Consider the following 141,686-nt stretch of genomic DNA (forward strand, 5'->3'; position numbering starts at 1 on the left):
GGGTCCACCGCCCTTCCCCCAGCCACTGGAGGGGGTGGCTGCCCCCCACTGAGGCCTTATCTCCCTTCTCTTCCCTTGATCCCGGAGCCTCTGGCCCCATCACTCAAGACTGTGAAAAGGGGTGTGGCGTGGCAGGGGTTAACTCATGAAGGCAGCCCCCACTCCCACCCTGTGCCTCCCTTGGGGACAGAGAGAAGGGGGTTCTCCAGATGTGTCCCCCTCCCCTTCATCTCCCCTGAAGTGTTCTCTTTCAAGCAAACAAAATGTGATGGCCCGTGATTCTGTTGAACTCTTTGAAGGTTTAGACCCTAAAAGGTGTCTGTGCCTGTTCCACCGACCTCCCCCCTGGCCCCCCCCCACACACACACGCACCCCCACTCCCCCATCTGGAAGGAGCTGGCCCCTCTGCACCATCAAATGCCCAACGAGGAGGGGACCACGTCCCAGCGAGGGGGCCGTCGGGGACCATTGCCATAGCCCCTCCGCCAGATCACAGTGCATTCTGCTCATTGCTGTCCTCCCAACACTGGGGCAGGTGAGGGCCTCCCAGCCCGGACACAAACCACATGTGCCTTTCCCCAGACCCAGACTCTGTTGGGAGAGCAGGCCCCAGCTTCCCTCCTCGAGACAGAAATATTTTTTGTAAAGTTCTGGGGCGGGGGGGAGCACGAAGTATGAGGAAAACTTGAATTCCAGATTTTTAATGCAAAGTATTTATCATTTGTACCAGAAATAAAAGTTTAAATTTTTATTTGACAGCTCGTCTCAGAGTTCTGAAAGAACTCTTGGCCAATGCTGCCACCTGGTGGCAGGAGGGGCGTTCGCTCTGCCGGGGACCAGTCTCGACACACCGCTAAGGCACCTGCTGTGTGCTCATTCGCTGTGCAGCAGGGAGTGGATGGACCCGGGACGTATTAGGGAAGGATAAGACAAAACTTCTGAACTTAAGAAGAAGAGACATAGATGAGCAAGTCAGACGGTAATAGTATAAATAGATTAAGGCAAGCAATAAGGCAAAAACCCCGGAACCAAACTGCCAGGGTCCAAATCCTGGCATGGCTTATTTCCTGTGCAATCTTGGGTCAAGTCACTTTACCTTCCTGTGCCTCAGCGCTCTCTGCTATAAAATGGGCTTAATTGTGAGACTTACATGGGTGTTCGTACATCTGAAGTGCCCGGCACGATAGTGTTCATTGTATTCGCTATTATTAATATCGTTACTGTTAGTGAGAAGAGCAGGCATTTCCTCACCTATACACCTGAGACGGCTAAGCCAGACATCCTGAAGGTCTCTGTGCTTCCAAAGTACCTTCCAGTTTGAAGAGACTGTAATAGGAAGTGCCGAGCCGGGTGTTGGAGAACTTTCAGGAAGGAGGGATGGCGCAGGTTGAATTTATCGAGGGAGGTCTCCTCGACCAGATGGGATACGGCTTGAAGCTGGAGGGTGGTAGGCATTTGGCAAGGTGGAGGAGACTGAGCACAGGGCAGAGACAGGAGTGCTCCAGGGGTCCCCCAGGGGACCCGAATCCTTAGGAAGGAGGAGACGGGAGAGTCAAGTCCTTCCTTGTCCACCTTGGAAAGGGAAACAGGCTTTCAGGATGTCCCCCTCCCCTTGAAGCCTCCCCAGAACAGGCTGCTGCCGCCCCTTGAAGCTGTATAGACCAGAGGGTTGTGGTGGGAGCCAGGCTTGCTCGGCCAGGGTCAAGTCAGATAGGTGGTGAGACCTCCTTCTCAGGTAGGCATGCCTCTTTCTGAACCTGTTTTCGAGGACCAGCTTTAGCTGTCCTTGGTGGGGGGGGTGGTGGTTAGGAAGGGAGGTGTTCCTCCCCAGGCCCTTTCCTCCTTCCCCTGCTGCCCAATCCCAGCCCTCAGTCCTGAGCCCCAATCCTAGCTCTGGGTAGGGGAGGGGATTACTTGGAGAAGGCACCTCCCACTTCCCCACCCTGTCTGTGTGCCTTTTTTTACTGGAGGTGGAGTCCCAGGTCATATATGCCTTTTCACTCGCAAGTGGCCAAAATAATGCTGTTTTTTCCAAGAGTGCTTTTTTTAAAATGTAAGTTTGTTTTTAATGTTTATTTTTTCTGAGAGACAGAGCGCGAGCGAGCAGGGGAGGGGCAGAGGGAGGGAGACACAGAATCCGAAGCGGGCTCCAGGCTCCGAACTGTCAGCACAGAGCCCGACGCGGGGCTCGAACTCACGAACCGCGAGATCATGACCTGAGCCGAAGTCGGGCGCTCAACCGACTGAGCCACCCAGGCGCCCCTAAAGAGTGCTTTTCTGATCTTCCTTGGGAGTGACTCACACCTCCAAGCCTGTCTGTCCCAAGCAATGAGGGGGCGTCTGCACACTCATTACACTCCATCCTGCCTGGGGCCCCTTCTTTGGTCTTAGGGCATGGGGATGAAAATTAAGATTCCCTGAGACTTTGGGCTGACCCCATACTCAGGCCAAGTCCGTGCTACCCCTCATTCCAAACGATCCTCCCAGCCTCCCGGCCCAGCTCTGTCAGGTGCCTCCACTGCCTGCCACCTGTGTGGCATCAGAATCCCTTGGGAGCTCAGCCCATTACCAGGGTCAGCTATTTGAGAAACACGCAGATCAGGCCTTATTTTCCTCAGGAGGCCTCTGTGCACGTGTAAAAACGTAACACACCTACAACGAGCGCTCCTTTCTCTGGCCCGTTAGAGTTTACAAAGTGACTTCACATAAATGAGCTCACTGGCTCCTTGTAGCAATTCTGTGACACTTCGTGGACGTGGCTCACCAATACGATTATGTGGCTTGACCAGGTCAGACAGCCAGTTGGGCCTCCTTGCCCCTCAGCCTCCTTGCCCCAGGCATACCTACTAACCTAAATGGGTTATCAGATTGGCCAGCTGGAACCTCGGGGCAGCGGGGAGGGGAGAGGCACGAGGTACTCAGCACCCACTGGGGCCAGTCCTGCAACAGCAATCACCGAATACATGGGGGGGGAGGGGGCGGTGCCCACAGGTCCTCTTCAACTAGAGCTGGCGGGAACAGGCCTCCTGATGGGCCCCTTTTGTCAAGGTAAGCAAGGCCCTGGGTGGGAGGCCAGGAGCCTGGGCCTTGGTGGAGCCTCTTCAAGCCAGAGAAGATAAACACTGTGTCAAGTTCCCCCGGGCAGGGTGACCCCAGCCTGGACTGGGTCTTGCTGGGTTTTCTGTGGGTTTACTTCGGGTTCCTCTCCCTGCAATCTTAGTCAAGGGAAGGCTTGTCTTCGCCGAACCTCAGATGTGGTGGGTGGAGCCACGGAGAAGTCTGGCAAAAAGCGGGGGCCAGGACCGCTCCCAAGAAGCAAAGGTCGAGGGTGACCACGCCTACCTGGGAGTACCGGCCTAGTCCCAGCTCTGTGCATTCTGGGGTGGGTCACCCCCATTGCAAGCCCCCAGCTCCTCATCTGCTAGGAGGTGGCCCTCTCTAAGGGCTTCCTGACCCGGCAATCAGTGGGTAAATGCTGGCTGGCGTTCTACCTGGGATCGTTAGGTGTTGGGCGACTGGTGGACAATTGAATTGTCCACGACTTTTCTTAACAAGCCATGCTGTAGAGAAATGGTAAAAATGGAGCACCACAAAGCCCAGTGTTTGGTAGAGGCTGCCAGATGGCCCTCCAGATGCAGTTGTCCAAATTTGCACCCTCACCAGCAGGTGTATGAGAGGCCCTTTTCCCCACATTCCTGCTGCATCAGGCGGGGTTCTTCAGAGAAAGAGAGCCAATAGGATACAGAGAGAGAGAGAGCGATTTCTAGTAAGGAATGAGCTCATGTGATTGTGGGGTCTGGCAAAATCCAAAATGCTGGCAGCAGGCAGCTTAGGCAAAAGATGACGTTGCAGTCTCGAGTCTGAAATCTGTACGGCAAGTCACCTGTCCAGAAATTCAGACGGGATTTCTGTTATGGTCTTGAAGCAGAGTTGCGTCTTCTGGAAACCTCACTGTTTGCTCTTAAGACCTTCACCTGATTGGATGAGGCCCGCCCACATTATCAAGGGTAATCTCTAAAGCCAGTAGATTGTAGAGGTTAATCACATCTACAATAATACCATCACAGCAGCATCTGGCCTAGTGTTAGACCAGGCACCGTAATACCTAGCCGACCTGACACATAAAATTAACCATCGCACCTGCTGTCACTGGATATCATGATATGGTGTTTGCCATTTTGACCTTGAGAAACAGTAAAGCATTCTAGGGATTACTCTCAGACATCAACTGTTGACTGTAGCCAGGTAACGGCTGGTTGTTCCTGTTTCCCTCCCCTGCCCCCACCCCATTTCCTCTCTACCCTCCTCTGCCCTGCTCTGTGCCCCAGGATACCAACCTGGGGATCTGCCTCCCCTGGGTTCCTTCACCTCTGGCTCGGCCAGTGAGGAGCATCAGAGATCAGAGGGCAGGATAAGAGAGAATTCCAGGCATCTATCCCCACCCCTTGCTGCTCCCGGACCACACCTCTGCATTGGCTTCCTTTCTCCAAGCACCAGACCTCCTCGGGCCCCTAGACCACTATTTCCTCTTCCTGCCACTTCCTCCCTAGACTCTCCGTGTCACTGGCCCTCTGGTTCCCTTAATCCCGCTCCCACCTCTGTAAATAAGCCATACTTTCATTAAAGGCACTCCGTGTTGAGTCAATTCTGTTTTCCTGCCCCTGCTGGGGCCCCAGAGGAATGGAGAGTGGGAAGGAAGAAGGCAAAAGTGAGCTGGAAAACACAGGCTCGCACGACAGGGACTCCGTGCGCACCTTCTCCTTGGAGAAGATCCCGACCTCACAAGGGGGCTTTCAAGTCCAGCGAAGGAAAGAAGGCGGGTCACAAGCTACCTCGGTGTCGTATCCACATCCCCTGTGGTGGCCATCTCACCGCCTGGGCCCGGGTTCCAGCTGTGTGTCCTGCTGAGGCAGCGTCCTGACTCTTCAGCAGTGACAGGCAGGATGAAGTGACACTACACTCATGGCACCCCCCTCCCCTACACCAGGGGAAGCAGAAACAGATGCCACGTGTCTACCCGGCCCACACGCCCACATGCCTCTCCGGACCCCCTCCTGCCTTGATGGTGGGGGAGGTACCCCCTCCCAACCAACCCCAGGGCTCTGAATCCCAGCCCTTCCCCCTTCTCTTAGGAGACACTATCCCCTCGCTCTCTTCAGCTTCTCTCTCCTGCCTTCTTCCCATCAGCCCTGAGAGTATTTTTTTTTAATTTTTTTAATGTTTATTTTTGAGAGTGAGCAAGCACGAGCAGGAGAGGGACGGGGGTCGGGGTGGGGGGAGGTTGGGGACAGAGGATCCGAAGCGGGCTCTGTGCTGACAGCAGTGAGCCTGATGTGGGACTCAAACCCATGACCTGCAAGATCATGACCGGAGCAGATGTCCAACGGTCAACCAACTGAGCCACCCAGGTGCCCTGCTTGAGGGACTCCAATGTCCCATGCACCCTCCTGGGGACTCCAACGCCCCATGCACCCTCCTGGGGACTGCAATATCCCATGCACCCTCCTGGGGAACGCTACTGTTTCCTCTCCGTGTACTGCTTCCCCCTGTTCCCACTTCCTTCCTCTTTGCTGGAGGTCCCAGCTCTGATCTCTGTTCCTCCAAGAAGCTTTTCCTGGTGCCCGGCCCCCAGAGTCCGGTAGGTCATGCCCCGCAGCAGACCCCCGTCGCACCCTCCATTTTTCTGTGAGAGCATGTGCCCCGGTAGGAGGGACTTGCCTGTTCCCTGCTCCACACGCATCACCAGGCTGAGCTTCCTGAGGACGGGGACAGTGTCTGGTCTCCATTACATTTCCAGCTCCTAGCTTAACCCACAGCTCCAGTGTGTACTCAATACGCACTCCGAACGGATGAACGGGCGAATGGCCACTGACCTATGCGTCGGCGCGTAGGATTACACATAGCTCAGCAGCTCCAGAGGGCAGTATGGGAGGTAGGACATTTTAGCCAGCAGAGCTGCCCTGAAACAGGACGGCCACCCGACAAGACCAGGGACTCCCGTCACTACAACTGATTGGGCTAAGGCCGGCTGACTCCAACTGGGGTTGCACGGGAAAGTCCGGCCTTTGGTGGGGAGCAGGGACCAAAGCCCCAACATCACGCTGAAACCAAATTCAGTATCTCCACCTTGTCTGGAATGGGGGCAATTCACCTGAAATTGCCCCAGCCACGGATGGGCACTCTCCTCGGGACCGCGGGGAGATCTCTCCAGTCTTGCTGGTAGCGGGGCTCAGGTTAAAGTCACACGCACCCCCCCCCATCACCACAAGAGGGCGCGCTGGCCTTAGACTTGCCCTGAGCGCGCAGGTGGACCCGGAGGCTTACCTGTTCTGAGTCAGGAAAGGACTGAGGCAGGAAAGGACTGAGGCAGGGTTCTTTTGAAGGTGAGATCAGAGTGGCCAGACCCAGGCCCAGTGTGGTCCCCGAGATCGAAAAGAAGGCAGAGTTTTGTTTTCAAATCAAATCCATATTATAATTGTCTGTTTTTTGGAAGCTTCAAGTGCAACGTGGGCCCTGGGCTTGTGTGTGCTCCCTCTAGAGGTGAGCCAAGGCTGGGTACAGGGTGAAGCGGGTGTCCAGGGCTGGCAAATCTGCATTAGGAATATCAGAGGCAGGGAACAGCTCGGTGTCCTGACTGCCGTGTCCTCTCTGGCCCACTCTGCTTTATCCCGGTTCCCAGAGCACCTCTCTCACTCTGTCACCTTACCCCCTCCACCCCCATTCTTGGCAACGGTGCCATCAGGTTGCCTCGGAGGTGTGAGTTTAAAAGAGGCCTGCAAGTTCCTTCCATCTGCTCTTTGGGGAAGCCTGAACTTGGATCCATTCCCTGTGGTTGCCCCAAGGCAGGGAGCTGACCCCCACCCTGCACCCCCACGCTCTGGGCCCTACAGCCCATCTGGCAGACAGAAGGAGCTAGAAGGGACTTGTTGTTTGGTGGCCTTCCAGGACGCCTCGCTCTCCACCCTTCTCCCAGCCCTGACAACTCAATCCAGCTGACATGACAGGAAATGAGAGGGAGCAACAGGGCCCACAGCCAAAAAAGGCCACTTCTCTTGGCTGAGGTGGAGAACAGGGGCCGGGGGCCCACCTCCCTCCCCCAGGCACCTTCTCTACGCGGGTGACGGGTGACGGCACCTCCAGCAATGTGTCTGAAAGGGGAGGCTGGACTCCCCTTTCTGTCCTTGAAGCACAAGAAGCTGAGGGCATGCTCCAGTAGAAATGGGGCCTAGGGAGCTGGTGTGACTTCCCAGAGGTGCAGCCGAGGGGATCGGATGTCACCTCAGGAAGACCAGGAGGACCTGGGGTGGGGTCAGAGTTGATCAGAGTTTGGGGACTACAGTATGCTAGACTCAGGTTTTGGCCTGTCGCTGAAAAAGCCCTCTAGCTATTGAGAAAGAGGGGGGGAGGTAAGGGAAGCCGGGAGTGCTCATTTGTATTTAATTTGCATCTAATTTGCATACGACTCTTTTGATGTCCAAAGGCAATGAAATTTCCTGCCCTTGCTTCTTTTTCCCTTTCTTTCCTCTGTTCCTTTCTAACCTCCAGGCAACTTCCAATCCCTCTTCCCTTCCCCACAGCTTTTCCTCTCCCAGGCCGAACAGAGCCGTGGAGTATTAGGCCCAGGCGGTTGGCACCTTCCCCATCATCTCCCATCTGCCCAGAACCCAAAAAGTGGGTTTCGTGGAGACTCTGAGTTCTGGGAAAAGAGGGAGGGACACGGTTTTTTGTTTGTTTGTTTGTTTGTTTCGTTTTGTTTTCTTTCTGCATTCCCATTCAGCTCATCTAATTGAAACGATCATCAAGCAAGTCAGAGAGGGAAGGAATAGAGATTGTCCACTTCTGGCCTTTGCCCCCTACTCTCATGCCCCAAACCCACCCAACCTTCTAAGACCCAGGAAGACCACATGAAGGAGGAACAGGGAGAATGGAAGGGTCTCTGCTGTGCTGACTTGCCCACTTGCTGTGTGACCTTGAGCAAGTCCTTCCCCCGGTGGACCTGGCTTCCTCGTATGCATGAGAATCCAGACTCCTTCCACCTCAAGTGACAGGATCTAAGAGGAGGGGAGACTTGCGCAGACACTGGAGGGTAGGACTAAAAGCGCCAGCACTGCAGTCAGGCAGATCCGTTCTAAATCCTAACCTTGCCATCTACTAGCTGCATTAGCCTCCCTGAACCTCATCTATAAAAGGAGCCTAAAAATCGTATCTTCCGAAGTTGTACTCGGTAAATAAGAAAGGACATGCCTAGCCTGTCACACCTTTCCTGGCAGATAGGAAGCACTCAGTCAATATTTATTGAATGAATGAAGGTGAGGTAATGTCTGTCACCCTCTCCCCAGGTCTCCTCCTCCCTTCCTCCCACCCCAGGTCGGCAATCCCAAGCTGTGCTTCCAACTGTGAACCTCCAAGGTCCCACCTCTGCCCCAATGGGCCCCGTCCCCAAGAGCTCCACCCCCATCTCAACCCCAGGGCCCCAGAATCCTGGCCTGCTGGAGCTAGAAGGCCCTCAGAAATCATTAGACACATGCCCCTCTGGCTTCTGGAACACCAAAGCCCAGAAAAGAAAGGTAACTGCACAGGAAAAGAGAAACAGGTCCCAGACGCGGTGGTCAGAGAATCAGACCCGCCGTGCGCCCAGCCACACAAATGCTATGCAAACTGACAAATGGAAATCTCAGGCACACGGGTGGGGGGGGGGATATAAACCATGTGCAGGCATTTTTCTAGCATGACGGCAGGTGAAAAACTGTTGTAGATAAGAAGTGGCCATCAGGTGAAGGAGCCACACCTGAGGTGGAGGGGGGACGGGAAAGGAGGGAGAAGGGAAGGAAGGGACAGGTTAGAGGTGTCCTAAGGGGGTGGTCCCTGGGCTCAGGAGGCCTCCAAGAAGCCTGTACCGATCTCTTACCCCAGCCAGAGAAAACAGGAAGACGGTCCTCTTCCCTCTTACCAAGGGTGGGAAGAAGAGAAGACGATGTAACTGGGGGAGGGTGGTTTGTGTGAACCTCAACAGGTACTAATTGGGACTTCCTGTCTCTCCGGGGCCACTGTGGCAGCCACTGGGCTCTCCCCAAAGCCTGTGTGTAACGGGCACTGTGCTCAGTGCTGTGGGGCAGCCGGTCAGTTAACAACCGGGAGGTAGGATAGGAAAAGCCCCCCAGAACCCGCCGCAAGGGCTATGAAGAACATTGAAGCGTTATGCTAATTTAGTAAAAGATCAGATCACTTCCACCATCAGAAAAAGGAGGCGGCATTTGAACTGTGCAGAGGGAGTAGCATACAGTGCTCAGAACAGGAGCCCTGATACTTACTGGCTGTGCAACACTGGGCAGGTTCTACCCTCTCAGCCTCACTTTACCCACCTGCTAAATGGAAATAATAACAGCCCCATTTATGAGCTGTTATGAGGACTAGACAAGATTGGAGGCCTTTAAAGTGTTGGTTAGCTCAGGGCCTGGCACCTAGTCAAAGCTCAATAAATGCTGGATATTGCAATAGGGATCATTGGGGTTGGTGGTGGGTAACATACCATCTGGAAAGAACACCTTAAACAAGGCAGAGAGGCAGAAAAGCTCTGGACGTGTTCTGCGAGCAGGAAATAGTCCTTGAGACTAGGGTCAAGGTAGGTTGGTAGGGACACCAGTCTGGAAAGGAAGGCAAGGTCCTGTGCTCGTGGCTTTCTAGGTTTATAGGCACATGGTTCCTTGGCCTTGGTGCCACCTCCTGGGACCTAAAGAACAGAGGATAAATATGGGGGGACCTCAGATGGTAAGTCCATGATGGGCGCTTACAAAGAGCATTGGAATGGGAGTCCAGAGACCTGACTGAGCCAGGCTCCATCACTAGGGACGTGTATGCCTTTGACAAGTCACCTCCCAGCTCTGTAGATGAGGCAGGTGGCTGGCCCCATACCCCTGACGCTGGTAAATAATTTTCTCATCATCTTCTTCGAGAACCTCACGACCACCGCGGACCTGGAGGGCAGGCAAGGGGCGGTGTCTGCGCCGGAAAAGGGACTAAGAAGCTGGGCCCCATCTAGCTCCCAGGATGTTGTGAGGATGTACTGGGGGGGGGGGGGGGGGGAGGCTAGGTGCGCTCGGCCACCTGTGAAACTCCAACCAGATAGCTGCGAGCTCTGATAGGCACCCGCCGGGGGTTTACAGATGAGTGAAAAGAGTGCAGGAAGGGGAAGAGCCCGGTCTCTTGTCACACAGCTGGTGAGCGCTTGAGAGGAGTCCAAAGCCAGATTGTTTCCAGAACGTCCCCCACGGCTTCTCTAAAGGCTCTCGACTCCTTGCAGCGCTTACCCTTGGGGAGTGCGTCCAGACGGAAGCTCCAGCTCCGGCCCCGGCCGGATAATCCCTCAGGGGTTCCTAAAAAGGGGGACCAGGAGTCTGGGTCTCTGCGGGCGCGGTAGGGAGAGGCTGCCAGGCCGGGTTAGGGCAGACAGGTGTTCCGCAGGGTCGGGACCCGCCCCGCCAGCAGCCCCCGGCCGCCTCCCCCGGGCCCCCCGGCTCCTCGGATGCAAATCACCGGTTTGCATGGGCCCGGGGCCAGGCGCGGGGGCCCTGCCAGGGGGGGCGTGGCCGGCGGCCCCCGCCCCGCGCCGCGCCGCGTGCTCACCTGGGGCGTGTGGCGATCCCGGCCGTGTCGAGCGCTGCCCGGGCGGGAGCAGCGGAGCGCGCGACAGCGGCGGCGACGGCCCCGGCAGCGGCTTCCACCGCGGCGGCGGCCGGGGGCGGGAGGAAGGAGACCCTGGCTTCCCAGTGGGCCCGGCCGGGGCAGACGCGAGGGGCCTGGGGGGGCGCTGGCTTTGGCCCCGCCTGGGGCAGGATGGTGAATCTGGAACCCATGCACCCAGGTGAGGGGCGGAGGGAGTGAGCGCCGACAGGTGTCCGCGAAGGGCAGCGGGGGCGAAGGAGAGGGGCACCGGTCTCGGGGGTCTTACTCCCCAGCGGCCAGGAGAGGGCAGTGTGGATAGCGGGTCAGCCAGGGGCCGGTGCGGGTATTTGGATGGGGTGGGGTGGGGGGAGCCCCTGGAAAAGAAGAGAGGTGGGGAATGGGCGGGGGGGGGGGGGGGAAGTAAGGGCCGGGAGGGCTTCTGAGGCCTCCAGTCTGGAGACTGGCAGATGTGTGGGACTTGTGTGTGCTGAGCTGTTATAGTCTGGCTGAAGTTGCCCTGCTCACTGATTGCAGAAGGATGGCTCACTCAGTCAGCCAGGGGTGTGGGCCTGGGAGTGCGTAAGGGAGGAGAGTACTTGTATCCACACGTTACGTGTTTTGTGTCTCAGGCGTTTATGGGAAGTGGAGGCAAAGTGGGCATTTGGAAGGTCTGGCGGGGGGGTCGCTAGGAGAGGTGAGGGGGGCCTGGCACTTACAGGGGCACACGCGGGGCGGGTGCCATGCCACACACGTATCGATTAGGGCTTGTGGAAGCCTGTGTCCCTGTGCATCAGAGGTGAGTCTGCTGTCCTCAGGGGTGTGGGGGCAGGAGGTGGAGCAGACCCCATGTGTGAAGGCGTGCCCACCCACTCGCTCTGTGGCTCTTGGCAGTACTATAGGCCCAGTGCATGGTGGTGCTGGGGAATCTGGGTGCAGGGGCTGGTTAGGAGCTCTGCGGCACCCCGGAGGAAGAGCAGCCAGCCACACGGACCTGTTGGATGGGTGCTTCCAAGCCCCGCTTTGCTCCGGGCAGGGAACCCAGGAGGTGCAGATGCTTCTCCGGGAGTCAGTTTCCCCTACGTGTATGGCATGGGGGCATGGCGTGAGGCAGGGCCCCTCCGTTCACCCTGCTGGTCCGTCCTTCCACAGACAGGCTAGGGCAGGAGCTGCTTCATCCTGAGCCGCTGGGCTTGGCGTTGGGGTGGGCTCTCTGGAGGTTGGAAGGTTTGAGTGGAAGACCAGACTCAAGGTGAAGAAGGCCAAACCTGATTTGGTCATTTCAAGTCGCCGATTTGCCTCTCAGAGAGGGCAGCACCACGTGACCTTGACTTAGGCTTTCCGGCCTGCTGATGGGAATTTTGTACCGCTCCTCCTTTCTGGAGGAGTAGAGAGGAAGAGTGAGGACAGGTACATTTCCTGACCTACCCCAAGGAGCAGAGCAGTCTGGAGGCTTTGGCCCTTCCTGGGGCCTACCAGTCCTAAAAACAGGCAGCAGCAGGTATGTGAGGAGACCCAGGGTCCGCAGTTCCCCAGACTTGGTCTTGGCGGGGCTGAATGAAAAAGGCAGCCTGGGGGCGCCTGGGTGGCGCAGTCGGTTAAGCGTCCGACTTCAGCCAGGTCACGATCTCGCGGTCCGGTCCGTGAGTTCGAGCCCCGCGTCAGGCTCTGGGCTGATGGCTCGGAGCCTGGAGCCTGTTTCCGATTCTGTGTCTCCCTCTCTCTCTGCCCCTCCCCCGTTCATGCTCTGTCTCTCTCTGTCCCAAAAATAAATAAAAAATGTTGAAAAAAAAAAAAATTTAAAAAAAAAAAAAAAAAAAAAAGAAAAAGGCAGCCTGCCGGGGAGGTGTGGACTCCGAGTGGATCCCCAGGTGCTAGGACATGTCAGGAAGGGCCAGGTGAGGCCAAAGGAAGCACCCAACTGGGTGTCATCCAATATCTGGAGGAAGTCAGTTTCCAGACCCCGTGGCACGGAACATGGAGCTGGGACCCCTGGGGGGCAGATCCTCTGTCCTCCCCGCTTTACTTCCTACCAAGAAGCCTCAGGCTGGAATGGGAGCAAGACCTCAGAAAGGTGGGCCCTCAGCCGGAAGTTCTGTAGGGCCAAGATCAGAGACTTCCTAGGGGTTTTCCACCTCATTGTCTCCCGGAGGTTCCTGCTCTGGGGGAAGGGCGAGGAAGTGGGACAGCTAGGACCCAGCAGGGATCTGGCGGAGAGAGGAGAGCTGTGTGGCCAACCGGGAGAGGGCCAAGCCCCCCCCAACACCTTGGCCTTGGAGGAAGCTCCAGGCTGACCCTTCCCTCACTGCCCTCCTGGAGGCAGGGGTTCCAAACACAAAAGGGGAGATTGAGCTAAACCCAAGGTGGGGTCCCCATCTACCATGGGTGGGTTACCTGATTCACCTGTCCACACTTACCCCTCCCCAGCCCACTTCTTTAGTCTGTCTGCACTGCCCTATGAGTTTTCTCAGTCTTGGCCACTCAGCGGCATCTGGTCCCCCTTTAGTGGCACCCCAAAGAGATCTCTCAGTTGGGACTTTCTGTGGATCTCTCCGACTGGGTCTCCATTCGAGGGCTCTCCTTGCTGGGTCTTCTTGGGCTTTTCAGTCTGAGGTCATCCTTGTGGGGTCTTTCAGTGTGGGCTCTGCCACAGGGTCTGTGAGGGAGGGTCCCTCTCTAGGGTCTCTCGGTTCAGGATCCTCTGGGTGGAAATTTGGTCTCTCCTGAGTTTTATTTTATTCCCTCCCAGTAATTCTTCACATACAGCGCTTCCCCTGAGAATTTCCAGTCCTGGGCCCTCAGAGACTCCTCCTCAATTGATTTACTGGAGCAATTTGGGTGGGGAAAGGAGGGAGAACAAGAGCATAAAAAGTAGGGTCCCGCATTCAGGTCCACAGACAATGTGGCCCCTGACCCGGCCCAGCTTGCCACTCCGGTGACCCAGGTGTAAGCCATGATTCGGGTCGGCCTGGGTCTCAGCTCTTTGTACTTTCTAGAGCCATCTCTCTCCAGGAACATGAACGCTTGAGCAGGGATGAGGTCACCAGAGCTGGGGACACCCCAGCCAAGGGGGGTCCTCCCACTCCTGGGTCAAAAACAGGCGGGGGGGGGGGGGGCGGGGCGCCTGGGTGGCTCAGTCGGTTAAGCGGCCGACTTCGGCTCAGGTCACGATCTCACGGTCCGTGAGTTCAAGCCCCGCGTCGGGCTCTGAGCTGACAGCTCGGAGCCTGGAGCCTGTTTCAGATTCTGTGTCTCCCTCTCTCTGACCCTCCCCCATTCGTGCTCTGTCTCTCTCTGTCTCAAAAATAAATAAACGTTAAAAAAAAAAAAAAAAACAGGCAGAGGGGTAGATAAGAGTCAGGCAGACAGCTGGGGAGGGACAGAAGAAACAGAGGAAAACAGTGGGAATGGAGGGGGGACACTGGGTTGGCCCCGGGGCGTCTCTTTTTCTGTCTCCTCACTGTGAGCTGTTTCCTGTCAGGTTTGGGGTAAGTCTCACAGGCTGATACCAGTTACAGCTCGGGAATACCGTTTGGATTTGGAAGATCTCACTGTGAGGGGAAGTGGCTTTATCTTGAAGAGGAAGTGAGAGAAGTCTACTCCAGGAAAAGAGTTCGAGCCATGAGTAGTTCAGAAGTAGGACGGGTGGGCCCCCTGCTTTCCCTCTGGTAGATGTGCCCCCGTCAGCGAGTGTGTGAGGAAGAAGTCAGGAGGGACCTCCTTCACAGAGATGGATATGGACAGTAGAAGACAGAAGGGTGGGCTCTCTGCTTTCCTGGCATAGCCTGGAACTGGGCGTTCAGGACACTATGGACACTCGGCCTGTAGCCTGGGAGAAATACTGTCCCTTGGACTTGGCTCCTTCAGGCTCACGTGCACACCCCGATTCACAGATGTGTGAAGAGGGGCCGCTCATAGGTCATGCCAAGGCACAGGGAGGGCAAGGCCGACATCTTGCCCCAGCTTCAGGGTGTGGTGGTGCCGGTGAGGCAGATGAGGGTCTTGTGTCTGGTAACTGGGATCCACACGGATCCATGTACAGAGCAGCTGAGCCTCCCCAGGGAAGGGAGTGATGGCCAGGAGCCTACTCAGTCGCCTGCCTGCAGAGATAAGAACAGCCGGGAAGGCTAGCCCCACCCCACACCTCTCTCACTCAACCCCCGGCTAGTGCTGTCAGACAGGCATTCGGCTATGGTGGCTTGGGGAGTTTCGGTGTTGGCCCATTTTTAGGCTGAGACCCAAGAGCTCGTCCCACCCATCAGCCTCCTACCCACAAGAACTGGTTCTCAGTATCTTAGCATCCTGTGGGACTTCTGAAGGGCTTCTGTAGATCATCTCAGTCTGCCCCTCCATTCAGGCTCCAATCCCTGTCCAATCCCCAAGCGTCACCATGTCGCTCCCGTGTGGGTACATCAAACGAGATGTCCCGGCAGAGTACGGCCCTTTGCCTCCTTCAAAAGTCATTTTTAGACATGATTAGGACTACCTTTTAAGCTAATTTAAAGGATATGTGAGATGACTCTTGGCTATATTTAAAGGCGATGCAGGGAAAGGGTGTCAGAAGGGAGTCTGGGTTACGGGCATGAAATTATGGTTTAGCTCAACCGTTACCCTGCTTAAATGTCAGGAATTGGAAACAGGTTGATTTGAGAATCTGGTCATCAATCCCAGCCTTACTGCTTCTTAAATTCTTACTGTCCCCATGAGCTCCTTCCCTGTGAAGTCAGCATTTGGAGGACGCCTAAGGCTTTCCAGGTAAAGGACAAATTACAATAGCACCGAGACAGAAAACCAAAAGCTATTTCTTTTTATGGGAGAAGGGGGCTAACATAAAGCTGAGGTATCTGTTTAGTTCATTCATTTATCCCGTGCTTACTTTGCACCAGGAACTGAGCCAGGCCGTTTTCAGTCAGCATTTGGTTTGCTCCTTGAAAGAACTCTAGGAAGGAGCATTATTCCCCCCCCCTTTTTTTTTACTTGAGAAAACTGAGGTTCAAATAGGGAGCCGGGGTCCCCCAGCTAGTTAACTATAGCACTGGGATTTTAATCCAGGTCTGTCTGCCACCAAAACCAGTGCTCTGAATTCCGTCTGCTATGGAAGCAGGTTAAAAAAAAACTCCTGAAGGGGAGGACTTGCCCCCTCCCCTACCTTCCGGGCAGTCTCAGACCTCTTCCTCAGCACCCCTGTAGAATCCCTATGGGGGAGTGTGAGCTGAGCAGATCTGTGTTTAGTAATGCCCAGCTCCAGGGGTGGAACGAAGCAAAGCCCACTTCTTTATTGGAGCAGAAGGTGAGCCGCAGCTGAAGCCCTTTGCAGATGCATCCAGGTGACCCACGCTAGTTATTCTGCATATTGACGCACGACAGACTGTACAGAAAGTTTCAAACTGCAGCCGGAAGGACTTACGTTAGGCTCAAGAAATGCCTTCTTAAACGTAGTGCAGTGGGTAGGGGTGCAGGATCTCCCCTCAGGCTCTGTGACTGTGCAGGCCAGCGTGGCTGTCGAGACAGGGCCGCGTGGGGCTCCGAGCATTTACCTGGGAGTCATCGCTTTGGCGGGTCTCAAAATATTCCTCAAGTCACGGTGGCTCCTAAAGTTGCTTATTCCAGCCTCTGCTTCTGGGTTGTTCTAAGGGTTGGAGAGCCTCTGTCTGAATCTGCCCCCCACCACATGCCCCCCCCACCCCCACCCCACTCCGTCTCTGTCTGGCTTGGCATGGTAGTCACCCCTCCTGCACTATAGTCACTACACCCCCAGGGGCCACAATGGAAATCTCTGCCAGAGCCACACACATCATTGCCCTAAAAAAAAAAAAAAAAAAGTAGTTTTTTCACACCCCCCCCCCCCCCCCCGTTTTTCCTGGGGCAGAGGTCCGCCCTTTTTCCTCATCCTGATCATCTCCAGACCTCCGGGGTCCACACTGCCAACTGCCTGATTACCTGATGCAAATTAAGACTGCCTGCTTCACTGGGATTGGCTGGGGAGCCGGCTATGCAAATTGCCTCACCAAGACTTTATCTGGTTTGAAAGAGTTAAAGTGCTGCCCCAGAGAAGAGGGTGGGGGTGGTGTGTGGGGGGGGGGGGGGTCAACACGATTTGAATAAATATTCTTCTGTCTTTAACGGCTTCAGTATTTGGGTGGTTTAATAAGGAGAGGAGCTGAGAAGAGTGAGTTAGTTCAAAGTTGCCTCTTTGCTTCTCTCTGCTGATCCTGGAGGAGACTTAGGGGCCTCTTAGGTGGTGGCAGCTGTCTGTTAAGGGTAAATGTTTAATTTATTGAAATGAAGCAGGGCAGAGAGGCCGGACCAGCAGCACCAGGGGGCTGAGATCAGGCCTGGTGTAGGTATTCTCTCTCTGCGGGGCACTGACCCACCCACCATCCCTTTCTCACAGAGCACGTTGAAGGAGTAGGAAAGAAGGTAAGGATCCCCAGAGGAGAGGATCTCCGGAGGGGCCACACAGGGGCTAGGATTTCATCCCCAGACGGTGGGCAGACCTCCGAGAGCCAGATAGAGAACAGGGGCAGGAGTTGGGCAAGGAAGGTGAGAAAGGCAAGCCTTGGCTCAAGGGTACTCTTAACCCCCAGGGTAGGGTTATGACAGGGCAGGGGTGAGGGAGAGACAGATATTTCTTACGCTACTTACAAAAATAAAATAAAATAAATCCCCCCAATCCCAAAGGAAACGAGGATTGAAAATGGGAAGCCTTCTCCCCCACCCCCCACCTCGCTGTACCCCTCCTCTTGTTAAATTTTTACCAACTGAGACTGGTGATTGAAGGAAGTGGCTATGAAGGATGCAAAAGGTGAGAGATCCCACGGTAGCTGTGGGGAGGGGGAAGAAAGGCCAGGGAAAGGAGGCAAGCCTGGGAGGAGGGGATTTGTGCCCTGAGCTCATGAATATTCTAATGGTTGTATGTTCGGGGAATCAGGAATTTGAAAGTCTGATGGTTGTTGTAATTACACATTTATCTTTGCTGTTTAGCTAAAGCCACATATGTCACAGCGAGAAAAATTGTGACCTGTTATTAAAATCAGTTGTGTTTTCCCTGCAGATATCAAGATGAGTGGGGATGTAGCGGATTCCACGGATGCTCGAAGTGCCCTCGGCCAGGTGGAGACAGGTAAGGGTCTTCTCTTCTGGGGACTGCAACAAGAAAGCCCGGGCAGGAGAGAGTTGTTGAAAATCATCGAACAATGCGGTGTTTTTTCTCACTCAGTCTTTCGGCCAATCAGACCCCAAAGCTGAGAGTCTTAGGAAATGACGGAATTCCTTAGAGACATGGGATATGCCCCTGGAGTCTTTCAACACTAGATGTTGGTCTAGGGTGGAACACAATCTCTGGGACTAGTCTAGGAAAGGGCCAGATCCTCAAAAACAAAATGGAAACAGAAAAGTTAGGGAAGACACTGACTTATTTTATTTTATTTTATTATTGTTATTTTTTAAACATTTATTCACTTTTTGAGAGACAGAGACAGACGTGAGGAGGGCAGGGGGCAGAGAGAGAGAGAGGGAGACACCGAATCGGAAGCAGGCTCCAGGCTCTGTGCTGACAGCTCAGAGCCCGACGCGGGGCTCAAACTCACAAACTGCGAGATCATGACCTGAGCCAAAGTCGGGCGCTTAACCGACTGAGCCACCCGGGCGCCCCGAGACTGACTTTCTGATATGCCATTCCAACACCCTTCAGTAGAGGGGGATTAAGGCCTTTTAACCCCAGATTTCTCAATAGGCCTAGGCAAGGAACAAGCCAAGAGGCCAAATTATGTGCATGTGGGTGGTAAATAGACCCAGAAAGAAAGGCTTGGTGCCTGGAGATGACTTTGCTTTGTGAAGAAGAGAAAGAGGACAGGAAAGAATTGAGAAGAAAGTTTCGTAGCACTCTGCTTTTAACTCCACCGTCCAAGCTTTGCTTTGAAAGCTCCATATAATTAAAAAGAACTTAGAGAAACATGAGTATAAATTGTAACACCACCAAATAACTTTAATAGCCTTCCAACAAGACCTCAATTAGTCTTTCATCTGGATCATTAGAGACATAGAAATTAGAAGTGGAAGAGAATCAATGTCCCCCAGAGCTAAACTCTTTTCCCAAGTCTTCAGGTGCAGTCTAGTTCCATTCTAGAAGCTTGGGTCGAGGGCAAGATAATTGGGGGTCTTGTCGGGGGCATCTGGAGGATACGTTTACCCTAAGCTTTTCTGCCGCCCTATTTAATATTGAAACAGTGCCTATCGCACGGGTCGCAATACTCATTGGAGCTGTAGGTTTTATATTTTGCTTTGTGAGCACGGACAGCTGGGCTAGGAGAATACGGGCCAGTTCCACTCAATTTTCAATGGATTTAACCGCTGAGTATGTTTTACTGAGGGTCTGTGGAAGGGGGCACATTTTCTCCCCGGTTGAGAAGAAAATTCCCTCCAACCTGAAGAACTTGAGCAAGGCTTTAAAATCAGTTCAGCTGGAGAGTGGTAGGCACAGCCTTTTCCCTGGACAAGAATCAGACTCCAGAAGCCACTATTCAGGAGAAGTTGGGTGGCCCTTTCCTGGTAGCAGGCTGGCGGGAGCCACTTCTCACCTGGGCCAGCTGTACTGCCCCCCCCCCCCCCCCCGTGTGTGGGGCCACAACTAAGAGAGTGCCAGTGCGGGAAGACCACACTTCGCAGGCTGGCACGGGTGTTCTGTTACCAGTGATGCAACCAAGTTCAGGGTAACAGTGTTGGGAGTGGGAAGGAGCTACGTGGAACCCTAGGAGGTGAGCCAGGGGAGAAATGGAGTTCAGATCCCTGGTGGGGGTTAGGAAGGTTAAGGCGTTAGAGATAAACCGAGCGCTTTCTAGCCTCCTCTCTGGGACCGTGGGAGCTAGGTGCAGACTAAGTTGAAGGAGAAAGAATCCGAACATTAGCTGGGACTTTGGGAATCTGATTGTCCTCCGGTTTCATACGTGACCTTCTACCAGCCACTTTGCCTCCTTAGGAGGCAGGAATAGAAGACCTTTGAAGGGTATGGATTTAGAATCACACAGACCTAGGGTAAAAATCACAGCTTAGCTGCTCACCACTTGTATGATCTGATAAGTTAATTTAGCCTCGTCATTTCTGTACGGGGGGGGGCAATTAATGCCCATCTTAGAGCGTGGGTTGAGAGCTCACTGCAGTGATGTTTAGCACGGTGCTTGACACATGGCCACTGTGATCATTACCTCTGATGGCATCATCAAGATTCTGTGATTCTGTAGTTTACAGAATGCACATCAGGGCTAAGCACTTTGGGGCTCCCGGTAGCTGGGGTGCCCCTCTCGTCAGGCCAAGTGGGTCAGCCCTGGAGGCTGGTTTTTCTCATTTCACATTCAGCAAAGGATTCTGTGTGGGTCTTCTTCTACTCCATGGAGACCAAGAAGTTTGTGCTGTCTGGAACTTCACCCCCTAGATTCTTTACTTCTAGGGACTCAGCGCCGTGGCTGGTAGCACCCATACTTAGGTGATCATCAAATTACTGTAGGTTTTTAAGGGCAAGAAAAAAGAGCTAGCTAATTAAAGTAACCAAACTTCCTGGAAAGTCATTCTGACTCATTTTTTACAGAGAAAAGCTTATTATGAGTCACAATGGTTACCAACTTGGTTAAATGGCTTCCTTTGGATTTTTAAAAGGCAGATTCCCCTTCCCAGCAGTGCATGAATTAGGGGGTGGTTTGTCTCCGAGTTTTAAAGGAACTACAAACAAAGGTGACCTAGAAACCCCCAGCTCCCTGAGAGCACCTTCTGTGTTGTGTGAAATCCCCAAGGGGCACGAGGGTTGGGAACTGGGAAAGGGAAGGCATTTCCCCATCCACACAGGCTAGGACTGCAAAGGAGAGCATTCTCAGGTCCAGACACAGACCTCCTGGCTGGCAGAGACCTGGCAGGCAGCTCATTCTTCCCTTTCCTCCTGCTTACGAGGAGCCGAAGCGCGGACAGAGGATCAACTAACTGCCGAAGACCTCAGAGTATCTCTATGGCAGCACTAGGGACCAGAGAAGCTTCCTATCCCGTTCGGTCCTCTTCCTACACCACCTCCCCCCGCCACCAAGAGAGGACTGAAGCCACGTTTCCAGATTTCTGAATCATTAGCTTTTCTATCCTTTCTTTTATTTCCCTGACTGTTGTTTTCCCTTCGTTCCTGAGACTGACAACACTTTTTTTTTCTGTTCTCAATTGGGTATTGAGTGGTCAATAAAAATACACAGGCTTACCCACATTTCACAAGCCCCCAGGTCTGTAACTGACAACGCCTAAGCACCCAAACGGCTAACCTTAGGACTTTAGACCACACTGGTCACCATGTAGCCTCAAACACAGGCAAGGACAAATACGGGGGGCACGGAAAAAAGGAGAGAAAGTCCGGCCACATTCACAGAGCCTCTTCCTCACACCTGGGCACCTGTATGGGTATTCACACTCACCATCTCATTTCACTCTTACCGTCCCTGTTTTTATCAATGAGGGGGCTGTGGCTGAAGAATGAGAAACTAGGAGCACCCGGGTGGTCCAGTCAGTTAAGCATCTGATTCTTGACTTTGGCTCAGGTCATGATCTCAGGGTTCACGAGTTTGAGGCCCATGCCAGGCTCCGAACTGCTCGGGATTCTCTTTCTCCCTCTCTCGCTGCCCCTCCCCTGCTTGAGCATGCGTGCGTGCTCTGTCTCTTTCAAAATAAAGAGATTAATTTAACAAGAAAAAAAATAAAAAAGGAATGGAAAACTAATTTGCCCAGGATCATACAGCTTCTAACCAGGAATCAAACTCAGGCCTGTCTGACTCCATTAGATTCTTATCTTGGCTCTGCCATTAACTCCCTGCAGATTATTGGGCAAACATTTCCCCACCGGGACCTTTATCTTCCTCCCATAAAAGAGGGATTTGGGCTGGATGATGTCTAAGAGCTGAACCTTGAAAACAGTGTACACGTTCTGCTTTTCCAAATTCTCTGCCATCACTTTCCACGTCCTGTATTCATGGGAAGGCTTCCTTTGTGTGGAGCCCTCCCTCTCTACCCATGGCCCTCTGCCCTTCCCCCACTCATGCTCTCTCTCTCTCTCTCTCAAAAATAAATAAACATTAAAAAAAATTTTAAATAAAAGAGCTCACTCGAGCACCTAATGTATTTGGCCTTTACAACAATTTGGTGCAGGTAGATATCATCATCCCACTTTGAAGAGGAAACTGAGGCTGGTGATGGGAAAGAATGTTCACTGCTTTTCCCAAGATCCCACACCTAGCAAATGACAGAATCAAACCTGGGTCTTCCTGGTGACTTTCTACCCCAAGATGGTGGTGGGAAGACTGGGGACCAACACAGGAACCAGGGATAGAGGACACAAGAAAGTGGTAACATCAGGAGAGATGCCAAGATTGTGGAGGGTGGCACTGGTCGGAGGGGCTGGAGGGAAGCCAAGCCTCTGGAAGGTGGGTTGGTCTAGTCCAAGAGGCAGAAGCCCTGTGTGGGGCCAAAACACGCTTGCCAGGAAAGAGCAGGAACTCTGGTGAACTGGAGGCAGGGGTGAGAATCTGGCCACAGAGAGAATTTCTCCTTCCCTTCTCTCCTCCCGAGCCGGCCTCACCAATGCACCAGTCTCCCCCGACCCAACCCTTTGAGGGGGCAGTGAGGCGGGCTCGCAAACCCAAACAAGAGGGGAGCAAATTCCTTGGCCCCCTTGTCCTGCTCGGAGATATGGGAAGGAAGAATCCTGTGAGGGGGGCCAGGGGAAGCCAGGGAGCTAGAGACGAGGGAGGGGCTGAGCTGAGTCACTTGTCCATTCCTGCTGCCCTTCTCCACCCTCAGTTGTCCTGTCTGTGAGGTGGCAGGACTAATCCCTGCCCCACCTTCCAGAAGGACCCCCAAGGCATCTTAGTTGTTTGGGGACCCTTTGCGCGTCACCCTGAGAACCTCCAACATGGTTTTAGGAAGGAATGGGCATGATCATGGGGGTGGGGGGGGTGCATACAGGCTAGTGACTCTCGTGAGACCCCACAGGAAGAATAAGTAACTGACCCAAGACTACAAAGTCCCTCTGAACCAATTCATTCCTCGCCACCTCCAGCCTACTGAGTCCCCAAGAAAAGAAGCCGAGGGTACAGAAACTGTCTCAAGACAACCAAGAAACGAGGTTCCAGGCAGAAACAGGCAGAAGCCTTTTAGGGATGTCTGTGGCTTTCGATCCAAATATTTACGGAACACAAATATCCTTTCAATGACCGAGAGGACAGCACGCATCTACGAAGTACTTGAGGGGAAGGTGAAGAATCGTCTCCTATTGACAGCCCGTTCTAAACGAGGTACACGTGCACACACACACACCCGTCCTTTTCGTGATTAAATGGGAGTGGGTATGAGCGTGCTTCGCAAAGTGTGTGCCAGTGCACCAATACAATCCATCGTTTCGGTTGATAATTATCAGAAACGTTCAGGAGACAAGACAAAGCTCTGTCACTGAGGAATGTGGGACAAGTCAACTTGTGCCCTAGACTTGAGTTTCCTCGCTGTAATGGGAGGGGGGAGCTGGAAGAGGAAGAGGAAGAGAATGGATTCGTGGGCTCTAGGATTTGCCCCGGGTGGCACTGGTCCTATGGCCCAGTCTGCACCTGTTCTGTCCTCACCTCTCTCGAAGAGAAAATTGAAACCCCACAGTCCTTCCAAGTGTCCAGGGGGGACTGATACGAATTCTTGAGGATGTAAGGATTCTGGGGATGTAGGGATTCTTGTCCATGCCTCTCTGTTCCCTTGGGGACATTTCAAAACCATCCTTGGAGAATGAAGGGATCTACTGTTAGGTTTTCTTTCCTCATCTGCCCTCCGTCCTTAAGGGTGGCTCAGTCAGGCAAGCGTCTGACTTCGGCTCAGCTCATGATCTCGTGGTTTGTGAGTTCAAGCCCCACATCAGGCTCTGTGCTGACAGCTCACAGCCTTGGGCCTGTTTGGGGTTCTGGGTCTCCCTTTGCCCCTGCCCTGCTCACACTCTGTCTCTCTCTCTCTCTCTCTCTCTCTCTCTCAAAACTAAACAAACTTGGGGCGCCTGGGTGGCGCAGTCGGTTAAGCGTCCGGCTTCAGCCAGGTCACGATCTCGCGGTCTGTGAGTTCGAGCCCCGCGTCAGGCTCTGGGCCGATGGCTCGGAGCCTGGAGCCTGTTTCCGATTCTGTGTCTCCCTCTCTCTCTGCCCCTCCCCCGTTCATGCTCTGTCTCTCTCTGTCCCAAAAATAAATAAAAAATGTTGAAAAAAAAAAAAATTAAAAAAAAAAAAAAAACTAAACAAACTTTAAAAAAATCTTAAAAAAAAAAAAAGGGGGACACCTGGGTGGCTCAGTCGGTTGAGCGTTCGACTTCGGCTCAGGTCATGATCTCACGGCTCGTGAGTTCGAGCCCCGCGTCGGGCTCTGTGTGGACAGCTCAGAGCCTGGAGCCTGCTTCGGATTCTGTGTCTCCCTCTCTCTCTCTGCCCCTCCCCCGCTCATGTTCTCTCTCTCTCTCTCTCTCTCTCTCTCAAAAATAAATAAACATTCAAAAAAATTAAAAACAAAAAAAAAGAAACTTAAAAAAAATCTTAAAAAAAAAAAGGAAGCAAAGAAAAGCTAACCCCATAATTTCTCTCGGCCACTTGTTCTTGTGGGATACAATCCTCAGCGCCTAGAAGTCCTTCCTCCCTTCTTGCGTGAGCCCTTCTACACTGCAGCGTAAGCCTGTTGCCTCTTGTTACAGCCTTCTAAACCAGAGTGTTTCTAGTTTCTGGGACAGGGAGTAAGTACTAACTTACCACCCACACTTCATACTGTGGCTCCGACTGCCAGAAATCTCAGGAGAGCAGTCTGTACCCGGAGTCTGCCTGTAGCTGTCAGAGAACCTTAGCGAACAAAACAACTACAGCAGCTATCCTTTCCACTCACTGTTGTCCATCCTCGATTCCCAAACCCAAGTCCCCAGGGCAAACAAGGCAGGATCGTGCTGCCCAGATGAGCCACAGGTGACCGGGCCAGCCCTACCTGGCACCAGCCCTTGTCATTCTGGGGGGGTCTCTTGAAGGAAGTGGCTCCCCACCACACTTGCCTCCATCTTTGCCCCCCCCCCCCGGAAGCTCGTGGACTTCCTTTCTCTTCAGCCTTAGAGGGGACAAAGAAAGAGAGCCCAGAGCGGAGCCCCCACGTGACATCTCTTACCACCCCCGTGGTTTTATTAGTGGCCATTCCTTACAGCGTGGCCTCTCAAAGGATCTGGGGGTACAGGGCCAGGTGTTTTTGCTTCTAGTCTGTCACCGACCGGCACACGGTCCTACCGTGGGGGACCACAGATCACACCCACCACACACGTCCAACAGGGCCCCAACTAGTCTATACCTGCCATCAACAGCAAGAACCCACTCATCCCAAGCTTGGGTTGCTGTGAACATTTCTAAACTCACTCCCTATGTCTGTATGTACCTGGTCTCGGACGTTCGCAAACAGTTCACGGAGCGGCCCGGGCTGTTGGAGCACATTTTGGGGTGCTCTGACTTAGAGGAGTTTGCACTGTGTCTCAGAACGTCCCTGCCCCTTGACATGCCATGAGCGGTGGGTACATCCGACCTTGGGTATATCTTATGATCTTCTCCACACTCCTCCCCTCCCGCTGTGGGTGTCCTGGGTGCGATGATGAGGAGATCTAGCAGGAGAGGCTGGTCCCCGGCTGTCCTTTGCTGGCAGGGGTGGATGACACCCCACCCTCCGCGTGCACAGTGGGAGACTCAGGCCACCTCGACTTGCTGCGCCTCAGCCCTTCATTAAAGTGCCCAAAACTTACAGCCCACCCTCACCCTCCCAAGTGTGAGTAAATGCTTTTGGTCCCTCGGGTCCACCCTCTTCCTCAAGAAACAATTAGGGCAAAGAACACCTGGTGTGGAGAAGTGCTGACGGAATGGGGAAAAAAGAATTTAAGGAGAAACGAGCTCCCCACTTGGGATGGGTTTTAGGGGCTTGAAGAGCAGCCCAGGTCCAGGCAACTGAAACGCCCCTCCATCCCGCTGGCTCACAGACAGACCCGCTTACACATCCGCGCTCACAAAATCTCCACCTCGAAGCCCTGTGGCCCACGGGGGTGCACCCACTGGCAATCTTCCCTGCTGGCAGAGGCTGCGCTTTCAAAGGCAGGCTGGGGTTCGTGGTTGGGGGGGCGGGGTGTGAACCTGCCGGAGGTACCGGGGAGACAGGATGGCAGGGTCTCAGGCCAGCACTTGCTAGTGGGTGCCCCCCACCACCCCGTGTTGGAACCACCTCCCCTGTGAAGGGCGTTGCCTGCGATCACCCATCCTTAGGAAGAGTCGCTGAGAGGGAGAAGCAGCTTTGGGAGGAGAGGGAGGGGATCGGAGCTGAGCATCCTTAAAAAGGAAGCTGTATGGGGCGCCTGGGTGGCTCAGTCGGTTAAGTATCCGACTTCAGCTCAGGTCATGATCTCGCGGTCCGTGAGTTCGAGCCCCGCGTCGGGCTCTGGGCTGATGGCTCGGAGCCTGGAGCCTGTTTCCGATTCTGTGTCTCCCTCTGTCTCTGCCCCTCCCCCGTTCATGCTCTGTCTCTCTCTGTCCCAAAAATAAATAAAAAACGTTGAAAAAAAAATTAAAAAAAAAAAAAAAAAGGAAGCTGTATGAGGTCACCCCAGGTAGGGCTAGGTCCCCCTCACTGGAGCCTGAGGGTCTGGCTGGGCAGGGCAGGCTCGGAGAATGAGCTGAGCCCTCGGGCTGCGGCATTTCATTTCTAGAGACTTCAGCCACTGACTTCTCAGTCCCCTCCTGCCTCTTCCGTGGGCTGGTGCTCACTGGGGAGCTCTTCTGGGGTAACAGTAGGGCACTGGGCAGGCCTTTGTGCTACGCCAGGAGCATGGGAAACTGAGCTGCTGGCATCTCCCAAAAAGCACCAATGCTGTTGACTCAAAAAATAATAGGTGTTCATTTGCATGACATTTTACATATAGGTTCCACGCTGGGCTTTTCATCTCCTACCACTGGTACCTTGGCTAGGTCTCCCCTCTCCCGCCGCCCCCTTTGGGGGCCCTTCTCTGTCCTCCAGACTCCAGAACTTCCCCACCAACACCTAGCCCATCCTTGGATTAGCCCAGCCCAGGAAAAAACATAGCGGTTGACCCTCGCTTGGGTAAGCTGGGTCCAGATTTGAGAGAAACGCAGGCAGGCTGGCAGGTCTGGGCCCCGCCGGGCACCTTAGTTAGGGGTGCCCCACCTGCCTGCCCTGAGCCCCAGCAAGGACCCTAGCAGGGGGCTTGTTCCCTCCCCCGCCCCCTAACCTGGTCGGGCTGGGAAGAGGAACAAAAAATCTAAACCTGAGAGCCCAGAGAGGTGCCGAAAGGAGAGGAAACCCAGTGGTTGCTATGACGATGGGGTCTTGGCGCCCGATTTGCATAGGGCGATGATTTCCATACTGCAGGGTTAATTTCCATATCCCTGCCTCAAAGCCTGTTGGGGCGGGGAGGGGGAGAGGGGAGAGGTCATTTGAAATTCAAATGAGGATGATTAAGGTTTTCTTGAGGAGGGAAGCTCGGACAAAGGGGGTGAAGCTGGCTGGCAAATGTCTGCCCCAGGCTCAAAGTTATCAAAGGGAGGCGGCAGTCGGCTGACTCCCTCCCGCCCCGCCTCCGCAGGCCTCTGGAGAGCTGGCGGTGGTCAGGCTGGGCTGGGTGCTACTGGCCTCTGCCTCCTGGAAGAACCAGCGAGGTCCCCCTCCTGCCCTTGGACTCTGCTTACCCCTCCATGTGCTGAGGATGCCTGAGCTCGGAGCGCCCCTGGCGTGTGTTCTAGTTCTGGGCTCAGGCCCACCTCCCTCTGGCGACCACAGACTGGCCACCTCAGTTTTTCCAGCTGTGAAATTGGAAAAAAACAATTTGCCCTCTCTTGTTTGGCCGAGGAGATGTGAGGACAGATGGATTCTGGCCTCTGTCACCGACCTGCTCTCTTAGACAAGCACTTCCCATGTTTGGGCCTGGAGGTCGTGCGTTGGATGACAGGTGTGAACTTGAGGGTCTCGAAAAATCACCTCTGGCTCTAAGATGCTGTGATCTGAGAGCACTCTGATCCTTTGCACACACCAGTTATTATTTGTAAGATGCTTTGAATGAGGTGAATTGCACCAAGGTACAGTCATTAAGAGTGTAGACTTTGGAGCCAGAGTCTATATGTGAATCCTAGCTTCTCTGCTTACTAGTTTTATGACCTTGGGCCAGCTCCTTGATGGCTCTCTGCTCAGTTGCCTAGTCTGTAAAATGGGGGTAGTAATTGTACCTACCTTATGAGGGTGCTGTGAGGATTAAATGGGTCAGCATTAAACTGAAACACGTACATCACTGCCTGCCGTAGAGTAATGCTGTTCGCTAGGATCAGTGTCAGAAGCATGAAGTGTCCACGGAGTGGAGCGGGGACTCGACAGCCAGTCCAGGGAACCTCCATGAGGACTATGAGTAGACCTGCCCATGAATCCATCCGCTTTGGCCAACACACTGTTGTGGCCGTTTGCATTTGGGAGCGGGGAGCACACTTCAGGGAAGGGCCCCAGGAGCAGCTCTCAAAGCTAGGTTGGCCTCCCCACTGAGCACCTGCCCAGCTCAACCCATGTGGGCTCCTCGTACTGATCCTGGCTCTCAAGTCTGTCTTTATTTCTCAGGAGATACACAAATGACAGAAGGGAAGGGAGCTGGTAGAGAGACGCGCCCTCCCCCCCCCCCCCCCCACCCCAGGATCCAGTGCCAAGAGACAGGCCAGATTCAATGCGATTAGGTGACGCTGATAGTTCTGGAAAATCCAAAAGTCTTTTATTTCTTGCCAGCTTCTGCGGCAACTGCGTATGAGGCTTCGTTTGCGAATGGCGTGAGGCAGCACGGACAGCCTTTGCCTGGTAGATGGACTTGGGTTTGAGTTTCTGCTCGGTGATTTACTAATCAGTAACCTTGGGCAAGTTGATTAACCTCTCTGAGCCCCCAGTTCCCCCATCTGTACAATGGGGTAATAAAAGCTCCTACTCACTGGGCGGTTTTGAGGGTTGAATGGTGCATGTGTGTAAAACGTTTATTACCGAGCTTGGTGCGTAGTAAATGCTCAATAAATGTCAGCTAGTAATTATTCCTTATTATTTGAAAACAGTGTGTTGATGCCAAATTGTTTGAAAATTCTCTGATCCAGTCCTATTCTCCTGTTTTATGGGGAAGGAGACTGGGGTCAGAAAAGGGGAATGACTTTCCCAAGGTCACAGTGGGGGTTTGAGACCAGACATTTCTTTTGGACCGCTTTCCCCGCCCCGGGGGGGGGCTATATCCTCTGTCCTTTTTTGTTTTTGTTTTGTCGTTTCACTGGACTAAGCCTCCTCCCTCTCCCCAGCGCCCTTCCCTCAGAGGCGGCTTCCTCCAACCCCAGAGAAGAGAGGAAGACCTTACCCTACCAGAAGGAAAGGAGAGGGAAAGGTCATGGGGTCTGGGCTCAGCAGCCAGCTGTGTGACCTATAACAAGCCCCACCCTGTCCGAGCCTCTGCTCACTGATAAAACAGGAGCCCTGTAGCTCTGGCCGGCCCGATAGACCCCACAGGCAGGTGAAGGTCAAACGCAAACTGGATATAGAAGGTGCACAGCACAGCCAAGGCACAAACCCAATGCCTCTCACCGTAGCCTCTGCGTGTCGGCAAGGGCACTGGCCCTGGAGCCAGCTTTGAGGTCCAAGTTGCTTCCCCCTCCCACCTTCCGTGACCCCCAGGGCTGGCAGTGGGGCCCAGCCTCGGTTTCCTTGTCTGTAGAACAACTCGTGAGGAAGGAATGAAACCAGAGTGTGTCCTTGGCAGCTTTCGGAAGTGTGAGTTGTTCTACAAGTGTGAGATAGCATCTCCCGCCTCAGCTTTCTTCCTGCACACGTGCCCCTCGGAGCTGTACAAGGACATCTGTGCCCATGGGAGAGCCGGAGCCCCACCGAGTGGCCCGCTTGGGCAGCTCCTTCTATCCTTATCCCCCACCGCTTTTCACCCGCCTTCACTCTGGCCCCGGGGAAGAGGGCTAGGATAGAGCCGCTCAGTCTCTGGCTGACCTTAAACCTCTTTCAACCTCTTCCCTGCTAAGGCTGGGCCAGGGGCACAGTGGTGCCCTTCTGGACTTGACCTTTAAAGAACCCTCCGGCTGTGGTGCAGACTGGAGTCTGGGCCCTGGAACTCTGGCGATTTGTTCCTGCTGTGTCGTTCGTGGCCTGTGTGACCTTTAGCTCATCACTTGTCCTGTCTGGGACTCAGTTTCCTTACCTGTCAATGGCGGGCATAGCACTAGGAGTCCGTAGTCCCCCAGAGGCGGAGAAATTTCTGGTAGCAAAATAGCAGCTGAAGTGCTTCTCTGAGATGCCCTTAGTGCAGCCAGAACTAGGCTTATTTAACAGAGCTCTTCCCTTGGAGTTGGATTTTTGTATTGTTTTCCAGGCTCAGGGGACTAGGAGTGGAGACTTTGGTGGGGACCTGGCTCTTCTGGCCGCATTCCTTGCCGCAGGGACCTGAGTCCCTGGCCTGTCTTTCTGGAATTTGGCGCATCCGCCCAGATGCTCCTTCAGCGTCGCCTCTGATGGTGCTGCCCACTTGGGGCCTCCTTGGAGATGTGTGTGGCATCCCGTGTCCTGCCAGCAGGAGACGAGGGGGCAAAGTAGGGAAGCCCCAGGGAGTCCCATCTATGGCTCAGGCTGAGAAGTAATGCGATTGCATTTCCTAACAAAAAAGAGAGAGAGAGAGAGAGAGAGAGAGCAGACCGTGCACATGAGGAGCCTTTCATTTGTACAGAATGACCTGGACCTGACCGATCGCAGAGGGAGCTGGGAGGATGCTGGACTTCTCCCCCAGCAAAGGGGTGCAGTGGGGCCCCTGTTCCCACTGTGGCTCGGCCCCAGGCTGATCTGAGCGAAGGGGCGAGAGAGCTAGGCTTCGGGGTTCCTTCTCCCAGCCGTGCATGTGGCGAAAAGGCATCAGGTGGCTCACTCACATAGGCCACGTCCTGAGGAATCCCTGAGGGTACCTGCTCTGCTATTCTACCTCGGGGCAGGAAGGAAGAAGCTTTAAGTCTTGACAATTCCCAACGGCACAGATGGCCAGAGGTCAAGGGAAGCTGAGAGGTCACCCTGTCCTGGGGTTAGCAGATGGGCTTCTTCAGGACAGCTGATCCTGACCATCAGTGGTGGTCGCTGAGCAGGGACTTTAGGAAAAAGAAGAGGGTGTAATGATCCACCAGTGGTACGGCCCTGGGCATGGCTTGCACCCACACGGCTTGCCTGCGCTTGCTGTCCACACCCTTAGAGGCAAGGTGACTGAGGACACTCAGCTAATGGGCAGCTGGGAGCCAGATCTCCCTGACCCCTAAGCTAGAGCCCTTTCTAGGTCCTGTATCCCATTCCTCAGGGGTCTTCTGGGGTCCTCCTCAGGCTCCTCCTGGGCATTTCTTTGCCCCTACGAAGGAGGTGGCAGGAATGCAGACAGAAACTTTTTTGTTTTAATATTTAAGGGAAATTGAAGGCTACGGAGATTAAGCCACTTGCCCAAAGTCCGGCGTAAAACAGCCTTTGAAGTAACCCTCGAGCTCAGGTTCCCGAGTGTTCTCTGTACAGAACGCTGACCATTAGGCAACACCTTCCAGTGCCTTGGAGGAATCTCAAGTAACAAAAAAGGTAGGCATGGTGTCTGTGGGGTCCTGGAAAAAAAAAAAAAAACTGCTTTGACTGGTTTCAATGGGAAGTCTCCTGGCTGGCTCCGGTGGCTGGCTGCCCAGGAGCGTCTCCAAGGTCCTGGTGGCTTTAATAATTGCTCTCCCAGGAAGTGCCAGCCAGCTGCCAAGTGGTTCTAAAGTGGCACTGGGAGTCTTACTGGGTTATACTGGGTGCGGAGCTGGAGAGCGGAGGAGCCGTCCAGAACTGGGAGAGGTTCAGCCTCGTTGCCGAGCACTCTGCCTTGTTTGCCGGGCAGAAGTGAAAAATCCTGCTGGTACAGTTCTCCATTCCTGTGCTTCTCCCTCCCTCCCCCAGAGAATTGCTCCCCAGGCAAACTCACATCCCAGGGCTTGCCAAAGCTATGCAAATCAGCAGGCTCTGCGGGCTCAGAGGTGGGAAAGCAGGGGGGCTGGGGCGGGCTCCTCCTGTCCACTGTGGGCTGGGGTCCCCACAGGTGGTACGCATCCCTTAACCTGGCGAGACTCAGTTTCCTCCTCTGTAAAACGGGGTGTGTAGTAATGTTTCATCTTCCCAAAGGCAGGGAACTTGCCCTGATGATCTCCTGAGGTCTCTTCCCAGGCCCCTGAGCCAGGGTTTCAGGGTGTTTGCCCTCTTCCTGCTTTCCTGCTGGAAGCCTCATGGCCCAAAGGTTGCCAGGGGACAACGAGAACCCAAAGAAGCCTGGAGAGACTCCAGGTGGTGGCTCTTCCAGCTTGGCACAGATCTGACCCATTTCCCCCCCAACGCCTCCAAATGGGGGATTCTGAAGCTTCCTTCTTGAGCCCCTTCTGCCTTTCCTCTCCGTTCTGTGTCCTTATCTTTTATGTGTATGCAGAACAAACAGGATAGAGGGAAATGGTGAGTAGAGCTCTCTGGGCCTCTGCACGGGCTGCAGACAGGGACCCGCTTCTGGGAGGGGAGGAAAGGTCGGGGTACATTTCAATCAGCTGCATTGAAGGGAAAGACTTCCGAGGTGGAAGGAATTTTAGAGGTTCCCTGACATCCTCCTGCCATCAAATTGTCCCTCAATTCAAAAGCCACTTCGGTCCCATCCCTGAAACGAGCAGGCTCTGCTTGAATATTCCCAGCAATGGGGAGCTCTGTTGACGTGAAACTGTGGTTTGCACGGCTGAGCAAATTCACTTTTTACAAAATCCTTTCTCATACTGAGATGAAACCTGCTTCCTAGCAGCTTCGCCACTGACCCTGTTCTGTTCTTTGCTGCTGTAGGCTAAGCCTGGTTCACTTCCATGCCAATATTTGGAGAGGAAGGAAAAGTCCGCTGATATTTATTTAAGCACTTACTATGCACGAGGCCCTGTGCCAAGTGCTTTCCAATGTTCCCTCATTGGATTGTCTTACAAAATTTTTATTTTGAAAAACTTCAGACATAGAGAAAAGAGAGAAAACAGCTAATGAACAGCCATACACCCATCACATGGATGTAATCGTTGTTAACTTCTTGCTATATTTTTTCATCTGCTTGTTTCTGAAGCATTGTTTTTTTCTTTTTCCATTTTCGAACAATTTTTATTGTGGACGTTTTCCCCGTCTACTCATTGCCTACTCTCAACAACCATCACATTTCTGCCTTTTAAAAATTGTTTTCTTAATGTTTATTTTTTGAGACAGAGAGACGGAGTGTGAGCAGGGGAGGGGGAGAGAGAGAGGGAGACACAGAATCCAAAGCAGGCTCCAGGCTCTGAGCTGTCAGCACAGAGCCTGACGTGGGGCTTGAACTTACAAACCATGAGATCGTGACCTGAGCCCAAGTCAGATCCTTAAATGACTGCTGAGCCACCCAGGTGCCCCAAATTTCTGCCTTTCTTGCTGCTGGAATATTTTCTTGTAAATTATAGACATTATAGCAGTTCCACCCTAGATGTGTCAAGGATGCATCTGTAAAACAGGACATTTTCCTTCTTCATTATAATACCATTATTACACTCAAAATGAATCTCATAGCTAATTCTCATGGCAATGCTGCAAAGAAGGCTTCACCTAAAGGCAAGTGTTCCCGGCACCCCTGGACTTCATCCTCTTATAGCTGAAAGTTTGTACCCTTTTACCAACCTCTCCCGATCCTCCCCACCCCCCTACTTTTCTACTCTCTCACACTCTGTTTCTGTAGGTTTGACTCTTTAAAAACATTGTTTTGAGGTTCCACATATAAGTGATACCATGCGGTACTTTTATTTCTCTTTTTTCACTTAGCATAATGTCTACAAGTTCCATCCATGTTTTTACAAATGGCAGGATTTCCTCTTTTCTCATGGCTGAATAATATTTCTCTCTGTGTGTGTGCATGTGTGTGTGTGTGTGTGTGTGTAAATAATATCTTTATCTATTCATCCATTGATGGACTCTTAGGTTGTGTCCATACCGTAGCTATTGTGAATAACGTTGCAGTAAACATGGGAGTGCAGATATCTCCTTAAGAGCATGTTTTCATTTTCTTTGGATAAATACCCAGAAGTGGGATTGCTAGATCATATGAGGCAAATAGTCTCATAGTTGGGTATAACTTTGTGCAATTTGACGACTTTAGTGGACTGCCCATATGAAGTAGAAAAGTAGATTTCTGGGCTAAAGTATTTTATTTTTTTTATTTATTTAAAAAAAATTTTTTTTAACCTTTATTTATTTTTGAGACAGAGAGAGACAGAGCATGAACGGGGGAGGGTCAGAGAGAGGGAGACACAGAATCTGAAACAGGCTCCAGGCTCCGAGCTGTCAGCCCAGAGCCCGACGCGGGGCTCGAACTCATGGACTGCGAGATCATGACCTGAGCCGAAGTCGGCCGCTCAACCGACTGAGCCACCCAGGCACCCCTGGGCTAAAGTATTTTAAACAGAATTCCTGATTTAAAAAAATCTTTAGTTTTTTCTTTTTCATTTTTATTGAGGTAATAAAACATATAAAACTTAAAACTAAAATTTAAAGATAAAATGTACCATCTTAAGCATTTCTAAGAGTACAATTCAATCTCCCCTGTCTTTTATATGTACAGTTGATTTTCTTTAATCATTTTTTAAGTTTATTTATTTTGAGAGAGAGAGTACAAGCGGGGTAGGGGTGGAGGGAGAGGGAGAGAGAATCCCAGGCAGGCTCTGCACTGTCAGAACAGAGCCCGATGCAGGGCTCGAATTCACGAACCGTGAGCTGACGTCAAGAGTTGGACGCTTAGGGGTGCCTGGGTGGCTCAGTCGGTTAAGCGGCCGACTTCGGCTCAGGTCATGATCTCGCGGTTTGTGAGTTCAGGCCCCGCGTGGGGCTCTGTGCTGACAGCTCAGAGCCTGGAGCCTGCTTCAGATTCTGTGTCTCCCTCTCTCTCTGACCCTCCCCCGTTCATGCTCTGTCTCTCCCTGTCTCAAAAATAAATAAAACGTTAAAAAAAAATTAAAAAAAAAAAAGAGTTGGACGCTTAACCTACTGAGCCATGCAGGCCTCCCTACACTTGATATTTTCAAAACCTAAGTGCAGGGCTTTGCATTTATTCCTGTTACATTTTACCTTTTTGGTTTCGGCTTCTTCTTAGAAGGTGCCAAAATATTTTCCAATCCTGATTCTATCATCCAGTTTTCTGTATTTAGTCTCCCACTCTGCCTTGAATCACTTCCAAACTCAATCAGCATCCAACCTATTTATTTGCCTAAGCCGTTGATCAAAGGCGAATGCTTGGTTTGTCTGTGTCGGACACTGGGTGCAATGTATTTTTTTGAGGTAAGCTCTACACCTAACGTGGGGCTGAACTCATGACCCCAAGATCAAGAGTCCTATGCTGTACCAACTGAGCCAGCCAGGCATCCCATACAGTGACTTTCCCGGGAACACTGTATGAGTATAGGAGTTGAGAAATCAAGCTTTGGTCTTGATTCAAGTTCTCTGGGGCTGTGTGTCCTCTGCAAGGTGCTTCCCCTCTGAGTTTGGACGTCAGTGTCCTTCCTTCCAACTCTTCCTTCTGTGTGTCTGTCCCTCTTTGGTTCTTTTGGGTTTGGTTTTTGGTTTTTTGTTTTTGTTTGTTTGTTTGTTTGTTTGTTTGTTTGTTTGTTTTGCAAGTGGCTGCCACCTTCCAAAGAGGGAGCCAGGGCTTGGAAATAAGATGCATTGAGGTTTCAGCAGGTGGTGGCCCCTATGATTTTCTCAGGTCAGAATCAAAGATTTCTTTTGGGAGCAGTTTCTTAGTAATCTGGATCAAACACGTGGTCGCTTGGCACCTACCGTGTGTTGGGCACTTTTAGGCACTTGAGGTACAAAGATGCTATAGTAATGCTGGCCTCTAGGAGCTCATGATCTCATGAGGGAAACAGACACAGGACCCACTGGGTCTAAAAATGTGATATGTGCGATAAGAGTTATGAATAAGCGGTGCAGAAATACAGACAAGATCCCTTATTTTGCTTCGGGCAAGTTTCACGGAGGATGTGACATTGGAGTGTGGTCTCGGAGGACAAGAGTATATTTTCTAGGGAGAGCAGGGCACGGCATGTGCAAAGTCCCTAACATAGGACCAGGCTCAGCCTGATCGAGGAATGGCCCAGGATGTCTGGAGCCCAGGTCTACACCTGGGTAGCGCCTCCCAGGTCACCAGGCACGGTCGCCAGCTTTATCTCACTTGAGTTTCACTATATTCCTAGAAAACGGGTGGAGAGGGAATTATGACCTTATTTTGCCATCGAGAAGGCGGAGGCTGTGGGGCTGGCTGCCTCCACCAAACTCACACAGCTCAGGAGTGATGTAGCCAAGGCTTGAACCTTAGTTCTTTGACTTCAAGTACGTGACTGTTTTCCAAGTACACCCTCCTGCTCCTCCACAGGGCATCACAAAGGGGTATCAGATAAGTTCCTGGTCACTGTGGACCACTCTTTCACATAATATGGTAATTATATCCCCTCCTTTCTCTGTGAAAGAGCAGCAGCTTCCTCACTGTGTCAAAAATGAACAAACTGGGGCACCTGGGCGGCTCAGTAGGTTGACCGTCCGACTTTGGCTCAGGTCATGATCTCGCGGTCCGTGAGTTCGAGCCCCGCGTCCGGCTCTGTGCTGACAGCTCAGAGCCTGGAGCCTGCTTCAGATTCTGTGTCTCCCTCTCTCTGACCCTCCCCCGTTCATGCTCTGTCTCTCTCTGTCTCAAAAATAAATAAACATTAAAAAAAAAAAAGAATAAACTGAGTCCTGGGAATGGCTCACCGTCATCTCTCAATCTAGAACATTAGCAATGGGATCAGAATCAGAACAGGAATCACTTTGGGGAGCTGAGCCCTTACTACGTATGGCTCAGCTCAGACACTCTGCTCTGCTGGAGTGTCATGGGGCCCGTCTCCTGGGAGGGCCTGGCCAGCCCAGGGACCTCACTCAGTTGGCCTGGGATTCAAAGAAGATGAGGCAGAGATACTGTTGCAGGTAAGAGTGAATTTGATGAGAAGGAGAAATGTTCTCGCCAGGCTCCGAGGGCAGCAGAGGCATCCTCATGAGAAGAGGCCTCTTGAGAAGGCCATGGCAAACCTTCCAGGCAAAAGCAGTTGTTAATTTTGTTGGCTGGTGGGTTTTAAAATTAATCTCTGAATTCTGCTTGCTCATCTTTTGCATTTTGTGGATCTCATAAACAACACGATAATTGCATTCGCGGAAATCGGAAGCAAAGACCTTTTTTTTAATTTTTTTTTTTTTTTTACTATTTATTTTTTATTTTTGAGACAGAGAGAGACAGAGCATGAGCAGGGGAGGGGCAGAGAGAGGGAGACACAGAATCCAAAGACAGGCTCCAGGCTCTGAGCTGTCAGCACAGAGCCCGACGCGGGGCTCGAACCCATGAACTGTGAGATCGTGACCTGAGCCGAAGTCGGACGCTCAACCGACTGAGCCACCTAGGCTCCCCAAAGGCCTTTTTCAGTTGTCCCCAAAACTGATGACCTCCTCCAAGTCAACTGTCTTGGCCCTCCACCGTTTCTCTCATTTTGATATTACCTCCTTCTGGAAACATCTTCCCCTCTTGTCTTCCAGACACCATACTTGCCTGGGGTTCCTCCTACTCGAGTGCTCACTTTTTCTCAGTCTCCTTTGCTGGCTCCCCGTCTTCATGCCAACCTTGACCACTTTATTCTTCTTCATCTGGACTCAGTTCCTTTGTAACCTCACTGAGTCCTATGGCTTTAAGTACCACCTTTATGCTGATAACTACCCAATTTATACTTCTGACCCCACACCTCTCCTGAGTCCAAACTCACTTCCCCGCCTCTCCTGGGATACCTAGTTGGCATCTCAAACTTAACACATTCAAAAATGTAGCTTTTGATTCCCTACCACTGACCTCCCCTTCCCTGATTACCCCCATCTCAGGTAATGGCACCACCACTGATCCCGTCAAGAAAGCCCAAACCCTAGGAATCATCCTTGATTCTTCTCCGTTCCTTGCACCACACCGCCCGTCCACCTGCCGGTCCTGTCAGCCATCAGTTCAAAATGCTTTCTAAATCCAGGCCTTTCTCACCACCTCCACTGCTACTGTCCCACACACCCTGCCGCCCTCTCTCCCCTGGGCCACTGCAGTCCCACTCAATTGGTCTTCCTCCCTGCTCTCCAACCCCCTACCAGCCCATCGCCATGGGTTCAAACACCTGCAGTGTTACTCCTCTGCTCAAACCCTGCATCACTTCCCATTGTCCTTGGGTGAGAGCTGAAGCTTTCACCGTGACCTGTCTGCCAGAGCCACGTCATCTTGCCCCTGGTTACCCCATTCTTCACCCATGCCAGCTTCATTACTATTCCTCAGCCCATGCAAGCCTGCTCTTGCCTTAGGCCCTGATACTCGTGTCTGGAATGATCGTCCTGAGACCTTTGAAAGGTTGGGTCTTTGCCCCATTCAATGAAAGCATGAGGTCCCCTGAGTGGCCTTCCCAGACCACCTGCCTAGGAACAGCCTCTGACAGACTCTTCCCCTGACCGTGTATTATTGTTCTCCACTGTCACTATCTCCGAAGGAAGTTATGTATTTGTTTTCCCATTCCTTTTATGTCTCCTCAACTAGAAAAGAAATCAGGGACTCCCGTCTGTCTTCTCCAGTGCTGTAGTTCGAGTGCCTAGAACAGTGCCTGGTGCCTCGAGGGTACTGAGTAAATGCTTGTTCAATGAATGAAGTTGTTCTTTTGTCAGATTTTAAAATTAGTCCTCATTAGGCCTATTTTACAATGTCATGAAAGGATTTTTTTTTTTTTTAGATAAAAGCTCCTCAAAAAATAAAATACAGGGGCACCTGGGTGGCTCAGTTGGTTGAGCATCCGACTTCGGCTCAGGTCACGATCTCGCAGTTTGTGAGTTCGAGCCCTGAGTCGGGCTCTGTGCTGACAGCTCAGAGCCTGGAGCCTGCTTCAGATTCTGTGTCTCCCTCTCTCTCTGCCCCTCCCCTGGTCATGCTCTGTCTCTCTCTCTCTCAAAAATAATAAACATCAAAAAATATGTGTATATATATATATATATATATATATATATATATATAAAAAAATAAATAAAATACATAACTACCTGATTACCTAGCATTTCCACCTTGGGGTATTTATCCAAAGAAAATGAAGACACTAATTCGAAACGATATCTGCATCCCCATGTTCAATGCAGTATTATTTACAATAGCCAAGATAGAAACAACCTAAGTGCCCAGTGGCAGATGAATAAGTAAAGAAAATATTATATATACACACATATATACATATATATGTACATATGTATATGTGTACATATGTGTATGTATATGTGTACATATGTGTACATGTGTGTATATATGTACATATATATGTATATATAATATTACTGTATAATATATAATATACTATTAATATATGTGTGTATATATACATATAATATTTTATATTGTATTTAATTAATTTTTGTTTTTTGAGAGAGACAGAGACAGAGAATGAGCAGGGGAGGGACAAAGAGAGAGGGAGACACAGAATCTGAAGCAGGCTCCAGGCTCTGAGCTGTCAGCACAGAGCCCGACGTGGGGCTCAAACCCACAAGCTGTGAGATCATGACCTGAGCTGAAGTCAACAGACTGAGCCATCTAGGGGCCTCTAAGTTTTATATAATAATAAATATAAAAATAAAATATATGAGCAACAATAAAATATATAATAAATATATAATATATATACTAAACATATATTGTAATATATATATAATGGAATATTATCTGGCCATAAAAAAGAATGAAATCTTGCCATTTGTGACAACATGGATGGACCTTGAGGGCACTATGCTAAGTGAAATAAATCAGACAGCGAAAGACAAATACCGTATGATCTCATTTATATGTGAAATCTAAAATGCGGGGCGCCTGGGTGGCTCAGTTGGTTGAGCGGCCAACTTCAGCTCAGGTCATGATCTCATGGTCCGTGAGTTTGAGCCCCGCGTCGGGCTCTGTGCTGACCACTCAGAGCCTGGAGCCTGTTTCAGATTCTGTGTCTCCCTCTCTCTCTGACCCTCCCCCGTTCATGCTCTGTCTCTGTCTGAAAAATAAATAAACGTTAAAAAAAAAAATTAAAAAAAAAAATAAAATGCAGGCAAACGAAAAAACCAAAAGACAAGCTCATAGATCCAGAGAACAGATTCGTGGTTGCCAGAGGTGAAGGGTGGGATAGGTGAAATGGCTAAAAGGGGTTCAAAACAAAACTTCCCGTTATAAAACAAATAAGTCCTGGGGATGTGATGGACAGCATGGTGACTATAGTTAATAATCCGGCATTGCATGTTTGAAAGCTGCTAAGAGAGTAGACCTTAAAAATTCTCATCACGAGAAAAAAATGTGTCACTATATATGGTGATGAATATCACTCGGTCTTGTTGTGGTGCTCGGTTCACCGTATATACAGGTAGCGAATCACGTGGTACACCCGAAACTAACATAATGTTATACGTCAGTTATACCTCAATCAAAAAAAAAAAGGATAAAAGCAACTTTGCCTTCAAGTCCGCCTCTCTATGCACAACCACTTTCAGTCTGTGGGCCCTTCCTACCTTTAGCACCCCTTTGCAGATTTTATATATCCTCTTAATTGATCTCAAGGTCAGGCTGCTATCCAGAGGTCACTCCACGTCTCACAGTGTGCCTTTCTTGTCATGTCTCCATTTTCAAGGAACTCATGGGCTAGTGGGAGAGAGAAGCACACAGACAAAGAAGGAGTGGTCTGATGGGCCATGTGGTGGTAGCTAGGGCTCCTGGAATCCAGAGCGGAGGGGGACTGATTCTGCAAAAGGGCGCAGTGCACAGAGGCGTGGAAACAAGATAGGCTTGGTGTATTTGCACCTGAGCTCAGGATACCTGGTGGGGACAGGGGGGAGTGAGGTGGGATTATGAGGGAAAGTCACATGGGGAATTATACGTTGTGCTAAGAAACTGGGACTCCATTCCTAAGCTAATGAAAAGCAGAATTTTCTGATGGGAAGTTCTGAATTCATTCACTTGCGCATTTATTCTTTGATCCAACCAGTATATGTTGAACTCCTGTTATGTACTAGGCTCAGTGCTAGGCTCTGAGTGTATGTATTTAGTAAATAGTCATTTTTCTTGCTATTACAGAGCCGTGGGGCACAAAGGAAGCTTGTTTGGCAGTTCATACCTTAGAGTTATAGGAGAGGGAAACTGTTATTGTAGCTAACGGTGGAAGCAAGCCCCCTAACAATAGGTGTATGTTTAAGCAAATTATGGTCCACAGAAAGGAATATTAGGGAACCATTAAAAATGATGTTTGCAAGCACAGGAGAAGAAGAGATTTGTGATGCTGCTTAATCGTATAGGGGAAATATTAATGATGTTCACTGGAAAAAGCAGAGTAAAATTTATACAGAGTGGTGAATATGAATGAGGAAAAACAAGTATAAAAACAGACCATCATGTATACCCAAATATTAATTACAGCTGCCTCTCAGGAGAGTGATTTTTTTTTCTGCTACTTTATACTTTCTCTGTCCCACATATTTTTCTCTACTAAGCACACATTTTTACTTGTTCAACCCAACAGTTATTATAAAAGAGAAGAGACAAGCCAACAGGAAATGAAAGCTGGAGGGGAGAAAACCAGAACAGACACCTGTCTACCTGGCATGACTTAGATGCCATCACCCCAGGAGGGCTGGGATAGTGGAGGAACCTCTTAGGGCAGCTCCATTCGGACCCGTGGCTGGTCACTCCTGGCTTAGCCACAAAAGCGTAGGCCATATCTCTGTGTGAGGGAGTGGATGTCTCCGGGATGGCAATTTCAATCCCAGTTGACTCTCTGTGACCTCTGACAAGTCAGTCTTCCTGGTTGTTCACCTCCCTGGAGGAGATTTTCCAAAGACGTCTCCAGGAAACAGGATAAGTGGAGGATCCTGGCCACGGGGGAAACGGGGGTTCTTTTTCAAAATATAGACAAGCCCTTCCCAACATCCCCATTCCTTCCTGACCTTCTATCTGTTCCAGTCCTGCTAGCAATTCATGTTTTCGTTTTTATCTCTTTCAGGAAATGATCGAAATGGCCTAGATTTCAACAGGCAGGTAAGGATTTTCAGAAGAAAACCTTTATAAATGTTTGGGAGCTGGGGGTACTTATACTTCATCAGGTGCAGGAGATATAAAGATTATATCAAGTTTGAGGGTGTTTATTTATGGACTCACCTTTCAGGCTTAGACGGGTCCTATAAAGAGCCTTTGTGTCCACCCCCTCCCCCAATTCATAATCCAATGTTGGGGTCTCCTCTTCACCATCCCCCTCAAAAGAGTGCTGACAAGTGGAGACAATTATTGAGGAATAAGCATATGCCTGATGTGGTGCAGAAGCAAAATGGCAGCTCTCTTCCTGTCACAGCTTAGCCTCAGTTGACTCTCTGTGGGTCTGTGGGTGTGGACCGACTGTGCGGAGAAGAATTCATGGAGGCGCAAAAGATGGGGTGCCTGGGTTCCTCGGGGATTGAAAGGAGAAGAGAAGGAACAGGACAGGGGGGAACAGAACAAAAGAGCCCAGGACAGAGTATCGAGCCTGGCTCAGTGGGACGATGTAGACAAGCTTGGCGCCTTTAAAGAAAACCAAGTCGGGTGGGATTCGAGTTAGTCATGGCGGGGGAGGAGCTTCAGGGGTGGGAAGGTGGTGTTGGACAGACTGCAGGATGGATGGCTGCGGTGTGTAAATGGAAGGATGGAGCTGGGCGGGGGGGGGGGGGGACGATTTTCCCCTTGAGATCAGGGGCTGGTGGCGAGACTAGGGGAGAGGACCAGGACAGGGCGTGATGTCAGAGCAGATGTGGGAGGATATGTTGGGGGGAGGAGAGCTAAGGTGGGGTCAGCTGAAAAATTAATTTATTCTGGGGCACCTGGGTGGCTCAGTTGGTTAAGTGTCCAACTTTGGCTCAGGTCATGATCTCATGGTTCATGGGTTCAAGCCCCGAGTCGAGTTGGGCGCCTTGCTGACAGTGCAGAGCCTGCTTGGGATTCTCGCTCTCTCCTCGCTCTCTGCCCCACCCCCATTCATGCATTTTCTCTCTCTCTCCCTCAAAATAAATAAATAAACAAAACAATTAATTTATTCCATTTGCCGGGGGCGGGGGGCGGCGGGGGGCGCCTGTGTACTATGCCAGGTGTCGGAACACAAAAAAAATTAAGACGTGGTCTCTGCCCTGAAGGAGCTTATTTATAGTCTAGTATGGGGAGTGGAAGAGAGAGAGAGAAGGAGAGGCGGAGGGAGGAGCAGAGAGAGACTCCTAAGGGAATAATTAATTATACGCTCGCATCCCTGCTTCACTGCAAGTAGGTAGAAGGTGTGTCAACCAGAAATGCAAAGAGTTCATTCTTCCTGGGAGCTCAGGGCAGGCTTCACAGAGGAGGTGATACTTGAATCTGGCTCTAAAGGGTGAGTAGGAGTTTGTCAGGCAGAGAAGAGTGGGTTGGAAGGGAAGACAATCCCAACGTGGGGGTGCATCGGACAATCACGGGCTCCCTCCTGCTCTGATATACTCCGTCCAAGTTTAGGTGGCAGCCTGGGGTGGGACTGGAGAGCAGACTCAGGGATATGTTCTCCTTTATCTAGAGCGTGATTTGAAGCCACTACTAACGTTTTCTAAAGGGCTGGGTACTTTCTGGGTGCATCCCTCGTGGTCAGAGAGAGGAATACTCTGGAGTCGTCAGCCAAAACCTGGTAGGCAGTCACTTTTGTGCATTTTGTCCGCTGGGGAAGTTTGCTAATGACTCTCTGAACTTGAGGCCTGACACAGAAAGAGCCTTCAGTTAGAGAGACAGCCTCAAGGAAGAAATTGCCGCCAACCTGGTTGATTAAACACCGGAATGGCCAAGGGAAAGATAGCAGAATCAACTTCTCACCCCTGGTCTTTAAATGGGAGACAGATTCTTCTCTGGGGGATGGTTTTGCCAGGTTTGCTTTAAGGGCAGGAGGACGGAGGAGATTCCCAAGGATTCTGTGATCCCGAAGGAGAGTCCTAAGCAGGTTGGGATGTGGCGTGTGCCCTGTGTTTTCCACCCTGAGGACTCAGGATGGCGGCCTGGGGCCCACGTCTCACTGTCCAAGGCCCTTGGAGAAGATGCATGGGAGGGGCCCATTCCACACCGAGATATGACCACACCAGCCCAGTTTGGAGGTGGCCTGCTCCACAGGCCTGGTGGGTTTGGCTGCCTGTGTGATCTTTTGGAAGCTTGAGAAACCCTCATGCTTGGGACAAGGCTGGGGGACAGCCCCTCTGGCCCTAGGCAGCCTGCAGAGAGGCCCCTGACCCTTTGAACATCTTCTGGGGTGTGGCTTCTCCACCAGTCGGGAGACAGTTGCTGGCTTCTTGCAGGAGTGGGCCTTGAGTCTCCTCTGCTTAGATGAGCCCCACGGGGTGGGTTGTTCTCTCCCTCCCTCCCCTGGAAAGGGTTTTTGGATTTCTCATTACTGATACGAACGGACATGACATATCTTTCCTTTCAAGAAGGGGGGAGTTTTGGAGAAAGAGGCTCAGCCTGGTCACACTCCTTTACACGCTCGTGCCGGAGCCCTCTGCTCACGAGCATACACATCCGTGGGCCCCACAAGGCCCCTCCTTGCTACGTGTCACTCTGTCCCTTGAAGCCATCAGATACCTAGCCCCACCGCCTCACGTTCACACGAGCTCGCCTGCAGGCCTCCAGGTGGGCACCCGGGGTCTCCAGGCCACCTGCACACTTCACCGTGAGGGGGAAGTAAACCAACATCCAAGTTTGACACAAGGCACTTTGGGCTCCTTACAAGTGTCACCATCCCCGCCAGACAGGAGAGGACGGTGCCTCCTCGGCAGCCAACCCCCCCACCCCCTTTTTTTGCAAAGGATTTGGGAGAGTAGATAATTTGCCAAAGGTCACATGACTGGCAGAGCCAGGATTTGAACTCCCATCCCTTTGACTCCAGAGCCCATTTTTCCCCTGATGCCTTGCTACATCCTCCCCTACGGTCTCTCTCCTCTCCCGGCACACGCACCGTCCTCAGGGAGAGGCCTGGGAGCCAGAGGCTGAGCATGACCTCACGGTGACTAACTGGGAGGAAATGGCTGGCGGAGGGTGTGGGGAAGGGAAGAAAGAGCGGTTGCGTAGGAGCGGCCGGTATGGGACAGAGAAGGGGTTGGCAGACACTGGAGAGCAAAGAATGAACCACTGTCCTCTCTGAAGCCCGGGTTGGAAAGCCTCAGGCCCGCTGTTGCAACTGGGAGTTGCAGTCAGGACTGGCCAGAGGGCAGTCCTGTAGCTGCAGAAGCAAGGGACATTGGCTCATCAGAAAGTTTTGCACTGAATCTGTTAACTTCCTGGTCCCAGGAAAGCCGCCTGAGCGGGGTTGGGGGAGAGTTGTGGGAAGATCCAGGGACCCAGAAGCAGTGCCACTCTGAGCTCCCTCTGCGCTCCCTAGGGAAGACAAGCGAGTGGAAAGGCAAGAGGTTAAGGCCAGATCCCCAGACAGGGAGCCGGACATCCGGGTGTCCGTGCCACTTGCTGTCCTTCATACAAACCTCTCCATCTTTCTGGGCCACGGTTTCCTCTCGGATAAGATAAATCTGCGCGAGGTGATCTCTCAGGCTCCCGCAGTCAGTCTGTTCCGTTCCCTCATTTTTCTCATGCCCTGTTCTGACTGGTTGGTTTGACTCCCACCCTCCTTTTGCTTTTTTCTTTGAAAAGAAATAGGGAGGAGGGTGTCCAGCTCTTCACCCTGAGCTGTAGAGAGGGGTGGGGGAGAACTGAGTCCCATGAAATCTTTCCAGTCGTTACGATTTTGTGTGATCCAGTGAAAAGAATCATTGGAAATTTAGGGGCAGAGGCAGAAGGACCCAGCAGCCTGGATCGGCGGCCGATCGTTCATTCTTTGAAGAACTGGTCGTTCCTAAGCGTGAGCGAGAGGGTGTCGTGAGTAAGGAAGGCAAACTGCAGAATTATGCCGTGGCTCCATGAGCTCCTGGATACCGCCTGAGCACAGCACCAAGGGGATGAGGTCTGAAGCGGGTGACCAAGGGAAGAGCAGGGGGTTTGACTGGCAGAGTAGGGAGGCAAGAATATTCTAGGCCTAGGAGACGGTGAGTGTGAGGGCTCACTTGCAAAAAGGCCTGGCTTCAGGGCAAGTGTGAGAAGATCAGCATGGACCCAGATGGTGGGTGGTGAAGGCAGGACTGTGGGTCAGGCCGGGCTGTGAAGAACTCTGAACGCCCAGCAAGGCATTTTCTCCTGTGGGCAATAGGGAGCCACTAGACATTTTCCAGGGTGACTAGTCTCATTTAATGGAAGGGCATTAGAGGCGGGGTGGGTGAGGAGGGAAGGAGGGACGAAGGAGAGGCCTGATGGAATGTTGCTGTTGTAGGAAGAAGCAAGCAAAACTAAGGAGAGGGATTATGGCGAAGAGATCAGGCACACGAACACAGAATCAGACTGCCTGGGTTAGAATCCTGGCTGTGTGGCCTGGGGCAAATGCTTCACCTTTGGGATACCTAGGTGGCTCAGTCAGTTAAGCATCAGACTTTGGCTCAGGTCATGAGCTCAGGGTTCGTGAGTTTGAGCCCTATATAGGGCTCTGTGCTGACAATGCAGAGCCTGCTTTGGGATTCTCTCTCTCCCTCTCTCTCTGACCCTTCTGTGCACGCGCTCTCTCTCTCTCTCTCTCTCAATAAATAAATAAACTTAAACAAATTCTTCACTTTCTATGTGAATCTCAATCTCCTCTTCCGGAGGGGCACCTGGGTGGCTCAGTTGGTTAAGTGTCTGACTTCGGCTCAGGTCATGATCTCATGGTTTGTGAACTTGAGCCCCACGTTGGGCTCTCTGCTGTCACCACAGAGCCTGCTTCGGATCCCCTGCCCCCCTCCCCCCACCGCCCCTCTCCCATGTGTGTTCTCTCTCTCTCTCTTTCCCAAAAATAAATAAAAACATTAAGAAAAATCAACCTTCTCTTCTGGAAAAAGGGGAGAATAACAGTACCTATCTCACAAGGTTGTTGTGAGGGTTAAATGAGAGGGTGTGCACCTTTTTGACAAGGGTCTAGAACGTATGTGCTGTGTAAGTATTTGCTGTTCTTATGATTATGTCAGCATGCGTGGAGAGAACCAAGTTCAAGAGGGAGATCTGATAGAAGATCAAGAGGATTGGGGCAACAGGTTGGACGCGGACAGCAAAAACATAGGAAGAGTCCAGCACGATTCTTAGGTTTCTAGCTCGGGATGCTAAGCATTAGAGAGACTGCAAGAAGAGATCAAGAAGCCAGGAGCTGGAACAAGTATGTCCAGATGGTAGAAGGAGGAGGAAGGGGCAGATGATGGGCTACAGGTACCGATACACGGTGAGAAGTTGGGACCCGGAGCCTGGGGCACAGGTCAGGATGCATATCAGGGAGTCACCGTGGAATCATGTTAACTGAAATGGTGGGAGGCAGTGAGGTCCCCTGACATGGTATGCAGAATGGGATGGGGACCCTGGGGAGACCCACAGAAGAAACACGTAAAGGGACAGAAGAGTGGGTGCCTGTGGACAAGAAGAAGAAGGAATGGTCAGAGGGACAGGAGGAGAACCACACCTACAAAGGAGAGATTTTCATGACAGTGGGGACAGGCCCCAGTGTCTGTAGAGCCCAAAGCCTGAAAACAGGTTCTGGTTTGTCAGTGACAAGAGCAGCAATGGCCTTATTGTGGTGGCCGTGGTTAGAGCAGATGCCAGATTGCTGTAGCCGGGGGACAAGTTGGAATTAAGGAGATGAAGGAAATATGGACATGAGGCGACAAAGGGGTGGGGTGCTGGCTTAAAATGGAGACGGTGTGAAAGGAAGGCTTTGGGGGATGATGGAGACCTTGGGTGTGGGCCTGGGGAGGGATAGGAGATGCCATCAGCATAGGTGACAGAAAAGAGAGAACACGGACAGAGGGCAGACCCAACTAGAAGGTGTGGCCAGAAGAGGAGAAGGACTTGTCCGAGAGAGTAGAGGGGCTGGGTGCCCTGTCACTGAGTTCAGGAGCCCAGAGGACCCCGTTTCCATTCCCTGCTCTTTGGACCAACAGCTAGCTTCAGAAGGACGTCGGGAATTAGAACTAGCTTCCGGGGGTTGGAGAGCCCACAGTGGCAGGTGCGCACCTAGGAGGCCTCAAGCTGTTCTGTCCTGGTGACTTCTGAAGCCCTCATGCCCTGGGCCATGAGTTTCCACCAGGTGGATCAGAGCGATGTTTCCATGTATGTTGTTGAATGCCATCTTGCTGGAAGACTCCAAAAGTTCTCTGAGGCCAGAAGGATATCAGAAGCAAGTTGGCAGGTATCCTTGTCCCTAAGCTTCCTGCCACCAAAGTGGAGAATCCGTGACCTGGGGTTTTCTCTCAGCCCTAGGCTTGATGGCTTTCTCAGCCCACCTGCACCAATATATGACTTTCCCACGCCAGCCAGCCCAGAGCAGTGACCCCAGCGTGCCCCCGTATAGCAGTTAGCTTTAAATGGGGTGGGATTTTTCTTCGTTGTTTTCTTGAACGTGAACTACCATGGCTCTCTGGCAGTTCCTGGTATGTGTTGATTTGTAGTATTCAGTTGGCTCGATGGGGCATCTTCTCTAAAATCAGCAAAATTCAGGGGCGCCTGGGTGGCTCAGTCGGTCAAGCGTCCGACTTCGGCTCAGGTCATGATCTCACGATTCATTAGTTCGAGCCCCGCGTCAGGCTCTGTGTGGACAGCTCGGAGCCTGGAGCCTGCTTCCGATTCTGTGTCTGCCCCCGCTCTCTCTGCCTCTCCCCTACTCATGCTGTATCTCAATAAACATTTTTAAAAAATTATAAAATCAACAAAATTCAGCCTAAGGGAAGGTCTGCAAGGGTCCAGAATGATAGGCTTCTCCAGAGGGGTCCATGAGGGGAACACAGGGAAGGCCAGACCAGGCTCTCAGGCTGGCAAGTGAGGGTCTGCAGTGATCGCATGTGAGCCCTCTCCCCTGGACACTCAGGCAGCAGTCTCAGGAGAACAGGCATCATAGGAGCCGAGCACCAGAGGGCAAGGGAAGGAGCTAATTGACCAAGTTCAACCATCTCATACCACAGACCTGTACTTAGCTGGGTAGTAAGGAGTCAGAGGGGACTAGAACATGGGCCCTGCCCATAGGAGCTCTTAGCCAGTGGGACAGAAAGCGCAGCGGAGGAGGCTGTGGAGGAGAGGGAGATCCCCTGTACCGTGATAATAATGCCAATGGGGCTGGTTCTGCGAGTCTCAAAAAGCTGGGCAGGCACGTAGAGCCAGGCAGGGGTAAGGGACCCAGGGAGCCGGAGGGAGGCTCTGAGATCTCCCTGCGAGACCTTGGGGAATGGACGTTAAGGATGGGAAGACTGTCGGTCCTCTGACACTTGTTTCCATCTGCGGCAGCACTCAGCTCTGGTTCCGTGCTTCCAAGTGGAGACAGGATTTGGGGGAGGGGACGGGGGGACGGTCAGGCTAAGAGAGAAAAGAGCCCGAGGAGCCGGCAAACCTCATTTTGCTCAACCCCAGGCAGTAAGGGTGGGTTGAAAGTCTTGATACGTAATATCCCTCCTTTTTTTTCCCTCTGAGGTACCAAAGCAATTGAAAAATAGACCCTGGAGCCTGACAGAACTGTGGTTGGGGACATGGTTTTGCTGCACGGCCACAGTGGGCTTTCAAAGAATTAAATACAACCCCCCGGCATAGGTAGAGGTGATAGAGAACAGACCTTACGGTACCCTTCTAGCCAACAGGCAGGTCTGAAAAGAGGGACCAGAAGGGACTAACCCCCACACATCCACTTTCTTTCTTTCTTTTTTTTTTTTTTTTTTTTAACGTTTATTTATTTTTGAGACAGAGAGAGACACAGACCATGAACGGGGGAGGAGCAGAGAGAGAGGGAGGCACAGAATCAGAAGCAGGCTCCAGGCTCTGAGCCATCAGCCCAGAGCCCGACGCGGGGCTCGAACTCATGGACCGTGAGATCGCGAGATCGTGACCTGAGCTGAAGTCGAACGCTCAACCGACTGAGCCACCCAGGCGCCCCAACATCCACTTCTTTCTAAAACTTGTTCCGGGGGTGCTTGGGTGGCTCAGTCAGTGACACGTCCGGCTTTGGCTCAGGTCACGGTCTCACGGTTCGTGGGGTCAAGCCCCGTGTGTCGGGCTCTGTGCCGACAGCTCGGAGCCTGGAGCCTGCTTCCGATTCTGTGTCTCCCTCTCTCCCTGCCCCTCCCCAGCTTGCTCTCTGTCTCTCTCTCTCTTTCTCTTGAAAATAGATGAACATTAAAAAAAAATTAAAACGTAGGGGCGCCTGGGTGGCTCAGTCGGTTGAGCGTCCGACTTCAGCTCAGGTCATGATCTCGCGGTCCGCGAGTTCGAGCCCCGCGTCGGGCTCTGGGCTGATGGCTCAGAGCCTGGAGCTTGCTTCCGATTCTGTGTCTCCCTCTCTCTCTGCCCCTCCCCCGTTCATGCTCTGTCTCTCTCTGTCTCAAAAATAAATAAACGTTAAAAAAAAAAAAAAATTAAAAAAAAAAAATTAAAACGCAACTTGTCCTCAGCTTTACCAGACCCAATGTCCCTTGTAATACGGATTCTGTAAAGCTCCTTTAATATCCTAGAATGAAATTTCTAGAAGACATAAATAAGCATCAACAAGATGCTCTGATTTTAAAAGAATGAGAAGTAATTTAAAATAAAATAATATGTATTTCAGCAAGGAAGTCTTTGTGCATACTCCCCTGGCATGTTTAGCGAGATAGTAGGATGCTTGTGCCCCGTGACAGACACAAATACAGACTGATATCAGTATGTTCTACCGGCAGCTCAAAAGCCAAGATTTTCCAAAACGTTGTCAAACAACTCTCAATACAGGTCCAAGCAAAATAAGATAAAAATCTTTCCTTAATTTATACAGAAAATGGCATCCGTGGAAAAAGCCAGCGTGTATTAAAAGTGTGCCAAAGTAGGGCGCCTGGGTGGCTCAGTCGGTTAAGCGTCTGACTCTTGATTTTCGCTCGGGTCATGGTCTCGCGGTTCGTGGGCTCGAGTCCCGCATGGGGGTCTGCCCCGGCGGTGTAGAGCCTGCTTGGGATTCTCTCTCTCCCTCTCTCTCTGCCCCTTCTCTGCTCACTCTTGCTCGCTCTCTCTCTCTCTGTCTCCCCCTCTCTCAAAATCAATAAGTTAACTTTAAAAAGAAAGGAAAAAAATAAAAGTGTGCGAAAGATACTCTGTGCTCATATGAATAATGAAATTGGGTTCTAGGCTCACGTGGCTCTAGGCCGGCTACTGGCTGACACACAAATGTCCCATGGGGCATTTGAAAGTTGTATGAAAGTAGCATGGCCCTTGTTTGGTATAGTCTTCTGCATTGCAGGAGGTCTGGAGTGCCTGCCTTCTGCCCAGTCCATGCAAATCGAGCCTCCTCATTAGCCAGAAAAACCGCCCCATTGATTTCAGGAAAACAGTTTCCAGGTTGCCCGTCATCCCCAGTGAGGACAGCTGACCTAGACCCAGCAGGAAAACAGGTCACTTCCACCAGGAGGCAGAGCGCAAGATTTACCCATGGCTGTAGTCCTTGCACGTAGAAATATAAGGGAGTGGGAAACAGAGTCTCCCCAGCACTAGAAAGAGGCACCCCAGAAATAACACGCGCAGCCTGTGCCCTCAGAGAATGTACTTGCTATGCAATGGGGCAGACAGGTCCGAAACGTCCCTAAAAATATCAGAACAGGGGCTCCGTAAGCCATTGCTGCCTGAAGAGGAGATAAAACTGGGTTCGTGGAATCACCAGGTAGACGTGCAACAGAATTAATTTTCAGGCAGGAGATAACTGGTGAGATTGTACGAGTGCTTTCTCCAGAGTGATTTCCCCACCATAGCCAACATACTACGATAATGGTATTTATTGGATCCTGCCTGTGTGCGGGCACGGAGTGCGAAATGCATCATCGCCTGTTATTATAATGCAAATGTCTGTTGTTCCATTGAATACTTCTGTCAATCCTGTGAGGTATCGGGCTCATTCCAGTTCTGTAGATGAGGAAACTGAGGCACCGAGAGGCTAAGGAATTTTCCCACAATCACGCCATCCAGAAGCAAGTTGAAAGCCAAGCCCGCCGGACTCCAGACTGCATGGCTGTGCGCCCTCCACGGCCCTGCTTCTTTGGAGGAGGCATCAGTCACCATGGTCGAGCCGATCGGCTGCCCTGGACCTCACATTCCTCATCCAAAGATGAGAGACCACTAATAGGGCCTATTTGCTAGGCATGTTGCAAGGATTAATTATAGCCACGATATAGGACCTAGAATAGTCTCTGACCTACGGTGAGCAACCAATAAACATCAGCTCTTATTATTTTCTGGTGAATGAGAACCCATCATTTTCTCTTCCTCTCTTCTCTCTGTGTGGCTGCTAAGCTGGGCTTGCACCCGTTTAGAGGGACTACGGATGCTCCTAGAAGAGTACTTTTTTTTCTGAGATCCCTGAGCACTCAGTCTAAGCCCCGCCCCCCTCCACACTTGGGTGGGAAGCAGGTGATAAAGAGTCTTTGCTTTTGGAGAGGTGCGAATTCGTCTTCCTTTGCCAGCCAAGCTTGGCTCTTTGGCCGGAGGCTCAGATGGTCAGCTGTTTTGCGTCTGCGGCCCCAGCATTAGATGGACTGAGCCTTGCTGAGAGCAGGGCAGTGAGACAGATAAGGAGCGGAAGCGGCTGGAGCTTCTCAGGAGGCCTGTGCCCAGCACACTCCGGTCACCAGACCGCGCAAACACCACCACAGAGCCCCTCTGGGGCACCGGCTCCGGCACTGGCAACGAGTCCCTGGATGCCTCTAGACGGGGCATGCGGACTGTTCCTCTCTGCTCAGGTGTGGGTTGGAGAGCGGCAAGGATGCGAGGCAGAGGCACGCATCCAGTCTCCCTGATTCTGCGGGGATACAGACGTGGACTTTCCTTGCAGATCTCGGTGAGTTGCCTTTGGTGGATACCGGTGAGACCCTGGTGGGACTAAAAGCAAGGCCAGGTCTCCCCCATGTGGGAATCGTTTTGGAGCAGCGGTGTTGACAGGGAAGCTGGATCTGGCCCCAGTCACGGAAGCAGCTGACACCATGTGCTCAGCCCTCGGCTTAATAAGCACCCTGGGTTGAGTTCTTCAACAAGTAGCGTCTCGTTTAAAATCCGAAAGCAACCCAGGGCAGTAGCTCTTGGGATCCCCATTTTCCAGAAGAGGGAACTGAGTCTGGGAGAGCCCAAGGGACTTGCTTAGAGCCAGGATTCAAACCGAGGATGGTGGAAGGTGCCAGGCGCTTTACATAGAGTTATATCTTATTTGCTATTACTTAATTCTTACGCCATCCTGGTGAGGTAAGCATTATTATTCCCATTTTGTAGCTGGGGAAACTATAGCTCAGAGAGGTTAAGTAACTTACCCAAGGTGGAGCTCAGATATACAACAGGCCTGTGTGATTCTATACTGTATTAGGCTGAGAGAGACAGAGAGAGAGCGCACAAGCACTCTCCTGCAGGTGAGACACGACCTAACGTTACCCAGAGCCCCTCATTCGACATCTCTACAGTACTTTTCCACGTCTCTAGAGTCCTCTCACTCCTATCGGCTCCCGCAGACCTCTGACAGCCACGGCTTGCCAGCTGGGGTGACAGAGATAGTATCTGCAGGCCCAGGGAAGGTTGCCAGGTAAAGGGTGGGGTGGAGAAGGGTTCCCCTGGCCCCACGAGAAGCACCTCCCTGGGCCTGTGCGTGAGAAGGGTGCAGGGAGAGGACTGTTTGCCTGTGTATGTGCCTGCAGGGCAGGGGGTGGGACCCGGATTTCTCTCTGCCCCCTACCAGGAGATTACTTCTCCCAGACTCCCAGCTGCAGCTGAAAACACACTTTTTCCATCTCAAACTTCCTTGTCTTGGTCCAGCCCAAGAATGGCTTTGAAGGCCACCCTCAGGGCTCAGGAGCTACACCAATGTACCTGGTCAGTCGCCTCAAATGGTAAAGTGACTTGCGGCTAAGTGGGGGAGCCGAGGCCTGTTCAGTTTCCCTCTATTCTGAGTCTCCTCGCTCATCGGCACCGTGTTCAGTACGGGTCTGTTGTCTCCAAATTCAGCTTCTTCTGCGAATCGCAGCTGCCCCCGCTGCTCTCCAGTGTCAAGACTCCCCTCCCTCTGCCCTGCGTGGCCACGAAAAACCCCCTTGGCTCACAACCCCCAAGGATCCTTGGTTCACATCCTGTTTTGCTTTTGTTTCTTAGCAGCCCCTCTCCTGCACCGGCATCTTCTGCGAAAGTAGCACAGGCTTTGTTGGCACAGACTACTGCAGGCTGTCCCTGCTTCGAGGCTTACAGACGACCGTGTCGTGGTCAGAGGTCCAGCTGTGGCATCACACAGACCTGGATTCAAATCCTGGCTCTACCAATAGGCTCTGTGTCATCTGGTCACTCCACCTTCTCTCAGCCTCAGTTTCTGCCTCTGTAATATGGGGGGAAATAATAGCACGAACCTTACAGCATTGTCAGGAGGAGGATGAAATGAGATGTTGAATGGAAAGTGTCTGGGACACAGTAGATGCTCAATAAACATGAGTTATTGGTGCTGTCACAATAACATTGGTCCCAGCTGTCCCATCTCGCGTCAGCCTGGCTCCTGTGTGCCTCTTCTTCTTAGCTCTGCCCTCAGAAGGCTCTGGAGGCCTGGGGTTCACCTTTTTCCAGGTGGCAGTTCTGCTCAGATTCAGATTCTTCTGAGTGTTCTTAGCCGTGTCCTTGTACCTGACTCATGCCGTTGCTACCTCAGTAATAAGAGAAATATGCCAGGCTTGGTCTGTGCCAGGTAAACACAGGCATGTCTCACTGTACCTAAGAGGGTGGCTCCTGAAATGCACATTAAGTCAAAGTTTGTGAACTAAATCTGATTTTTCTCCCAAAAGAGAGCCTGCTATTAAGGGAATGTTAGACCACATCTTTTCAGGCAAACGAAGAATGCCCTTTTACAGTCAGTTAGAACCAAACATCATCTATAGTATTTGCTTAAGGTAAATTACAGATTAATCTTGCCTTTTCTTCTGATGACATCTTTCAAAGAAAAGTGTGCGATCCTGGGCACCTGGGTGGCTCAGTTGGTCGAGTGTCCTGACTCCTGGTTTTGGCTCAGTTCGTGATCCCAGGGTCGCAGCATTGAGCCCTGCTTCGGGCTCCATGCTGAGCATGGAACCTGCTTAAGATTCTTTCTCTGTCTCCCTCTTCCCCTCTCCCCCTGCTCATACTCTCTCTCTTTCTCTCTCTCTCTCAAAAAAAAAAGCAAGTGTGTGATCATAGCAAGAAAGTTGTTTAAACTTTACCCCATCACTATGAAGGGGTGCATCTGAAGGATCGGAAGCAGGCTTTGTAGACCCCTTGTGTAGCTGGTAAACTGAGGCCTGCAAAGATTTGGACACCCAGTCGCTGGGGGTACACGCTGATTCCTGCAGGGGGCAGTGGTGGAGTACTTCAGTCCCCCTCGCTCTGGCCCGGGACCCTCACGAAGAGGAGGGATCAAGTTGCTAGAGCACAAACCACTGAACCACCGGGCCAGAACAGGTTAACACGGCTCTGTCTGGAAGGGGGAGCAGTGCAGCCGCCCAGAGGCAAGGAGTCTCTTCCTCTCTGACATGAACCAGAACCAACTTCCTTTCTCAGGACTTGGTACTTCCCCTTATACTTAGCCTGGCAACACGGAGGGCAGCTTCCTGGCTCGCAGAGTACTTCCCAGAGCTTGGCCTTGCCCAGGGGCCTGGGAGAGACAGACACTTTCCTGGCATAAAGCAGAGCAGGGAACAGCAGCACCTGGGGTTCGGACTTTGCCCAGGACCTGGCAGCTCAGCGAGGACCCAGGATTCTTCGGGAATGCTCAGGCAGGGAACAGGATGCTCTGCGGGAAGAGGATCTGGGGAGTCAAGCTTCACAAGAGGGCTTCAGCTCCCCTCTTTCCCAGATCCTAAGGACTTCTAAGTACTGCCTGGGTGCTTATTAGAATCCATGAGAATCCAGGGCTCCTGGGTGGCTCAGTCAGTTAAGCATCTGACTCTCGATTTTGATTCAGGTCATGATCTCATGGTTTGTGAGTTCAAGCCCTGAATCGGGCTTTGTGCTGACAGTGCGGAGCTTGCTTGGGATTCTCTCTCTCTCCCTCTCTCTCTCTCTCTCTCTCTGCCCCTCCCTTACTCTCTCTCTCAAAATAAATAAGTGAACTTAAAAAAAAAAAAAGAATCAATGAGAATCCTCCTTGGGATGATGGAAGTGTCCTGAAGGTAGAGAGGAACAGGTATACACAAGCATCTTGAGTCTGTTTTGAGTGAGCCCTGGCATCAGCTTTCATGCCTCCTTCTCCAGGCAGCCCTCTGGGACCACCCCCTCCACCTTCTGTATCTCAACAGGCTTCTACTGGGAGTGGGTCTGCCTCCCCGACCAGACTGTGAAGTAATTGAGGAGAGGGTCTGTGGTTTATTTATTACAGTAGAGGAGTGTAATAGAGTAGACACTCAGTACATGTTTCCTAAATAAATGGATTGAGAGATAGTTGGCATGAACCCATCCGCCCACCCACCCGTCCCTCTGTCCTGGGTGTCATGAACTCCCATCTCTCTGCTTTCGGGGGCCTACTTCCCTTCGTGCTGCTCTGCTCCTGGCGTCTTTTTCTCAGGAAGCGATCCACAAAATCTCACCCCTTACCCCAGGAAGGTGAGCTTGTTGGGTTTATGCAAATAGAGTATGTCATGGGCTCCATCCAGTCTGCGCTGGTAAATATTTCCCAACTCCGCAGTTTGCTGGCCAGCGCTGGGAGCTGTTGGCTGAGGCTCAGTGGTTGCTGGGGTGCTAGGGGCCACCCTCCGGGGACCCAGGGTCTGCAGAGAGGACTCTGACCAACCCAGTGTTTTAAACTCTTTGAGCTAAGCTAGTAACCCAAGCCAGAACGGGCCCCTTAACAAATGCCCCTTGGTGGGTTATGTGGCTCTCCTGGGACTGCCCTCTCCTGGCCGTTTAACGGAAACAGTGGGAGCTGGGAATATCCAATGACACCTGATGTCACTGTGACTATTTTTCATCAACCGTGGAGACAAGTTTGGGTTGAATCTCTCTATCTGGAGTGAGTCAGAGACATACAGACTCTCAGGGCTAAAAGATCCCTCAGGTCAAAGGTCCCCTGTTCCCAGAAGGGCGCCACAGACCTCTGCTATCTGGCACAAAGGCTTTTTCTTCCTCTCTTCCATCTTGCGTGTCAATACTCTTACTTATTCATAATATAACATCTTAGGACTAAGCTTTCACTGTCTGCAGTGACGTTTTAAATGAAAAAACAGAGCACATTTTTATAAAGCTAAATATATTCAGTTTTTACCATCTGAGATTTTGCACACGCGTGCGTGCGTGTGTTAAAATATTAATTGTATGTGATGAAATGGTCTCACACCCCTGTCAGATGGCCCTTGCCCCCACGTCTCTGCCAAAGCTCGCTCAGGGGTTTTGGCCGCGCTACCCAAAATACAGCCTACTCCAGGGTCAGCGGTTGTACTGTTAGGCCACTTTTTCTCCTGTTAGACCCCGATCAATGTCCCCATGGTCACCATCTCTAGGAGTTGTCACTCTGCCTGCCTTAGCTCCAGGGCCTGAGTCCTTCTCCTCCACCTGACAGCCCTTCAATATTTGAGAAGAGCTATCACCCCAAAACCTTCCCCTTTACATGTAGATATTTGGAATTCCCCGGATGATTCCACACATCAGGTTCTCGACTGCTTTACTTAAAGCAATGACACGCGTAATACATGAATACCTTCTGGTAGCAAAAAAAATTTAATAATAGAGATAAAAAGGAAGACTTTGGATCCCTGTCCCTCTCAGCCCTCCTCCTAGAGGAGGGCTGTTTTCACTGTGGTGTGTAAATGTCTAGAAGACTTTTCTTTCTGCACATGTGCAGACATGGGTACAAATGCAAATGTCCAAATGTTTGTGGGTTTTGAAAATTCACACGTATGTACATCTATGTGTATAAATTATGCTGTGTGAATTCTTCTGCAACTTTCTCTTTAAATGAAAAAATAGGATTTACAGGGGCATCTAGGTGGCTCAGTCGGTTGGGCATCTGACTTTGGCTCAGGTCATGATCTCCTGGTTCACAGGTTCAAGCCCCGTGTCCGGCTCTGTGCTGACCGCTTGGAGCCCGGAGCCTGCTCCGGATTCTGTGTCTGCCTCTCTCTCTGCCCCTCCCCTGCTCATGCTCTGTCTCTCTCTCTCTCTTGAAAATAAATAAGCATTAAAACTTTTTTTAAAAAAAAATAGGATATATGGGTTGTTTCATGGCAGATAGTTGTATGACTTTTGTTGACGACCATGTAACATTCTATGGTTTCAGTGTCATTTTACTTTCTTACCACCCTGTCGATGGACATTAGGTTGTTTCAAGTACTTCTTTTTACGGTATTCTGATGACCTCTTTGAATTCATTTGTGCCTCAATACTTTGATACACATATATTTCAGTCTACCGAGCACCCTCTTTAAGTATAATATCCACAGGTGGACGACGTTCAATTATCAGATGACATCCGGTTAGGCCAGAGCACAGTGGGATCATTTGTGCGTTCACTGATCCATTTACTTATTCAACAGATGTGTATCGAGGAGGTACTGTGTCTGTGTTGTGCCCTGATTGCAGCCATTCCAAGCCCAGATGAAACAGTAGTAGGCCTGTCTTCATGGAACTTATATGGTCAAAGAGGGGAAGCGTCCTTGATGCTCTACTTCCATTCGTGCCGCCGAGCCTCCAGATTTTTTTAAGAAGATAATTCTATCACACTGTCAACTTGCATGCTCTTAGAATTCATTAATGTCTCTCGAGTATTTTTAAATGTTAAATGTTGCCTCAACTTGTACATTTAAGTTTCATATTCTAAGTAAACGATTGTGACATTTGCTCCCTATGTTTTATCTTATTCCTTTCTTCCCTTCCTTCCATATTTTCAAGCTTTCAAAAAAAAATTGACATCTTTGGGCAAAGTACTAGGTAGTCCTGTTCCTCACACGGAGATTTATGAGGTACGTGTGCTGTATCTTCATCCAATTTACTGATAACATTCTTAGACTGGCCACGCGCAGAGTCCTACAACATGTCACCGGAGACCTCCCGCCTGGATGACGGTGACATGTTAATTAATCCTATCTCAACCCATATGACCCCATCTTGACCTCCAGAGACAATACATACATACATACATGCATACACGTATACGAGCACACATACGTGTATGCTCAGGCCTACTATGTCTCATCTGTGCTGGGAATGGCTGCAATCAGAGCACAACATAGCCATAGTACCTGCTCGATACACATCTGTTGACAGAGTAAATGGATCAGTGAACGCACAAATGATCCCACTGTGCTCTGGCCTAACCGGATGTCATCTGATAATTGAACGTCGTCCACCTGCGGATATTATACTTAAAGAGGGTGATGGGTAGACTGAAATATATGTGTTATCAAAGTGCGTGCATACATGTACTGTACGCACGCATACAATAATTATAGCATTTGCCAGATCCTTATTTCTAGAAACCCTGTATGAAAGGAAATCAGCCTAGTGTGGCGTGACTTTTCAAGTCCGTGTGATACAGTGGAGAGAGAGTTGATTCTGGATCCACTCAGAACCAGGTGGTATTCTGCCACTTCCTAGGTGTACGATCTTCGGGAAATCATTTGCTTTTCTGAGACCCAGTGTCCTGTGTTCTAGGATTGTTGAAAGCGTTCACGCATTCATTCCCCGTAGATCTAATAAGCATCTACGAAATGACAGGCATCGTGCTCTGGCAGCAAGCAAGTAGGTCTCCCAGGTAATAAATGCACAACAGTCATTACCTTCATATTGTTTTGGTGACCAAAAGCGAGGAGAGCCTTCCTTGGAATGTTTCATAGACATTTTAGCCCTAGCCCTTGAGATCTGGGTAAGAATCAGAGATTATTTCCCTTTTATAGGTAGGGAAACAGATACATGATTAGAGAATCCTCTGACTCAGGTTCACACAGCCTTTTCATAACCAATTTGGTAACTGCTCCCGACCCTAGACAATTGAGTTTACACTGTCAATTACAGTGGTTTGAACAACCATCATGCCGAGAGCCCTATCCCAGGCTAAGAAGGGTAATAGGAGAGCTATGTACTCAATAGAAATTGAACCAAAGGGCGAGCCCAATGTAAAAGGGAGCTACCCAGACCTAATGTAGTGCCTCACTTATCCAGGGAGCCCAAAGCCTCACCCATTTAGAACCCAACTAAAAATAAGGAAGCAAAATGAGACCTCGTACCAAGCCCTTTCTCAGGGCCTTAAAGTTTTATTTTAGAAACAGTTGTAATGGGTTTAATGATCTGGTGTTTCCAGCCCTTCACAAATAAGAACTGCAAATTTGAGCTGGTAGAGGGGTATGCTAAAAGCAAGCATACCAATAGTAGCGGATAAAAACCTGGTGTGAGAAAGGAGTTTAAAAACCTGGAAAAAAATAGACCTGCAAAGGAAGAAAGACAAGACAAGACAAGACAAGACAAGAAAAGAAAAGAAAAAGAGAGAAAAAGAAAAAAGCAACTAGGGACTATTTAGTGCTGCAGCCGAAAGAAAGAAAGAAAGGGAAAGAAAGAAAGAAAAAGAAAAGAAAAGAAAAAGAAAAAGAAAAGAAAAGAAAAAGAAAAAGAAAAAAGCAACTAGGGACTATTTAGTGCTGCAGCCAACAGAGGCCAAACACTTGCTACCCCCAAGGGCATGATTGCTTTTAAGAGGAGTTCACAGTTACGACTTGAGTCATTGACTAAATTATCTTTCAAGTACTCTTTAAGGGAAAGTAGAGATATATACATTACCTTTTAGTAAGATCTCTAGTCAAAATGAAACCAATACATCTCTATCCTAAGCTGCAATAAAAGTCTTTGGAGCTGCAAGGGATAGGTTTTGGGACTGAAAATCTGCTTATCTGGAGGGAGGATATCCTAGGGATTTTAAAGATGTGTTGAATTTTTGTTTTTAAGTTTAGTTACTTAATTTGAGAGAGAGTGCAAGCAGGGGAAGGGCAGACAGAGAGGAAGAGAGAGGTGAGTCACCAGCAGACTCTACGCTATCAGCACAGAGCCCGAAGCAGGGCTCGAACCCACAAACTGTGAGATCATGGCCTGAGCCAAGATCAAGAGTCGGAAGCTTAACCGACTGAGCCACCCAGGCGCCCCAAGATGTGTTGAATTTTAAAGCAGAGGACTTGGGTTCAGACCCTGGGCCTCCTGCTAGCCAGCTATGTACTTGGGGAAAATCTACCTCTCATGAACTTTGTTGTCTTCAACTGTAGAATGGAAAGACCATCACCTGCCTCTTCATCTTATGGGGATATTCTGAAACTCAACCAAAATTGTATGCTTGAAAGTGCTTTGTAAACTGTAGAACATCACAGAAAGTTCTAAGGTCTATAGGCCACATCCCAGGTGTTGCCTGCTGGTATAGACAGTGACTCAAGAAGTGGGGAGAGAAGGAGATTGGGTTATTTTTGCTATTATTATTTTTAGCTATTGTTATTGCTAAACATGGACGTGTGCACACACACGCACACACAGCAATATCTGTATGTATGTTTATTTATATCATGTGCCCCTTAACTTCTCAGGAGTCCCTCTGCCCGGGAAAAAGAAGGAACCCTACAACTAACTTTAACACCTCGTAAGCTAAAAAGTTCTATACGGATATGACATTTTGAGTGCTTACTGTTTTTAACCTTTCTTTTTTTTTTCTAAGTTTATTTTTGAGAGAGAGAAAGAGACCGACAGAGTGCGAGTGGGGGAGAGGGAGAGAGAGGGAGACACAGAATCCGAAGCAGGCTCCAGGCTCAGGGCTGTCATCACAGGGCCCAACGTGGGGCTCAAACTCACGAACCAGGAGATCGTGACCTGAGACGAAGTCAGACGCATAACCGATTGAGCTACCCGGGCACTCCTTAATCTGTTTTTTGTTGTGTTTTTTTTTTTTTTTTCATTTAAAATTCATAATTAGCTTTTAAAAAATTAAACATTGCCGAACTGTGCACGCCTTCTGGAAACCCAAACCCTCTCCGCTCCAGCTATTGTGAGCAGTTGGGTTGACCGTGGCCTTTCAGATACCAGTCTGGGTTCGCTCTTTCAGGCCCGCAGGCATTCACCAGGGGATTCCTGAAATAAACAGGCCTTTGTTACAAAGGATAAAGCTTCAAGGGTGGAAATATATGTTCTGTCCTAAAATCTCTCCGTTTTTGTCTCCTCTGCCTGGTCCTTGCTGTTTTGGCCTTGGGCGCATATGTCCCTATCAGCTCTTACCTGGACTGTTGCCATCAACAGCTTCTTAATCAGTGGCCCTGCTTGCGGTTTACCCACTTCAGACCCGTATTCCACACCGCCGTCGGCGTAACTGAGCTGAACAAAAATCTCTCCGTGCTATTCCCCTCTCCTCTGGTGACACTTTGCGCCCAGAGTCCGTCAAAACTCCTCTGCACGGTGTGCGGGGGCCCTGGCTGCTCGTCCAGGCCTTCCTCTCCTCACCCCCATGCAGCAGCAACATCGCTGGACTGCTAGTTGATCTCGTCCTCTGCAACTTTGGACGAGCTGTTCCCACTTCCTGACATGCCCTTCCGTGCCTTCCCTTGGGGAGCCCCCTTCACCGTTCAGGGCTGCTCAGAAGGACTTTTCTTCTGTGGGGCTCTCCTTACCTCGCTCCCCTTCCTCTGGCCGTGCTGTGCCCTGCCACGGTGAGTCACAATCTTTCCGTGCCACCACGATGCGTGCTTGTGATTGCTGTAAGCATTGCGTGGTTGCTGTTTGCTTTTCGTGTCCTGTCTCTTGATTAACCTGGCAGGTCCCCGTTCATGTTCGTGCCTCTAGTTCCCCCTTGGTATACAGTAGGTGCATACTAAATTCTCGTTGAACTAAACTGACCTGGGAAGGGGACCTTTATGGGACAGGAAACCTCTGTGTTTCAAGCATGCCATGTGGAAAACCAGCTACTCCATGCTGTCAGAGCAGACTCAGTGTTGGAAGGCCACGAGGGGTGCCTCAGTTTATCTGGAGTTCCACAGCAGTTCAAGACACAAGGCCCTCGGTCTTGCTAGAACACTGTTCTCAAAGGTAAAAATCACCGGGGCGACTGGGTGTCTCAGTCAGTTGAGCGTCTGACTCTTGGTTTTGGCTCAGGTCATGATCTCACCTTTCATGAGTTCTAGCCCCGCGTGGGACCCTGGGCACTGACCTCGAAGCCTGCTTGGGATTCTCTCTCTCCCCCACTCCCTCTCTGCCCCTCCCCTGCTCATGCTCTCTCTGTCTCACTCAAGATAAATAAACAAACTTAAAAAAAAAAAAGGTAAAAATTACCAGGGAAACCCATTTACTTACACTGGTAACCCATGCTCCAACTCTCAGGGGCAGGCTTCCAGGTCACAGGCAGTCACCCAGGAAATGCCAAGGAGAATCCCTTTCAGACTTGTTGCAAACTTTACGTTCAATAACTATGTAAGCCCCACATGCACATAAAAGTCCCAGGCCACCCTTGTGAAAATGTTTACACCAACCACGTACCAATGTGAAAACAACATGGAACTTAGAGGAGGTAGGGGTCCACAGGGACATTTTCGGATGGGAAATTCTGGGGGGAGGCCAATGGGGTTGCCTCACTTGGACCAAATGGTACAGAAGAAGAGGGGGAGGGTCTGGAGGTGAATGACCCAAGTAGAAAGTCACGCTGCGCTCTTCCTGGCTGCATGATGGTGGGCGCGTTCGGTCAGCTCTCCTGATCGTTCCTGCATCTGTAAAAACGTCTGATAAGATTATTGGCCTCATGGAATTATCATGAAGGATAAATGATGATATATTTGCAAGTGCTTTTGGATCTCTAAAGTGCTACAAAAATATTATGTTCTCTCTTTCTGGAGCTGATGCTCTCGTTCGCCTACCCCACTTAGCTTCCTGATAATGAGGGAGGGAAATGAGCAAATATCAAGCCCCTGGAGTGAATTCCTGCAGGGGAGAGTCCAGGAAACGCAGAATACTGGGTCCCAAGCCAAGTGCTATGTTATCATATCTAGTCAATTGTGCTTTATCTGGACATGAACCTTAGTCTGTGTAGTAATGAAGAACTCTGAACGGGGACTTTTCTTCTGATGAAATCTCATTAGAGCAGTGGGATTAGGGTTGCTACTGAGTTATGACAAGGAAATGTAGGAAACAATATTTTGAGTGATAAAAACACAAGACCGAGCCATGCGGCAGTGCAATGGAATGGACGGAATAGTGTGTGGGGAGTTAGGAGACCTGTCCTAATGTGCCCTGGGTCTCTGAGCCGGGCTTGCCTGCCACTCTAGGTCTGTGGCCCTGAGCAAGTTGGTCTGCCCCTCCTTGGGCTTCAGGAGTCCTAGCTGTGAAATGAACGGTTTGGGCCAGGTGCTAGCTGCATTTCCTTCCAGTTCTGATGGGGAAGGAAGGGAACCAACACTTGTTGAATGTCTGCCATGTAGCTGGCACGTTGTGCACCGTGAAGAGTCTATGACTCTGTGAATCCATCACTCGCAGGTGAGAGTTAGGTTTACGTAGAACTATGGAGTCACATAGACTTGGACCGGAATCTCATCTCTATTATTTACCTGCAGTCTGACCTCAGGCAAGTTTCTTAATATCTACAAGCCTCGATCTCTTTTGTCATCTGTGAAATGGGGCTGGTGAGACAGTCAGCATACTTTCTGCTCCCAAGTCTGCTCCTGCTCTCTTTTATGCATTATAAATTTCTTAAGTAGATTCCATCTAGTCTCCTTTTCTCCTTTTGTCTAGGCCTAGAGAACCAAATGAAGTAACTTAAAATATTAGATCATGCGGGGCGCCTGGGTGGCTCAGTCGGTTAAGCGTCCGACTTCGGCTCAGGTCACGATCTCGCGGTCCGTGAGTTCGAGCCCCGCGTCGGGCTCTGGGCTGATGGCTCAGAGCCCGGAGCCTGTTTCCGATTCTGTGTCTCCCTCTCTCTCTGCCCCTCCCCCATTCATGCTCTGTCTCTCTCTGTCTCAAAAATAAATAAACGTTAAAAAAAAATTTTTTTTTAAATATTAGATCATGCAACCAGGGGTGCCTGGGTGGCTCAGTCGGCTAAATGCCTGACTCTTGATTTCGGCTCGGGACACGATCTTGACGTTCGTGAGTTCGAGCCCCACATCGGGCTTCACGCTGTCAGCACGGAGCCTGCTTGGGATTCTCTGTGTCTCTCCCTCTTTGCCCCTCCCCTGCTTGTGCTCTCTCTCTCTCTCTCAAAATAAATAAATTTTAAAAAAAGATCATGCCACTAGTTAGAAGCAGGGATGGGACCGAAAGTCAGAACTCCTGGTTGCTCCTGAGCCTTGCACTTGCTTCCTGGATGTCTTTTTCTTTTCTTTTTTCCTTTCTTTTCTTTTCTTTCCTTTTTTTTTCTTTCTTTCTTTCCTCCTTCTTTGTTCTTTCTTTTCTTTTCTTTTCTTTTCTTTCTTTCTTTCTTTCTTTCTTTCTTTCTTTCTTTCTTTCTTTCTTTCTTTCTTTCTAAATCATCTCCTGCTCTGAAAAGGACAGCAAAGTCCTTCCATGATAGGCAGCCCAGGTGTATGCAGAAGAACCCAGTGTGATGCCAAACTGCATTCACTCACCAGACACTTCCCAAGAATAGCCACTGGGCTTAGGAACCATTTTCAGAGTTTGATTCAGAGAACGTGCCCAGCATTTCTTCCCCCACTGCACCTCCTACCTCCTGCCGTTTCACTTCTTTGGGGGCAGAACAGCTCTCTGTGTGGGCAAATCAAGAGTTCTGTGGAATTCCTCTCAAGACAGTAGTAGCTCTGGGCTCTTCTCTACCAGGTGGCCTACTAGGAGAGCCAGAAGGGTGTGATTCAAAGGGGATCGGGGTCAGAAAAAAGAGAACCTCCATCAACCCACCAGAAGGGAACATGGTGGGCATCTCAGGAAGGCTTTGAAGGAAGGTAGAGCGTGATGTCGTTCAAGTCCTGGCCACCAAGAAACATTTGTGAGGATTCGTCCTCCGTAGGGACGCAGCCCCTTCCCAGAGTTTTTAAACTTGAATGCATGGACTTATGTGCCAGAGGGAGAAGAAAACTTTTATAGGCTTAAAATGATGGGGTTTTTCACGCATGTGTCAGCACTAGCAATGCTATGTCTTAAGAACTGAAGCCAAAGCATTAAATAACATGACTGATAAGCTTGTTGCATTTCCAGAGTCGGTGCAAGCCAGAAAAAGAAGGATGCCTCTTTGAAAAGTTCCTTTTCAGGAGGTAGCAACCCCAAGTGGCCCCGGCTTCCTGAGGAGCTACTAGTTTATTCAAGGGTCCCCTGTCTCTTCTCTTCCTTTGTCTAGAAGTTTGATGCGGGCAGGGAGAAGATCCCAGTGTCCATGGGCAAAAGTGCCTCGAAGCTGGTCTGTCATTGCTCTGACTGGAAACCTGGGTGAGGCCATCTCCCCAGGCACTTCCCAGAGGCATCTGAAGGCAGGAGTCTTGGACTCCCAGGGAACAACCAAGAACCACAGAAAGAGGAGAGTTTCCCAAGCGAAAATGCAAGCCAACATCTCCGGGGGGACTTTCAGCCCTGTTCACCTGAGATGAGTTACTTGCCTGCCCCATTCTACCACTGGAAATATATTTTTAGGATCTTTTCATGAGCAACATGTTCGCTGCCAACCCTTTATAGATCAGTTACAAAACAGAAACTCTCCTTACTGCTAGGAGAAGTGTAGAAGGGGGGGGGGGGGGAGAAAGAAAAAAAAAATCCTGCCTGTAATTGAAGGCAGGTTGGGAGATGTTCATGCTTTGAAATTCTCCTTCTTGTGAAATGTTTATGAAACACTTTCCACAAACGAGTTATGCAACCAGGACAACAGCTTTGATCGTTTTCATCGCCAGTGATCTGTTCATTAGTGTGGGGCTGCTTCCCCGAGAGAGAAAACCATGTGAAAATGTCATGGGTGGGGCTAAGGAGGAGTACCCCAGCACCCTCGTGCCCCATCACATGACCCCAAAACATGGTTCATAAGGAGGTCCGTGGGTCTATCTGGGCCAGAACGCCACCTTTTCCATCACCTACGGTCTATGCTGTCTCCCACCCCTGGGAAGTTGGTAGTATTGTTTTGTAGAAAGGGAACCGGGGGGAAATCAGAGGGTCATTCCCTTAAGGGACTTGGCCAGTGTCTTGTTATGTAACTTTATCCCCATCTCTAAAACTCTCTGGGCCTCCATGAGATGGGAAGGCAAATACTTGTCCCCACACCCCTGGCTGGGAGTGTGACGCCGAGTAAGGAACGTATGAAGGCTTCCAGCCCCTCAGAGGGGGCTCTCTCCTCGCAGAATGAGGCTACTGCTTTCTCAAGCAGGTGATGTCAGGGAGTTCATTGGGATTAGAAAAGATAATCACCCATGATGACTTTTTACCTCCCTGGTCACTGCCCAAGACTCAGTGTAATACCTGTACACAGCACAGTGGGTGGAGAAAATCCTGAGCGAACAAACCTTGTCTAACAGATGGACCCGACGGTCAGTGGCTATGACAGGGCCGAGCCCTCTGGGTGGCCCATGTCCCCAGGGATTAGTCCATCCCAAGCAGGGCCTGCAGAGATATCCCTTTGCGTGAGAAGAACCACCACAGGGACTCTGGAGACAGTCTTCATGATTCCAGGCAGGCTGTGGGTTTGATTGGGTTTTCACAAGTACGGGGGAAAGTGGATTTTCGTCCAATTTGCCTCCGGTTCTCACATTAGAAGTCAATGGGATTCCAACAGAAGTCTCTCTATCTCGTCTTCCAGATCCACAGCCAACACCCAGTTGCCTGGAAAGGCTCCAATCTTTTCCATTCAACAGCAGTGAAAGGGATTTTTTGATTTGGGAAGGACTTCGTTTCTTAATTTCTTAGTTTCTTCACCCGTGAACTCTTAAGAGAATTGCCGAAGGAGGCTGTTAAGAGCCGCTAACGTATCTTCCTCCCTTCCTCTCTTTCTGAGACCCACCCACCAAAGCAGAGACTTCTAGAATCTGTCACCGAAAAAGAAATCTCCTTTACTGTCTTTCAACCTGGTTTGTATAGGACTCTCTTCCTTGGGGGGTTACTGTCACCAGCTCGCACCCATAGGCTAATGAAATATGAGAAACGAAAGAGTGAAACGTCGCCGAAGCAAAAAGTCACAACAATGACACACGGGGCTGTCAGAACGCCCCAGACGAACACCCAGAGGAATTTCCTGCTATCGGTCGCTTCATTTTTAGAACTGGGAGGTCAGCTGTGCCCCTCAACGAGTTTGGAGGGCAATTGATCCGGGAAGCAGATGGAAGGGTGAGTTTTCTTTTATGATGGCGCTGGTTTCTGAAATTAAGTGTTGCAGGAAGACCTGGCAGTGATTCTAACAGATAGCACCCAGGTTGGAGGCAAAGCACATGTTTTCAAGCTCTGTCATAGCTGCACCTTCTTATCTCCATTGCGCATAATGAGTCTATAAAGGAACCCTGCCACTTGCCTCCGAGCTGGAGCCCCGCCAAGCTGCCCGCGGTGGTTCTACCCAGCGTGGCTTTGGCTCCAATTTTCCATGTTCTCCCTCTGTCCCCCTTCCTCCATCCTGCCTCACCTATCCCCGCACTGGGAGAGGGATGCACTGGGGCAGGAGCGGGGCGGGGGGGGGGGGTGTGGATCTACAAAGGAGACGTGGCCCCCAAAAGGCTTTGCTTAACTAAAATCTCCTCGAACAAACCTTAAGGGTGGTGGTGGTGGTGGTGGTTTTAAATAAGTAGTTGTATCGTCTATTTCTGGCTTTTTAAAAACCTGCTAACAAATGTTTCCCCAGAATCGAGGATGTGAAAACTCTTAATTTCTAGGGGAAGAAAGTAGGACACCAGAGCTTCTTAGACGGAGATGCCAAGCATGGGTGGGAAGAACCGAGGGACCCTGGGGCTGGCGATTGGGGCCGTCTTGGCAATCCCTCCCGGCTGGCCGTGTCTTTAGAGTTTTCACAAAGTCTCAACCCTCTGCCCCCACTGTCCTTCTTCCTGTCTCTCTCCCTTCCTCTTCTCTGCTTCCAGTGCTCCAGAATAAGTCTCCTTAGGTGAGAGAAGAGAGGAATGATTTGTAAAGACTGTCCCTGAAAGAAGCATCCTCTTCCCAACTTTGGTGGCACCAGCCCTTGTTGGTGCCCTTTTAGGTCTGCTTTAGAACGCCGCAGCAACCTGGGCTAGCCAAGTCTGCCAAACGCACTATGGAACTGGAACTTGTGATTCCATGTTAGGACTGGAAGAGAGAAGAATCCCATAGAGTCATCAAACAGATGGAGAAACTGAGTCTCGTACAGGCTAAATGATTGCTCAGGGTTACGTAGTAAGTTCAAGCCGGGGTGAGGACTTAGACACAAGGTCTAGCTCCCTGTTCAACGTTTTCCTGACTGTATCCCCCTGGAGTCTATGGAGAAATGGGTTCTGTTTGTGTCTTTTAGGTAATTAACTTGCATTAATTCCCATTATGTGCAAGGTACCGCATTTAGGACATTAGCTCTCTCCTCAATCTCTGATATCACTCAGTAGGAGCTGCCTAGCTCACCGACCAAAGGGAGTTCTTTCTTTAGTGATCTAAAGATTCATTTCACAACAATGAAGCATAAATATAGCCACTGGTCTGAACGTTTTACTTGGATTAAGTTAATACAGGAGTGATTCCAGGATGTCTGTGACATCCCCAGTGTAGATTAAGAAAATGGTTTAAGCCAGGACATCTATGGCCAAGAATTTCCATCAGAGGGTCTCCCTAATGTCTTTTAAAAGGTATAGTCTAGATCCTATGCTCTTTGTCATATTATATGAATTCAGAGTCACTTGGCTCCCCCTGCCCCAGTGGACTTCCTGAAAAGCTGCAAGAGTATAGTTCTCTGGATGGGCCCAAATAGTGCACCCATCCAGCCCTGCCCTTGGACACCCGAGAGCCCCACAGGTGGGTGATTGGTGCTGTCATCCAAGAGTGGTGGAGAGAGGCTAGAGAGGTTTTAGAAGCCATCACAGCCCCCTCGGGCTGCCAGTGCAGTAGTGACTATGAGGGAGACGTGTCCCCACCTGTAGGGAGACCGGCAAAGACTATCATCAAAGCCGCGTGGGTGCAGAGGGCTGACTGCAGAGGCAGCTCACCACGCAGAAGATAGATAACTGTGGAAAACAAGGGGAAGAGAGAGGGGAAGCTGGCTCCCAGACTTTGTGGGATTTTGTGGACCAGGAAAATAAAAAAACAGTATGGGGAAGACTGGTAAAGGGTTGCCTTTTTTTTTTTTTTTCCACTTTGCAAGGTGGGGAGTTTTTAAAATACCATTTAGAAAATTTTTTTTATGTTTATTTAGTTTTGAGAGAGAGAGAGAGAGAGAGAGAGAGAGAGGGAAACAGCATGAGCAGGGGAGGGGCAGAGAAGGAGGGAGACAGAACCCGAACCAGGCTCCAGGCTGTGAGCTGTCAGCACAGAGCCCAACACGGGGCTGAAACCACAAGTGGTGAGTTGAAGTTGGTCGCTTAAGCCACTGAGCCATCCAGGTGCCCCTTAAAATACCATTTAGAATCAGCATCACGTCACAAAAGAAATTCTAACCTCTCCCCCCAAGAAAAAAGGAAGAACGCCATCTCCAAATTTAAAAGAAATGTTTCAAGTCCCTGCAATATCCTTTTTTTCCCGTTTCAACGAGGAAGCGCGTAAACTGCACCGTGGGCCCGCACAGCCCACAGAATGTGCTGAGGAACCATGGATCTCTGTGAATCCCCCTCCTGCAGATTCTGACTCCAGAGTGCCATTTCCCTGTCTCTTACCAGCTGCCCTGGGCTGAGGTGCACACACAGGCAGGCACATCAAGCCCCAGCCCTGTAGGTACTGTAGGCACGGAGCTAGCTCCTTACTCTCGGGGCTGGTCACTAATCCGCCTTGACCTTCTCTACGTTTCTGTTTCTGCCCGCCTGGGGAGGCCCCGCACTGATGCTCTCCTGCCTCCACTTACACAGATTAAAACTGAGGACCTCAGTGACTCCTTGCAGCAGACCCTCTCGCATCGGCCATGTCACCTGAGTCAAGGACCTGCCATGATGTCTGGAAACCAAATGTCTGGGGTAAATGCCAGCCTGATGCCGGGGAGCCCTGATAGTCTCAGTGGACTCAGCTGGGGAGTTGAAGTCAAGCCTTCTCCAAAATGCTTGACCTCTAGACCTGGCTCTCGGTGAATTCGTGGTCCGAAAAGCCCCCTGTAGGGAGTGTGACTGAGGGATTCAGGCCTGGGGTGGAGGTGGGATTCCATAGGGGAAGCCCGGCTGCCTCTACCTGTCTGGGACCAAAAGGAGCCGGCCTTGCCAGAACAATGGACCTAGCGGCTGTGGAGCTGGCCCCCATTTCAGGGGGCCCTATTGCGACAACCATGGCTACAGATATAGAGCATTTCTGTCTCCAGTGAGCCCACTCTCCTCCCTCGAGGTTTTGCACCAAAGCCAAAGTAGAACAGAGTGTCGTGCGGGGAAGAGGAGGCACCCTGAAACAGTAACAGCAAACGTCAGAGAGGGCAGATGTCCATGTGGCGAGCCCCTCTCTTGGTCTGGATCACCTGGGGAAGAAATGCCACCCCTTCCCTGGAAATACTTAAGACCGGAGCATATGCCCATTCCTTCACTTTCTTATTCAGCAGGGGTTTACCACCTCTTCGTGTACAGACCTAAGCACAGCCCTCGGGGGGCACAGAACCCTGAGGATCTCGATCCCCCACGTATCGGAACTGCTGTCTCCCTTTTGAGGGCTGGTGGGAGGAGCCCAGGGGCAGTGGCCTTTCTGCTTCATCAGATCGGTTGTGTTAAGAAATAATAACTTGCTCCTCCTTCCAGGAAAGCCTCAGGCCCAGGAAATGGCCAAGACGTGGCTTTTAGTACAGTTGAGTGGCATGAGATTAAAGAAACAAAGTCAGACGATCGGGATTTCGTGTCATTTCTAGGGTAAACCTCTGAGAGCCGGGTAACACTGAGCCTGTGCCTTCGACGTTTACCGACTACTTGGGAGACAAGACTGACACGCACGAAAGTTAAATAACAAGGCAAAGTTTAAGTACACTAGGCTGAGAGGCACTGCTTGGCTGAGTGCAGGAGCTGTAACAATGCCAGCATTAATGGAATCGCTACTACGTGCCAGGCACTTGAGCTACACAGAGGCATAAGGCAAGGTCACTGCCAACAAACTCTCAGAGTCTGGAGCCCCACGGGACAGATGGGCAGCAGGCAGATGGAGCCGGCACCCCCAGCATGTAAATTCGGCGATGTATGTGTCTCCCCATGTGCAGGACATGACCTCCCTCCATCCGCTCCAGCAGCTCGTGCTGGTTCCTGGCCACCTCCAGTCCGTATCCCAGTTCCTGCTATCCCAGACCCAATCTGGGCAACAAGGTAAGAACTCGGGCGTTTTCCACATCGATCAAGCCCAGCAAAGTGCTGCTGCGGCTTGTTGGATAAAGGAGCCCAAGTGTGGGGCATGGGTGAGTGGCTCACTCCTCTGGCATTGAGACCCGGGGAAGGAACCCTGGCATTGCCCCCACCAGGCTGAGAGTCCTCTGCTTTTCCCTCTCATCTTCCTCAACTTCACGGCCAGTAGAGACTGAGGTGCAAGGTGGCAAGGAGCTGGGGGCGGAGGGGAGCACAGGAAGGAAGAGCTCCTTGGGACATGCAGTGCAGACAAGTCCCAGTTCCTTGGAAATCTTTCAGGACTGATTCAGACTTTCACCTCCAGGAAGCCGGCCTTGACTCTGCTTGGGTAGAGCGGCAGCGCCACCCTCAGGCGGGAGAAGGGGTTTTCAGGTTTTCTTTGGCACGGAAATTACTACCAGAGACTGGCTCCTGGGCCAAGAGCAAACAGATTAGAATATTCATGATAATAGCTGGTATTTCTTGAACGTGATTTGCCAGGAGCCCTGATGAGTGATTTTCCTGGCATTTTTCAAAATAACCTTGTGTGGTAGATAGTCATAGCGTGTCTCTGGTGACATAAGAAAAGTCCAGAAGTTTGCCCGAAACCTGTGTTCTCGGCCATTGACCTACACTGCCTGCCCACCGCCCCCCTCTCTCTGGTCTCCACTGACTAGGGCCAAAGTGATGGAGGAAGTAGGAGTTTGCCACCTGTGTACAAATCCCAGGTAGAGGCTTTGGAAACCCAGAATCCAAACAACGTGCAACTCTGCCTTCCATCCCTAACACCTGCCTAAGTTACGGTCCCTACCCCTAGGTTCTGAGGCATCTCAGAGTATTTTTATGATGATGACTGAGAACATACTTGAGCCTTTAAGTACTTATTTTAGCTAAACAACGTATATCACATTCCTAGGTAACAGCTAATTCCCTTCTGTTTTAAAAGATAGTGACGTGAGGGGCGCCTGGATGGCTCAGTCGGTTAAGTGTCCGACTTCAGCTCAGGTCATAATCTCGCGGTTTGTGAGTTTGAGCCCTGCGTCGGGCTCTGTGCTGACAGCTAGGAGCCTGGAGCCTGATTCAGATTCTCTCTCTCTCTCTCTCTCTCTCTCGCTCCCCCTCTCTGCCCCCTCCCGCTTGCGCTTTGTCTCTCAAAAAATAAATAAACTTTAGAAAAAAAATTTTAAAGACAGTGATGTGAAAATGGCCCAGAGGTATACATATAACCAGTGAGGTCAGTGTATGATGCAGGGCAAAATAAACAAACAAAAAATTTTCTGAAGGCAGAAAACTCATTGGTTAAAAAAAATTCTTTTTTTTTTGTTTGTTTGTTTTTTAAATCACTTACTGGCTGTGTGTCCTTGGGAAACTTCACCTAACCTCTCTGAATAAAAACGGAGCAAAATAAAATAAAATGGAAAAACAGTAAGAAATAGAAAAATAGTAAAATTCTACCTCACAAGGTTATTGAGGGTTATTCAAAATAATGCATATAAAAAGGCTTCGTGTATTTCAAAACGCAGTACAAATGTTAGATTACTATTAGCATTTAAGCCTCTGACTCCTGGCTCGGAGCTCCTTATGAGAGATTTTTGTTGATTTTAATAAGGAAAAATTAAGCCCTGACTTTTATAGACTGAGGAGCGTAAAGGTCAGCTTCCACAGATGCCGTACATCAGTGACCTGGAGCCACTTAGGGACCCCAGAGACCCCAAGGTTCTGGTCTGTGCTGAGTGGTTGGGGTGACCCGGCCCATTGTTCTGGTAGCTCAATGGCTTCATTCCCGCAGCGACAGTGAGAGCTCCTGGCTGAAGACCTTCCTAGAGGGAGGCCACTCTCATGACCACCAGTCAGGCAGAGCCCTTCATGGGCCGTTTTCCTGGAGAGGGGAGGAGAAAGCGGTCCTCAGACAGTACAACGAGCAGGTGGAGGCCATACCACCAGACAGAGTTTCCAGAGGCTTGGCCCCTGGTCTTCCCTTCTCTCTCAGCTCTTCCTCCCAAGTAGAAAATGTCCTCGTTCTGCCAAGAGCCTCTGGCCAGCCATGTGCCGCCTTTTGGGGCTCTCTGGCCCCATCTATGTGGCCTGGCATATTTGCAGATTTGCCCAGGTTTTTGTGGCTGTCTGCAGGCAAAATGGAGCTCCCCGGCCCCTCCGTTCCAGCTGCTTTTCCTTCCCTGTTGGATTTCTTCAGCCTGCTTAGCAGCTCCCAGAGCAGGCTGGCCTTGACCTCCTTAGCCCGTGCAGCACCATTCCAGGCAGGCGGGCGGGCAAGCCGGAGGACTGGTTTGCGGATGGCTGTTTACCTGCTTATCCGTGTCTCGTTCACCTCCACCTGCGTGTGACAATGCCTGGCAGTCCCGTGGGCCCTTTGCACAGGGCTCGGGGTGGGTTGAGGGACCTGACGAGGTAGCAGGGGGTGGGGACGGTTATCTCGGTCCCGAAGCTGTGGAGCGTGTCCTTCAGACGGCCTGGATTTTATTTTGTTTGTTCCTTTGTCCCTCCCCTTCCACTCAGGTCTGCAGCCAAATCTTCTCCCCTTTCCGCAGCAACAGAGCTCTCTCCTCCTCCCGCAGACCGGGCCTGGCCTGGCGTCCCAGGTAAACAACCACATTCTTCCTGTCTCCCCCTGAGAATGCCTCAGCTCTGGACGGAGCTGCTCACCGGTGTTCCCCCACCCCCTTGATGCTGCACTTACACCTCTGGGAAGAGGGGCTAGTGAGGGATTATCCCTGTTCACACACGAGGAATCCAAGCCACGGCCGGGAGAAACGATCGAACCAGCATCGCCAACAGCACCAGGACTGGAGCCCAGAGATCTCAGCTCCCAGGCCGTCCCGCTCTGCAGCGCGGGTCCTCCACACCAGCCCTGGTTTCGCTCACTCCTCTTAGGACCAGCCAGGTCCTAAGGAGGGCTGACTTTCAGGGATGCCACGGTGACCGCCGGCCCTGCCCGGGTCCTCTCAAGCCCCAAGGAGGAGACCAGAGTCCCCACCAGGCCACAGTCTCTCACCACTAGGTCCCTGTCAAGACCCACTATTATCGACCACCTCCTGCAGTGCACTTGTGCGGGTCAGGAGGTCCGAGACCGGTGCGAGGGGCTGTTAACAGAGCTGCCCGTGTTGCCACACGGTACCCTGGCCGGACGTGGCCTCATTCTAGGTGTGTGGCTTGCTAAGAGCAGCAGGAGCTGTCTGGTAGGTGCCTCTCCTCCCCTCATCTAGGTGCCCCCGTGCATAGCTGCAGGAGATGGCTCTTCAGAGACAGATTACAGGGCCCCACTGGCCCTTCTGTGCCCTAAGATCCCCACGGATCACTAAGGGCCCTGACTCTAGAGGGCTAGAGTGTCCACTGAAGACATCAGGAAGGGGAGAGGGTGCCATCTAGTGGCTAATAGGAAGGGGGCCACTGGAATCCTAAACTCACACTCTCCTGGGGACTCGGAATGTCATCCTAGAAGAGATCTTATAGAGGCCTGAGATCAACTCTCATATCTTACGACATGAGAATCCAAGAGGCCGTTCGGGAGGTTATTAAGATGGTCCGGGGCAGTGGTAATGAGGGACTTGCTCAGGGTTGTGGCAATAAGAGTAGAGAGGAAAGGGCAAACGAGGACCTGTTTGGGGAAGACGAACGAATGCAATTTGGCCTCTCGTTGGATATGAGAGGAAGGGAGAAGAAGGTCTAGCAAAGAGCTCAAGAAGTATTTGTTAAAGAACAAAGGAATCGATGAGAAGGAAGTCTCAAAGAGAGCTGAAGATTTCCGCCCCCATCCTGCAAAACAGGACCAAACCCATAAGGCTCCAAATCATTCTGTTCTAAAAGATCCTTTGCCAGGGTCCTCTCACCTTCCTCATCCTGAGGCTGTCCATCTGAATTGTAAATCTGCAGGTCTCGGAAGAGAGAAGGAGGAAAGTTCACCTTAGTCTAGGAAAACAAACTGGGAAGGAGAAAGACAAGGGCGGATATAGGCAGTGCTGTCCACGTGGGCAGTGGCTCCTGGAGGGACACGATGCCTGGACCCCTCGGTCTGGGTTCCAGAGCTTGTGCCATCGTGGATGTCTTCAGGAGGGGGATTCAATCCAACCCCAACAGGGCGCCACATGAACTCTAGGTTTTAGAGCCCACTTTCCTACAAAAATGAACTAAAGGAAGGCTATCTCCTGACAACCATAAATGAGATCAATGTATATTTAGATAGCACGGGAATACCTTTGATTTAGAAACAAAAAACACAGGACGCTTGCCCCACTCAGTCGGTGGAACATGCGACTCTTGATCTCGGGGTCACGAGTTCAAGCCCCACATTGGGTGTAGGGATTACTGAAAAATTAAATAAATAAACTTAAAACAAAAATGAAACAAAGCAAAACACACCCAAACACCACTCTCATGAAAGAAAATGATGGGTTAGAAAGTACAATGGCAGTCCTAAGGGTTTAAATTTTTCTGGAAGGTCTATTCATACAACAAGTCTCGGATGTCCTCTGTTATCTTCAGTTAATGCCTGTTAAACACCTCAGTTACTTTGCTTTGTGGAAAAGAACAGGCAAGGCAAACAACCTTTTCCTTGTCCCATTCTGAGATTTGCTTTTGGAATCTTAGTAAACAACCCCGCTAGCTCCTTTTACAGCGGAAAATTGAAAGAAGGAAGTTACCTGCCCAGAGTCAAACAATGAGTCATAGACTAAAACCCAAGAAGGCCACTTCCCCGCCCTGCAGTCCTGTGTCTGCCTCAGCTATTCTAGCTATTTGCCATCCCTTTGTAGAAACCCAAATTTTCACTTCCACGCCCCTGAAAAAAATAGGAATCAAGCGCGCCCAGACATCTGTCGCCTTCTAAGCACACGATAGAAAGTGCCATTCGATCTGTGCCATTGTGGATCTGTTTGGCATGTGTTCCCTTTTAGGCAATTGGCCGCCCCGGGCTGCCGGGATCTTCTTTAGACCCCCATCTGGAAGCGTCCCCACATCTCCCAGCACCGAAGCATCTACCCAGCTCTGGAGGGTCTGATGAGCCCAGTGACCTGGAAGAGCTGGAGAAGTTTGCCAAGACCTTCAAGCAGAGGCGCATTAAGCTGGGTTTCACACAGGTTTGGTTTGCGGGGAGCTAGAAGGGATTGGGTTGAGCGAGCGGAGACGGGGCTTCCCGAGTGTACATTTGAGGAGCGGCCGGATGTTCAGTGTGTTTGGGGCAAGCCCACGTGTCCCTGTGTTCCCTGAGAACAGGGCACAGTTTCTATTGGTAAGGGAACTGGGGGACACTGCTGGGAAACGGGTGGGAGGAATGAGAGCCAGACAAGGGGTTGGGCATATGGGGACGGCCCACTCCGAGTCTGGGGAGGGAAATGAACCAAAGTCTCCCTCTTAGAGGGAAAAAACCTGGAAAGGAGTCACAGTCACGGGTGGGTGCTTGAAGGTTCTGTCCGTGCATGATGGGCGCCAGGATGGTGGGGAACGTGGACAAAGAAGAGAAGGAGCCCGTCCCTCCGGCTTTTCCCTCTCGGTCCCCACATGCAGGGAGATGTGGGGCTGGCGATGGGAAAACTGTACGGTAATGACTTCAGCCAGACCACCATCTCGCGATTTGAGGCCCTCAATCTGAGCTTCAAGAACATGTGCAAGCTCAAGCCACTGCTGGAGAAATGGTTGCACGATGCAGGTAGGCATCAGGGACTCAAGGGTGGACGGTGCCCCAGAGGATTCTGCAGGGAAGGGGCTGGTGACTTGTCTGAGTTGAGGCTTTAGGCGGTCAGTGTGTAAGACCCCTTCTCCTCCTGGGCCTGGAACCACCTGAGAAATAAGATACAGGAGACAGACAAGGGGAGAGGGAAATGTCCGCTTCGTTGCTGAGAGGGCCCCTTGAAAGAAATGGCTTCAGGTCTGTGGCCATGAAGACTTGGCCCCCTTCCGTTGTCCACCCTACGGCCACCCAGCCGCCTGGGGACGGCTCACCAGAGACAAAGTTTGGGTCTGCAAACTTACTCACCTTGCTCTCTGGACCCCTTCTAGGTTGGGAAGGTAGGGGAATGGGTTCTCTAGGATCTCCTGGGGGAGCCGGGAAGGCAAGAGTCACAACACAAGCCCTCTATCTGGCTAACCTCGAGCAGGTCTCCAGAGGGCAGGGAGTCACCGTGAGCAAGACTAGTGGGGAAAGTCCTACAGCAGGAGCAGGGTCCGCAGGATTCTGTCAGCCGGGTGACCTGGGAGGCATTCCAGGAGGTCAAGGGTGCAAGCCAAGGGCAAGATGTTTGGAATATTGAATGGAGGAGGTTGGTGTCTGGGAACAGTGGGTGACAGGGTTCTTACCAGGGCACTATCAACACATTGGACCGGAGAATTCTTGGTTGGAAGAGGCTGTCCTGTGAATTATAGGGCATTTGGCAGCATCCTTGGTCTCTACCCGCTGGGTGCCAGCAGCACCTGCCGCCCGTTGAGACATACAAAAATGTCTCCAGATATCCCAAATGTCCCCTGGGGGAGCAGTCGTGGTGCAAAACCGCCCCAGCTGAGAACCACTGGTGTAGGCAGAGAGGGAAGGAGCAGAGCCGGTGCCGGGCTGGGCTCTAGTCACGAGACACATGTTGACGAGTACTTCCTGTGCAGAGGAAGGAAAGGGTGGGATGGGCAGACAAAGGGGTCAGTCACCCCCTCAGAAGTCCCTCCACGAGGAAACATGGAAGGTCAAGGAAGCTGTCCCCAACGACTTATCCCTTCGTCAGCTTTCTTCAGGGCACTGAAGTGACAGAGATGATCAAAGGGTCTTAGGATCTTTGGGAAGAGACCTTACGGGTCGTTTCTAGTGCGTCCCGCCTACCTGATGCCTGAATCCTTCCTGTGGGGTATATCTGCCCACCGATCATACAGCCTCAGCTCCAACACTTGCCCTGAAAAGAAAGTGACATCTGCACCAACATTCTGCCACCAAGTGCCATTGCTTTTAGCTCAAAATACCAGTTCCTATTTTACTGAGCATCCATATCCAAGCATCCTCATAAAAGACAGACTCATGAGAGTCCCTTGTAGGAGCCCTGCCTGCACCCACTCACACCCACACATGCCGCTGATGTCTGAGTGTCCTTGAACCGTGACCGCAAACACTGGAGGCATTAGCGTGGGAGTCGCGGAAGACCTTTGCCCAGAGTAATGAGGACAAGCAGGGTTCTTGGCCTGTTCTGGTTCCCCTTCCGGGAGGAGGGAGCTGGTCCCAAAAGAGCCACTGCAGAGCCTACTGGGCAGCATTGGTGGATCTCAAGGCCATTGACACAGAGCCTCAACTGGCCATGCATTCTCTTCTCTGAGCTTCCTTTGTCTTTCCACCTCCGGACAGAAACCTCTCCATCGGACCCCTCGGGGAGCACCCCCAGCTCTTTCCCCACCCTCAGTGAAGTGTTTGGTAGGAAGAGGAAGAAACGGACCAGCATCGAGACCAATATCCGCCTGACTCTGGAGAAGAGATTTCAAGACGTGAGCGGCTCCTCCGGGTGGGAACGGGTGGGCTGATGTGCAGAGTTGGATGAGCGGACACACTCAGGCCCCTCGGTACCACACCTGCCCTGGGAAAGGGTCGGAAAGCAAGCCCAGGCACCCTCTCCAGGCACCCATGTGTCCCAGGGAGCGGGCGACTTCATCTTGGGTTTCAGGAACTTCTTCCCCCACTGACTCTTCTTGCCCTGACATTTTTTAAGGGCCCGTTGTCTCTCTCACTGGGAGATTTAAAGAATGGGATATAGGGGGGCGCCTGGGTGCCTCAGCTGGGTAAGCATCCAACTTCGAATCAGGTCATGATCTCCCAGTCCATGAGTTCGAGCCCCACGGCAGGCTCTGTGCTGACAGCTGGAGCCCGGAGCCTGCTTCTTATTCTGTGTCTCCCTTTCTCTCTGCCCTACCCCTGCTTGCACTCTGTCTCTCTCTCTCTCTCTCTCTCTCTGTCAAAAGTAAACATTAAAAAAAAAGGGGGGGGTGGGGCGCCTGGGTGGCTCGGTCGGTTAAGCATCCGACTTCGGCTCAGGTCATGATCTCACGGTCTGTGGGTTCGAGCCCCGCGTCGGGCTCTGTGCTGACAGCTCAGAGCCTGGAGCCTGTTTCAGATTCTGTGTCTCCCTCTCTCTGTGACCCTCCCCCGTTCATGCTCTGTCTCTCTCTGTCTCAAAAATAAAAATAAACGTTAAAAAAAAAATTAAAAAAAAAAAGGGGGGGGATATAGAGTCCCAGAAGAGGGTGGATCTCTGTATCCAGTGGAGGTAAAGGGAGCAAAGCCAGAACACTACATATAAATTCTTTCTTCTTTCTTTTTTTCTTTCTTTCTTTCTTTCTTTCTTTCTTTCTTTCTTTCTTTCTTTCTTTCTTTCTTCCTTCCTTCCTTCCTTCCTTCCTTCCTTCCTTCCTTCCTTCCTTCCTTTCTTCCTTTCTTTCTTTCTTACCTTAGTTGACATACAATATTATATTAGTTTCAGGTGTATGGCAGGGATTCAACAATTTTACCCATTACAAAATGCTCATCATAACAAGTATAGTTACCATCTGAAATTCTTTACTTTCTATGCATTGATTTGTAGTTTTAGAATTATCAATGTAGTAAATGCTCACTGTAAACAATTAGGAAAATATAGAGAAGTAGAAAGAAAAAAAATCTACCATCAAATGGCATCTAAATGTATTTCCTTCTGTTTCTTTCTCCACACGCATTTAAATACTTGTGATCATATAATATGATACATTTGTTTGAACTTGTAGCAAAAGCATATTCCTGGGCCAGTATGTAGAAGCTAATAATAATACCAGCTTTGTGCCCTGTGGGAGCTAGGGAAGAGAAGAAGGAAAACAGGTGTGGTCTAAACAGCTTCTAATCGGGATCCCTTGGATACCAGCTTTCAGAGCCTCTATCCACACGACCCAGGTCCCTAAAGGATGTGCCCTTGGCCTCATTTAATCTTGTGGGCCCCAGGCCTCCAAGACTGCTGCCCGCTCCAGCGAATTCATTCGCTGGTGCATCTGGCTCAAGGATTTGATGGCTGCATCCTGCTGGCAGAATGACAAGAGCTGGCTTTTCCTGCTGATTAGGTTTCTGGGAGCAGCCTGAGTAAGGGAGGGGGTGTGTAGGAAGGAGGGAAAGGGGCTGAGATCAAAGATTGGGTGGAGGGAGGGGTTGGAACAAGAAAGTGCTGAATATATATGTCTCCACAGTCTTGGATCCACATGCTTTAGTTTATCTTTTCCTATTTTGAGGTGGGACAGGAAGCAATAACACAAAAAAAGGTTATCAGGTTGTGTGGCGAAACATGGGGTTCGGGATTCTGCCCGTCCCACACACATGTCAAAGGACTTCTCCTTTCAGAACTTCTCCTGAAGTGAGAAGGGAGGGAAGAGAGCTACATTTGTGGATCCTGTATTTTGTGGCAGGCCCTGGGCTTGGCAGTTTATACATGGTTTCTCATTTTAGCCTCGCAACAATCCTATACAGTAGACATTATTGTTCTCACTTCATACATGATAAGACTGAGGCTCAGAGAAGTTAATTAAGAAAGGTTCCTAAAGCTACACAGTAAATGATAAAGCCAGCATTCCATCCTAGGTCTGATTCTAAAGCTTTTGATCCATCCATTGGCCTATCTTGTTTCCTTGGAACCTCTGGCCCCCACCCCTGATTCTTGACCCTGTTCCCCCTTCCTGCTGACCACACTCTATCCCTTTGGTCTCCGCAGAACCCCAAACCCAGCTCAGAAGAGATCTCCATGATTGCAGAGCAGTTGTCCATGGAGAAGGAGGTGGTGAGAGTCTGGTTCTGCAATCGACGTCAGAAGGAGAAGCGAATCAACTGCCCCGTGACCACACCCATCAAATCTCCCATCTACAACTCCCGCTTGGTAAGTGGCCAAGAACCAAGCTGCCTGCCAAGCATGGGGTGGGGGGAGGGGGCAAGAAGAGGAATGGTGCCTGGAAGGTGAAGAGTCTTCTCCATCCGGGGGAAGATGGCCGTCGGGAGTTGAGAGGGGCATACAATAAATAGGCAAATAGATGGCATATATGAAATAAACATAATATAAAGGAGAATAAAGAAGGGTAAGGGGAATGAACATAATTATGAGGAGATGCTTTTTTAATAGGTCAGAGAGGACCTCCCTGGGAAGGTGACATTTGAGTGGAGCCCAAAGTGTTGGAAATAGATGAAGTATCTAGAAGAAAGAGTGTTCCAGGCAGAGGGACCAGCAAGTAAAAAAGACTTGGCATGTTTGAGGAACAGAAGGAAGCCAGTATGGCTGGGGCAGAGTGAGGAAGGAGGCGAGAATAGGAGGGGAAATCAGAGACATAACAGAGAGCAGACCACCCAAGGTCATGGAGGTCACTAAAGGACCCTGGCTTTGGGTTTGTATGAAATAAGACACTGGAGAGCTGTGAGTGGAGAAGCCTAAACTGACTGAGGTGGAGAATAATCTACGTGGCAAAGGGACACCAGTGAGGAGAACTACAATAACCAGGCTGAGAGTAGAGGAAGCTTAGGGGAGGGTGGTAGCCAGGACGGTGACAAGAAGTGGTTGGATTCTGAATATACTTCAACCGTGGAGCCAATGAGATGTGCTGAGAGCTCAGATAAGGAGTGTGAGAAATGAGGCCAAGATGAGTTTAAGGGTTTTGGCGTGAACGACTTATTGGAAGGCGCTGCCATTTTTTTTTTTTTTTTTTTTTTTTTAAGATGATGAAGAAAGCCAGAGATACAGGTATGAGGGGGAAAAAGACTAAGAATTTGGAGCTGGTCAGATTAAGCTGGACATGCCTCCTAAGGACCCGAGAGGAAGTGTGAAGTGGACAGTTGTGTGTCTGATTTTGGTGGTCAGGGGGAAAAGTCAGGGCTGGGAATAACGTGGAAGTTTGGGGAGTAGGAAATATCTTCTGCATCCAGGGAAAGCTAGCGTCTGGAGGAACATTCTCTTCCTCCATCCCTGGGGATGCCATGGTTGGAAGGTTAAGGGAATTGGGGGCAATGCCACTGTCCTCAAATCTTTTGGCCCTCAAGGATGGGTGAGATTCAGCCTTGTCTGGGGTGGAACACAGCTGTTTCATAAAAACGACACCATTGTTCACTCTTTCACCGAACATTCCTTGGCCATCTACCATAGAGTGACCTTTGCGCAGAGTGCTGGGGATACACAAATAAATAATATCTGTCCCCTGTCCCAGAGGATCTCACCATCTAGCAGAGGAGACAGACAAAGAAACAAATGATAAACAACATCATAATTTCTCTAGGAGAATTTAGGAGTTGCGGCTAACAAAGCCTTGCCAAGGTGGTGGTTAGAGAAGGCTCCCCCAAGGAGATAATTAATACCTGAGCTGAGTCTAAAAGGAAAAGGAGTGAAGAGGCAAATAGGTGTGGGGTGGAGTTCTCCTGGGGGGAAAGTATAAGAACAGTAGCAGGGAGCAGGGAGAGTGTATGGCATGTTCCCAGAACTATGGGTGGTCCCTGCGGAGGGATGTTGAACGATGAGGCTGGACAGACCAGCAAGGGCCAGACTGGGGGGACTATGTACAACGCTAAGGAGACGGCTGGGAGAAGTCACCGAAGGATGTTGAGCAGGCCACTGACACCATCAGATTTGCTTTTCAGAATGATCACTCTGAGTGCAGTATAAAGGGTGGTTTGAGAGACACGAGACTGGTTGTGGGGAAACCAGGTAGGATGTGGCTGCAGTTATCCAGGAAAGAAATAGTGAGGGCTGAAGCAAAGCTAGGGACTAAGAACGAGGGGAAGGGAGAGAGTCAAGGGACAATGAGAAGGTGGAATTTTGGGGTCTTGGGTTACGAATCGGAAATCAGATGGCGGCAGGGAAATGACGAAGGAAAGACAATACTCTGGGCTGACTGTCAGCATTCAGGTTGTTGGGCTGATGGGGCCAGTGGCTGCTCCACTGATGGGACAGTCAGACACAGGTGGAGGAGCGGGTTCGGGAGCAGGAAAAGGTGACGATTTCCATTCTTTACATTATTATAAGGTCCAGTGAGGCCTGTGGGACACCCACGTGGGGCCGTCCTTGGGCACTTGCACTGATGGGTCTGGAGGTCAGGAGAGAAGGCCGGGATGGAGACGTAGGTCAGGGAGTCATAAGCATAAATTGGTGGCTGAAATCCTAGGGGAGGAGGAGCTCAGCTATGCTGTTTGCACAACAGAGCCAAGAGAAAAGTCTAGTCTTAACCCTGGGGAACACCAGCAGGTGAGGGACAGGTAAAGGAAAAGGATCCAGGCAGGAAACTAAGGAGGAGCCAGAAGAGGCAAGAGATTGCAGTGAAGGAGATGTGAGAAGCCCTGTAGGAGTGCTCCGGGAACACAGACAAACACCGACGACGAGAGACACTCCAATCCGAATGGAGGCTGGGAGCGCTGACCCCTAATTTGTTCTTCAAGCACATTAGGAATTAGCAAGAGCGCCATACCAGGCGGGAGGAACCATCTGTGAGAAGGCATGGGATTATAAAACGATGTGCTGCATTTGGGGAATCGCAACATTGCCATCTGACTGAAGCTAAGGTTTAGGGACGAAGAGAGGTTGACGAGGGCTGGCTCTCGACGGGCCACAGGTACTAAATTACCCTGCAGGCTGTGAGAAAGCAATGAAAACGTTAAGTTGGAGGCAAGGGATATTCGGTGATCATTCTTTTCTTGAATATTTATTGAGCAGCCACCATATGTTTGGAACTGGGATATGGTGGTGCACAGGACCCGTATGATCCCTGCTTACGGTCCCAGCAGGGAAAATAGACACTAAGCAAATGCTCTTTGTGATGGAATCTCTAGAAGAGACGGAGGGTGATCTAGAGGGCCCTAACCTAGTCCCAGTGTCAGGGGCTTCTTGGAGGAAGGATGCTCAAACTGGCAGCGGCAGAATGAGTAGATGTTAATGGGGGTCGAGGGTGCACAGGGAGGACAGAGCATAGGGAAGAATATTCGAGGCAGAGGAAAGAGTGTATGCAAAGGCCCTGAGGCTGGGATGGGTGGAAAGGAGGAAGCATAGAAAGCTGGCATGGGCTGGAACCCAGGGAGTGAATGAGTGTGAATGAGGAGGCTGGAGGGGTAGGCGGGGGCTAGGTTATGTCAGGCGTGTCAAAGAAATGGAACCATGTCATAAGAGCATCGGAATCTTTAAACACGGGGCTTTGGGAGGTAGGTTCTCGCTTTGGTCCAAGCCCAATCCAAGACACCCACACGGAGAAAAGCAGTGGGAGGCATGGAGGAGCCAGGAAGGAGCCTGATTCGTTCTCATCATTCGTTCCACACTTACTTACTGAGCACCTACAAAGTTCTAGGCACTGTAGTCGGTAGACCTGAACAGACATCATCCTGCCCTTGGGAAGACTACAGCCTAGCGGGGGGGAAAAGATGTTAGATAAACAATTACATTAATGCTTGTGATGTTACAGAGGCAGCGGAGAGAGAGCATGTTCTGATCCCATCTTCTCCTCAGTTCTCATTGGCACAGTCTCCTTGGGACTAGGACATAGTTTCTTCCGCTTCTGATATGAAGTGATCTCCAGGATATACAGTTAAGCAAAAAAAAAAAAAAAAAAAAAAAAAAAAAAGCAAAAAGCAAAACAAAATGGTGCAAACCAGTGTGGGCTGAATGCTAGCATTTATATAAAAAAACTAAAAAGGGGGAACCATATATACGTCTGCTTGCATATGCATAGCCTGCCTCCAGAAGGAAACAGAAGAAGCTGGTCACAGTGACTAAACACATTATTTATTTTAAAACAACAACAAATGTCTTGGGTGTGGCAGTAGGGAGGAGAGGAGAAGAGGGAGAGAAATCATTGATAACATCTCTTACCAGGAGGCCTCACACCTGCCTCCACCCTTCGTGGGCCCCCTGCCCTACTGAGGAGGCTCATTGTAAAAAGGCAGGTAAATGAAGACAGCAGAACCGTAGCTGATTAGTTGGGAAATGAATACATGCCACATCCTGTTGGGATGAGAGGATCTGAGCTGGGGAGGGGAGGGATATCAAATCACAGCTCCCTGAGAACTTCCTTCCAACGTCCTTTGGGAACATCGATTGGAGCTTCCCGTCGGCAAGAGGAGAATAAAGGGAAGGCAAGGTATGCAGATTTCAGCTCAAATGAAGAGGTGACCGGTGTCCAGAGACAGTTGACAGCTTCCTTCAGGGGGGAAGGGAACGGACGCTTAACAAGCCTGGCACTCTTTGCCAGGCATTGACTTGGAAGCTTTATGGACATTATCTTATTAAATCTTAATTAAAAGGAAATATAAGGGAGGTATTACCTCTATTTCACGGATGAGAAAACCAAATCTCAGCGGGGTTAGGTAACTCACCCAAAGTCACGTGGATAGTTACGACGGAGCCACGTTCTCACCCCCAGATCTGTTGGGCCCCGAAGCCCATTCTTTCTATTACAACTTGTTCTAGGTCGTGCTAAGGCAGTGATTCTTAAGGGGGAGAGTCCTGAAGAGTAAGGAGGTTCGCACTAGATGACCTTAAGTCCCTTCCCAATCTCAGAGTCGGTAATGCTGGGAGGTCTTCACGGCAAAATGAAAGTTTAGCCCCTCCAGTTTTCTCTGGAGAGTGGGCGGTCCGCTCAGACACCAGGAAGCCTGAAACAGGTTGTTAGGGCTGGGCTCTGCTGCACCGAGCAAAGGGATCTCATGGAAGAAAAGAACGAGGCACCGTAGCCAACTGACCAGCACCTGCCACGACAGGGGCCAAGCCCTCGGTATGCGAGCTTCATCCTGGCAGTGCCGAAGAAGCCTTGCCAGGGGGCACAGCAGGGAGGGCAGGGCCCCGGGGTCTGCAGAACTGGAGCCGATGCTGTACGTGGTCCAGAGGCCCTCTTCTGGAAGCGGGGGACAGAGCGGAGGTTTGGAACTAGGCAAGCAGCCAGGAAGCTGAGTCCTGCTATCTGCGTTCTGGGGCCCAGCACCCTGGGAGAAGCAGCCAAGACTGGAGAAGGGAGCAGACACAAGACATTTACAAACCTCTGTTGCCTTTCAGGTCTCTCCCTCTGGGTCTCTGGGCCCCCTCTCTGTCCCTCCTGTCCACAGTACCATGCCTGGAACAGGTGAGCTTTACAATGGGGTTTCTGAAGAACTCCAGAATTCCCTTAAATAATGGGATGGGAGACCTGAAAGGTGACTAAGTCAGCCTTCCTTAAATGTATTTCAATGGCTATTAAAATCTCTGCCAGGAGAAGAAGGGTTCCGTGACCACCTAAGTTTGGGAAGTGCTGAAGAGGCCAAGTTTAAAACGAGCGTTTGCTTTCTGCTTCTGCTGCCATACTTTCTCAGCACCAGAGTGCATTTCACATCCCTGAAGGAGCTGTATAGAAGGCAGGGTTTTCCAAACCAGTTTTCTGCAGAACTCTATTTTTCAAAAAGTACCTACAGCCTTCCAAAGAACTAGCAGGGTGACCATACGTCTACATGTGCCCAAGACAGCCCCAGCGTCTGCCTCTTGTCCGGACACAATCAATAGCACTGCTCCCCACTCGTCAAAGTATCTTGGCTTGCTTGGATGGCAAGATATCTGTCCCCTTATTCACGGGACGTTGTTAGGGAAACCCAAAAATGAGGATCCAAGCCTGTCCCCTGGCTGTACTCTTTCTAGGAGATACACGGGCGTCTTTCTGTGGAGACAGAAACACGAGAGGGGCCGGTGACCTTTAATTGTGGCCTCAGATGCTCTTTCCTCCCCTATTCCCTTTTCTCGCTTTCCTCCCCTCCTCCTTTCCGAGCCTTCTAGTTCCTTTCCCCCTCCCGCCTCGCAGTCTGGGGCTACATACGCCCAGCCCAGGGTGTGTCCCGGGGTAGGATGATTTTGGCATCTGTCCTTTCGCGTTTGGCAATTCTCAGACCCGCAGAACCAGCCATGCCGCTCTCCAGGGCCTGCGCTGCAAAGAGCATTTATGACGAGAGTCCCTCTGGGGCCCGGTGTTGATGCAGACGAGGCAGGAGGTGGGCCGATGGGTGGGAGGTAGGGAGAGGGCGGGAGCTCTTTGGGGATACATGTCTGAAGGGCCAGGTCACGAGGTCCCGGGACCCAGCAGCATTATTTTCCCCTTGTTTTGGCCTCTCTTCGTCCTCAGTAACGTCATCCTGTTCCCCTGGGAACAACAGCGGGCCTTCGTCTCCCGGCTCCGGACTCCACGCCAACAGCCCCACTGCATCTCAAAATAACTCCAAAGCGGCAATGAGCGCCTCCGGTTTTAACTCTTCGGGGTAAGGTGGAGGAGAGAATACCGAGACATTCCAGCAGGATCAAGGGACCATGCAAGAAGCTGGGTCAATCCTTCGGGGCAGGAAGCCTGCCACTTTCTCGGAGAGGAGAGTTGGGGTGGCAGGACGGGGACAGAGTGGACAGCCAGGCTGGACCGGATCCCTAGGGAGTGGGCTTTAAAAGAGAAGCTTCGGCCAGCCAGCAGTCCTGGCAAGAGGCTGATGTCAACAAAGCCAATATTTCCATCCTCACTGGGAGGGTGGAAATTTCTAAACACTCCTGGAAGGAAGGGCCAGGTCCTTCAGTGGGCTTAGGGGTTCTCCACTCCCTGCCAGGAACCCTGTTCTTGGGGCATTCTGATGTGAGCGGGAGCTGTCAGTGTGGCTGACACAATGACAGAGGGAAGTATTGCCTCCCTGCCCCCGCCCCCATCTCGGGTTCCCACCTGGCATGCAGCGAGGTAAGCCGCCCCTGGGACCAAAGAGTCTGCTCCAAAAAGTATTCTCAGAGCAGGTGCTTTGAGAGATGGCTCACGGATTCAGAGCACAGCAGAGATTTGAAAGTTAGGCAGTACCTCGTCGGAAGAAATGAATCCACTTGTCCAAACCCAGGCCATTCCACAAGGCAGCGAGGTCTTACTGACCGATAACTGTTGCACACACCAAACTTCTGGAGCTCCTCAACCACCCCTGCCAAAAAAAAGGGGGGAGGGGAAGAAAACCATATAATGTACATGTTTTACTGTGTTTTGAGCTAGAATTCACATACCCTACAATTTACCGCTGAAGGTAGAATCCAGTGCGTGTTAGTGTAGTCACAATGTGGCATAACCATCACCATAATCTAATTCCAGAACGTTTTCATCGCCCCGGAGAGAAACCCTACACCTGTTAGCAGTCACTGCCCATTTGCGTCTTCCCTCAGTCACATTAGCACCTTTTAGCATTGACTCGGTTTTTTTTCCTTCCTTCCAGATCTTGGTACCGATGGAATCATCCCACCTACCTCCACTGAGACCAAAAAGTTTCTCCTAATCCACCTGGCCCTGTATTCCCCACTGGAAGGAAGGGAATCACGCCTTCTGTGTATGGACAGATTACGGTCAGAAGAGTGAAAGAGAATCCCCACTGTCAACCCAAACTCTTGCTTCTTCAGGAGTGAGGGCCCCCAGAGATCTAAACTGTGATTGAAGCATGTGCGGACTCCTAGTGTTCTTGAAACATATGCCCCTCCTCGCTGTTTACCGTTTTCACCTTCCTTCCCCGTGCTCCTGTCTCCTGGTTCTAAATATCTCAGACGGCTTCACTGTGGCAGTAGTCTCTCGGAGAAAGGACATCTTGCCACGATTTCCCAATGCATCCGTGGGCCTCTCGGGGACAGACGTTTGCCTGGTGTGCCAAACAACCGGAAGGAGAGATGATGGTTTTGACTCTGAACTTAGCCTCCGCCTCTGAACCGATTCTAAAATCTGTGAAAAGATTTGAATCTGATGTCTCCACCAAAGACTTGATGTTTTCTCCGTTCAGCAAACTTTTCTGACTGAATCTTCATTTCACCCCATTTTCTCTTTAGCCCCCTTTTCTAGAACCAAGATCCAGTCGTGATTGCCTTCTCCAGGTTCTCTCTTCTTTACAGAAGGCTGAGCCACCCTCAGCCCCCGGGGCATGTTTCTCTGCCCACAGGTGCTCTTTTGTTTGCTAGACCTGCCCCGGAGCTCAGGAGTGCTTACTCCTTCTCTCCCTCCCTGTCCTTACCTGGGTCCCCTCTCTCCCTCTCCGCCCCCCCCCCCACCCCGGCTGCAGAAGAAAGGACACAAAAGCAAATACGTAAGAGTTATGTTGGCAAAATACCTGTATATAGCCCTCTCCAGTTTTTGCAATGACGTTCTCTCCTTAACGTGGAATTTTCCAACAAAATGTTTAACTCAGGTGTGAATTTTGAAGATATCTCTGTAATATTTTATCTTCTTTTAAAAAAAAAGAAAAAGAAAAAGAAAGGAAAAAAAATGCCAAAGTGTGAAATACTGTGCTAGCTTCCACAAGAGTTCCCACATGGGCTGGGAATCTTTGTTGACTTTTCGGGAACATTATCTCTAGTCTCCTTCTTTGTGGGCCAGTGTGTAGAGATGTAACATGAAGCCATTCCAGAGATGGTCACCTTTTTTTTTTTTTTTTAAAGACTGTATATCCAAGAAAATGTTGAGATTCAAAGGAATCTCTCTGTTCCTAAATAAATTTGTATAGTTATGATCTAAATGATTCCACTGCTGATAAGAAGAGGTTTAGATTATTGTTCTGTGTCTTTTGTGGAGGGAGATATGAGTGTGTATAGTGCAATGGGATAGGGGAGCACTTGGCTGGCTCAGTAAGTGGAGCAGGCAACTCTTGATCTCAGGGACATGAGTTCAAGCCCCACGCTGGGCGTAGAGATTACTTACAAAAAATGGGATGGGGAAAATGTTGCCAATTGGTGCATTAAGTCTGTTACTCCCCAGACCTGCTGCTAAAGACGATCTACATTAATACAGGGCTTTGAAGAGTTCAGAGTTCTTACCCTTTCTGACAGAGTAGGAGGAGGCTGGTTGCCTCATTTTGTAAGGGGGAGGATAGAAAGGGGGAGTTTTAAGGCCAAGTCATTCAGACTTAAGAGGTGGAGGCAGAGGCTGAGGAGGCTCATATCCCAGATATCCTGAAGGTCAGTTATTCAATATCCACAATGGAAAGCAATAGATGTGAAAAACGAAGCATAATTCAACAATCAAATATAGGTGGCTTTGGAAATGCGCTGTGACTTTTGGTGAGGGGCTTGAGGGGCAAGCAAGCTCTCCTGGTGGTTTTTCCGAGGTTAATAAAAATTTCAATCGTTACCATTCCCGAGGTTGACACTGACCCGTGTGAAAGGGAAGCCCTTCAAAACTGTAATGGCTGATGGGGAAAAACCAAGATTGGGATGAAACATCTGTTGCAAATAATATCCAAGTGGGGAACCTATACGTAAATAATCAAGACTTAACTGTTTCTGATGTTTGAATGGGCCTTATAGTAAGACTAATCTTTCACGACACGAAGCTGGAGAAGAAAGCCTATTGGTAGTAGTTACGGTCTCAAGAAAAGATCCGGTTGGAAGTGGCTACGTATGCAGCAGAGAGACAGCAAGAGGAGCCTTCCGCGCTGATTTAAGTATATGAAAGGACCATTCTGCCACCCACCAGCCCATATGTACAAAAGTGTGCATACACACGCAGGCATGTATATACTCTTTGTATAGTCATGGGTGCCAGAGCCAACCCTTTCTGTAGCAATCCTGGCTACCGTGACATCTTGTTCAGGTAAGTGCTGAAAGCCGATATCCTGCGCTGTCCACACTGATGGTTTTCATCCATTTCCACCTTTTAAAAAAATTTTATTATTTTTTTTTAGAGCAGTTTTAGATTTAGGTACAGAGATTTCCCACATACCCCTGCCCCCTCACATGCATAGCCTCCCCCATTATGAACATCACTCACCAGAAAGTTTTTTTTTTGTTTAAACCAAGAATGAACCTACATTGACCCATAATAATCACACAAAGTTCACAGTTCATCTTAGAGCTCACTCTGTGTTGCACATGCTACGGGTTTGGACAAAAATATGATACATACCCACCATTGTAATATAAAGGGTATTTGCACGGCCCTGATTCTCTGTGCTCTACCTTTTCACCTCTCTGCTCCCTACACCCTTGCAACCACTGATCTTTTTACCGTCTCTAATAGCTTTGCATTTTCCAGAAGGTCATATAGTTGGAATCATAGCACATACCCTTTCCAGATTGGCTTCTTTCACTTAGCGGTGTGCATTTAAAGTTCCTCCATCTCTTCATTTCCTTTTAGCACTGAATAAATAATATTCTGTTGTCTGGATACACCACAGTTTGTTTATCCTCCACCAAAGGACATCTTGGTTGCTTCCAAGTTTTGGCAATTATGAAGAGAGCTGGGGGGCGCCTGGGTGGCTCAGTCGGTTAAGCGTCCGACTTCAGCTCAACTCATGATCTCATGGTTCATGAGTTCAAGCCCTGTGTCGGGTTCTGTGCTGACAGCTCAGAACCTGCTTCAGATCCTCTGTCTCCCTGTCCCCCTCCCCTACTTGCACTCTTTCTCTCTCTCTCAAAAATAAGTAAACATTATTTAAAAAAAAATTTTTTTTTTAGAATATGAATAGAGCTTCTCTAAACATCTGTGTGCAGGGGTCATGGTGTGGACAGAAGTTTTCAATTCCTTTGGGTAAATGCCAGGGAACATGATCGCTGGATCATATGGTAAAAGTACATTTAGTCTTATAAGAAACCTCCACCCTGCCTCCCAACAGAACGTGGCCGTACCATTTTGCATTCCCACCAAACAATGTGCGAGAGTTCCTGTGGCTCCACATCCTTGCCAGCAAGGTTTTGTCAAGCATTCTGGATCTCGGTCATTCAAATAGGCGTGTAATAGTATCTCAGTTATCTTAATCTGCATTTTCCTGAGGACATAGGGTGTGGAGCAGCTTTTCATGCACTTATCTGCATGTGTATGTCTTCTTTGGTGAGGGGTCTAGCAAGGCCTTTGGCCGACTTTTTCATCAGGGTATTTGTTTTCTTATTGTTGAATTTTAGGAGCTCTTTGTATATTTTGGATAGCAGGCATTTATCAGCTGTGTCTTTTGCAAATATTTTCTCCCGGTTTGTGGTTGTCTTCTAATTCTCTTGATATTTGTCTTTTGCAGAGCAGAGGACTTCAATTTTAATGAAGTCCAGCTTACCCATTATTTCTGTCCTGGGTTGTGTCTTTGTTGTTGTATCTAAAGAGGCAGCACCATACCCAGGGGCATTTAGGTTTTCTTCATCTAAGTGTCACCTTCCTGAAATTTTATAGTTTTGCATTTTACAGGTGTGTCTGTGATCCATGTTGAGTTCATTTTTGTGAAGGGTATGAGGTCTGTGTCCAGTTGCCTTTTTTTTTTTTTTTGCATGTGGATGTTTAATAGTTCCAGTACCGTGTGTTAAAGGTACCATTTTTTCTCCACTGTATTGCCTTGGCTCCTTTGTCAAAGATCAGTTGACTCCATTTATGGGGGTTTCTTTCTTTGCTCTCTATTTGACCATACTTTTTTATGAAAGAAATACAGAATTGTTCAGCAGAGCCAACCCTGGAAGCAGGCACTGATTTGCCTCTCACAGCCACGTGATTCCCTAAAATCCCAGTGAAGTTCAACCAAAGCTTGGTTAGCTCCTTCAGCGGCTAATTAGGCACAAGAGAATCGAAGGGCAAAACCCAGCCGTTGTCCAGGGGGAAAGAAAGAAAAGAATTGCTCCTGCTCCTTTTCAAATTTTCACACTGCAATTTTTTGTTGACTCAAGACTGGTGGGCCCCACCGTGGGCTGGAATAATACTAAGGCCTTTTGGTGCAACTCAGAGAATGAGTTTAGTTTCAGGACTCAAATGAGGAATCCTGCCCTGAGCCCCCCAGGTTTCGTGGCTCAGTGCCTCTCCTTCCCACACACTCTCCGTGTGCCTCTCATATCTCACGTACTGCATTTGCTGACTCTTCTGCTTCTAGACTGTGGGGAGCTCCCTGTAGTTGAGTCTGTCTCTTTTTCTCTATATGCCCATGACTAACACTGTGCCTAGTACCTAATGGGAAATTAAGATTTTTGAAAATGAAATTCCTTTTTTTTTTTTTTTGTTTTACCTCTAAATAACTTCTAGTGCCCTTCATTGAGGTTAGGAGCTGTGAGCTGTGAATGCCGAATAATACAGTACACGTCTGTAGGGGCTTCTAGTCAAGTGCAGAGCCATACTGCCTGGGTTCATACTCAAATCTACCTCCTACTAATCATGTCACCTTGAGCAAGTTCCTTGAATTGCTCTGTGTTTTAGTTTCTCCCCTATTAAATGGGGATGACAATAGCAGCCATCTCAAAGGGCTGTGAGAATTGACTAGTTAATTTTTGTAAAGTGCTTGGAACAATGTCTGGTACATTAATAAGTGTTGTCTGCTATTATTGTGATTATAAACATAATTATTGTCATTATTCTTCAAATAAATTGGTGGAGAGCTTCCTGTTCCTGTTCTCCCTTATAGCCCAGAACTTTTGTGGGGGGGGGGGTGGGGTGGGGGGAGATACCACTGTTGACGATTATCTGATCTGGTAGAACAAGTGTTATGGCCAAAAATATCTAAATTAGTAAATGTAATCCTAGGTAATGAAGCTTGAACCTGGACCATCAGTCACCCTAGGATAAAGGCTCCTAGAAAGAACTGGCACCTTTCCTTATCGCCTCAGCCTTTAGACCCCTGAAGCCTTTTAATACTCTGTTCTTTCCTGGAAAATGGTGACAGCAAGAAGGTAGTTCCAAATTCAGATACTAGAACAAGAAGAGGGGCAGCTGGATGTCTCAGTCAGAAGAGTATATAACTCTTTTTTTTTTTTTTAATGTTTATTTTGAGAGAGAAGGCAGGGAGGGGAAGGGCAGAAAGAGAGGTAGAGAGTGCAGAACCTGACGAGGGGCTCGATCTCATGAACAGTGAGTTCATGACCTGAGCTGAAATCAAGAGTTAGATGCTTAACTGACTGAGCCACGATGGTGCCCTGGAAGTTCTCAGGGTTGTGCGTTTGAACCCCACATTGGGTGTAGAGATTACTTAAATAAGTAAAACTTAGAAGAAGAAAGAAGAAAGGAGGAGGAGGAGGAGTGAGAGAAGAGGAAGAAGGAGAAAACGTTTCGATAATCGCAAGCAAATGGAGAAAAGTTGAGATCGGCATACTCTCCATTTAGTGAAATGGATCCCTCCCTGTTCTCTTTCATCAGGCTCTCATTACCTCTTATCTGGTCTGTTCCAACCTACTTGAAGCAGACTGTCTTCTCCAGTTCATCTTACAGCGATTTTAGTTGAATGTATAGCAGTGATTCTCGACTTTGGTTACACAATGGAATCACCAGGAGAGCTTTAAAAAAGATGGATACCCACACAGATTCTGATTTACTTTGGGGCATAGCCTGGGCCCTGAGATTTTTAAAATCTCCTCAAATGATTTTATTGTGCCATCAAGGATGAGAACCAATATCCAAGAGTGCATACAAATCACTGGGAACCTTGTTAGCATGCAGTTCTGCTTCAGTAGGTCTGGGGTCAGGGTCTGAGATTCTGTTTCTAACAAACTCAGGAGATGCAGATTTTGCTGGGCTATGGGCCACACTTTGAGTAGCAAGGGCTTGATAAAATGATTCCCTTGCCTAATAACATCATAGACTTCTTGTTACCCACATAATAAGATGCCTCAGCCTGGCATCTCAGGCTGGCATCAGTGTCATTTAAGACCCTCCGACAGCAGTGGTTCTTAAGTGTGACTAATATCTGAATGATCCAGGGGCAAGTTTTAAAAGATATATATTCCTAGACCCCACACTAAGGCTACTGAATTGTACTCTTCAAGGTACACCCTACAAACGTATTTTGGAAACACTTCCCAAGTGTTACAGAAGATCAACAAGGTTTAGGAGACACCATATGCTTCTAATACACTTTTCCAGGCTCATTTCCCATTCATTCAACCAGCAAACATCTAGTGCACCTGCCTCCTACCAGGTATTAGAAAACAAAGATGAAAACAGTTGGATCCTTACTCATGAGAGATTGACAAGATAAACACCAAAACTAGATTATTAACTACTCCCCAGCCGTGGTGTAAATGTTCACCCTTCTACTTACTGTCTTCTCTTTTGAAGACCGTCTGGGCCCCTCAGCATCCCATTGTCGCCCGTCCTGATAAACCAAACCAGATGCCCTCTATACCGCATTTGGGCCTCCATGCTAGTTTGGTCATCTCTTCCAACTTCACTTCCCTTGCTATTAAAATAGATCTCAGAGCGGAGAAAAGGATTTACCCAAAGTGTCACAACAACAACAATTAACATTTACATAGTGGCTTCCTTGTGCCTGTCATTGTTCTAAGCACTTTTCACAGGTGAAGTGTGTAAGAGTCTTACGATGGCTTTATAAGATAGCAATTACTATCCCTGTTCTATGCTTGAGAAAATGGAGGCACAGAAAAGTTACTTTGCCCAACGACACAGAGTCGGTAGCCAGGCTGGGTTTGTTTGTTTGTTTGCTTGTTTGTTTGTTTAAAATTGTTTAAACGTTTATTTTTTGGAGAGAGACGCATGCACGAGCGGGGAGGAGAGAGGGGGATAGAGGATCCAAAGCAGGCTCTGCACTGACCGCAGCCAGTCCAATGTGGGGCTCGAACTCACGAACTGCAAGATCATGGCCTGAGCCCAAGTGGGAGGCCCAACCAACTGAACCACCCAGGTGCCCCAAACCACGTTTATTTTTAAGCCTTATACTCTACTGCCAAGTAGGGTGATAGGGCTGTAACGAAAAGGAATAACTTCTAATTCCCGGGCCTGAGCACTTTCCTGGCTAATTAATTGCGTGCTTGTTTCACAACTGAGACTCCAGCGGGAGGGCTGCGACTACGTCTTATGTCTCCCATCGTGCCTAGTCGGGGTGCGAGCCCTCAGTAGGTGCTCAGCCACTGGTTATTGGATGGGCTGTCCCCACATGGGGGGGGGGGGGGAGGCGGGATGGATAATTATTGAAACAAACAACAACACACAAACAAGGGCAACAACCTGTAGGTCTCACGTGACCACCAGGTGACCCTTCGCTATCCATCCCCCCCATCCCGGGCCCCGAGCGAAGGAGGAGTACCCTTCGGCTCCCTTCACGGACGTTCCCCGTCCAGCTCGGGTTCTGCGCTCCGTCCTCCCAGCCACAAGGTGCCCCCAGACCCCCGGCTCCTCTTCCGCCGCCGCCAGATCCTCGTCCTCTCTCCCTCTTTCCGCCGCTTCCTGCTCCGACGATCCGCGCTCCGAGCTCTGGGGCCGAGGCGCCCGAGGCTTCCCGATGCGCTCGGCTAGGTAACAGCGCGGCGCCAACCGCCCGGCTCCTGCCGCGGGGCTGGCCTCGGGACGCTGGGGGCCCGGCCCGCCCGGCCCGCCCGGCCCACTGGTGGGGAAGGAGGCGGGCGGATGGTCTGGTCTGGCCTGGCGGCCGAGGGGTGGGGGTGGGGGGCTCCTCCTGCCTCGGGGCGCGGGAGGCTTTGCTTCGCCAGGCTCGGCGACCGGCGGGATGCCCGTTCAGCGGCGCGGCGTAGGTGCGCGCAGCCGGGCGTGGCCCGGTCCGCGGGCGCGTCCGAGGGAGATGCGCCGGTCGCGGTGCCTGCGGGGCGCCGGGGTTGCTGCTCGCCCCAGCCACGCCTGCTCCGCGGCCGCCCGCCAGGTGGGTCCGCCCAGCGCTCCTCCTCCCGAATCTGGCCCGGGAACGGGAGGAGCGAGGACAGGGGCCTTGGAATTCTGTGCCCGATCGGCCATCTCAATACCCCCCCCCCCCCCCCGTTCCTTTACCCAAGAGTAAAAAACCGAAATCCAGAGATGGACTGACTTTCCCAAGGTCACAGACTTGTATCTGCCATTTACAAATGTCTATTCTTTTAAGTGTTTGTAAATAGACTACTGTTTCCTCTGTGCTGCCAGGGAATTAGGATTCAGGGAAGAGGACTCTAAAAATACTAATCAGCAGATCCAAATGAGCTGATCCGCATTACTGGCCGGTGACCCTGGCATTTAGAAGGAAATAAGCGAGGACGGTTCTTTTCACTCTGGGTACTTTGTATTTCTGGGCCTTGCTCCGAAAATTGGCCTAGATGCTTTACAAAATTTATCTCAGAACTCCTTGTCAGAACTGGGCCGGATTAGAGTTTACAATCCTCTTTTCTTCTCTCTTTCTTTTTCCTACCCCCCCCCTTTTTTTTTGTAAGGGAGGCTAAAGAGGTGACAGTGATTTGCCCAGTGTTTTATGGCTAGTTAGGGGGCACAGACAGAATTGGAACTCAGGTCTGTGATTGACACCTACTGTTTTCTTGAATAGAAAGCTGCTTGCCGCTGAAGGCAGCGCAGAACTTGACCTTCATAAAGCCCTCTCTGGATAGCATTCCTGGGAGCGGCTTGTGTACTGAAGTGTGTTGGTCCTCAGATATTATTTCACTTGTCAGAATAGGGTTAAGCAATAAGTGTAGCCATGCAGAAAATTCCTGCAGAGATGAGACAGATACCTGAAATTTTTTTTTTGGTACGAAATTTCAATAGAGGAGCTAACGAATATTAATACTATCTTGGTTACTTGAAGATTTTAGTCCTGTATGACTTAGATTGACTCAGTTACAGTCATTCTTGGCCTGATATATTTGTCATCAGTAAAAATTTCAAAATGTAGCTTTCTGACTAAAATAATTAAATAATTGCCTTAAAGATATTTTTCTTTTTTTTTTTTAAATCTTTTTTTTAACGTTTATGTATTTTTGAGACAGAGAGAGACAGAGCATGAACGGGGGAGGGTCAGAGAGAGGGAGACACAGAATCTGAAACAGGCTCCGGGCTCCGAGCTGTCGGCACAGAGCCCGACGCGGGGCTCGAACTCACGGACCGCGAGATCATGACCTCAGCCGAAGTCGGCCGCTTAACCGACTGAGCCAGCCAGGCGCCCCAAAGATATTTTTCTATATCAACAAAAACTTCCCACATGCACCTCCACATCCCTCTGCTTCCCTCTTGGTTAGTCTTTGAGTTGGGTTTCGGAACTGAATCGAACTCGGATTATTTTCTCTTCCAAAATATATAGAGTCTGATTAGTTCTGTGTTCAGGGTTACCTCAAGTTTCCATTTTAACTGGTAAAACTGTGACTTAAGTCCCAATTTCAGTTGAGTTTAGTGCCAGCTTCAAACCACATTAAACTGCGACATGTCATGTGACCTCTAGCAGAAACCACAGGTAGTAGTCCTGTTTTTTTCACCCGAGCTTCTCATTGGAGTGAACACATTATCGAAGACGTGTACTATGTTCCTCATGTATCATTGTTCAAGGTCAGTCATCACTGACAGATTATTGACATGTACTCATCCTTATTTTAAAAAGTTTTCAATGTTGGGGCGCTTGGGTGGCTCAGTCGGTTGGACATCCGACTTCGGCTCAGGTCACGATCTCACGGTCCGTGAGTTCGAGCCCCGCGTCGGGCTCTGCGCTGACAGCTCAGAGCCTGGAGCCTGCTTTGGATTCTGTGTCCCGCTCTCTCTGCCCCTCCCCTGCTCACGCCCTGTCTCTCTCTTTCAAAAATGAATAAATTTTTTTTTTAACGTTTTATTTATTTTTGAGACAGAGAGAGACAGAGCATGAACGGGGGAGGGGCAGGGAGAGAGGGAGACACAGAATCGGAAGCAGGCTCCAGGCTCCGAGCCATCGGCCCAGAGCCCGACGCGGGGCTCGAACTCACAGACTGCGAGATCGTGACCTGAGCCGAAGTTGGACGCCCAACCGACTGAGCCACCCAGGCGCCCCGAATAAATATTTTTTAAAAAAGAAGAAGATTCTCAGCTGTGTAGATAAGGAAGAGTTTCAGTGAAGGCAATGTTTTTGTACTCTCCTATAGAAGAAATGAAGATTATATTCGCATTGACCCAGTGCTGTTTTCTTAGGGTATATTTTGTTTTTCTCGTTTCGGTCTTTTCATCATAGGATGGCACTAGGTCTGTGTCCGCAGGTGCTGTGCAGCCTGGGGGGCTGGCTCTCGCTCTACATTTCTTTCTGCCGCCTGAATAAGCACCGAAGCTATGAGTGGAACTGCCGGTTGGTTACTTTCACCCATGGAGTCCTCTCCATAGGCCTCTCAGCTTATATTGGCTTCGTTGATGGCCCCTGGCCTTTTACCCACCCAGGTAGGTGGAGACATTAGAGGGCTTTCCCTAATGGATTATATAATTTGGGGGTAGTCTCGGAAGGATGGGACATTTTCACAGAATGTGTACAATATTGAAGAGGAATTACCGTTATAATTTGTACCGGCAGTCTTCATTTTTTTTTTTTTTTTTTTTTTAATTTTTTTTTTTCAACGTTTTTTTTTTTTTTTTTTTTATTTTTGGGACAGAGAGAGACAGAGCATGAACGGGGGAGGGGCAGAGAGAGAGGGAGACACAGAATCGGAAACAGGCTCCAGGCTCCGAGCCATCAGCCCAGAGCCTGACGCGGGGCTCGAACTCACGGACCGCGAGATCGTGACCTGGCTGAAGTCGGACGCTTAACCGACTGCGCCACCCAGGCGCCCCATCGGCAGTCTTCATTTTTAACTCTGATATTCTATGTGTCCCTATTTCTGCTTTTCATAACTCTCTGCTTTTAAAACAAATTTTAAATGCCTGTTACGTTGTAAGCCACCGAAACGTACAAAAACATAAAGCTAATATCAGTATCTTCCACCACCACTCCCAAACAGACACAAATGGACTGTATTACACATACTTTTTGATAACCTGCAATTTTCACTCGATTGTATATTCGAAGGACATCTATATAGATTTTTTTTTTACCTGTCTTAATTGTGATATAATATTGTGTTGTATGCATACATCGTCATTTATTTAACTCATGTCTCATTATTTGGGGCACCTATATTGATTTTTAAGCTGCTAAATGTCTGAGTATTACTTCCTTAGAATAAAAAAGTTGTGTCCCCTTGAATTAGTCTGCTGGGGCTGCCATAACAAAATGGCACAGACTGGGGAGCATAGACAATAGAAACTTATTTACTTACGGTTTTGCAGGCTAGAAGTCCAAGATCAAATTGTTGGCTGGTTTGGTTTCTTCTAAGGTTTCACTCTTGCTTGCAGGTGGCTTCCTTCTTGCCGTGTCCTCACGTGGTCTTCCATTGGTGTGTGTGTGTGTGTGCGTGTGTGTGTGTGTGTGTGTGTGTCCTCATTTCCTTATTTTAGAACACCAGCCATATTGGACTAGAGCCCACCTTAACAACCTCATTTTAACTGAATTACCTCTTTAAAGGCCCAATCTCCGAGTACAGTCACATTCTGAGGGAATTGGGGGTTAGGGTTTCAACACGTGAGTTTGCAAGGGACAATTCAATCCAGAAATCCCCTAGGATGTGATTTTTTTTCAATTCCTTAGATCCTTTTTTGTTTTAATTTCCTTAAATTTCTATAGTGAGCTTCTGAGTTTTTCCCCAAACTGTCAAACTGATACGAAAGCAGCTCTTAAGCTTTGTGTCTCGTATGAAGGTTTCAAATAGATTTCAACGTGTCCTGTCCTTGTACTTGATTTTCGTAAGCTGGGAACACACTAACTTCTGGGGTCCTTTCCAAGGCCCGCTTTCGAGAAGGGTCAGGGCCACCAGTGTCCAACAATCCAACCCATTAAGCTAAGAAATTAATCCGACATCCAGGGCAGAATAACTGAAAGAGTCTGGAAACAGACCTTTAAAAGCTGCTTAAACAAACACGTAAAATAAAAAGAAGAAAAAAAAGCAAGAAACCGTAAGATTTTAGTTGAAAGAACAAAATAACTGAGTGGACACGGAGATAATGGCTGTTGCTCAGATCACTCATTGAGAGCTGATTCATCAAATCCAGCATTTCCTGGGCCTGTCACATTATGTGGTTTGATAAAGACCAAGGTTTTAGATTTTAGTCTTGGTTGTCATTACAATGCACGTGCCTGCCTTTGTTTTTTTTTTTTTTTTTTTTTTTTTAATTTTTTTTTTTAATGTTTTTTATTTATTTTTGGGACAGAGAGAGACAGAGCATGAACGGGGGAGGGGCAGAGAGAGAGGGAGACACAGAATCGGAAACAGGCTCCAGGCTCCGAGCCATCAGCCCAGAGCCTGACGCGGGGCTCGAACTCACGGACCGCGAGATCGTGACCTGGCTGAAGTCGGACGCTTAACCGACTGCGCCACCCAGGCGCCCCAGCCTTTGTTTTTGCTTTCGGTGACGCAACTGATCATCGTGGCCCTGTTGTGGGAGACAACAACATAGGACCCTCGTGCAAGGTGACTGTTCTTATACAATTCCCGGTCACTCAGTTTGCTTCTGTCTCGGTTTATTGCAGGCTCACCCAATACACCTCTCCAAGTGCACGTACTGTGTCTCACCTTGGGCTACTTCATCTTCGACTTGGGCTGGTGCGTCTATTTCCAGTCTGAGGGGGCCCTGATGCTGGCTCACCACACCCTGAGTATTTTGGGCATCATCATGGCCCTGGTGCTCGGAGAATCAGGCACAGAGGTCAACGCGGTCCTCTTTGGAAGTGAGATTACCAACCCCTTGCTACAGATGCGCTGGTTTCTCCGAGAAACAGGGCACTACCACAGTTTCACTGGAGATGTGGTGGACTTCCTCTTCGTGGCTCTGTTTACCGGAGTGAGGATTGGCGTCGGAGCTCGCCTCCTTTTCTGTGAAATGGTCTCCCCCAAGCCCAAGGGGTTTGTGAAGGTTGGGGGAGTGGCGATGTATGCCGTCTCTTGGTGTTTCATGTTTAGCATCTGGCGCTTTGCGTGGAAGAAAAGCATCAAAAAGTACCACGCCTGGAGAAGCAGGCGGAGGGAGGAGCGGCAGCTGAAACGTCACGGACATCTCAAAACGCGCTAGCCAAGGCTTCCTCCAGATGCCGGATCGGGTTAGTCAGCCACAGGACCCAGGTTGGAGATCACGGCTGTTCTAGAATCAGGCTCATAACACACTTAGGTTTCAAGAAAGGGCTAAACGTATCAGGCAGTGTGGTCAGTCTTTGAGGGGAGCCCATACCAGTATTAAAACACTCATGCCTACCGTGGCGCAGGTGTAGAAAGTGAGACTACTCAGTGGTAGTTGTGAATGAGTCAGAGCTGTGAGGTGGGGGTGGGCACAGCTGCCTTCCTTTTTGTTCGTGGTGTCCCCGGGTCCTCTTGTCTCTGGGATGCTTGATGGTTAGACCGCTCAGGAAGGAATTTGAGAATTTCTTTGAGAATTGACTCCTTGAACAAACCCTTGTTCCTGCGTTCCGTGTAGCAATTTAAATAAAGTCACCCCATTTACTCTAAAGTGAGGGACTTCCGGGAAGATGCACGTCTGGCATTATGAGCCTTGGGTCAGGGAAGGGGCTGTGCTTAAACAAAGGGAAAGGATGAGAGAAGTGACCCGAAACCAACTGTCGAGGGGCCCCGAGACACCCCCAGGTTTGGTGCTTTGCTGAGGGGACTCACATGACTCAGAATGTAGTGCAACTCCTCGCTGTGATCAATTACAGGGAAAGGATTCAAGGGAAGAGCAGTGAAGGGAAAAGGTGTTTGGGCAGAGTCCAGGGGAAACCGGGCCCGAGCTTCCAGAGTCCTCTCCCAGCGGGATCCCTGAGGATGCACTGATTTCCTCTGGCAACAATTTGTGGCGATACGTGTAAAATGTCCAGCGAGGAAGCTCATTAGATGCCCAGTGCCCCAGTTTTTTACTGGGGGTCATGCAGGCAGCCATCGCCTGGCATGTAGCAGAAGTCCTGACTCCCAGAAGGAGAGCAGGTGTTCAGCCTAAACCATATTGTTCGCACAGTGTAGGCACGGTGAGCCGTTCTCATCAGTTAATGAAGGGAGCCCTCCTGAAATCTAAGTTTCCAGATGCCAGCCAAGGGCCAACCTCGCGAGGAGGCCTTTCCAAGGACAGGAGTTCAGGCCTGCTCTGGTAACTCTTTTCTGTACAAAAACCAGGGAGTTAGGGCTTCGGATGAGAGATGAATGGGGTGTGGGCAGATTTACCGAGTCCTGTTGTACGGGTTCTGCCCTACCGAGAAAATGATGCCAATTCTCAGGGCTTTTGTGCATTAATCTCCTAGGCATGAGAGGCTGTGACTGAATTCCATAGGGATTTAGCATGTGGATTCCACTGTGCTTGAGATGGCAGTTCAGGTTTCAGCCCTGCTATACATCCTGCAAACCAGAACCAAAGAGTGAAGTGTAGCGGCCTCAGGGAGATGAGGCAAATTTTATTTTATTTTTTCCCCAAACACATTCCCTGTAGCCCACTTCCTACGTTTTCTTTTCTCTGAACAAGGTGCCACTCTCTATGGATAAAATCGGATGGCAAGGCCAGTCCTAGAAGGAAAGAAACAAACAAAAAGTTCTCAGTGCGATAGTCTATCATCCACCCAGGAAAAGCAAGAATGTAAGCTTAACATGAGAGATTAGGAATCAAGACTTTCTGGGTTCTTTTAACTGATTTTGCTACTCACTTGCCAGATCACTTGGGCAGGTCACTTGTGTTCTCTATCTCAGTTTAAACCCTGTTGTGAATGAATGTAGGACTTTTATGGGGAAAGGGACGATTTATGTGTTTGTTTGTTTATTTATTTATTTGCTTTTTATTTATTTATTGGATTATGTCATTTAGACCCCTGGGGATTGATTTGCTTAATTGGTGAGTAAACGTGTGGGGCTACCGAAGTCTAAGCCTAGGTTGGTAGGAAGTCTCCGCCCATTCTTTTTTTTTTTTTTTTTTTTAACGTTTATTTATTTTTGAGACAGAGACAGAGCATGAATGGGGGAGGGTCAGAGAGAGGGAGACACAGAATCGGAAGCAGGCTCCAGGCTCTGAGCCATCAACCCAGAGCCTGACGCGGGGCTCGAACCCACGGACCGCGAGATCGTGACCTGAGCTGAAGTCGGACGCTTAACCGACTGAGCCACCCAGGCGCCCCAGTCTCCGCCCATTCTATGGTCACCAGTAATACGAACCTAACGCGTGGTCTTGAAAATGGATGTCAGTGCCCAGGCATGACGGAGCATTGGAATGGCATGACGTCATCATTACTCTGGGAAAAGCAACTTTCAAGGCATGTTGCCAGTGGTCTTTTAAAATGACTGTTATTTGCTTAATGAGTTTTGCCAGTAGCATCCCCGTCTCTTTTTTTCCCCTGGGATCAGTATCCCCAGAATGCTGGTGAGCTTCTTTCCAACAAAACTGTGGTCAAAGTTGGATGCCGGGGAATGCTGATTCTAGCAAAAGCCTAGTGAAAAAGAGTGGCTTGGCGCAGGAGCTTAAAAAAAGAAAAAGCTGGCTCTTGAATTTTGGCACAGTGCCACCTGTTCCATACCAGACAAATGAATAGGCTTAATCTGGTACCAATTTTTTTTCTTTTTACTCCTCAGACGTGAAGGGATTGCAGACCTTGGTGTTTTAGGGGTACTCCTGGGAATGTACGCAGGTTTCTTTTGCGTTTTGAGTAACCTAAATAATAAGAGAAGAAAACTAGCTCACTTCAGCTTTTCTTGATGCTTTAACTAGTAACTCTGAAGGAACCTCCCTGAGAGAAAAATGGGAAATGAAGGTGACTCAGCAGTTAAGATGCTGAGTTTTGACATCACGGGTAAACGAAGGGCTAATTAACATGTGGTATGTTCGGACAAAATGAAGTATTTTATTCATTTGCATTTGGATTACTATGTAATAATTCCTAACACTGCTCAAGAAAGATTTATATTTCAATAAGATTTGTACTAAATTTTATAAAAATAAATTTTTATCAACCCAGAGTCTGCCTTTGTATCTTTGGTGTGATTTTGCCAAGAAGTGTAAAAAAAAAAAAAAAAAAAAAAAAAATGGCGTGTAGAAATGTTGACCCATATTTATAATTATCTGTGAAATACCACTTGTCTGCTCTTAACCATCAACCATTCCTAATGCTGTTTACTTTTCGGGGCAACAATCTACATACAGAATACAGAAAACAGTTTGCTAAAGACTGAGGAAGAACTTCCTTTCTTTTTTTTTGCCATTTGTTTGGGCAGTTGCCTTGAAAATGATGTGGAGTGGGCTCCATGAAGATAAGGACCCTCGGCTCTCTTCAGAACTGCACCTCCAATGCCTAGAGCAGTGCTAGACACATAGTAGGTGCTCAATAAACATTGAAAGAAGAATGGGTAAGGATGTGGTTTAGGATAGCCAGTCTCCCTCCCCTCCCCCCTCCCCAGGGAAACCTCAAAGAGCATGCATGGTGGATTGTGTCACTGTTGTCAATTTTTTAGGTAAGGGACTAATGACCATGGGGAGTGTGTTCCACCTAGATTGGTGGGACTCTTCTGAAGGCATTCTATAGTTAGAGCCTTCAGAACAGTCTAGAGCTACCAACAGTTCTAAAGAGGCTTTCAGGGATGTTTTTACCATTAGAGCTTTGTGGGTGAACATAGAGATTTTCATCATTGAAAAAAATAGCTCTGGAATGAATAACCACTGGCTTAATTAAATCCTTTGCTTACCATCTTCTGAAGCTTTCCCACAGCAAATGCCTTCTTTGCTCACAGCTAGAACTTTGGGTCTGTTTAAGTTTGGAAAGATCTTGAAAGCAGCCTGCCAAGAGGTTTTGTATGCAAGGAAGGGAAGGTGAATTAGGAAGCTTTCCAGTTTGTTTTATTCCTGAAGCTCAAGTAGTGAGGCATTCTTGAAGGAAAGAGGAGAACTCATTTTTTAAATGCATGATTTGATGAGTCATTGGGTCCAATTAATTTCATACCTATTAGGGTATGGCAAAATGATATTTACTATGTTTAAGAAAGATACAGGTTTGGAGATAAGGTTTGCATTTTGGTCATTTTATACAGATGGGTAGAGCTCTTTCCAGTTATATGCCAAAAATATGCAATTAAAAGAGTTCTCCGGGTAGAATTATCCTGGGGTACACCAGCAGGTGGCAATGTGTCCTGGTCTGATCATTAGGAAAGTGGCTTGGAACTTTTATCGGGTGCTATTCTTTCCCAAAATAAACATTACAAAATTAGCTGGCTGTGCCCTGAAAAAAAATAAATAAATAAAAAATCAAGCAATAAAGAGTCATCTTTGGCCTCTGTTTATCTTTTCCTTTTTTTACCCCGTTCTAACGTCAGCCTTAGCTCATGCATCTATTCAGGGATAATGATCTTTTCACGAACTGTTGCAGGTTGACTTTTAGAACCAGCATCATTAAGAGGTCCTTGTTTCCCCTCTCCACATCCACTCTTTCTTAAATTTGCCTTATTACCTGACTTCCACAGAAAGGCTGAAGACGCTCTCCCACCAACGCAGGTTTGAACTCATTGACTCTGAAAACAGGTAAAGGGACAGCCACTTAGGGCAGTGGCCGGAGGAACTGAACCGTATTGTATGTGGTACTTAACAATTGCTACACTACGGGATTATGCAATCATAAAACTAGATGGATATCTACATGTACCCGGTAGGAAAAAAATTAGCCCCCTCCCCAAATATTTGGGAACTCTTCAGAGAGAACCGCAATGCTTTCTACCGGATAAATGCACTTTATTTGCTGCTCCCATTTCTCTCCACAGCAAGCTTGTGAAGTCGCTGTGGAAAGCACCATGCTTTCTCCATTTGGCAACTCAGACATGTCACTTTGCCAAGGCAGAAGCAGCTTAAACGCAATATTATACCAAGAAATCCTGGCTCCAATTCCCATACTCTCGTTCCCCCCAGCCCGACGCTCCACCGTCCTCTAACTTTGCCCTGGCAGCCAGGATTTGTGAGCGGCGGCCCCTGTCCTGGGAGGAGGCCAGCAGGTGCCCCAGGTGAGCGGCCAAGGCCAAACCCTCTCTTTGCTGGGGTTTGCTGCGGAAGAGAGGGATGGTGTCCTGGCACCTGGACCCGAGTTCGTTGCCAGCAGTTTACAAGTAGTCGTTACGTGTTATCAGAAAATAAGAACAAGTACATTCCATTAAGGAATAAACGTTTCCAGGGCAAGGGGGCGGGTGATGCCTCTCCTCCCGGACGCCTCTGCACTGGTGGAGTGCTCTTTGGCGGTCTCCGGGTAAAGCCGAGTTAGTACAAGCTAGACTCCAAAGTACAGCTCTCCGGCGTTCCCGGGGCCTTGGGGGCGACGCTGGGTCGGTGGGTGGGACTCCCGGAGACGGCCGGTTCCCACCTCCCTCCGCCCCGCAGAACTACTTTTCCGCTCCCCCAAACAGGACTCCGGCGGAGGCGTCCGCGCGGCCCTGACGCGCGGGCAGGCGCGGGGGAGACGAGCGAGGCCGGGCGGCGAGGGCGGCGGGGCGGCCCCGCGCGCCGCGGAGGGATCCCGGGTGAGGCGGCTTCCCGAAGTCAGAGGGGAGGAGGCCAAAAAAGTCGACGGGGGAGGGGAAGCGCGAGCTCGCGCTGGACGCGGCCGGGGCCGGGAAGACAGAACCGGAACCGGAACCCGTGCGCGCGCCTGCGATCGTCGCGCGGCCCCCACCGCCGGCGGCCTCCTCCGCCCGCCGCGCGCGCTCCCGCGAGGGCCCCAGGACCCGGCGAGCCGGTCCTGCGCTCCGAGTGGTCGCTCTCGCCGCGCCGCCGGCCTCCGGGGCCGGTGCTTCGAGGCCGGGCCAGACGGGAACCTCCCGCCCCTCGCGGGAACCGCCGCCTACCGGCGCGTCGGGGAGGAGCCGCCGCCGCCCGTGCCGACTGCGGAAGAGTCCGGGCCTCCCAGGGATGGGGAGCAGCCCGCGGCGCTGAGAGACCAAGTTCCTGTCACCTCTGGCTGCGGGACCCCTTCCCCCGGCGCCCGCGGTCGTCCCAGCGCCCGGAGCTTGGTGGGGGCGGCGAGGAAGACGAGAGGGGTCCCCCGGCCCGGGGACATGGGGCCGCGCGAGCCTGGCGCGGGACGGCCCGAGACGCTGCCTAGGCTGCGGCCACGAGCGGCCGGCAGCCCCAGATAGAGAGCGGAGACCACAGCGGCTGGCCCCGCGGCGGCGGGGACTCGCGAGCCCCCGAGACTCCGGAGGAGGAGCCGACACCCAGCCCCGAGCTGATCCCGCCCCAGCCCCGGAGGGACTCCCGGGCCCCTTCCCTGCGGCTCGCCGACTTCCCCCCCGTGACGGAGTTTTCTCCGTGTGCCTTCCCGAGGATTGCCCTCTAGCTCTAGAACTCGCCTTCTGGCAGACTTTCTCGGGTTGTTTTGGGAGATACCCTGTTTTGCTCCGACCTACATCCCCTTTCCTTGACCCCTTCCAGTCGGACGTTCTAGATGACTGCATGGAGTTTTGAGTTGGACTTTTGTGTCCCTTACGGAGTCGGGCCTGATCGCAGAGCACTGGGGGTGGGGTGGAGGTGTTACTGTAAAATGCAAGTTGGATAAAAGAAGGACCTCTCGCCAAGGGCCCCAATGAGCGGCACACAGTCTACTATCACCGACAGGTTGGTATGAAGCTCCCCTCGCGCTTTAGCTTCCCTGGGTTCGGCCTGACCTAGCAGAGAGTCCGTGATAGCCGATTGCCTTTGACCAGTGAAGTTGACAGGCATAGGAGAGAGGGTTGTTTAGGAGCTCTGCAATTAGTCTGGGGTTGCTGCCAAGTTACCCGGTTGATTGGATTTGGAAATGTAGCTTTTTTAGTTTTTTTTTTCTGGGGAGAAACTTTTCTCCAGATTCTCGGCGAAGGGGTAGGTCAAACCATGATTGTGGTTTTGTGTCTGTACTGTACATTGGGATTCTGTACTTATCTTGGAACCAGAGGAAGGTCATTTTGGGTGAAGGTCAGTGCCCGAAGTCGGCTGGGGTATTGGTGCATCATCAGTTTTACTCCTGCCCTGTGGTTCTCCAGACCCTGTTAGATTTTTAGGAATTGCTATTTGTAAACTTCATTCTGAGACTGCTGCATGGTGGTTTTGGAACTTGATCTTTGAATGTTGACCTGCGTAGTGTTGATTATCTAATAATTTTACAGAATGTTGAAATTACTGGTAAATCACAGGCTCTTGTTGGAGCTAAAAAAGGGGGAGAGAAAGTCATGGGGCTTGATTTTAATTGCTGCATTTTTAGTATTTTGTCTTTGAGAAGTATTTATATTTAAGGGATACAAACCCTAAGCGAATTAGGTAGTACGAGCATGGCAGGTGGATTTGTTGAGTTCTGTGGGTCCTTTATAGGTTTTATCTATGTTGCTGGTGGTTGGTAAGTGGAGCTTCTTTACCCTTAAGGGTTATTCTTTGGAATATTGTTTTCAATGATAAATTCCACTGCTATATTTTATTTCTCACTTTCATGATGACATTGTGTGCTGATTCCAAATTTCAGTCAACCTTTTTTTTTTAGTCACTGTTCAAACCATTACATCATCAAAAAAAAAAAAAAAAAATCAAACGACTGAACTAGGGGGCCAAAGAAAGCACTTTGATGAAAAGCGCAACCATAGTGCTCTCGCAAAAAAATAGTTGAATTTCCTAATAAGAGAGTTTCACCCAATTGTAAGACTCATTTGTTGATTTTAAAAGGGCCAAATTCCATTATCATACCATAACAGCTACTCCAGAAACAGAACTTCCTCTTCCTGTTGATGCTTTCCAGTGTCACGTGAATGTTCACCTAAAAGATTCCATCAAATATTTAAACTGTAGTCTTTGCGTATTTTTCTTTAAGATGAATTTTGGTTTTCAGCTTTTCAGATTGTACCCGTATCATGAGTAGCAACAATTCTTATCTTAATTTCCTTGAATCATCCCCAGTCCTTTAACTTTCAGGGTGTTTTGGTACGGAGACATCACTTGAACGGGTGTGTGGGTAATTGTTTTTATTTTCCTGGTTCATTCAATTCTTGCCCTCTCTGTTGAGCCTTTAGACAAGAAGTCTTATTAGGAAATAGTGTGGTGTTGGTAGTTTTTATTGTGGCATTAGGGGTGTTTAATTTTGTAGAAACAGAACCTAGGGTCACCAGCTCCTTTCACATGAAAATCACCTAATAGTGCCCACCTGATAACCTTTCTTCTTCTCTGTGCTCAGAGATTTTTTTTTTCCTTTTTCCATTATCTTGGAAATAAAATCTTGGGATTTGGGGTTTTTTTTTTCCTCATAGCTTAGATGAGATACAAATATACAATAAGCATGCAGTCAGTGAATGTTCTTTACCAGGCACTGTGCTAGGCACGAAGGATTAAAAGATGAGTATTCTAACTATAAGATGAATCTGCAGATTGGTTTGGGTGTTAGGATCCTTGAATTAGTTCAGGGGCTGGCTGATTTTATAGATTTTTTTTTAAACAGTAAAAAACCCATTTAATAGCCATTTAATTTAACATGCATTGCTGAGACAGTATGGATACCTGTATCTTAGGAAGTTACTCGTTTGTTGTCTTTTAACAAGATTATTCTTGGGTGACTGTCACATTTTCTTTACGCCTTCTGTAAGTATCAAGCGTCTATTTGTGCATCAGAAGAGTAGCTGTCTCTGATCTGAACATATGTTGGAGTGAAATATGGAAGTGCCGGGTTAGTGTTACTTCTTTTCTCGGGTACCTTAACGAAGTTATGAGTATGGAAGAGCTCTTAGCTTCTCGGCTCTATCTCCCTCATCCTCTCTTCTCACGGTCCACTTCCAGTATACTGTAGGTGTATTTTGCTGATTCTAGAGCTGCTGGCAAATCAACAGTGCCACTGTAGCTTTTTACAGATCCTTTCAAATCTGAAGTACCGTATGTGGTATGGCTTTGTTTTGTAGAGTGTGCAGACCCACCAGGCCAGCTGTGTGAGTTAGAGTTCTTTCACTGTGGTGCTTCTGACTCCAGAGTCTGTCTGTCCTCAGTTGAAATCAGACTAGCTGGTTTGGGGCGTTGTTCTGTTTTGCAGTTTGTGGCAGGCGACACATGGCTGAACAAGATAAGAAGGGTTTTATTCTTGTGTTAGGGACGTGCTGGGGCCGGGATGGAATTCAGCTATGTTTAGGCTCTGATTGGTCACTGTGGATACTCAGAACTCTGTTACATCCTGTTATTATTTTGCAGTTAAATTAACACATTCATTTACTCCCTTCTCTTCCTCTTCGTCTACTCTCCAGACCCCTCGTGCTCCACTTTTTGAAAGGTATAGTCGTCAATTTAAAATCCAAACTATGTTCATGGTAGCTACTGTTTTCACGTAGGGTATATGAATAGGTTTTTTTGTTTTTTGTTTTTGTTTTTTAATCTAAGAAGCTTATGAATACCGTCTAGTGTCTTGCTTTGTAACTTCTGTGAGATGTATAGTTTTCTTTCCACTTTGAGAATCAGCACTTGCAAAGTGGCAGAAATACCTGATTGCTGCTCTTCACTTTGCATTGACTGCCGTGTTCAGTCCCAAAACGTATCCTAATTGTTGGCAGTCCTCTTAGATGCCTGTCTTCTGTCCTGGAGCGTTTAGGGGTCTTAATGGCACTTGGAATTTCTTCTGAGAGATAGAGGCGACGGAATGCTCTTTCAGTGGACTCACTAAATGATTTCAGGCCAGATTCTAGAACAGTGAATTTTCAGGGACGATACAGGTAGGATTTTGTTATAAGGGTCTTACTTGAAATAAATAGACCTTTGTCTGGTCTAGGACTTGTGGATTTTGTTACTTTGATGGATAAAACAAAGGTTTTTGATATATTGGCATTTCCTTAGTACTGGGTTCAAGTTTGAGCTTGTTTAACTTAAGCAAACTTTCAGTGAGTATGCAAACCTGTGACTTTATGCGCATGTACCCAGTAATTAACACTTTCATTCATGATGCTTTTTCTGCCCTCATTGCCACATAATGCTTTTGATTAAAAAAAGAAAACAAAACACTCCTGTATGAGTGCTATTTTCAAGGTTGCCTGAGTCATATGCAAGGTTAGATTGTTTGTAATGTTTACTTGTGAAGTCAGTCATTTGATAAATACAAAATTGATATTGGGGACCAGGATCACAGTGCTAGCTTTGTATTCAGTTTAATGTTGCTTTCTTCCGGCACAGTATAAAATCTTGATTCATATAGGCGTGCATTAGTACATTCACTTGCACACTTTTACATGAGTCAACGTGTACAGTGTGAAGTTTTTAAAAAAGTGCAGAGCTATAGTCTTCCTGATTAATGGCACATTTATAAGATGTTCTCATTTATTTAGTGAGGTGACAAGAGAATCTTTAGTTGAATCACTGCAAAAATATGTTCACCTGGTGATGCTGCTTAACCCATTGGTGATTTCTTGTTAAAATGTAGATAGCATTGAGTTAACATAGGATTTTTAAAATTAAGTTTGAATTTTCAGTTTAGGAAATGAAATTTGAAGCAAACTGATATGGGTCACAGAGAGCAGGATATTTTAATGGTTTTCCAGAGGTAATTGGAGAGACTCTTACATCATGGTTGTCTGACAAAGTTACTAGAAATGTTTCTTATCATGTAATTGCTTATCTCCTAGAAATTGACCATGTCACATTTTCAGGAACAGGGAGCTGGAGCTTAACTTCTTTCAGTCTTGTTTGTTAAAACTTGGTTTTGATATGTTTTAAATGTTCATTTGATGATACTCTCTTTTCCCTTTTAATAATTAAGAGTCTTCAAAATGTGGTGGCATTTGAACTGAAAATATAAAATGAGTAACATTTTGTTTTCTTTTGAGTAAAACACTCTTGTGTATGTAACAATATCTTACTGTGGTGTAATTCTTTAACATTTACAATGTTTCTGACTCCCCCCCCACCCCCCGGGTCAGATCATCACTTACACTTCAGGCAACTCATAGAATTTAAGTCAAGATTATAAAACTGGAAAGGACAGAGCCACCATTTTAACTTAGATTTTTCTGGCTCTCAAGTCCTCCCCCCACTTTTTACTTTAAATTATGGTGTTTCTGTGTGTATTATTTTTTTTTCTTACTTTCCTTTAGTAATCTTCCAATCTGACCAAGTTAGATTTTCTTATAGGATGCTTTCTATCCTTTATACATTCTTGCCTGAAGTATCTCTAGAGGATAAAGCTCTCGTCATTTCCTCAAGAGACTGAACAACAATCTGATAGATCTTGTAGTCAGGAAGTTTTTCCTGATCTTTAGCTCAGACTTTTGATTTGTCCTGTTACTTGTATGTACTTGCTGTCCTCCCATTTTGTGTTTATATGACTCTAACTGGCTTAGACAGTTAATCAGCAGCTCTTCCCTACCCCCACCCTATTCTTTGCTTAGCCAGTTTGTATTTCTGATGATTTGTTGTCTAACAATTATCCTGCCCCTCTTAATGTTTTATTAACTTTTCCTCAGTCACTCTCCTAGTGCAAAGTGATTTTGTTCCTTAGATATACTTCTGTATTTTATCTTTACCCATGTTCTAGAGCAGCAATTTCCAACTTCAGTTTAATGTAATTCACAGGGTCTTCAGTTTTTTCCAGGCATAGCCCAAAATTAGGGCTATAGAGATTCTCACTTTTATTTTAGATAGTTTTTACAATGGATATGGGAGATATCACAATCAAATAAAACAAATTTATACAAACAGCATAATTACTAAATCAAGCAATTATGTATGTTATAAAAGGCTTCTTTCCAAAGTGATTCTTTAAAATATGAGTGCCCCTAATGTGACAAGTGTTATCAGTTATGTAACAAATGGGTAGCAAACAAAAATAATAAACATTAGGAGGAATCCTTGCTTGAAAATCAATCAGAAGTGAATATAAAACATTTCTGAACTTGTAAGTAAATGAAGAGATGTGATTGTAGCTCTAAAGTAAAATATCTGTTGCAGTGGGGTGAGATATATCTGGAAGTTCTTCCTTTTTTTTTCCTGCAGTTTTTCAGTCTCACCTTAAATTGTATGTCACTTTTTGCATTTTTTTTTTGTTTCCACATATTAGTGAAAAAGAAATAGACCTGCAATGCTTAGCGTTATTCTTCCAGTGAGATGCACTGTTGTTAATATTGAAATAATACTGTCTCTTTTTGTCACTGTATTTATAAGAACTGTTTCTAATGATAAGAGACCATAAAAGAAGGAAAAAGTACACATTGAATTATTACAAAATACATAAGATTGTAGAGCTCTTGAATGTTTTATTAGTAGACCTTTTTCACTGATGGTAACTTAGTTTAAAATTATTTAAATAGATGTCTTTGTTCTTTTTGCCTTTTGCTCATGATTTTGTTTCCTCAAACTTTAGAATTTTGGAAACATGCCAAAGTGAGGGCATTTTACTTTTGCAACTTAGAGTATGTAGAGTACCGAGATAGCCAAGTTTGAAAGGTTTTGTAAGGCAGCTTCTACCTCCCAGACAAGCTTATGAAGCTAGTGCTTTAGAATCATTTTTAGCTTTTTGATTCTGTGGAGGTAACACTTGATGGTGCTGAAGGTTAGAGGCTTTGCCTCAATTGCATGAGCGTACATTATCGACTTTCAGTAAAAGAAGAAATTTACACTAAGTTTGCCTTATTGAATTAGCATGTACCAATGCAGCTGACAGTTTAGATTCATACCAAAACAGGATCTTTTACTAATTCAAATGCTGAATCCTGGTTTTTGAGATCATAGTCACATGATAGGCCTGGGTGGCTTCCCAGTGTTGAAAGACAAGCAAATCTAATGGCCAATGAAAAATTAGATTTCCTGTCTTGGGACTGTGAGTAACAATTCACGAAGAAATTCACAGAGAAATCTAAGAAAACCCGGTTTAGTTCATGCTTACAGTTAATTGCCACTTGTACACTGCTTTTTCTTTAATGTTACAAAGCTTATTGTTGTCATTTAATGATATTGCTCTGAGACTGTACTTTTGGTCAGATATTACATTTAAATACTGATTTTAGGTTTACATACTGACAAGGTCAAAGAGGATTTTGTGGGTCTTTGAATTCAGAAAATGTAGATTATATTGTCGTAAACCGGAGATTTCATCGGCGTCTGAAGAAGTTACATGTAAAACTGGTCGTGTAATGCAGAAGGTGGCTGTATCTTATCTAGAAGAATCACAAGTCCCCAAAGTACAGATGGTTCCCAACTTACCATAGTTTTTTAAGACTTTAAGACAGTGCAGAAGCAATGTGCCTTCAGTAGACGCTGTACTTTGGAATTGGAATGTTGGTATTTTTCTGTGCTAGGGCTGTGTGCCACGGTACTCTCTCGATGCTGGGCAGAGGCAGCACGTCCGCTGTTCCCAGTCAGCCGTATGGTCACAAGGCTAAACAACCAGTATACTTACAACCATTCGGCACCCCGAGAATCATTCTGCTTTTCATTTTCAGTATTGTATTCGATAAATTACGTGGGATGCTCAACGCTTTGTTATGAAAAAGGTTTCGTGTTACATGATTGTGCCCAGCTGTAGGCTCATGTATGTGTTCTGCGCACGTCTCAGGTAGGCTAGGCTAGGCTGTCATGTCCCGAAGGTTATGCGTTCAGTGCGTTTTTGACTTACCGATAGTTCCCACTTACGATGGGTTTATCGGGACGGAACTCCATCATAAGTTGAGGAAGATTTGTACCCTTAAATCCGTGTAAGAAATCTCACGAAGGGGCTTAAACATATCCTTCCATTGATTTTAGATGGGTTATCTGCCTGCGCTCCGGACACAAGCTGGTATGATGTGGTTTGCCCTGTACTGTCTCTGTGGTTTACTCAGAGGAAGTGGTTCTTGTGGGTGAAGGTCTGATCTTTTCAGAGATTGTTGGTGGCACATGCACTGTCAGCTTATTTCCTGTTTTATTGGCTTTTTGGGCAAGGCCTTCTCAGAGCGAGTACTGCTGAAGGGGTATTGAAATATTTTGTAGCAGCAGGATGGATGGTTATAATGTTATGTAACATCTACCTTTCAGGGGATAGGAAGGTCAAATTAATGTCTGTGAGATGCTTTGAGATCTTAAGATGAATAGTGCAGACATGCTTGTAATCATATTTGCAAGTTACTGCTTTGTTCAGATATTGCTCAAATTTAAGGAGAAAACATTCTTATGCAGTAAAGTGTTAACTCTGTGGACCTTGACTTCTGTGGCCATTCAGGTGTTGTTTAATCGCTGTGATAGGGTTAGGAGTTCTTCCTTTTTTTCTTTTTTTCTTCTAACTGTAATTTTACTGTACATGGGTTAACTTAATGGAGTGGATACCTTATCTATAGTACTGGTTAAGGCTTGTTCACAAAACTTAATGGTTCAAGCATGCTTCTTCACTAGTTTAACTGGCCTACAGAAATAAGAGAATTGCCTTTGAAATCAATGGCTGTACCATTCGTATACAAAACCCTGTACTGGCTTTGCTCGAACCTTAAAAAAACTGATCGAATTGCAGATGTTATACTTTTATTTATTTATCTATTTTTGGCTTGCATTTACCCTTTGTTGCTTTAAAAAATTAACAATGAATACTTTCTGGGAAGAGGCTTTCTTTAAAGCTACATTGCCAACTAAGTTTTGAGTTCCTCAAAGGTAGGAGAATAGTTCTTATTCATTTTTAAGTGATTACGATTTGCTTTACTGTGTTTTTATTCTTTTTTAATATAAAGAACCATAAGAAGAAAATAGTCCAAATTAGTCAACCAGTCAGATAGTGTTGTTCAGGTTAAAAAAAAAAAAAAAAAAAAAAAAGACACCAGAAAATTCCAGTGATATATAACAGTAATAATAAAGTCTCCCTCTGATCTTACCTCTATCCCTACACACCTACCACTTCTCATACTCTCCTCAGCTAAACTTTGTCTATCTACCAAAACATCCTTACAAATATAGCAGCCTATCATTTTAATATTCTTTATATTTAGCCGGTAGTAGGTATATCTGTTTCTGCTACTACCATAACAACAGCTTCCAATTTCAGTGGCTTACAACACTGGTTTATTTCTTGCTTGCATTACACCTTGTTAGCTGTGGATTGGCTGTAACATTTTTGGAGCCCTGGCTGAAGGAGTAGTCCCTGTCTGGGATATGTCATTTGCATGGCAGAGGGAGAGAGCAGGAAACATGCAAACATGCAGTGGCTCTTAAAGCTTCTACTCAGCCTGGTGTACATAAATCATTCACGTGTCATTGGCCAAAGCAAGTCATACAGTCAGGCTCATTGCAGTGTGCCAGGGAGGTGTACTCCTCCTACAGGTGGCATTGCAAATCACATACTGATGGGTGAGGGTGTATAAATCTCTCAAGGAAGGAGAGAGGAGAGGGAAAAATTAGGAACAATAACATAGTCTACCACAGGAAGTACTCCATAAATGCTTATTAGATGGGTTGTTTTGAATCTGTAAAAATTTTATTTTTTTAATGGAATATTTCAAAGATACACGGAAGTACAGAGAATAGTATGATGAACCTCCATGTACCCGTCATTAGCTGCAATAATTACCAGTGTATGGACAGCCTTGGTTCATCTGTTTGCTTGCCCTGCTTCTCCATCAGATTATTTTGAAGCAGTTTCTCAACATTTCACCCGTAAATATTTCACTAGCTCTGAAAGATAAAGTCTGAAAGTGTGACTTCCTTTAGTGAAGTTTTACTGTCTAGTAGTTTGAGGTAATGGTACCAGGGACTGACAGGTATCAAGTAGGAGAGGATGTTCATGGAGTGTATCTGGATTTTGACAGCCAGAAACCTATTTTGATTTCGTTTTGAGTATTTCTGGAGGAGGCTTACCAGCAGAATGTCATCTGTTTTCCCAGCACCTCCTTTTCTCCACTTTAGAGGGAGAGGGAAAGAGAAAGAGAGAAAGAGTGTGTGTATAGCAGAAGCAGGTAATTAACCCCTGGAAAAAATAACATGGCAACAGATTTGATTTGCAGGAGGGTTCATTTCTCACTGAGCCTCTGTTGGCATGGTGCCAGTTGAAAGGAATCCCAGCCCTTAATGGCTCTAAGTGTTCTGGGAGTTCCCAGTCAGTGATGTTATTTACTCTAGAGGAAGAACATCAGAATCATTTCTAAAAATCTTCTATTCACCTTTGCTATTTGCTGGGCAGAGAAAGGCTCGATCAATCTGTAAGGAGATCCCTAAGGTGATCTGAAAGTAAGGAAGAGAGTCTAACTTTAGCTTAGAAATAATTAAAGCCACTTTCCTCTGCTCAGGTTAGTTGTCTGAGGGACTTCAAGCCTCCATTTTGACTCAAGACTTTATAGATATTATTAGCATACAGCGTAATACAATAACTTGTCATTTCTACATTATGCATCTGTGATCATTAGCTTCACAAGGAAATTCTTTGGGGAAAGGGGCATTATGTAATCAACAGTGGGAAGCAATTAAGCAGATATAATCCTTCAGTTGGTAGATTGGCAGGTGACAGTGAGGTGATCAAAGAGGATTTTTACAGACTAGTGAATAAATTATTGTATATAATTTGATTAAAGTGGTTATTTTAGTATAGTATGACTAGCTAATTTTGTTTTCTTAATGGGCTTCTTTCCCTGTGCTTAGAAACACTTAGGATAAAATGGTTTTTCTAGGTATCCAGGTGGTTTGTTTTCTTTAATTAAGTTATGTTGTTAGTCTCATTTCAGAATCCATGTAGTAACTGCAGTAGAAAATGCTTGGCTTGTAAAACCATTAGCTTGTAAATACATTTTTTATTTAAATTTGAGTTTTTCTTGGCATTGAACTGATTCTGACTTGGGTTGCTTGGAACAATATAGTCTATTTAAAATGTAAGTAATATTTTCCCCATGGAGAATAACCCTTGGACTTGCCATTGTTCATGTTATTTTTTTTGTTGTATCACAGTTGAAAAACATCGTTTTCAGAGATAATAATTTGTCAGCACCTTTGTCAGAGTAATATATTTGTACCTCGGTTGCATTTGTTAGTTGCACATTTTGGGGAAAGATTCGTGATTTCTAGTTACTGTATTTACTCAGAAGCTCCGCAAGATCAGAATTCTCAAGACAGCGTTTAGAAGTAAGTTGGGTGTGCTGCCTGGATGTGACCAGTAAAAAAACAGAAGCTTCTCATCATGCAGTTATTGCTTAATAGGATACAAGGTACAGTCCTGTTTCTAAAAATAGGAATTAAGCGAAATATTATGTGGATAAATATTAGCAATTATATTAATTTGATTCCGCTGGCAGAATTCTTTTTGAGACTGTCCTCTTTGTCAGAAATTAAAAGTAGCTGTGAAAGGAAAAGGTGTTTTAGTTCTTAATTTTATGTGTGTGTGTCTCTCTCTCTCTCTCTCTCTCTATATATATATATATATATATAGTCACACATCATATTCATATGTATATACAGCTTTTGTAAAAGGGAGCAATAGAAGGGAACTGTTTGAGGATGATGCAGAGAAAAGAGCCTCCTGGGTTTAGGGTGTCAGACTTGTTCTGCTACTTAAATCTGGGACCATAGGCAGATTTACCTCTCAGAACAGCAGCTTAGTTTTCTCATCTGTGAAAATGGGGATAACAGTACTTACTTGGCAGAGCTGTTGTGAAGGTGAAGTGAGAAAGTATTTAAGTACCTAGCGCGTAAGAGGTCAGTAAGTTACAGTAGCTGTTAGGTTTTCCTAAAATTTGATCTATGCGTGTACAAGGATTTTGAATTCACAGGTATTTTCTGCTGCTCCTGCTGTGATGGTGTTTTCTCCTTGCTGTGATAGTATTCCTTATCCTTTATATTTCAAACTGTAGGTTGTCTTTAGAATTAAGATACATTTGGAAGGGAGGAATAGACAGGGAGAGACAGTTATTTCAATTCAGACTGAAATAGTAACTAACCTGTCTAGTTGCTGAAGCGGTAAGACTTTTAGGATTGGCAGTCAACTTTTACATCTGCCTTGGATCCCTCAGAATTTGTTGAGTTCTGTCTTTACAACATTCCTTCATTTGTTTATTCATTTATTCAGTAAATAATGAATGGCTGCTCTTCGTGGGTCATTGTGTTGGCAAAGTTATTTTGAGCTCTTGCTACCTGTTGATTTATATTTAACAAGTAAGAAATTTACCTGTGAGAGTGACATCCGTTGAGTCATGCTGTAGATTAAGGTGAGAAGTCGTGTATTTTGGGGAAATAAAATTATTACTGATGAAACTTACCTTATTTTCCAAATTAAATTATTTCCCATCACAAACTGTCCTTTTATGTTTCCTTTTTCTTTTTTCAGTTTAATTATGTTTTGGTGAGTTACTTAAAGTGGAAAGGGCAGTGCTTTAAGGTGAAATTTAAGAAGCTTTAGATGTTCATTGCTTTTGAATAGAAGAAATCACATTTTATTGATTAGGCATTGCTTTAGTCACTTTTGGAGGGAGACCCTCTCATTAGCTACCTCTTTGAAGGTGCTAGCAACCTGTTAGGCTTATACTTTGTACATCCAGTGGTAAATATGTTGATTTGATCGGTGAAAGATTCTGGAAAGTACAGTAGTTTGTTGAGCAAGACAGTGCTTAAATCCTGATGACTTGGTATACTAGTATTTTATACTTCAGAAAGGTGGAAAGGTGAGTGTGGGTAAAAATGAACACTTTAAAGTGGATGCAGTTTAGTCTTACAAAGAAATTTGGGATGTGGTAAAAGATTTTTGTATTTATTGACTGCATATTAAGTGCTAGGCACTGTCCCAGGAACTTTTTATGCATTGTCTTTTTTAATCTTCTTAGCTGTGTAAGTTAAATATTGTTGTCTCCATGTTAAAACAGAAAAATGAGGCTTTAAGACATTCACGAACTTGCTTAAGGTCACATAGTTTCTAAGCAAGAGAGTTGGGATTATGATTCCAATGTTCATTTTCCTTTGGCCTTCTGATCTCAGGCCTGCTAGTATAAGTCAGATTGGCTCATCTCGATCAGTCCGTTGATCTTTTGAATCAGTTGGACGAAGCCCAGAAAGTGGATTTTGTCTTCAACAACACCATTAAAGTGTTGTCTTGCATTATAATTTTATAACTATATTTTAGTCTTTCTATTTTTAATCACCTATTCACTTACTCCCTTTTCCAGATTGCTGACATGAGGGATTTTGTCTCATTTCCTCTAAAGAATGGCTACATTGTGTTTTGGTTTCTTATTCATTGCTTTAAATACACACATCGGTAAACATTGGACTTTTTTGAAGCCTGATATATGTTGCTTATAAATCATTTTCCATTATAACTATTCTAAAGTTCTTTTAAGAAGTTTAAGGCCCATCTAAAACAAGTTTTGTGGCATTTTTTTGTTTTGTTGGGGTTTTTTTGTTTGTTTGTTTGTTTTGGTATTGTAAGCACACAAAGCAGTAAGAAGGGACTTTAAAAATTGTTACACTGAGTACAAGGAAAAGAAGGCAGCAAATGAATGATTTTAATACTAGGTGCCTTTGTGAAGTAAAAGTGATTTGAGTAAATTGGGTTTAAGTTTTTCCTAAACAAGAGTCTTTGGTTAAGTGGCAATGGAGATATTTTCCTTTTAAAGATTTCTTGTTTATAATAGTGATCTTTCCTTCTTTATCATTCATTTTATATATTCTACCTCTTAAAAAAATATGTAAACACTTTTACTCTAAAGCTCTAGATTTATCTTCCAAGCCATAAAAGAGTTAATTTTAATCTTTGTTTTTTCCTCGTAAATGATATTTTTTGTTGTTGTTACTGAAATCCTGTGGCACGAATCATTTTAGTCCAGCCACTTTTTATGTCATAACATTGGAAAGGAAATTTGCTTAAGATATATTTAAGTGTATTTTTAAAATCTAATCCTTTTTAGCTATAAATTGGGTTTTTTTTCCTTGCATTTTCTTAGTAACCTTAGAGAGTCTAGAACAGAGGTAGGCAGATAGTTGATTTAAAAAAGAAGCCTACAAACTAAATCTTTTATTGAATAAGTACTGCTTCTAGGTAGAGAAAGGCTAGGAAATTACAATTTGAGAATTTTACTAGGTTTAAAACCCACAGAGAGGATGCCTGCAAAAAAGCCGTGCCCTTTGAAGCATTCTTATGGATGTGGAGACTTTTCTAGCCCTTAGGGAGATCTGCAGACATCCGCTATGCTGAGTTCTGGGAAGCTGCTTTTTCCCATGCTTGCAGCCTCCCTGTGGGGTAAAGGTCTGTTAATTTTGCATAAATATTTACCATATCTCATTTTAGCTAGCATTGCTTCCTCACACTGTTAGCAATAAGGAAACCTTTGCTTATCCAGCTTGAAAAGTTTACTGTTCTCTATATGACTAGTCTGGAGTATGTTCTGTTATTTTCTGAGGCTTGCTGAAGGTGAAAATCAGACTGGAAAAAAATAACACGGAGGTAAATAACCAGTTCATAGTCTATAAATAATCTGGTTATTATAAAAATATTTGCCCAGGCTTATTTTTTGTAATTAAAAATGGGAAGGTTATTATCTCACAACAGTGTAGTTCACTTCAGTCTTGTCACATGTGACAAACCAAATTGTCCCTTTCATATGTTTGTTCGTATGATGCTAGTACTAGTTTACATTTATTATACTTGTACAATTGTTTTCTCACTTAGTAACAATAACAGCTTCCATTTATGAAGCATTATTCTAAATGCTTTATAAGCATTGTAATTAATGCGTAGAACAATACCACAAGGCAAATGTTATTCCCATTTTACAGATGAGGAAAATCTTAGATTTATAGCCTTCATTGACTAGTCCAGTATTTCCCAGGTAGTACATTTTTGGACCCAAGTTTCAAATCCGGGTCTTTTGACTCTTAGTTTGTGGTATTTGCTACTGCACGTAATTTTGGGGACTCATCCTTTCTGTAAAGTCAGAATCCACAAATAGAAAGTATAAAATTATTTGACTTTTCAGCCAAAGAAGGTTGTTTACTTTCTTTTAACATAATTTGAAGCAGCAATCCCCTTTTTTTTTTTTTTTAAGATTTAAAAATTTTGGGCCCTGGGTGGCTCAGTCGGTTAAGCGTCCGACTTCAGCTCGGGTCACGATCTCACGGTCCGTGAGTTCGAGCCCCGCGTCGGGCTCTTGGCTGATGGCTCAGAGCCTGGAGCCTGCTTCCGATTCTCTGTCTCCCTCTCTCTCTGCCCTCCCCTGTTCATGCTCTGTCTCAAAAATAAATAAACGTAAAAAAAAATTTTTTTTTAAAAGATTAAAAAAATTTTTTTTACATAATCTCTACACCCATCTTGGAGCTTGAACTCACAACCCTGAGATCAAGAGTTGTATGCTCCATAGACTGAGCCATCCAGACTGCCCCTACAGTAGCAATTTCTAAATTGTGTTCCAGAGAACATCAGGACACTGTAGTAGAAATATCATTGTTTATTTTGCCAGATTGTCTTAAGATCCTTCCATTGTCTCTGGCACACAAGGCAAAAGGTAGAATATAAAATGTAATCAATATGTCATCCCCAAACTTTTATTCTGTTATTTAAAAAGGCCCGATCCATCTTGTTAGTCAAAAGCAGTCCAGCATTTGTAGTTTCATAGGATTTATCCTGGGAGCTTTAGCAATATGAGTACATCTTAGATCTTGTCATTGCTTGGAAGGATTCCACTTTGAAATGTTTGTTTTTCTATCTCTTACCTTCTCTTCCTTCTCTCTCATACCCTTTTGCATGAACTCTTTATTTTTATGGTCGTCACCAGGCTTCTCTTCTCCTGTCTGATGCCATCTAGAACCTCTGCTCTTCCTCAGGCTTTTATTTATTTCTAGTTGAGTCCTTTTGCCATTTCCTGCACTTTTCTAACCACATAGTAGGTACCCAGTAGGCTTCCTGGATTACCTTTCATTTTTCTTTAGAGTAACCCAACAAGTTATTTCAAAGATGATACCTTCTATTTTGACCTTTCTAACCCTTTCTTTACCTACCTAGGAGGTAGTAACCCAACCATTAACCTCTCCACCCAAAATATACTTACTGAGTAAAAGTTATATAATAGGCGCTGTAATATCTTATACATAGTATTGTACTTAATTTTCATAATGATCGTGTGAAGTGATGGGTTTTGTTATACAATGTCCATTTGACATGGGAAGAAATAAGCTCAGAAAGGTTAAGTGGTGTGCCCAGTGAGTGATAAAACTAGGATTTTAGTCTGAATTTGTCTGACTTTACAACCTACGTTCTTAAATACTGTGGCATACTACCAGATATATTAGCATTGAATCAGGCAGTTTCTGCCTTTGAGGAGTTCTAGACTAATAGAGGGAGACAAACATGTAGGCAGCTAAGTGCGCAAGGTACAGTAGGGACTTGAGAAGAATCCGTACTCTCTGGGTAGATCGGAAATAGCTTCACAGAAGAGGTGAATGCTTCTGTTGAATCTTGAAAGATGGGGCATAGTTAGCAGACAGGTGAGGAATGGAAGAGCATATCAGGTAGAAGTAGCAATATGATCAAAGGCACAGAAGTGAATTACTCACGGTTTCTAAGAAAGCATATAATATAGGTGATTAGAGCAGAGGGGTTGATGATGGGCATAGCACTTTATAAAGTTGCAGTGATGGGAGGCACCAGATTATTTTCATGTTCTGAGGAGATGGGGTTTTATCTTCTGGATTGTGGGAAGCCACTGAAGACCTTTAATGAGAAGGGTAGGGACACCTGGGTGGCTCAGTGGGTTGAGCGTCCGACTTTGACCCAGGTCATGACCTCGCGGTTTGTGAGTTCGACCCCGTGTTGGGCTGTGTGTTGACCGCTCAGAGCCTGGAGCCTGCTTCGGATTCTGGGTCTCCCTCTCTCTCTGCCCCTCCCCCGCTCATGTTCTCGTTCTCTCTCTCTCTCCTCTCTCTCTCTCTCTCTCTCTCTCTCTCAAAAATAAACATTAGAAGGGTAATAAGATCAGTGTTATGTCATAGCATGATCATTTGGGTGGCAGTGTGAAGAATGGATTAGTCTCAAGAAGCAGTTTTAGGGGCAGAGAGACCAAGAAGGGACATTTTTCAGTAATCCAGGTGAAAAGACGAAGTTCTAAACTGAAGTTGTACCAACATACAGAAAAGAGAAGAGACAAATAGAGCCATTAAGAAGGTGTTAAGAATACCAGCAGTATGAAAAGGGTACGTGGCGAAAGGGAAGACCTTTCTGGCTTGGGTGTTTGGATGTTGGTACCACTTGCGAAGATGGGGAATGTAAAAGACAGGGGGCACAGTTTTGTTTCGTTTTATTATGTTTGTTTGGCTGACTGGTTAGATGAAAGATTGAGGAGAGGATAGATACAGTAAGGGGCAGATTTAGTTTAAGGTACTACAGTAGTGGTCTGTTGCTGCGGATAGATTATCACAAAACAATACCTAAACTTGCTACTTATGGTGGCCATGAGACACCTGGCTATTCAAATTTAAACTAGTTAAAGTCAGATAAAATTGAAAATGTAATTCTTCAGGCACACTAACCACATTTAAGTGTTCAGTAGCCATATGTAGTCAGTGGGTACTGTGTCGGACATTAGACATAGACCATTTTAATCAGTGCAAAAAGTTCTGTTGGACAGTGCTGCTAGACATTTATTATCTCATATAATTTGCCGTGATCAAATCAGGGAGCAACTTAGCTGGGTGGTTCTGCTTCGAGGTCTCTAATGAGGGTGTAGTCCAGATGGCTGCTACTGAATAAGCAAAGGCTTCAGTGGAGCTGGTGGATCCACTTCCAAGGTGACTCACTCACATGCTGGGTGAGTGCTTGTCGTTGAGGCCTCAGTTACTCATCAGGTGGACCTCTCTGTGAGGATATTTGAGGCAGCCGACTTCACCCAGAGCACATGATCTTAGCAAGGTGGGAGCCATAAGAACCTTTAGGAGCTGACCTCAGAAGTCACACTGCTGTCGTTTTTATAATTGTCTGTTGGTAATGCAAATCAATTCTGTTTGGGAGGGAACTGTACAGAGCACGAATTCCAGGAGGCAAGATTCCTTGGAGGATGCTTTAGAGGCTGCTCACCACAGGTACCTGTGAATATCTGGGTGTAAATGGCTACTCAGTGACATGTATGTGAGCTCTATAGAAGTGAGGTCTTGGCTACTGCTGTTGTGTTTGTTATGGTAGTTGAAATAATTTGAATAGGTGAGTTCAAAAGAATAAGATTGTGTGGGAAGGCTGACCAAAATAATAGCTTGGGTCACATATTTGGGGGAGGACAGAATTGCTCTCAAAGGCTATTAAGAAATGGTTACAGAGAATCAAGGGAAGGGTTACAGAGGAGTAGAGGAGTACCAGGAGAGTACAGATACATGTACAAAGGAAACTTCATGAAGGTCTAAACTGGAAAGTAAAATGTAATTAACATTGTTAAGTAATATAAAATAGTGAAGTAAAACATAGGAGAGTCATTTTTTCAAGAATTACTTGCTGAATAACTGCTGAGAACCAGAGAAAGATAATATAGAGAATAAGATAGTTTCTAGTAACTTATACAGGCGTACTTCACAGATAGTGCAGCTTCGGTTCCGGACCACTAATAAAGCAAGTCAAATGAATTTTTTGGTTTTTCAGTGCATATACAGGTTATGTTTGCACCATGCTGTATATAGTCTATTAAGTGTGCGATTGTATTATGTCTAAAAAAAGTACATGCCTTAACTAAAAATACTTAATGCTAAAAAATGTTAACCATCATCTGAGCTTTCAGCAAGTCCTAATCACTGATTACAGATCACTGTTAACAAATACAATAATAATGAAAAAGTGAAATATTGTAAGGATTACCAAAATGTGACACAGAGACGTGAGGTAAACCTGTTGGAAAAATGTCACCGATAGACTTGCTCAATGCAGGTTGCCACAAACCTTCAATTGGTGCAAAACGTAGTGTATGCAAAGTGTAATAAAATGAGACACGACTGTAATACAGTCTGAGGAGACATGGTTAAGGGAAGTTTTCTTGGAGGAAGTAATACCTTCACAAAGAACTTCTTTAACAGGTAAGGATTCAAGTTAGATGTTTAGGTGTGTATGGGGGGAGGTGTGGTGGTGGTCATGATATGGATAATACAGTGGATGTATATGAAAGTATATTTTTTTATGTGTGGGATATTGCTAGAACGTGAAATTTGTGGTGAAGGAAAGTGGTGAGAAAGAGAATGAGAAGATAGAGTGTTCTTGAATGCACGGTAAGGAATTGCCCTTATCTTGTAGGCTATTTTTTTCTGTACTGAAATTATTTGGATATTGCCTTCATAATTTGCCCTAGTCTTATAATCACAGAACTGTCAGTTACTTAATTTTTTTAGGTGGAATTTTATACATATTTTTTAAAATTTTCTGGCTTTTTTTTTTTTTTAGTTTATTTATTCTTGAGAGAGAGAGAGAGAGAGAGAGAGAGCATGCATGTGAGCAGGGGGAGGGGCAGAAAGAGAGGGAGAGAGAAAGTCCCAAGCAGGCTCTGCACAGTCAGTGCACAACCCACAAAACTGTGAGTTTTGTGGGGCTTGAACCCATGAAACTGTGAGATCGTGACCTGAGCTGAGATCAAGAGTCAGACAGTTAACTGGTTGAGCCATGCAGGTGCCCTTGGAATTTTATATTTTATGTTGCTTGTAATTTTAACATGAGTTGTTGTTAATACGTTTTTTAACATTACTTTTTAAGTTGAAAATCCATTTCCAAAAGTAACTTGATTTCCTTATTATAAATAGAAAATCAGTATTCTTGCCACTTACAGAAGGGAACGGTAGAAAAAATTACATAACTGCTATTAAGTTTTTAAAAATTAAAAATGAAGTACAGTAATGCATCCTTTGATTAGCAGAAATGTCTGCCTGAAATAGCAGTTCCTCAGTGAGAAGACTGTTTTTAGTTGGCAATAGGGGATATTTGTTTGGACACTGCTTGGTGTATAACTAAGATGAGACTTGAGGTCATTAAGACAGATGCATTGTTAAAATTTTGATGTTAACAAATACCAAGAATCTCAACGCTCAAGTATTTTTAGTTGGAAAGGTCAGAAGCTAGTTAATGGTCAACTTTGATCAACAGTTTATACTAATAAATATTAGATCTTTTATTCCAAGAAATCACGTAAAGGAATTTTTAGAGTCTGTTCTTCTGAATGTGTCCAGTTATTTATTAGGTGATGTTCATGAAATGGAAAAAGGAGTTCCTCGTCTACTCTTTGCTGCCATCTGGTTTGGGAAAATTCTTCTGAAAAAATACCAAATCTTCCAGGCATCTTTTATAACATTTGAAATATTTTCCGTGGTTTTTCGGAAGAGTCCTCAAGTGGTCCTTTTAGAGCAGAAAAAAAAAAATCCACCTCACATATCTTGTGCTTTTAGTCTTGCAGTTATCTTGTTCACTTTGCTTTGTACATGGAATACTTCAATTCGTTAGGATAAATTTAAGTTGTTCACATGAGCAGATATATTTGTCAAGATGTGCTTATTTGTAGAGCTTGTCTCAGTCACGCATATGATCTCACAAATTGAAGATTTCTTCCAAAATAGTTGAAATTCTTCCTGCATCCCAAATGGATGTGTGAAGACTTTTCCACTGTTTCTGCCAGACTATATACATAGTTCCAGTTTTGAAGTTAAGATAGGGAATACTTTCATAAGATTTTTAATGAATGTTTTTAAGCTCTAATGGCCGAGAAAAAGCATGCAAACAACAGCATTAGAGATGCTACGAAAGTGCCAAAAAAGAGTATCATTCCTGATGTTAAGATACAGTTTTGGAGTATCTCAAGATGGCTGGTTAGGGCTAAGGAACTGTTGGAGGAAATGTGGTAAAGATGGGTGGTCACTTAGGAATCCTTGAAGTCCTGTAACATCAAGGGTAGCTAAACATGGTCAAGTCTTGAACGATGTAACTAACATATTAGGAAGCAGGGAGGGGAGAATCAATCTGTTGGTTAACCTCAATTTAGTGCACTCTGTTTCCTCTGTAGAGCGTGACTTATACCTGCAGTGGGTTAAATGTTTCTGTCCAGTAGGTCCCTTTGTAATATGTCTAAATACTTCTGCTTCCGGTTGAACTGTATAATCCTAACCTGTTGTACTTGTATTAGAATTAGATAATTTAGTTAAATACTATGAAAAACAATGAAATATGAGCATAAAAAGAGAGGTATTTCTATGACTGAGTTGTGTTCACTTTGGAAATGTGCATAGAGGCTTGTCTGTAAAGAAATGGCTTTTGTATTAGATGTGACTGAAAAACAACTATTAGTTATTTGAAAAAAGTAGAGTCTAGTGAGTATTTTTGGTTTCTTGGTCTACTGTAAGGAAACTGAAACAGGAAATAAATCATAGCTGAGGTATTTTAGTATAGTTCATGCAAAAAAGATAATAGGGCACTTCAATCAACACATCCTTACTTCAGGAAAAGGCCTTGATCCTACATTTAAAAATTGGTAAAGAGGGGCGCCTGGGTGGCGCAGTCGGTTAAGCGTCCGACTTCAGCCAGGTCACGATCTCGCGGTCTGTGAGTTCGAGCCCCGCGTCGGGCTCTGGGCTGATGGCTCGGAGCCTGGAGCCTGTTTCCGATTCTGTGTCTCCCTCTTTCTCTGCCCCTCCCCCGTTCATGCTCTGTCTCTCTCTGTCCCAAAAATAAATAAAAAACGTTGAAAAAAATAAAAAAATAAAAAAATAAAAATTGGTAAAGAGATGTACACTTACATATTTTATTGTTTTTTTTTAACGTTTTATTTATTTAAAAAATTTTTTTTTCAACGTTTTTTATTTATTTTTGGGACAGAGAGAGACAAAGCATGAACGGGGGAGGGGCAGAGAGAGAGGGAGACACAGAATCGGAAACAGGCTCCAGGCTCCGAGCCATCAGCCCAGAGCCTGACGCGGGGCTCGAACTCACGGACCGCGAGATCGTGACCTGGCTGAAGTCGGACGCTTAACCGACTGTGCCACCCAGGCGCCCCAACGTTTTATTTATTTTTGAGAGAGAGCAAGCAGGGGAGGGACAGAGAGAGAGAGACAGAGGATCTGAAGTAGGCTCTGCACTGAGAGCAGCGAGCCCGATGTGGGGCTTGAACCCGTGAACTGTGAGATCATGACCTGAGCTCATGACCGGATTCTCAACCAATTGAGCCACTCAGGCACCGCTTACATATTCTTTTTTTTTTTTTTTTTTAACATTTTTTATTTATTTTTGGGACAGAGAGAGACAGAGCATGAACGGGGGAGGGGCAGAGAGAGAGGGAGACACAGAATCGGAAACAGGCTCCAGGCTCCGAGCCATCGGCCCAGAGCCTGACGCGGGGCTCGAACTCACGGACCGCGAGATCGTGACCTGGCTGAAGTCGGACGCTTAACCGACTGCGCCACCCAGGCGCCCCACATATTCTAAATTGAAATGAAGTTTAAGGTATATATGAGTTTTTTTTTTTTTTTAACATTTCCTTACTTTAACTTTTTTTCCACTAAATAACCAATCACTATTATCAGTGAATTGAATGGAAGTTTTTACTGTATGACTAAAGGCATGTCATGACTTCAGATTTGAAGAGAAGGAAACATAGAAATGCTTCTTTTTCTAGGCTGCTGTAATGACCATGTAACAAGTCTGCTAATTATTATGTTCCTACTTCCAAGAACGTTTTATTTACATTTCACTTTTAATTTTTTAAAATTAAAAAATCTGTATTTTTTGTATTTTTTTTGTATTTTTTTTGTCTACTATTGTCTTCTATTTGTGGCAAATAATATTGGCTTTTTACTTCTTTTTTTTTTTTTTTTAATTTTTTTTTTCAACGTTTTTTATTTATTTTTGGGACAGAGAGAGACAGAGCATGAACGGGGGGAGGGGCAGAGAGAGAGAGGGAGACACAGAATCGGAAACAGGCTCCAGGCTCCGAGCCATCGGCCCAGAGCCCGATGCGGGGCTCGAACTCACGGACCGCGAGATCGTGACCTGGCTGAAGTCGGACGCTTAAACGACTGCGCCACCCAGGCGCCCCATGGCTTTTTACTTCTAATAGTGACATAAAGATTCCATGGTACTTAAAGGAAAACATTAAGCAACTAATAGTTCAGGGCTTATGTGACTGGCAAATCAGTAAGGTAGTATTTAAGTGTGAGAAACAGTAGCCCATGGGTTAGAGTCCAGTTCCTTAACATGCATTTAAGACCACTCACAATTTGGCCTCTAACTTTTCTGGTGATGTGCCTCACCACTTTCAGTTGCCTCAGTTTTCATGTTGGTCAACACAGGGACAGCCTCTGCTCAAGAAAATTGAGCCCAGACTGGATCTGGAAGGTAGCTAGTCCAGAGGGAGTTTGATAGGACACTGCTTTGGATGCTTTGGTGCTTTTTTTTTTTTCTTTTTTCAATTTCAATTTAAGCAAATATGTAATGCCAGGGAGGATTGTGGTAAGGACTGGTTTTTATACTCTACAGTTGAGCATATAAAGTAGTTTTAAACTTTATAGAAAATAATTGGACACTATAGCTCAAAAGCCCAAGAAATATTTCAACCTTTTGATCCATTAATGCCAATTTTAGTATATATCTCAAGACATAAAAGGAGATAAAGATTTCGTTGTCAGTTTTTATGGAAAGATGTCAACCACACCATTATTTGTAGTAGGGGCAAAGAGGAATCCGTGTAAGTCTGGTGTCTCTGAAGAGGTAGACCTAGAAATTGCGGTGGCAAGGAGCTGTCAGATCAGTGTTAAGTTACTGTATGACGTTTGATAGAATATTTTATATTGAAGCACTGAAGACATTTTCAAGTAAACTTTAATGGGAAAGCGTCCATGGCATGTGAAAAGTAGAAGATAAAACTTCAAATATAGTGCCAGTTATGTTTTAAAAACATACAGTGCTTGGGGCGCCTGGGTGGCTCGGTCAGGTAAGCGTCCGACTTCGGCTCAGGTCATGATCTCACGGTCCGTGAGTTCGAGCCCCGCGTCGGGCTCTGTGCTGACAGCTCAGAGCCCGAAGCCTTCTTCGGATTCTGTGTCCCTCTCTCTCTCCTCCTCCCCCACTCAGACTCTGTCTCTCTCTCTCTCAAAAATAAATGAAACATTAAAACAATGTTTTAAAAACACATATAGTGCTTAAAATATTTAATATATAGACTCCTAGGTCATGTACTAATTTTTAAAATGTTTCTGGGTTGGGGTGCCTGGGCGGCTCAGTCAGTTGAGCATCTGACTTCGGCTCAGGTCATGATCTCGCGGTTTGTGGGTTCGAGCCCCACATCAGGCTCTCTGCTGTCAGTGTAGAGCCCTCTTGGATCCTCTGTCCACCACTCGCATGCACATGCTTTTTCTCTCTCCCTGTCTGTCTCGAAAATAAATTAACATTTAAATAAATGTTTCTGGGGTGTGAGATTATGGATGATTTTTATTTTATATTTTATATTTTATATTTATCTGTATTTTCCAGGCTTTCAGCAGTGAATATATACTGCTTTTGTAATTAGAAATGTTTTGAAGTGAAAACTCTATTTAGTTTTTGCTTATTTATTTATTTATTTGATTTTTATTTTAATGAAAAACTTAGTAATCTGAAAGATGACCAGAGGGAAGTAATTCTTTTTTTTTTTTTTTTTAAAGTAAGCTCTAGGCCCAACGTAGGTCTTGAACTCATGACCCTGAGATCAAGGAGTCACATGCTCTACTGACTGAGCCAGCCAGGCACCCTGAGAGGGCGGTAATTCTTGAGACTAGGAAGGCAGTTGGGAGACTACAGTGGGAGATAGAAGTTCTACAGTGGGGCAGTGGTGATAGGATTGTAGAGGACCTGAGTGACCAATAAGATAGAGGGATAAAGGAAAATGAGGGCTGTGGAAAACCCTCATTTCTGCATGTTCATTGTAAATATAAAGAATTTGAGACGGGGTGCCCGGGTTCAGTAGGTTAAGCATCCGACTCTTAATCTGTGCTCAAGAGATCTCACAGTTCGTGAGTTTGAACCCCAGAGGGAGTTCTGTCTCTCGCCCTCTCTCTCTGCCCCTCCCCCGCATGTGTGTGTCCATTTTCTCTCTCTCCCTCAAAATGAATAAACTTAAAAAAAAATTGAGACAAAAGTTTGGCTCTTAAAAAATGTATTCTTATTTGCAGAACATATAAATTTAATGTGGTCATTAACAACTTCAGATTCTGTTTTCTTTATACTTGAATTCTTTAAATCCTGTATGTTGTTGAAGATGCTGTTTGTAATTTGTTAAGGCTAAGAACAAACGTATGACAATGAAGATATGTTTCTGACATCAGTCACCCTGTGGATTGCCAGTCAGTGGACCTGGGTTTCTTGACAGGTGTTAGCTGATTTGCTCACCGATTTGTGAGCACCACTCCTGAAGTTATAATCTTAGTGAAAAAGAGCACCTCTCAAGCAAGGAAGGATAATTTTTAGGTCAAACTGGAAAAATTACGTGTACCTCTGGTAGCACTTCCAACCACAACAACAACAACAAAAGAGTTGGGAAAAAAAATATCCTGCCAACTAACTCTTCCTCCACTGCAAGACTCTGGGAAAAGGGTTAATTAAAAACAGAAAACACTACCAAAGGGATATTTCTTGGTGACCCAAAATTTAATTTAAATTAAAACATATCTGCTTTGGGGAAGTTACATTAGATTTCTTTTAAAATCTTTTCATGATGCTGTGGGCAATAAAGTAATGCAGTGAGTGCTCTGTTCTTGTGTATCGAATATGAGGTTCCTTAATTTTCCACAAAAGTATTGATCTCTTCCCTTTTTTGACTGAGCAAACAGGTAAATTACTATGACCACAGTCTGCCCCCCAAATCCTGACTTCTGTGTCCTAATTCTAAACTTAACCCGCCTTCCCTTCTTGGAGGTCACATGATAAATACTCCATAGGTGGATAGAAATAAATAGAAAAGGAAAACTTTTAACCAGTCACTGCTACCCTATGGCCAAGTGGAGCCGGTAGTTTAAAAAAGCTTCATTGCTGTCCAGTAGTCGTCTTACTGCATGGATTCTTTGAGCTGTTACACAAGTAGGGAGGGATCCCACAGCATGGGAAGGAGAGAGTGTCCGATTGATCTGCGGTTCTGCTCGTCACATCTCAGAACTGTTAGATATGTGAACAGTCCTGAAACCTTTTCTGTAGTTTTGGGGAAAGGTATGTCAATGGGAGTTTCCCAGGGATCACAGAGCAGCGCAAAAAGGTCAATTGTTTCTGTTGTTTACATGCTTTGAATGATTTTTGAAAGGTATTTTGGGATACTTTGTTTTACTGATAACATGAGACCCAAAGTTTCCACGTGGAATGTAGAATTTAAGATAGTACCTTTTATTTGAGTACATTTTTATTAAAGGGGATCAGCATTTGTTTATTACCTATATCTGAAGTACTGGGCTCTATCCTTATGTCATTTAATTCCTCACAGCATTCCTGTAAAGCAGGCCTTCAGTTTAATCATTTGTGAGGAAATTGAGGTTCAGCGAAGTTCAGTAAGCTTCTCAGGGTCACACAAAGCATTGAATGGCTGTGCCAGATTGTGACCTCATTCTGACCAATAGCAGAACCCATGTTTTTTTCTCTCTGTACGTCCCTTTTAGAAAAGCTCTATTAATAAATATCGTCTGGCCTTTCAATTAGTTTTATTTGCCAGCATTTATGATATAGGTGGTTATTCTTTAGCTGCTGGAAAAGTAGAATTGGTTTTATCCTTGGTTTCTAGCTAGCTCCGTGATAGCAGTGTGATCTTATATAGTGACTGATGACTACCGAAGTGTACATGCAAACCTTTTGTTTTTAATTGAAAACTCACAATAGATTTCAGAGATAAGGGAGAGCTGTTTCAGAACTGGCGCTTGCTGATACGTTTTAGAGTTTTAAGTCAGTGAACTGGTGGTATAAGCTCTTTTAAATACTACATCTATCATTTTATAGACATTAATTGGAGTGTTGCAGTTTTAACAAAGGTAGTATTTGGGAGGAATATAAGAACATTTTATTCTTCCAATGAATTCTAAATTTAAAAAAGGAAAAACCATATGCTTTCTCAGTGTCGTTAAACAGAAGTCTCAATTAGCTGTAACATCTAATTTTAATTTTTTCTTTTCCTCTCATTTCATTGTGAAATATTTCAGGCATAAGGCAAAACAAGAGAAAAGAATATAATGGATATTCTTGCACCTACTACCTGGCATCATTGTTTTGGGGAGAGGGCGAAGAACTAAAATAACAGTTTTATGACAAGTCATGAGCGGCTTTTTAAAATGTCTTTTCTAATGACCTCTGATAAAAACCTGAAGTGATAATAAAGCGTAACTCACCAAAACTATCCTTTGCATGGACTAAGCTACTGTTACTTTGGGTATTTTATAATCTAATTTACAAAGCATGAACTTGGATTATAATCTTGAGAAGTGGTACTCTAAACATTTTTGTGTTTATACTTGTGCTTATACTGTACCTTCATACTTTTGAATATTGGAATTTTTAGTGGCACCCTTAAAGCCACTATATAAAAGGACACTTGAAAAGTAGTAGTAACTACCAAGTAACTAGTACTACAGTAAAACTGCCTTATAAATTACAAAAGAATCTACAACTACCTTATTATTTACTAGTCACCATTAGCACTATAATCTGGGTTTCAGTGTAACTGTTTACTGCTCTCATCTGCTGATAATGTTTTTTTTCTTTTTGCATTCTGGAAGTAAAATTCTCATGTATTCTAACAGAGATGTCATCTTTAACATGGGCCTGATATCATTTAATGCCTCTGAATTTATTTGTGCCTCAGTACACACACCGTGTCATATACCAGCGTAATACAGAGTTCTTTCTGGCAGACCTTTCTCCCAGTGTGTTACTAATCAGTTTGCTTTGCAGGGTTCAGTCTGCTCTCAGACATATCTTGATCTTCCTAGGCAAGTGAGCAATAGAGTATAGGAATCCTTTTGTGGTTAACTCCTTACATTTGAAAGAATTATTTGTGGGGCGCCTGGGTGGCTCAGTCGGTTAAGCGGCTGACCTCGGCTCAGGTCATGATGTCGCGGTCCGTGAGTTCGAGCCCTGCGTCGGGCTCTGTGCTGACAGCTCAGAGCCTGGAGCCTGTTTCGGATTCTGTGTCTCCCTCTCTCTGACCCTCCCCCGTTCGTGCTCTGTCTCTCTGTGTCTCAAAAAAAATAAAATAAAACATTAAAAAAATTAAAAAAAAAAAGAATTATTTGTGAGAAACTGAAGTTTGTTTCTTAGAGGTAAGACAGGTGCCCAATTTTTGTAGGGTTTTCCCCCCACAAAATTTTCCACCTTTTGATAGAAACAGACAGGATTTGCAATCAGATACGTTGGGTTTCAAATTTTGTCTCTAGCTTTTGTTAGCTAAGTGACTTTAAATTACTTAGCCTCTCTAACTTCGATTTTGTCTCTTTATCGGTAAAATCTACTGTAATTCTACTTCAAGGGGTTTTGAGTAATATATATATATATATATATATATATATATATATATATATATATATATGTTATTAAATTGTAGGTGGTTGATAGGTTTTTTTTTTTAAAGGGGATCTAGCTAAGATACCTCCCTCTAGAGTTAAAAATAAATGCAGACACAAAGGCTAATTCAGAAAGAAACTAGTTGCAAACGTTTTTTTTCCTTAGAAGTAGTTTTTTAAAGTGCGTTTTTACATGATTTTATTGTATAAAATTTTAGACATACATTAAAGTTAGAATACACAGGGAACCTTCATATACCTGTTACCGACTTCAGTACTAAAACTATACTTGAGATTAATTTTTTTCAACCATAGAAGAAGGTATAATGAAGACATATTCCCTCTCTTCATTTGCTTGCTTAATCTGATTTACCAGACGTAACAACCATTAAGTTGCTTTATGTAAATGAAGTTAATCTATATGTATTGTTTTCTAACTTCAAGTTTTCAATTAGCAATATACTTTTTAAATATATTTTATTTCTTTATTATTATTATTATTATTATTATTTTTAATGTTTATTTTTGAGAGAGAGAGAGAGAGTGTGAGCAGGGAAAGGGCAGAGAGAGAGGGAGACACAGAATTCGAAGCAGGCTCCAGGCTCTGAGCTGTCAGCACAGAGCCCGATGCAGGGCTTGAACTCACAAACCGTGAGATCGTGACCTGAGCCGAAGCCGGGTGCTCAGCCGACTGAGCCACTCAGGCGCCCCATAATTCTTTTTTTTTTTTTTTTTTTAACGTTTATTTATTTTTGACAGAGAGAGAGAGAGACAGAGCATGAATGGGGGAGGGTCAGAGAGAGAGGGAAACACACAATCTGAAACAGGCTCCAAGCTCCGAACTGTCAGCACAGAGCCCAATGCTGGGCTCGAACTCACGGACCGTGAGATCATGACCTGAGCTGAAGTCGGACGCTTAACTGACTGAGCCACCCAGGTACCCCATAAATATGTTTTATTTCTATGTGAGTGCCTATACTCTGTGGTTGTATAGTAATTTATTATGTAGCTGTATAATTATTTAGTAGAATAATGATGGATGGTAAGACTTCAGGTGATTTTTCTATGTTTCTTTTCCATATTCTTTTCAGTGAACAATTTTTTTTGATAGTGGTGGAAATAAACTAATTTGCGAACAAAATTAAAATATGAAAATGTATTTTTGTGGTTATTTCCCTATATTATGCTTCCTTTAAATATGATCTAGTGGCTGTCATTAACCATCTCCTCCTACATGCCTCCTGTGTCCCTCTCCTATGATCATTTTCAGAGTGTAACCTTTGTTCAGTGTAGGAGAGATGCTTTGACGTCTAGATAGGCTTTTTCTCATAAAAATGATGTGCCTAGTTAGTACTTTTTTTAAAAAAATGTCTCTAACAGTTCTGCAATTTTGACATTGCTGGCATATTTTTTCCTTGGGTAGAGAAGAAACATTCACTCCTTTGGATTTAATCACCTATAAAGCGTAGGGAGGTACTTCTGGAGATAAAGTTGGATTATTGTGTACAGCTAACTATGTATGTGAATGTTGTGCTACTTGATAAAAATAGCTTTGTTTAACCACCGACCATCTCTAGCCGATTTTTCTGCTCAGCTCCGGAGGTTCATAAAGCTAAGTATATGACACATATAACATAGCAGAAATTACCTTCCAGAAAGCAAAATTTACCTCATGAATTTTGGTATAACAGAGAGCCCTCATGTAGTTACAAATTTAGGGGAAAACGTATTTTTAAAAAACATTTCTCTTGGGATAATGAAGATTTTATGTGATGGTTTTAGTGAAGACTATGCTCTTATGAATAACTGATTACACTGAATCATACAGATAAGCGATTCACATCACTAATATAACTATTAAATCTACCATACAAAATATTCCAGATATTCCAGACTGAAATTCCAAATGCTTTTGGATATCAACCGTCAGTTGAAAGGCACATTAATAATTTGCTTTTACCCAATCAAATTTTTCCAGGTTTGTAAAAGAAGTGAAAGAGATTAGTATTTCACTGGAAGATTAAGAATGAGAAAGAACATAAATGACTTCACAGGCTGAAGACTGAAGAGAGAAGACTGACTTTAAACTCAAATGAACATGTTCAAAATGGCCCTCTCCGTTTCTCCTCCCCCCATCATTAGCCACTGTATTTCTCAGATTTTGGGCAAAGTTAATCTTCTCATCATGGAAACTGTGAACATTCATTAACAACTGGGCTTCACTTTGAAATTTATACAGCAAACACCAAAGAATGAATTGTTGTTATAATCCATGGGAGTCTGGAGATTGACGTCAAAACACCAGTACAGCTGTATAAGCAGTCGGAAGAGTATTTTTAACGTCCCTGTTAGATCATCTTTTGACCTTTCTTTTTATGTTCTCTCTTCTTCCACTAAATAGTTAAAAAAAAAAAAAAGCTTTATAACATAATTTTCTGCCCAAGCTGTACTGAATTTCTTTAACACCTGTACAATCCTTTTCTTGATTCCCTTCTCCTTGTGTCTTTCCTTTTCCTGTAGTGCTCTAAGTTCTGATGTAATGGCCTTTTTTATTTGGTAGTGGAGGGAGGGGGAGTTTTTTCTAACACTTTATTTTTGAAACGGGGTTACATTTACATAAAAATTAGAAAGCTAGTTTAGAGAGGAACTTCAGACTTGCACTCAGCTTCCCCTGTTATTACGTATTACATCAGTACGGTACTTCTGTTAAAATTAATGAGCTTTAATACATTATTATTCACTAAGTCCAATGTTTATTCCGATTTCCTTAGCTTTTATCTCTTGTTCTTTTTCTGTTCTAGGATCCTGTACAGGATGCCATATTTCATTTTGTTGTCATGTCTCCTTGGGCTCCTCTTGGATGTGACAGTGACTTAGACTTACTTAGACTTACTTAATGATCTTGAAAGTTTTGAGGAGTACTGGTCAGGTATTTTATAATAGCCTCTACATTGGAATTTGTCTGTTTTCCTCGTGATTAGACTGGAGTTGTGGGTTGTTGGAAGGAAGATCACAGAGGTATAGTCCCATTTTCATCATATCATCATATCAAGGGTAGTACCATCAACACAATTTATGACTATTGATGACCTTGATCAACTGTCTGAAGTAGCGTTCATCAGGTTTCTCTACTGTAAGTGTTGTACTGTTCTGGCCAGAATATCCAAGTTAGGTGAATTGCTTTGATAATTGCTTGGGCTTTAGGTATTGAAGTAAGTCATCATATTGATATGGTAGTCATTGAAATGTTAAATATTCTTATAAATAATATGTTTAGAGCTAAGAATTAAATTTTAAAATGCTCAGCCTTTCAAGTATTATTTTTGAAATAAACATTTATTTTTTGGTGGAATTCTAAAGATCTTATGTTTAAAGCAACAACTTGGGTTTTATATTTTAGGTAGGGAGTGAGAGAAGTTAGTTTATCAGCCTTTTAAATTCTGGACTTACTCTCTTCACTTTATCTAGAAAAAAAAAACACCTTATTTTGAGATACCTATAATAAACTCCACTCATTTTGGCTTGGTCGGTTAAGCGTCCGACTTTGGCTCAGGTCACGATCTCGCGGTCCGTGAGTTCGAGCCCCGCGTCGGGCTCTGTGCTGACAGCTCAGAGCCTGGAGCCTGTTTCAGATTCTGTGTCTCCCTCTCTCTCTGCTCCTCCCCTGTTCATGCTCTGTCTCTCTCTGTCTCAAAAAAATAAATAAACGTTAAAAAAAATTAAAAAAAAAAATAAACTCCACTCATTTTCATTGTGTATTTTGAAGAACTTTGACAAGTGTATGTAGTTTTTAACTAACAGTACTATAATTAAGATACAGAACATCTCCATCACCCCCAAAAGCTCTCTCCTACATCTTTTCATTTAGTTTCCTACAACCATTGATCTGTTTTCTGTTACAGGAGTTTTGCCTTTTCTAGAATGTCATGTAAGTGCATCATCCAGTGTATGTAATCTTTGTGTCTGTCTTCTTTAATGCTTTTGTGATTCATCCAAGTTGTTGCATGTTACGGTAGCTGCTTCTTCTTGTCAAAATATTCTGTTGTGTGAGTGTATCAGAGTTTCCCTATCTAGTTATTTGTTGATGGATATTAGAATTGTTTCCTGTTTGGGCTGTTTTGAATCAATCTGAACATTTGTATGTGAATTTTTGTCTGGTTTACATGTTCATTTCTCTTTGGTAAAAACCTTGAAGTAGGATTGCTAATAAATTATCTGACAAATGTATGCATTCTATATAAGAAACTGCTGAACTGTTTTCCAAAGTGACTGTATCATTTTACATTCCCACCAGCAAGGTAGGAGAGTTT

General features: G+C 47.4%; 4 protein-coding genes and 1 long non-coding RNA gene across 13 annotated transcripts in view; 4 read left to right on the forward strand and 1 right to left on the reverse strand.

The window, feature by feature from the left end:
- OAF (out at first homolog) overlaps positions 1-756 on the forward strand; it is a 17,305-nt gene extending 16,549 nt beyond the window's left edge. For both annotated transcript variants that reach the window (XM_058687056.1, XM_058687057.1), the window contains exon 4: positions 1-756. This exon is cut by the window's left edge and continues 309 nt beyond it. The gene's annotated coding sequence lies outside the window, so the exon portion shown is untranslated.
- Positions 757-2,109: 1,353 nt separating this feature from the next.
- LOC131486942 (uncharacterized) lies at positions 2,110-4,937 on the reverse strand. The gene is made up of 2 exons (XR_009249531.1): positions 4,755-4,937; positions 2,110-3,883 (listed from the first exon to the last, which is right to left on the reverse strand). It is a non-coding gene; the product is annotated as an uncharacterized LOC131486942 (long non-coding RNA).
- A 5,794-nt stretch (positions 4,938-10,731) lies between these two features.
- POU2F3 (POU class 2 homeobox 3) lies at positions 10,732-90,810 on the forward strand. Of its 3 annotated transcripts, none has more exons than XM_058687058.1 (13): positions 10,732-10,861; positions 17,714-17,782; positions 41,874-41,908; positions 70,876-70,980; positions 72,189-72,291; positions 74,824-74,906; positions 77,217-77,399; positions 77,827-77,968; positions 79,637-79,773; positions 82,011-82,172; positions 87,306-87,372; positions 88,396-88,528; positions 89,501-90,810. In XM_058687058.1, the coding sequence occupies exons 1-13, from the start codon at positions 10,834-10,836 to the stop codon at positions 89,538-89,540; spliced, it is 1,287 nt and encodes a 428-aa protein (XP_058543041.1). In that variant the 5' UTR covers positions 10,732-10,833; the 3' UTR covers positions 89,541-90,810. The 3 variants fall into 3 exon arrangements, with proteins under 3 accessions (XP_058543041.1, XP_058543043.1, XP_058543042.1); XM_058687060.1 differs by lacking the exon at positions 10,732-10,861 and adding an exon at positions 31,176-31,338 and having other exon boundaries at positions 17,725-17,782; XM_058687059.1 differs by lacking the exons at positions 10,732-10,861; positions 17,714-17,782; positions 41,874-41,908 and adding an exon at positions 52,422-52,790.
- A 6,235-nt stretch (positions 90,811-97,045) lies between these two features.
- On the forward strand, positions 97,046-103,798 carry TLCD5 (TLC domain containing 5). Of its 3 annotated transcripts, none has more exons than XM_058687061.1 (3): positions 97,046-97,470; positions 100,121-100,320; positions 102,500-103,798. In XM_058687061.1, exons 1-3 carry the CDS (start codon positions 97,457-97,459, stop codon positions 103,036-103,038), a joined length of 753 nt encoding a protein of 250 aa, XP_058543044.1. In that variant the 5' UTR covers positions 97,046-97,456; the 3' UTR covers positions 103,039-103,798. The 3 variants fall into 3 exon arrangements, with proteins under 3 accessions (XP_058543044.1, XP_058543047.1, XP_058543045.1); XM_058687064.1 differs by having other exon boundaries at positions 97,048-97,470; positions 100,146-100,320; XM_058687062.1 differs by lacking the exon at positions 97,046-97,470 and adding an exon at positions 97,757-97,831.
- A 4,941-nt stretch (positions 103,799-108,739) lies between these two features.
- The window catches only part of ARHGEF12 (Rho guanine nucleotide exchange factor 12), a 150,740-nt gene continuing 117,793 nt past the window's right edge, over positions 108,740-141,686 (forward strand). For 3 of the 4 annotated variants that reach the window (XM_058687065.1, XM_058687066.1, XM_058687068.1), the window contains exon 1: positions 108,741-109,575. In XM_058687065.1, the coding sequence (XP_058543048.1) occupies positions 109,544-109,575 (32 nt within the window). In that variant the 5' untranslated portion in view covers positions 108,741-109,543. Of the gene's footprint in view, positions 109,576-141,686 lie in introns of all 4 variants that reach the window. The other variant, XM_058687067.1, reaches the window with a different exon arrangement.

Source organism: Neofelis nebulosa, chromosome 10, assembly GCF_028018385.1.
Source record: "Neofelis nebulosa isolate mNeoNeb1 chromosome 10, mNeoNeb1.pri, whole genome shotgun sequence".
In the NCBI taxonomy this organism is placed as follows: domain Eukaryota; kingdom Metazoa; phylum Chordata; class Mammalia; order Carnivora; family Felidae; genus Neofelis; species Neofelis nebulosa.

Excerpts from the sequence above, each read along its gene's own strand:
- TLCD5 (XM_058687061.1), top strand. Across the intron at positions 100,321-102,499 it reads CTGGCCTTTTACCCACCCAG|GCTCACCCAATACACCTCTC; the intron begins GTAGGTGGAGAC and ends GGTTTATTGCAG.
- POU2F3 (XM_058687058.1), top strand. The coding sequence starts at position 10,834 with ATGGTGAATCTGGAACCCATGCACCCAG. Across the intron at positions 41,909-70,875 it reads GCCTAGATTTCAACAGGCAG|ATTAAAACTGAGGACCTCAG; the intron begins GTAAGGATTTTC and ends CCACTTACACAG. Across the intron at positions 87,373-88,395 it reads CAGTACCATGCCTGGAACAG|TAACGTCATCCTGTTCCCCT; the intron begins GTGAGCTTTACA and ends CTTCGTCCTCAG.